At 45.9% G+C, this 138,357-nt stretch overlaps 3 protein-coding genes across 6 annotated transcripts; 1 reads left to right on the top strand and 2 right to left on the bottom strand.

The window, feature by feature from the left end:
- Nucleotides 1-680: 680 nt before the first annotated feature.
- Nucleotides 681-41,212, bottom strand: GCH1 (GTP cyclohydrolase 1). The gene is made up of 6 exons (XM_053391053.1): nt 40,450-41,212; nt 25,753-25,862; nt 15,332-15,387; nt 4,383-4,414; nt 2,188-2,272; nt 681-967 (listed from the first exon to the last, which is right to left on the bottom strand). The coding sequence occupies exons 1-6, from the start codon at nt 40,793-40,795 to the stop codon at nt 841-843; spliced, it is 756 nt and encodes a 251-aa protein (XP_053247028.1). The 5' UTR covers nt 40,796-41,212; the 3' UTR covers nt 681-840.
- A 10,445-nt stretch (nt 41,213-51,657) lies between these two features.
- WDHD1 (WD repeat and HMG-box DNA binding protein 1) lies at nt 51,658-86,582 on the bottom strand. Of its 2 annotated transcripts, none has more exons than XM_053389800.1 (27): nt 86,442-86,582; nt 83,853-83,962; nt 82,098-82,183; nt 80,168-80,279; nt 77,603-77,754; nt 76,252-76,363; nt 75,559-75,609; nt 74,631-74,726; nt 73,536-73,628; nt 71,814-71,920; nt 70,351-70,492; nt 69,976-70,177; nt 69,603-69,790; nt 67,795-67,979; nt 67,088-67,329; nt 65,181-65,318; nt 63,370-63,526; nt 61,770-61,884; nt 60,699-60,830; nt 59,344-59,576; nt 57,657-57,787; nt 57,202-57,243; nt 56,478-56,530; nt 55,520-55,678; nt 53,852-53,985; nt 53,570-53,705; nt 51,658-52,688 (listed from the first exon to the last, which is right to left on the bottom strand). In XM_053389800.1, exons 3-27 carry the CDS (start codon nt 82,172-82,174, stop codon nt 52,485-52,487), a joined length of 3,393 nt encoding a protein of 1,130 aa, XP_053245775.1. In that variant the 5' UTR covers nt 82,175-82,183; nt 83,853-83,962; nt 86,442-86,582; the 3' UTR covers nt 51,658-52,484. The 2 variants fall into 2 exon arrangements, with proteins under 2 accessions (XP_053245775.1, XP_053245678.1); XM_053389703.1 differs by having other exon boundaries at nt 83,853-83,983.
- A 904-nt stretch (nt 86,583-87,486) lies between these two features.
- On the top strand, nt 87,487-103,870 carry SOCS4 (suppressor of cytokine signaling 4). 3 transcript variants are annotated; one of them, XM_053390667.1, is made up of 2 exons: nt 87,487-87,673; nt 102,000-103,870. In XM_053390667.1, exon 2 carries the CDS (start codon nt 102,111-102,113, stop codon nt 103,419-103,421), a length of 1,311 nt encoding a protein of 436 aa, XP_053246642.1. In that variant the 5' UTR covers nt 87,487-87,673; nt 102,000-102,110; the 3' UTR covers nt 103,422-103,870. The 3 variants fall into 3 exon arrangements, with proteins under 3 accessions (XP_053246642.1, XP_053246733.1, XP_053246816.1); XM_053390758.1 differs by having other exon boundaries at nt 87,487-87,662; XM_053390841.1 differs by lacking the exon at nt 87,487-87,673 and adding an exon at nt 90,963-90,981.
- The last annotated feature ends 34,487 nt before the right edge of the window (nt 103,871-138,357 follow it).

Here is a 138,357-nt window from a genome sequence, read left to right on the forward strand (position 1 = left end):
CTGTGAAGGATTGTGGCCCCTGGGTTCCCTGCCTCTGCTCCACCCCTTGAAGGAAGGGTGCATTTTGTGAGTTATTTGGAAAGAAGGGGGTTCCCTTCCCCTCCGTCTGAAGGAGCATGTCCTTGCGCTTTAAACAATCTTAAGAAGCAGAATAAATTTTGTAAAATCCCACTCAAACCATCCACCAAAATCAACGGACAGTGTTGTGAGAGGACATCAGCCGAAAAAAAACATTTTTCAAGACTATTTGGAACCTCCCAGATGGAGCAAATGAAGGGTCACAATGGACTTGCCATAAAGAACCTTTTAGAGAACCAATAATAAGTGAAAACAAGGGAATTGAAATGGACAGTTACCGTATTTTTTGCTCTATAAGAATCACTTTTTCCCTCCTAAAAAGTAAGGGGAAATGTGTGTGCGTCTTATGGAGCGAATGCAGGAGCACAGCTATCCCAGAAGCCAGAACAGCAAGAAGGATTGCTGCTTTCACTGCGCAGCGATCCCTCTTGCTGTTCTGGCTTCTAGGATTCAGAATATTTTTTTTCTTGTTTTCCTCCTCCAAAAACTAGGTGCGTCTTGTGGTCTGGTGCGTCTTATAGAGCGAAAAATACGGTGCCGTATTTGGAACCTCCCAAATAGGGGGTCAGCTTGCCTTGAGCGAATGAAGGGTCACAATGGACTTGCCGTAAAGAACATTTTACAGAACCAATAAAAAGTGAAAACAAGGGAATTTAAATGGACAGTTACTTTACGGAAAGAGAGAGCGAGAGAGAGAGGAGGGAAGAAAGCAGCAAAATAACCAACAGCAGACAAGACAGTCCGGAGGAAGATGGCACAGTTTTAGCTGCGGATGAGCGTCAAAAACTCTTCCCGGGTCTTTGGGTCTTCCCGGAAGACTCCGAGCATCGTGCTGGTCACAGTCTTGCTGTTCATTTTCTGAACCCCTCGCATCACCATGCACATGTGCCTGCGGGGAAAAGGAAGAGGGAGGAGATGCCATCAGGCAAGAAGCAGCATGGCGAAATGGTTAGAGAGTCGTTCTAGGACCTGGGGGAGCAGGGTTCAAATCCTCGCATGGCCATGAAGCTCGCTGGGAGACCTTGGAGTCAGTCGCATCGCCAACATAAAAAAATAAAAATAAACTACCGTATTTTTTGCTCTATAAGACTCCCTTTTCCCCTCCTAAAAAGTAAGGGGAATGTGTGTGAGTCTTATGGAGCGAATGCAGACTACGCAGCTATCCCAGAAGCCAGAACAGCAAGAGGGATTGCTGCTTTCACTGCGCAGCGATCCCTCTTGCTGTTCTGGCTTCTGGGATTCAGAATATTTTTTTTCTTGTTTTCCTTCTCCAAAAACTAGGTGCGTCTTGTGGTCTGGTGTGTCTTATAGAGCAAAAAATATGGTAGTTAAATGTTTCAGAGATAAGAGCATGAGAAGAGTTTGCAGGATCAGGCCAACCAGGTATCTGCCTGTGGGGAAACCCCTGTCAGGGCCATCTTACCCATAGGTCATAGGGGTGTGGGGCACCCGGGCACTAGGCTCTCAGGGGCACCAGGCCGAGAGTCTGGGGCCTGAGATTTGAGTCCGGGGAAGAGCCCATCCATTGGTCAGAGAGCCACGGCAGGCTCTTCTATTGCGGGCGGCTCTGCGCCGCGAGTTTAGGGACCGAGCAACGGGAGCTCACCCCATTGCGGGGATTCGAACCGCCGACCTTCTGATCGGCAAGCCCTAGGCTCTGTGGTTTAACCCACAGCGCCACCCGTGTCCCTAACAAAGTAATAAGCATGCATAAATAAGAATAAAAATGTGCACCCCACCATCGAGACCATTCCATAGTAACTATCCAACCTCCCAAAATATCAGTATCTCTTGCAATGGTTTGACCCCTTTCCGTTTTAACAGTACAGTGGTACCTCTGGTTGCGAACGGGATCTGTTCCAGAGCCCCGTTCGCAACACGAGCAGAACGCAACCCGCGTCTGTGCATCTGCGCGTGCACGGGTCATGATTCGCTGCTTCTGTGCATGTGCATGACATCATTTTGAGCGTCTGCGCATGCGCAATGTTTTGGGGATTGAACCTGGAACCTTCTGCATGCAAATCAGATGCTAAACCGCTGAGCGATGCCCCTCCCACCCACAGCCCTCTCCCCTCTTGGGTAACTCAGCAGAGCTCTGCGCATGCTTACGTCGCTTCAACCACCACCCCGACACCCGCAGGCTGCAAGGCTTCCGTGATGGCGATGGCAATCTGTTTCGTAAGGCGCTCCTGAACTACAGCAAAAAAAGAAAACGGGGGGGGGGGGGAGAGATCTGTAACTCTTATGGGACGTCTCTGCAAGTCACATCCATTAGGAAAGGCTTGTTTGGGAGGGCCAGCAATGCTTCAAAGCACTGGGTGGCAGAGATCACCGTATTTTTCGCTCCATAAGGCGCACCGGACCATAGGGCACACCTAGTTTTTAGAGGGGGAAATCAAGAAAAAAATCTTATTTCCCCCCCCCCAGCCCCAAAGAGCAGCATACAGGCTGCACGCAACTTCTCCCTGCCGGAGGGGTTGTGCGTGGCTATGGCACAAGCCAAGGCAGCAAGCGGGATGGATCTCGCTCGCTGTTTTGGCTTCCTCTTTAGCCCAGTGCAGCCTCTCCCTGTCGGACTCTCCTGGCTTCAGCAAAAGGAACCTGAAGCCTCCAGAACGCAGCGGGAACTTGCGCTGCACTCGGAAGGCTTCAGGCAGCTATCCCTGAAGCCTGGAGAGCGAGAGGGGTCTGTGTACACTGACACCTCTCGCTCTCCAGGCTTCAGCGAAAGCAACGCGTAGCCTCCGGAGCGCGGAGGGAGCGCTCCCTCTGTGCTTCAGAGGCTTAGCATTGCTATCGCTGAAGCCAAGGAGCCTGCATTCGCTCCATAGGACACACACACATTTCCCCTTAATTTTTGGAGGGGAAAAAGTGAGTCCTATAGAGCGAAAAATATGGTACATTTCAAAATATTCATTTAAACAACCTAAAATCAATGACTTCCCTTCTTCTCTTTCCGTGGTTCATTTCGCATACCATACACCCCTGCATCTTTTACATGAACTAAACCATTCAGTGATCCAATGCTACAACCATCAGAACTTACTTTCAGTGTTGAATTTATCTCAATGCTACCAGTGTTTTTCAATGAACACAATTTTCAGTAAACATTTTCCAAGTCTTCTTTAAACGTGCATTTGTTTTCTTCTCTTATTCTATATGTTAAATCTGCAAGCTGTGCATACTCCATCAGATAAAGTTGCAATTCTTCTTTGGTTGGGACCTCACTGATTTTTCCATTTTGGGGCTAACAAAACACAGGCCGCAGTAGTAGCGTACATAAATAGTCTTTTTTGACACCTAGGAATTTCCCTCTGAATTATCCCCAAGAAAAAGGACTCTAGTTTTTTTTAAAGGTACTTTTAAACGTTTCCCCCCCTTTATACATCATTTCCCAATACCCTTTTACAAGTCCACCACGTATGATAAAACGTACCCTCAACCTCGTTACATCTCCAGCACTTATCTGATGGATTTAGGTTTGATGAGGCCCTAAGCTACTGAAGGTCATGGGGCCCTTGATATGTCCAGCTGTCCTTTGTCAACAACAAATTGCCGCTGTTTTTTGTGTTGAATATATTCTATATGGTAATTTATGAACCTAACAGGTATCTCAAGCCATTGGCACGTAAGAAAATTATGTATTTTATCAAAGTAATTGCTGAACTGAAATACAATTAAGAAGTAGTATATTAATAGTAATTTTATAATGGGATCAAAATAAATAAATTATGTATTACATGAAATCGATCAGAAGGCATAACACTCATACCCTTAGTCTATGCTGCCTGATCAATATTAGATAACAGGTACAACAGCTTGACCTGCATGGAACTGTGCTGTACTGAAGTCTTCAGCTGCATGCCACATGTTTCCATGCAACCAGTCCATGCAGAATGTAGGCACCCTATATATAGAAATGAGCAACCCAGTGATATTTTAGGGACCAGACTAGCAGGCAGGGCCCATGACTTACATCATAGGCACCTAAACAACAGTGTTGCTGTATGTAGGTTTTATTTTATATTTTATATTTATTTTATATTTTGGAAATGTACATCCAGGTTTTTTTCCCTTTACATTTTTTGGGGGGGGGCCCAAGAGAGTGGGCCCTAAGCTACAGCTTGTTTAGCTTATACGTAAATCCGGCACTGGTTTGCTCCCTTACCCCACCCTGACTTCATGCAGTTCCAGGGTAGCGATGAGGCATTACCAATCCTCCAATGGCAGGTCTGTGTGATGACACTGTTCCATTTTTATTATAGAGAGAGATATCATTAGGTAGAGCACAAGGGATTACTCACCTTGTAATCTTCTGCTGTAGATTTCAACAATCCTTTATTTAAAAAGGGGAGAAAAAGAGAAGGCAGCGTTCTGTTACAACGGCACTTTCAAACTGTAGATTTGAAAGCAGAGGTCAAACTTATGAACACAGAAAAGCAAGCTTTGGGCATTGACAGAATGTAAATTAATTGATAAGCAATAAAAACAAAAGGGAATCCCTCCCCAAAGCACACTTTATCCCCATTTTTTTGTATCCCCCCCCATCATAAACCACACAAATTTCCTGTTATGGTCCCACCTGTAAACCATCCCAAGAAATCAAGGTAGACCAGACCAGGTAAATTCCCAGGATCGGGACACACCCTCCCATGCTAATCTCTTTCAAGGCACCTTAATTTTAATAGGAGAATTATGGGCACACTTTCATCACTCCCATGAAAATGGCCAGGACTTCAAACATTCTTAGCTTGGGTTGGGTAGAAACAGACCCACCAACCTGGATCACGCAAAGGGATTTGCAAAAACTTTATTCGCATTAGCCAATGGCCATAGCAACAGTAAAACATTATATGCAGAAAAGGAAATTTGATATAAGAGCACAATTTAAAGTCCTGAATCAGCCGTCAGTTAGTGGCCCGTATTCTGACTGCCCCTGCTATGAACCTAGCAACCTTTGCTGTTATCTGCTCATTTTGATCTGATAGAAGAAAGGACATTGTGGCAGTGGCTGAGCGCCCTGGGATGGTTAGTACGGGTGGGGTGATGATCTCGTTCCTCAGGTCTTTGTAGCGAGTACAAGACAGGAGGACGTGTGCCGCTGTTTCAGTGCTGCCATCTCCACAGGGACAAAGACGTTTCTCAGGCGGGATCTTTTGGAATTGACCCTCAAGTACCACAGATGGCAAAACATCCAATCTTGCAAGTGTAAAAGCACATCTGTATTTTGGGATAATAAGTTTGTGCAGCTATGGAGCCAGAGAATCAAAATGGAGAGGTGGAAAATGAACATACCAAGGGCAAAATGTCCTTATAGTGGCCAAGTTGTTCTGATGCTCGATATCTTTTAGACGTTGACCAGTTAGCCTGTTTGCTTTAGTAGGGCCCATAGTGAGTAGGTGTTGTGGGGATAGGCCACAAGAGGGAAGTTCTTGATAGACGGTTTTAAGCCAGGCACTTTTATGGGAGTCTTGAAGTACTAGGGATAGTAAACCGGCAGGATTTGAGTTTAGGCGGAGCCAGAAGTTAAGAGTTCTTTGGAGGGATTTGCAAAGTGTCTGGAGCTCAGAGATGGGCTGGGGCAGAGCATACCAACTGGCAAGGTCAAAAAGTTACTGGAGCAATCTCTTCTAGCCTGCTTGTCAATTCAGACGTACGTGTCTCCAGAGACCTTTTAGCTTCCAGTTCTTAAAACAGCATATTTAGACGGGGATCCCACCTGACCAATCAGTTTTGGAGGGGGGGAGCAGAAGATGCTGCTTTCAGCTCCAGGCTGAATCTTTCTTGTACCACCTGGGTGCAACCAGGGTCGTAGCTCAGTGGTGAGAAACAGCAGAGAGAGAGAGATCACAGAAAAATCTGTCCCAGGCCCTTCAATGAGAATGCCAAGCAAAGCATTTAGGAAACTGTGCATTGATCCAATTATAGCTCCAAAATTTAATCTGCACGAAAATGCAAAGTAAAAAAAATTAAAAAGGTGTTTGTTTACTGTTCCAGGATCATGCCCCCAAGTATACTAACCCGACACATTAGTCCGAGAAATCCTATTAGGAGAGATTATTCTTCTCCTGTTGACAAACCTGATTTGGAGCCACAAGCGGCTTTAAATAAAATAGGACAAAGAGAAGGTGTGGGTTTTTTTGTGCAAAGTTATCTGGGCTTCCTTGCCAGCAAGGTGGCAAGGAAGCGAAAGCTAGCTTTGGCTAATCCGCTGCAGCACTTACAAATGAAGCAGCAAAACGAAAGCACGGACTTCTCAAATTTGCTGTCTCCCCTAAATCAGCCCCCAAAGCTCCAAGGTCAATGGAGGCTGCAGTCTTGGAAACCTCCATAGCTACTGACTGCAAGAATACCGGCTTCATGGTATTGTTACAGGTTTGGGGGAGGTCGTTCTGGGTGAAAACCAGGTTCACACCTGTGATCCTGTTTCTGTGAGGCTAGAGGGAAGGCCATCTGCCATGGGTGCTTTAGCTGAGATTCCTGCATGCAAGGGGTTGGACTAGATGACCATCGGATCCCTCTCCAACTCTACAATTCTATGAACGCTGCCGAACCTTAAGTAGAGGGCCTTTAGGTTCATGAATAATCATAGTTTAGAGGTCCCGGGCCCTGAGGAAGCCAGATTATCCTCCACCAGGGCCAGGGCCTTCTCAGTGATGGCTCCGACCTGGTGGAATGCTCTGTCCCAGGAGACCAGGGCCCTGCAGGATTTAATTTCCTTCCGCACGGCCTGTAAGCTATTCTGTCTGGCTTTCAATTTGAACTTAGCCTCATCTTTTATTCCCCTTCCTTCCCTCCCCCTCCCCTTTTTATGAAGATTACCCGCTCTGGGATCCCACAGCTAATTCTCCCCTGGTCTCCTCGCTGGCCCAAATAGGACTAATTTAGCCAGCTAGCCCTGGTGATCATCTAATGTTTATTGGATGGATTTTCCCCCTAAATTGATTTTTTAATTCTGAATTTATTGTTATTCACGTTTTATACTGTATTTTATGCTGTTTTTTTGTTGCATCAATTAAGTGTTTTAAATTTGTTGTTAGCCGCCCTGAGCCCAGTTTTCTGAACCGGGAAGGGCGGGGTATAAATAAAAAATTATTATTTATTATTTATTTATTATGAACTGGCCCAACCAGTTCCTTTGTTAAGGCGATGGCCTTAGCTGGCCAGTTAAGGACTTCCATTCACATGTCCAAAGAGGTTGCTTTGTTGCCATGGAGACAAATGGGTGAGACTTTTCCCACCTCATCTGGCAAAGATTAAGAAAAATAGGCAGAAGGGGACAGCGGGGGGGGGGATGAAATGGGGAGGGAGGAGGGTTATGGCTAATGCTGGAAGCTGGAGCAACAGAGACATGTCTTGATCTGTGCTGAACCCAAACTGTGCCTTGAGGCTCCCCTGGAAACCTAATGGGGAGGCAAGATGTTCTCTCCTGTTCTGGAGGGTAGGATTCGAACCAATGGCTTCAAGTTACAAGAAAGAAGATTCCAACTAAAGATTCGGAAATACTTTCTGACAGTAAGAGCTGTTCAGCAGTGGAACAGACTGCCACAAGAGGTGGTGGACTCTCCTTCCTTGGAGACTTTTAAACAGAGATCGGACTGTTGGTATACTGCCAGGGGGACGAAGTCCATCTTAGCCCCAAGCCGGCTGCTGGACGATCCATCGATCTCCCGTAGACACGCAGTATCAGCTCTTAGCGACACGAAGCCTCAGAATAGATTGCCACATTCTTAGGCTGGTGCACACTCTATCAGCAGAATTCACACAGCAGATGCACAGCAGGAGAGCATATTTACAGTTTATTTAGCGTTGGTCAGAACAAAGAAACCATGACCGCCTGCATCGGTATGTTCAGGCAAGAAGAAGAAACGAAAGCAACGACACAACATAAACATCCTGTGAGACAGGAAATACGCAGGCTGTGACACAAACATCCTGCTCCCTTTTAAGGTGGAACGGAAATATCCTAACACGGACAGCCATCTGTCATGGATGCTTCAGCTGAGATTCCTGCATTGCAGGGGGTTGGACTAGATGAGATTTGGGTCCCTTCCAACTCAAATATTCTATGATTACAAGATACTTTGGCATGTTATGCCATGTACCTTTCCACCCTATGCTTAGGTTACATAGATGTTTAAATGAAACCATATATCCTAAAGCCACTTCAGTCTCCATTGACCTTCATTCCAAGGAAAGCAAAAGATGGATAAGTGCCAGAACCCCAAGTCTCCCGCCACTCAGAGACTGGGGTTCACACAACGCTATATCAAAACAAAGCGCTCCTGACCCTTGCTTCCACTCAAGAGGCACCAGGCAATATTCCAGCCTTTGCCAAGTTGGCGCCCTGCAGAACTACAACTCCTGGCAGCTTCAGCATCATACGGCCCTGCTGGCTTGGGCTGATGGGAGTTGTAGCACAGGGCAGCAGGTTGGTGAAGACTTTGTTGTTGTTGTTGTTTAGTCGTTTAGTCGTGTCCAACTCTTCGTGACCCCCTGGACCAGAGCACGCCAGGCACTCCTGTCTTCCACTGCCTCCCGCAGTTTGGTCAAACTCATGCTGGTAGCTTCGACAACACTGTCCAACCATCTCGTCCTCTGTCGTCCCCTTCTCCTTGTCCCCTCCATCTTTCGCAACATCAGGGTCTTTTCCAGGGAGTCTTCTCTTCTCATGAGGTGGCCAAAGCCTTGGAGCCTCAGCTTCAGGATCTGTCCTTCCAGTGAGCACTCAGGGCTGGTTTCCTTCAGAATGGAGAGGTTGGATCTTCTTGCAGTCCATGGGACTCTCCAGAGTCTCCTCCAGCACCATAATTCAAAAGCATCGATTCTTCAGCGATCAGCCTTCTTTATGGTCCAGCTCTCACTTCCATACATCATTACTGGGAAAACCATAGCTTTAACTATACGGACCTTTGTTGGCAAGGTGATGTCTCTGCTTTTTAAGATGCTATCTACGTTTGTCATTGCTTTTCTCCCAAGATTGCTCAGTTTTTTGTTTTTTTAATGACACTAGGCCAGGAATCAGACGGAGTTGCCGGCAGAGCATAAGGAAAGAAGCAGCTCTCAATAGCGAGACCGAGTTGTGTGTTGCATGCGTACGAAGGGAACGGCGGTGGGTGCGTGGGTGGGGCTGTGGTGCACGAGGCCTTTCGATCCAAAGGAGCACATCCCGAATTAATGCAGTTCAGTTTTCAAGGAAAAGGAGAAAGCCCCAGAGGGCAGCTGTCAGCACAAACGTCCAGCCATATCGCAGAGCCTGGCATCTGCCATTCACGTGCCCACTGAGGTATAGTTAATATCAGTGCTCTGCGTGAATGAGCAGAAAAGCAGAATAAGAGGCCTACTGGATCAGATCAAAAGGTATACTGCGCCCATCAACCCCTGTCCAGCAGGAGCCCACGGGAAGGCAATAGACCCCTCTCCCAGGAACTGAGATTCAGAGGCCTGATGTGTGTGTGATGCTTCTGTGCACACCAGGGGCAGGCAGGCCTCCGACAGGGATGGAAAAATCTTTGAATCTCTAGGGAGCAGCTACCAGTCAGTGTAGGCAGCACTGAGCTACCATATTTTTTGCTGTATAGGATGCACTTTTTCCCCTCCAAAAATTAAGGGGAAATGTGTGTGCGTCCTATGGAGCGAATGCAGGCTCCTTGGCTTCAGCGATAGCAACGCAAAGTCTCCGAAGCGCAGAGGGAGCGCTCCCTCCACGCTCCGGAGGCTTCGCGTTGCTTTCGCTGAAGCCTGGAGAGTCTGGTCTTTGAGGCTGGTGTTGGGGGAAAGCTCTTGGGGCCTTTTCCCCGAGGAGGGAGAAGGGACTGACTGGCCGCGTCAGTCCCTTCTTCCTCCTGGTTGAAAAGCCAGCAGGAGCCGTGCACTCCTTAAAGGGTGCACGGCTCCTGTGGGCTTTTGCGGGAGATGGGGGAATTCCCCCACCTCGTAGAAAAGCCCGCAGGAGCCGCACACCCTTTAAAGAGCGTGCAACTCTTGGGGGCTTTTCCCTGAGGAGGGACAAGGGACTGGCTGGCCGCGTCAGTCCCTTCTCCCTCCTGGTCGAACAGCCCGCAGGAGTCGCGCACGGCTCCTGTGGGCTTTTGAGGGAGGTGTTCCCTCACCTCCTGCAAAAGCAGGGAGAAGGTCTGGGAGAAGCGCACAAGCTGCGTGCAGCCTGTCCACTGCTCTCAGAGCTGGGGGGGGGGATCATATATTTTTCCTTGATTTTCCCTCTGAAAACTAGGTGCACCCTATGGTCAGGTGTGCCCTATGGAGCGAAAAATATGGTAGGTGACTCAGTATAAACCAGCTTCCTATATCCACAGAAGTCTCGTAAGTCCTCTGTGCCACTCCATAGCGGATGGAGTGGGTGTCCAAGTTAAAATAACCAGCTAACCGACTTGTTAGCGAAAATGATTAAATATTTACATACAGTGGACCTTCCAGATACGAACTTAATTCGTTCCGGGTGTCCGTTCACACCCTGAAAATAACGTAAATAGAGCCGCGCTTTTGCACACACACGCAGCGCGATTGAGCGCTTCTGCGCATGCACGCACGGCGAAGCCCGGAAGTATTCTGTATCCAGAGGGATATGTAAGTAGACTGTATTGCAAAGTTAACAGTGAGAGTAAGAGGAAACACTATACAAAAAGTTAATAAGGAATGGATGGTTTTCGAAGAATATCTTAAAAATTATACAGATAAGGTGGATCTCCTGACAGACATACAATGAATCTAGAAAATAGACGAAATGTATAGCAAAACTAGTCTAGAAAACAGAACAATAAAAATGAAATGCGTACAGATTAATAAATTGTAAAATAGCACAATGAGAAGAGTTGGAAGTCAAACACTGATGATGTGTCTGCATTGGGATTTTATATAGGTAAGTATGTTTTGCGGGTATGTATGGAATGGTATATGTATTGTATGTACAGTATTGTATTGTACTGTTTAAGTTTATGTATAATAAAGATTTTTTTAAATTAAAAATTATAATAAAATAAAATGGGGACACCTGGGTTCAAGTCCCTGCCAAGCCACAAAGCATTGAGAGTATTCAGGCCAGTTTCTCTGAGCCAGTGTTTCCCAAACTTTTTTTTTTCTGGGCCACCCTTTGAGAATAAAAATTTGTTTGCACTACACCAATTTTAAAATAGAAATATATTGGAAAATGCAACTAGTTATCGCTCTTGCTTTTGTTTTGAAAACATATTTATCCATAGTCTGCAAATAATAATAAAACTGATACCATACTGAAATGTTTAAATCTGTATTTGATTGTGCTTGAACCGTCCCACCATTTTCTCACTGCCATCCCAGTGTGGCATGCCACACGCTTTGAAAACCACTGCTCTAAGCTTTGATATACCTCACAGGGCTGTTGTGTGGGGGGTTGTTACAGATCTGGGGAACAGCATAGCTGTTTCCCGAAGGCCACCCAGTGAGTAAATGGCCGGAGTGAAATTTAAACTCTGGCCCTGAAGCTCAGTCATGTCACGACATCACGGACACCGGCCAGGAATTAAGCCGGTGAACAACGTTTAGCGATTTATTGACTGCTGGGAGACGTGCAGGAAATGACATGTTTTCAGTGCCGTTATTAGCATCAGACGCGAGCGACCGTTCTCGCCCAAAAGTCCTTTCTGTGATTGTGCAATTTGGGGATAATTGTGGAGTGATGCAAAGCCATCGATCGGCCTGGAGCAGGGAGCCGATAAATGCATCTGAAGCGAATCCCTCCCTACACTTACGGATGAAGACAAGTGCTGCAAGGCAGGCAAGACGCTGGAGGGTAATTTCAGCATTTGCTCACCCGGAGACGGACAAAAGCCAGCAATTATGCAGGCTGCCCTCCAGAGTTCCCGCGCCCAGAAAGCCAAAAGCCGAGAGGGAAGTGAATCACCATATGCCACAAGGCCAGAAAGTCCACACTGATGTCAGTAGCAAGCTAAGAAAATAAAGAAATTGAGGCTAGGAAGAAGAAGAGGAGGAGGAGGAGGAGGAGGAGGAGGAGGAGGAGGAGGAAGAAGAAGAAGAAGAAGAAGAAGAAGAAGAAGAAGAAGAGGAGGAGGAGGAGGAGGAGGAGGAGGAGGAGGAGGAGGAGGAGTTTGGATCTGAAATCCCACTTTATCACTATCCTTGTTGTTGTTGTTTAGTCGTGTCCAACTCTTCGTGACCCCATGGACCAGAGCACGTCAGGCACTCCTGTCTTCCACAGCCTCCAGCAATTTGGTCAAACTCATGCTGGTAGCTTCGAGAACACTGTCCAACCATCTCATCCTCTGTCGTCCCCTTCTCCTTGTGCCCTCCATCTTTCCCAACACCAGGGTCTTTTCCAGGGAGTCTTGTCTTCTCATGAGGTGGCCAAAGTCTTGGAGCCTCAGCTTCAGGATCTGTCCTTCCAGTGAGCACTCAGGGCTGATTTCCTTCAGAATGGAGAGGTTTGATCTTCTTGCAGTCCATGGGACTCTCAAGAGTCTCCTCCAGCACCAGAATTCAAAAGCATCCATTTTTCAGCGACCAGCCTTCTTTATAGTCCAGCTCTCACTTCCATACATCACTACTGGGAAAACCACTACTGGGAAAACCTTAGTGGGAACCCAGAGGGTGGGTTAGAAGGAAAATGAATTGATATTGTTTTACACATATTAGTAACTTTGTATTAATGTTACAGTTTTATATTTACATGTGTATTTTTGTAAGCAAAAAAAAATTGAGTTGCTTGTTGCTGCTTCGGTTTTTTTGTACACTGCTTAGAGACATTTCTAATATATTGGGTGGTATAGAAATCAAATCAAACAAGCAAACAGGGGCTGTAAAGATATGTGAAAGGTCAGATTTAATTGAGTTGCTGATTAAAGCAGGAGAATCAACATAAACAGTATAGACCACGGGTGGATCTACACACATGGTGGAAAACACTATAAATAAGACAGAAATTTAATCGTTATAACAAAAGGAAAAAAATGCTATGTAAAAATCACACCAAATTTGTTTTGCTCTCTGGCGCCATCTGGTGTTGCATGTTTATAACAAATTTGAAACATCGGGTTTTTTTTACTAATGTAGCTGAGTCCCGTATCAGTCCAAATTGTGAACGGAGGGTTTACTGTTTAAAGAAGTTAGCATGTGGCTTGCTATTTTTAATCATTTTTTATAATTGAATTTGTATCAGAAAATCCCAGGACAATTCACAAAAACGAAACTATCCACACAGCTTAGGGATATGGAATGACCAACAGCAAAAAGATGGAAAGCAAAGAAAGGACATTAAACTAAGGAGCCTTGAAAGCAGTTTCAACTAAAACACAGTGCCTGGGCAGACAAGCTTTTAACCAAGTGGCAAAAAAGGCTGTAATGTTCAGATCAATGAATTGTATAAGCTTGACAAGAAAAATGGTTTTGCATTGGAAAAACCAAATTGGAAACGGAGTTTTTAGATACTAATGTCAAAAACCTATCTAAAATGTATAATTTATTGTTGGAGTGGCATACAAAGGATGAATAAGTTAAATCTGTGATGATGGGTTGGGCAAGAGATGTTGGACACAATATAATGTTTGAAGATTGGGAAAGATTGTGGAAGAAAGGGGTTAAGTTTACTGCATGCACTGTACTAAAAGAGAATATTATGAAAATGATGTATAGATGGTACTTAACCCCAGTAAAACTAGCAAAGATCTACCGTACAAATGATAATTCATGTTGGAAGTGTAGAGAAAAAGAAGGCACCTTTTACCATATGTGGTGGACGTGTCCCAAGGTGAAAGATTTCTGGGAAAAGATTTATAATGAATTGAAAAAAATGTTAAAATAGACATTTATTAAGAAACCAGAAGCCTTTCTACTTGAAATAAGAGGACTGGAATTGCCCAAAAAAGATGTTAGATTGTTTTTGTATGCCACAACTGCAGCAAGAATTTTGTTAGCCAAAAATTGGAAATCACAAGAAATACCAACAGTGGAAGAATGGCAGGTGAAGATGGTGGACTTTTTGGAGCTGGCCGACCTGACTGGAAAAATCTGCAATCAGAAAGAAGAGGAACATCAAGAAGAGTGGAAGAAATTTAAGGACTATTTAGCTAAATATTCGAATATAACATAAGTAGAATCACTTGTAAGTACCAAATTGGCCGAGGATTAAAATATGCCAAATTTTATAACATTATGGACTGAAAATATTATGAAAAGGAAGGAAGGCAGAAATTTGAATAAGTAAATTTTATTGGAAAATAGATATTGGAAAACTGTCACAATGAGATTTACTGAAAGTCAGTCAGGAGGGATTTGAGGAAGTCATTTAACAATGTAAACTAAATTGGACCTTTAACAGTTAGGTGTTTATATGTTTGTATTTCTAATACTGTATTGTTTTTTCTTTTTGTGTGTTTGTCTTAAATTTGGAAAATTAATTGAAAAAATTGAAAAAATGAAGGCTGTAATATTGGCCAACATACACCTACCAAAAAGCAATGACAAACCTAGACAGCATCTTAAAAAGTAGAGGAATAACCTTGCCAACAAAGGTCCATATAGTAAAAGCCATGGTTTTCCCAGTAGTGATGTATGGAAGTGAAAGCTGGACTATAAAGAAGGCTGATCGCCGAAGAATGGATGCTTTTGAATTATGGTGCTGGAGGAGACTCTTGAGAGTCCCATGGACTGCAAGAAGATCAAACCGATCCATTCTGAAGGAAATCAGCCCTGAGTGCTCCCTGGAAGGACAGATCCTGAAGCTGAGGCTCCAAGACTTTGGCCACCTCATGAAAAGAGAAGACTCCCTGGAAAAGACCCTGATGTTGGGAAAGATGGAGGGCACAAGGAGAAGGGGACGGCAGAGGACGAGATGGTGGGACAGTGTTCTCGAAGCTACCAGCATGAGTTTGACCAAACTGCGGGAGGCAGTGGAAGACAGGAGTGCCTGGCGTGCTCTGGTCCATGGGGTCACGAAGAGTTGGACATGACTAAACAACAACAACACACCTATCAAAATTGCACAGGGAGGAATTCAGCGTAGCACTAACACAATCGGTCTGTCAGGGCATCCGTCCGTCATGAACTGATGTGTTCTGCACAGAGACTCACAGCTGCAAGCATCCTTTTCACAGGTGAGTCTTGCCCCAGACTAGGAGGCTAACACACAACAGCACAGCTTCCTGGCACTTAGAAAAGGGTCAGATTATGCAGCTAAACACACTCCGCTCGAGGCAATCCAATTTAGCAAACAGCATTACTTTAATTACCTGCGGGTTCTTACCTTGCCAGCTTGCTGAGTCCCAGCACCTGTTTGTTAGGGAGGTAGCCTATGTGCACCTAAGAGACGGAGGGAGGAAGGATGGGGGGGAAGTCATGAAACAGATCACACAGGTGCGCGGCTGTTGGGCAAGACCTGGGGGGTTCGTGCATGTGCATCCATGCCAGATCAAACATGAACCAGGAGTGCACTTTTTAGCCTGTGCAGGGAAGAGCAAATAATGGCCATGCGAGTTGCGTTAAGAGGCAGAGAAAGAACAGAAAAGTCAACATTCAAAGTGAGCATACCTCGGGTTACAGACGCTTCAGGTTGCGTTTTTTTGGGTTGCGGACCGCCGAAACCCGGAAGTACCGGAATGCGTTACCGTATTTTTCGCTCTATAAAATGCACCAGACTTTAAGGCGCGCCTAGTTCTTGGAGGAGGAAAACAATAAAAAAATAAAATTCTGAATTCCAGAAACCAGAACAGCAAGAGGGATCACTGTGCAGCTGTTCTGGCTTCTGGGATAGCCACCAAAGCCTCTTCAGGGCAGCGGGATGAAGGCTCTCCCTGCCCTGAAGAGGCTTCGCACGGCTAAGCCAGAAGCTAGAACAGCGAGAGGGAGCACTGCGCAGCAATCCCTCTCGCTGTTCTGGCTTCTGGGATAGCTGCGCAGCCTGCATTCGCTCCATAAGACGCACACACATTTCCCCTTTCTTTTTAGGAGGGGGAAAGTGCATCTTATAGAGCGAAAAATACGGTACGTCTGTGTTTCAGCGGTCGCGCATGCGCAGAAGCACTGAATTGCGCTTTGCACATGCACAGAAGTGCCGAATTGCAACTCTCGCGTGCGCAGACGCGCCGCTGCGGGTTGCGAACGTGCTTCCCGCACGGATCACGTTTGCAACCTGAGCGTCCACTGTACTTGGAGGTCTAAGAATGGCAAGACAAATCCATTTGACACGCTGGTGCACGGAGCTGATTTTTTAAAAGCTGAGGACTTCAATGGGTCATAAGAACATAAAAGACTGCTGGGTCAGGCCAGGAGTCTACCTGGTCCAGCATCCTATTCTCACAGTGGCAAACCAGATGCCCGTGGGACAGCCACAACCAGGATTCGAACACAAGAGCGTCTCTCCCCTCCTGCGATTTGCAGAAACTGGTCTTCAGAATCATTGCTGCCTTCAGTTCTGGAGGGCAGATCCTGGCCATCAGGACTCAGAGCCATTGATAGTCCCAGCCTCCAGAACTTTGTTTGCAATTTCCTTTGGAAAAAGCTTCTCTTTAAAAAGGGGGGCAGGAAAAAGGCAGAAGGTTCTGTGCCTTTCTGTGCTTAAGCTGAACAGTCACAGCTTACCGCAAAGGACTGCAAGAACCTTCTTCACAAAGGTGTGCAGATTCTCTGTAAATGTTATGCAAGAAAAACTTTAATAAAAAATTATTTTAAAAAAAAATCTCTGCAAATCTCATTCCTACACAGAACTACATAAATCATTTCTTTCTTTCTTTCTTTCTTTCTTTCTTTCTTTCTTTCTTTCTTTCTTTCTTTCGGTTTTTTATTTATATTTTTCAACTCTATACATTTCATTAGGTTTACTAAACATTTCCAAATTTTGGCTTCCTTCTCCCTCTTCCTGTTCCTTAAATTAATTTGTTTATGTCTTCTGCATACTCAAGTTCATTTAACTTGCTAACTTATATATCTACTGCAAATATATGCTCTTATAAAACGGCAGGTTATTTCATTAATCCTGCTAATGTTTTTATCTGTTCACAATTTATCTGTAAATATTCAATAAATCATTTCCATTCTTTTATGAAAAAAATTGTTATCTTGATTTCTGATGCTTCCAGTAAGTTTCGCCATTACGTAAATCTATGTTTCCTGGAGAGAGAGAAGAGCTATTAAATTAGATTATTATTATTAATGTTATTTTATTTCCAAATGTAAAGGCCAAGGCTTCTTTACGACTCTAAGAAGAGCTGGGCTGCTGGATCAGACCCAAAGGCCGTCTCATTCAGGGTTCTCACAGTGGTCAGTCAGATACCTCGACGGGGAGCTCACAAGCAGGACCAGAGTTCAAAAGACGGTCCCCTCTACTTGCGATGGCTCCCAGTAACTGGTACCCAGAGGGGGGGGCATAGCTGTCAACTTACAGGTTTGAAAATAAGGGACCAGCAGCCTCAAAAACAAGGGATCAGCAGCCAAAATAAGGGATTTTCTGGGCACAGATATGTTCGACTTCTGAGCCCCTCCGATACAAAGGCAGAAAGCCCAGCCAGCAGCCAAACGAAGCCTCAAGCGGTGGTTCCCACAGCGCAGCAACCCGGCAAAGGGGATGCAGCAAGGAAAACCACCGTCACCTCTCCGCTGGGAAGCGCTGAGCAAAGGCGAGTCCCCAGGCAACGCAGCCGATTTGATCGGCACAAGGCATGCAAGCTCCACCCCCCAGTCGTTCTTAGACTCCTTATTGGGTGAGCAACGCAGCCAAGCAACACAGCTGGAGCCTCCCTCCTTCCTGGCCGGCAGGGAGGGAGGGAGAGGAGCTGCTTCCTTTGAAACCCGGGAAATTTAAGGGACATCATCAATAAGGGACAGCAGCGGGACACGGCGCTGGGATAAGGGACTTTCCCACCAAATAAGGGACCGTTGACAGCTATGGGGAGGGCACAGGCAGTGGTTGTGTCTGCATGATCAAAGCATCAGGAAGAGCCCCACTGAACATGGAGCTGCCAGAAGGGACAAATTGTCCCCTGCCAAATTAGCTGGAACTGCTTAGAAAGAAAAAAATAATAATAACAATTAGGAAAGCCACAGAATGTACTTTCTCTGGAGAAGAGAATAATCTTACGGGCGCCGCAGTGCCATCATTTTACAAGGGAGGAAAAGAACAAGCGTCAGAGCCCAAGTTTGGGGGCTTTTCTGGCTGGAGAGCAGAAAGTAAATACCCCCAAAAAAACTCTTCTTTTTCAGAGCAGAAGTCAGCTGCCACCAGGCCCCAGAAAGAAATCCACAATCGTGGTTGCCATTGAGGACTTCCTGGCTGTAGCCTGAGCAATGCAAGAAGCTGTCTTAGACAGAGTCAGACCACTGGCCCATCTTCCTCAATATTGTCTGCACTGACTGGAGTTTCAGACTTTGGGGGAAGCCACGACTGTTTAAAGTGGTACTAAACTGCATCTAATGTGGGATGCAGATGGGGCCAGATACAGCCCCTACCCTCGTTTCTCATGCCTGACCATAACTAAGCCTATGCACAAAAGTGTTCTTCTAAAAACAAAAAAAGAAGTCACTTTGCATGTTGATTCCCTGTTTATGTCTGCCTCATTTCCAGAGTGTTTCATTTTGCAAATAAATTTTTATTGTTTTCAACATGTAATTGTTGCCCAGTATACCTGAAGGACCCCTTCGTGGATCACTGCCTTGCCGTGGCAAAGGGGCTTGAATAACTCAGAGAAGCTATGAACTATGCCGAGAAGGGCACCCAAGATGAACAGGTCATAGTGGAGAGTTTTGACCAAACGTGATCCACCTGGAGGAGGAACCGGCAAGCCACTCCAGTATCCCTGCCAAGAAAACTCCATGGACAAAGACAACAGGCATATAAAAGTTATGACGCTGGAAGATGAGCCCCTCAGGTCGGAAGGCGTCCAACATGCTACTGGGGAAGAGCGGAGGACAAGTACAAGTAGATCCAGAGCTGATGAAGCGGCTGGGCCAAAGCCGAAAGGACGCTCAGTTGCGGATATGCCTGGAAGCGAAAGGAAAGTCCAATGCTGTAAAGAAAAATATTGCATAGGAACCTGGAATGTAAGAACCATGAACCTGGGTAAGTTGGATGTGGTCAAAAATGAGATGGCAAGAATAAATATTGACATCCTGGGCATCAGTGAACTAAAATGGACGGGAATGGGTGAATTCAGTTCGGATGACTATCATATCTACTACTGTGGGCAAGAAACCCGTAAAAGAAATGGAGTGGCCCTCATAGTCAACAAAAGAGTGGCGAAAGCTGCACTGGGATGTAATCTCAAAAATGATAGAATGATCTCGATACGAATCCAAGGCAGACCTTTTAACATCACAGTAATCCAAGTTTATGCACCAACTACTGGTGCTGAAGAAACTGAAATTGACCAATTCTATGAAGACTTACAAGACCTTATAGAAATGACACCAAAGAAGGATGTTCTTCTCATTATAGGGGATTGGAATGCTAAAGTAGGGAGTCAAGAGATAAAAGGAACAACTGGCAAGTTTGGCCTTGGAGATCAACACGAAGCAGGGCAAAGGCTAATAGAGTTGTGTCAAGAGAACAAGCTGGTCATCACAAACACGCTTTTCCAACAACACAAGAGACAACTCTACACATGGACATCACCAGATGGGCAACATCGAAATCAGATTGATTATATTCTCTGCAGCCAAAGATGGAGAAGCTCTATACAGTCAGCAAAAACAAGACCTGGAGCTGACTGTGGCTCAGATCATCAGCTTCTTATAGCAAAATTCAAGCTTAAACTGAAGAAAGTAGGAAAAACTACTGGGCCGGCAAGATACAATCTAAACCAAATCCCTTATGAATACACAGTGGAAGTGAGGAACAGGTTTAAGGATTTAGATTTGCTGGACAGAGTGCCTGAAGAACTATGGGTGGAGGCTCGCAACATTATACAGGAGGCAGCAACGAAAACCATCCCAATGAAAAAGAAATGCAAGAAAGCAAAGTGGCTGTCCAACGAGGCCTTACAAATCACGGGGGAGAGAAGGCAAGCAAAATGCGAGGGAGATAGTGAAAGATACAGGAAATTGAATGCAGATTTCCAAAGAATAGCAAGGAGAGACAAGAAGGCCTTCTTAAATGAGCAATGCAAAGAAATAGAGGAAAACAACAGAAGGGGAAGAACCAGAGATCTGTTCAAGAAAATCGGAAATATGAAAGGAACATTTCGTACAAAGATTACCATAATAAAGGACAAAAGTGGTAAGGACCTAACAGAAGCAGAAGACATCAAGAAGAGGTGGCAAGAATACACAGAGGAATTATACCAGAAAGATATGGATGTCTCGTACACCCCAGGTAGTGTGGTTGCTGACCTTGAGCCAGACATCCTGGAGAGTGAAGTCAAAGGGGCCTTAGAAAGCACTGCAAATAACAAGTCCAGTGGAAGTGATGGTATTCCAGCTGAACTACTTAAAATTTTAAAAGATGATGCTGTTAAGGTGCTACACTCAATATGCCAGCAAGTTTGGAAAACTCAGCAGTGGCCAGAGGATTGGAGAAGATCAGTCTACATCCCAATCCCAAAGAAGGGCAGTGTCAAAGAATGCTCCAACTACCGCACAATTTCACTCATTTCACACGCTAGCAAGGTTATGCTTAAAATTCTACAAGGAAGGCTCAAGCAGTATGTGGACCGAGAACTCCCAGAAGTGCAAGCTGGATTTAGAAGAGGCAGAGGAACCAGAGACCAAATTGCAAACATGCGCTGGATTATGGAGAAAGCTAGAGAGTTCCAGAAAGACATCTACTTCTGCTTCATTGACTATGCAAAAGCCTTTGACTGTGTCGACCACAGCAAACTATGGCAAGTTCTTAAAGAAATGGGAGTGCCTGATCACCTCATCTGTCTCCTGAGAAATCTCTATGTGGGACAAGAAGCTATAGTTAGAACTGGATATGGAACAACTGATTGGTTCAAAATTGGGAAAGGAGTACGACAAGGCTGTATATTGTCTCCCTGCTTATTTAACTTATATGCAGAATTCATCATGCGAAAGGCTGGGCTGGATAAATCCGAAGCCGGAATTAAGATTGCTGGAAGAAATATCAACAACCTCAGATATGCAGATGACACAACCTTGATGGCAGAAAGTGAGGAGGAATTAAAGAACCTTTTAATGAGGGTGAAAGAGGAGAGCGCAAAATATGGTCTGAAGCTCAACATCAAAAAAACGAAGATCATGGCCACTGGTCCCATCACCTCCTGGCAAATAGAAGGGGAAGAAATGGAGGCAGTAAGAGATTTTACTTTCTTGGGCTCCATGATCACTGCAGATGGTGACAGCAGTCACAAAATTAAAAGACGCCTGCTTCTTGGGAGAAAAGCAATGTCAAACCTAGACAGCATCTTAAAAAGTAGAGACATCACCTTGCCAACAAAGGTCCGTATAGTAAAAGCTATGGTTTTCCCAGTAGTGATGTAGGGAAGCGAGAGCTGGACCATCAAGAAGGCTGATTGCCGAAGAATGGATGCTTTTGAATTATGGTGCTGGAGGAGACTCTTGAGAGTCCCATGGGCTGCAAGAAGATCAAACCGATCCATTCTGAAGGAAATCAGCCCTGAGTGCTCACTGGAAGGACAGATCCTGAAGCTGAGGCTCCAAGACTTTGGCCACCTCATGAGAAGAGAAGACTCCCTGGAAAAGACCCTGATGTTGGGAAAGATGGAGGGCACAAGGAGAAGGGGACGACAGAGGATGAGATGGTTGGATGGTGTTCTTGAAGCTACCAGCATGAGTTTGATCAAACTGCGAGAGGCAGTGGAGGACAGGAGTGCCTGGCGTGCTCTGGTCCATGGGGTCACGAAGAGTCGGACACGACTAAACGACTAAACAACAACAACAACAAAAGCAGGGCTGCCTTCAGACGTCTTCTAAAAGTCAGGTAGTTTTTTATTTCCTTGACAGCTGATTGGAGGGCGTTCAATAGTGCGGGCGCCACCACCGAGAAGGCCCTCTGCCTGCTTCCCTGTAACCTCACTTCTCGCAGTGAGGGAACTGCCAGAAGGCCCTCGGAGCTGGACCTCAGTGTCTGGGCAGAACGATGGGGGTGGAGACGCTCCTTCAGGTACACTGGGCCGAGGCCGTTTAGGGCTTTAAAGGTCAGCACCAACACTTTGAATTGTGCTTGGAAACATACTGGGAGCCAATGTAGGTCTTTCAGGACCAGCGTTATATGGTCTCGGCGGCCGCTCCCAGTCACCAGTCTGGCTGCCGCATTCTGGATTAGTTGTAGTTTCCGGGTCACCTTCAAAGGTAGCCCCACGTAGAGTGCATTGCAGTAGTCCAAGCGAGAGATAACTAGAGCATGCACCACTCTGGTGAGAAAGTGTGCAGGCAGGTAGGGTCTCAGCCTGCGTACCAGATGGAGCTGGTAGACAGTAATTAAACCATAATCATGCTAGAAGACACAAGGCTTTGCCAGAGATTTGGGGCACTATCCTGCTTCCTCTCTGCCTGTTCAGGGAAGTTTTTAATGTGTGACATTTTAGTGTATTTTTGGTCTCTGTGGAAGCCACCCAGAGTGGCTGGGAAAACCCAGCCAGATGGGCGGGGTACAAATAATAAATTATTATTATTATTTCCTCCCACAGTGATGGGGGAAGAGTCCTTTTGCTCCCGCAGCTCTTTCCTGATTGTGTAGTAGTATTAATAATAATAACAAATAATAATAAATCTGAGCACAGATTAGATCCTGAACTCCCAGCATCCAGAACTTTTGAATCTTTTAGAAAAAGCTTCTCTTTTTTAAAAAATATAAAAAACAGAGGGGGGCGGAATAAAGCAGAAGTTTATTGCTCACAGCAGGTTCTGTGCTCCTGCGAGGCTGCCTTTTTAACTGACGGTTCGTGTGACCTGGAAGAGATCAGAGCTTATGTCCAGGGCAATCAGGTTTAATGCACAGACGTCTGCCCTCGAGGAAGGCTGCTGGTACGAAGGGCTTTGAAATGAAATGTCAGAAGCTATGATGAAGGAGGCGAGACCGGTGCAAAGAGAGTGGGGGCAACCTTTGCAGAGGGAAGTCGGCAAAGACTTCGGCAAGGAAAGGTCTCCAGAAACAGCACTGGGAGGATTTGCAGGGAGACATCAGAGAGACGCTCTCTTTCTCTCCACACACACACCACCCGTTCTCTAAAAACCTGGATCTTGAAAGTGCAACAAGCAAGATACGCTTTCACATCTTGGAAAAGGCTCGTCCGAGCCCTCCTCTGTTTACCACCACCCCCTTCCTTGCAAAACTCGCTTTGAAGCAAAGCAAATTGTACTAAACGAGTGAAGAGACGCAATTTTAACTCGTGCCATTTATCCTCTTTTACGCAATTTGGGTTTCCTTGGCTCCTGAGTCTGGGTTTCTGAATCCAGCACTGGAAAAGCCGTCTGCCAACACTGTGCCCCACCCACCCAGACCATAGCTGTCAACTTTTCCCTTTTCTTGCGAGGAATCCTGTTCAGAATAAGGAAATTTTCCTTTAAAAAGGGGAAACATTGACAGCTATGACCCAGGCGCCAGTTGCCGGCTAGATCAGTGCTGAGCTCTGCACCAGCATTCGCTCGGTTCCGGGTGGCAATTCTGGGCAGCAAATTCGGCAGTGGTGACTTAAAATTTGCAGAAAATTCAGCCGCAGGTGAAACAGGACTCCTGACCAGTCGTGACCAACTCTGGGGTTGCGGCGCTCATCTCGCTTTATTGGCCGAGGGAGCCGGCGTACAGCTTCCAGGTCATGTGGCCGTTTACCTTCCCGCCGGAGTGGTACCTATTTATCTACTTGCACTTTGACGTGCTTTCGAACAGCTAGGTTGGCAGGAGCAGGGACCAAGCAACGGGAGCTCACCCCGTTGCGGGGATTCGAACCACCGACCTTCTGATCAGCAAGCGTCCCGCAGGTGAAACAGAGCCGCAGGCAAAACTAACAGGCAATGAAGCCCTTGGATTGTCCCCATGTGGCTGATTCCAACACTGGCTTCTTGCATAATACCAAACACTACCCAAGTATCCTGTTCCATGAGGGCTAGAAAGACAGTCCTGTGCTGTAGTGGTTAGAGCAGGGTTACCCAAGCTGTTTCTCCAGGTTTTTCTGAACTACAACCCCCATCATCCCTGACCACTGGTCCTGCTAGCTAGGGATGATGGGAGTTGTAGTCCAAACCAGCAGAAGACCCAAATTTGGGAAACGCTGGGTTAAGAGTTTCGGACTGGAACCTGGGAGAGACCAGGGTTCAAATCCCCCCACTCGGCTATGAAGCTCATTAGGTGTGACTTTGGGCCTGGTCACTGCCTCCTCTCAGCCTAGCCTACCTCACAGGGTTGCTGTATGGATTGAATGGGGAGAGGGAGAACCATGTACGTCTCCTTGAGCTCCTGGGAGGGAAAAGGTGGGATTTACATGCAAATCAATCATGCGGGGGCTCAATTAGTGCCAGCGCCTTCTGTCAAGAGTTTGGGTGTAACCTTCAACGCCTCCCTTTCCACGGAGGCCCAGGTTGCAGCCCCAGCAAAGGTGGCATTTTTCCATCTCCGCCGTATCAGGCAGTTGGTCCCTTCCCTTTCTCGCCCTGATCTGGCCACTGTGATCCATGCCATGGTCACCTCCAGGCTTGACTACTGTAATTCGCTCTACGCGGGGCTGCCCTTGAAGCTGACCCAGAAACTCCAGCGGGTGCAGAATGCCGCAGCGAGGCTCCTCACGGAGTCCTTGCCATGGGATCACATTCATCCAGTGCTTTTCCAGTTGCACTGGCTCCCGGTGGAGTACAGGGTCAGGTTTAAGGTGCTGGTTTTGACCTTTAAAGCCCTATACGGCCTAGGACCCTCGTACCTACAGGACTGCCTCTCCTGGTATGCCCTGCAGAGGACCTTAAGGTCCACGAATGACAACTCTTTGGAGGTCCCAAGTCGCAAGGTGGTCTCAACTAGGGCCAGGGCCTTTTCAGTACTGGCCCCGACTTGGTGGAACACTCTGTCCCAAGAGTCCAGGGCCCTGCGGGACTTGACATCTTTCCGCAGGGCCTGCAAGACAGAGCTGTTCCGCCTGGCCTTTGGTTTGGACTCAGTCTGATCCTTATGTTTCCTTCCCTTCCCTTCTTGATCTCTGGGCTACTTTTAAAATGAGGCTGCATTTTAAATTGCATCTTAACCTGTATTTTAAATTGGTTTTTTTCCCTATTATGTTTTTACTGTAATTTTACTGGTGTTAGCCACCCTGAGCCCGGCTTTGGCCGGGGAGGGCGGGGTATAAAGAAAATTTATTATTATTATTATTAAAGATCAATGAGACAATAACAATAATCCTCACACAGCTAATCCCACAACAAACGTGTATAAAACAGGCGCCCACTTAAAACATTTTTGTTCAGACAAGTCTACCCAGAAACGTAGACGTTGCCTATGTTACTTTTCCCTTTTTTCACTTATTTTCATCCATCTGCCATGGCTGCTTTAGCTGAGATCCCTGCATGACAGCGGAGAGATGGAAGAGATGAGCCCTGCGGGTAACTTTCGGCTCTTCAATTCTACGATTCTGCGATAACTTGCTGATGGAATCCCTAAAGGCTTTGGTGAACCAAACATTCCGATTCATACGCCTGCTCATTCTCTGTGTGTGGCTGGGTTTTTTAAATAATAATAAAAAGCGAGAAAGGGGGATGGAAGTCAAAAATTACCTTTCCCACAAATGGAACCAGGTGGTGCTCGCACATCGAGAACATGTCTATGTCCTTCACGATCACCATTTCATCGTGATCTTCATCAAATATGGCATCGTTTAGTACATCTGAAATTAAGCAAAGCACATTAAGAGGAAGAAGGAGAGGAGGAGGAAGAGGAGGAGTTTGGATTTGATATCCTGCTTTATCACTACCCTAGGTACCGCTCCGGCGGGAAGATAAACGGCATTTCCGTGCGCTGCTCTGGTTCGCCAGAAGCGGCTTAGTCATGCTGGCCACATGACCCGGAAGCTGTACGCCGGCTCCCTCGGCCAGTAAAGCGAGATGAGCGCCGCAACCTCAGAGTCGGCCACGACTGGACCTAATGTTCAAGGGTCCCTTTACCCTTTACCTTTAAGGAGTCTCAAAGTGGCTAACAATCTCCTTTCCCTTCCTCCCCCACAACAAACACTCTGTGAGGTGAGTGAGGCTGAGAGACTTCAGAGAAGTGTGACTAGCCCAAGGTCACCCAGCAGCTGCATGTGGAGGAGCGGGGAAGCGAACCCGGTTCACCAGATTACGAGTCCACCGCTCTTAACCACTGCACCACGCTGGCTCTCCAAGTTGCTACTGATGACAGTGAAGGAAGAACAGTGTGTTTTGATTGTTTCTGCCCTCGCTGTTCCCAGCTGGGTCCTCGCCAAACCAAATATCTGGTATCGATCCTTGTTCTGTTTTTCACAGAAGTACAAATGCGCAGAAATATGATATATAATTCAGCCAAACAAGGATCGATACCAGATATTTGGTTTGGCGAGTGTTTTACACCGGTCACGTGGTTCTGTCGTCTGCCACCAGAAGAAAAAAACCCTCTAACACAGAATAATAACATAATAACATATAATAATAACTAATAATAATAATAATAATAATAATAATAATAATAATAATTAATAGTAATGTTTTATTTATTCCCTGTCCGGGCCGGCCAGGGCGGCTAACTCCAAAAATAAATTACAATTAATTACAATAAAATGTAATAGAAAAAAACCAAAAACAGTTTTTTTAAAAAAGAGTTTGGATTTGATATCCCGCCTTTCACTCCCTTTAAGGAGTCTCAAAGCGGCTCACATTCTCCTTTCCCTTCCTCCCCCACAACAAACACTCTGTGAGGTAAGTGAGGCTGAGAGACTTCAGAGAAGTGTGACTGGCCCAAGGTCACCCAGCAGCTGCAGGTGGAGGAGCGGGGAAGTGAACCCGGTTCACCAGATTACGAGTCTCTCGCTCTTAACAACTACACCACACTGGCTCTCTAATTAATTAATTAAAATTAAATTAAAATATTAAAAATTAATTAAAATATGGCTTAAAATTCATCTTAAATAATAACAGTCCTCCCCCCCTCCACCACCCCCATTTAACAGGCCATAGATTATTTAACGGCCGAAGGCCTGGGTAAAGAGGAATGTTTCCACCTAAAGACATGTAATGATAGCACTGTGAGCCTCTCTGGGGACAGCATTCCACAAACAGGGGGCCACCACAGAAAAGGCTCATTCTTGTGTTGCAAACCTCTGGACTTCTCGAGGAGGAGGCACACAAAGAAGGGCCTCAGACGATAATTGCAGGGTCTGGATCTGTTCCTATGGGGAGAGGTGGTCCTTGAGGAATTGAGGTCCTGAGGCTTTATAGGTCATAACCAGCACTTTGAATTGGGCTTGGAAACTAACCGGCAGCCAGGATCGGTGATAAATGCTCACACCATCTTGCACCAATGAGCAACCTGGCTGCCAAATTCTGCACCAGCCAAAATGTCCAAGCAGTCTTCAGGGGCAGCCCTACGTTTAATGCATTGCAGTAATCTAGCCTTGAGTTTAGATGGTGACAGCAGTCACAAAATTAAAAGACGCCTGCTTCTTGGGAGGAAAGCAATAACAAACCTAGACAGCATCTTAAAAAGCAGAGACATCACCTTGCCAACAAAGGTATTTAAACCATAAAGCTATGGTTTTCCCAGTAGTGATGTATGGAAGTGAGACCTGGACCATAAAGAAGGCTGATCGCCGAAGAATGGATGCTTTTGAATTATGGTGCTGGAGGAGACTCTGGAGAGTCCCATGGACTGCAAGAAGATCCAACCTCTCCATTCTGAAGGAAATCAGCCCTGAGTGCTCACTGGAAGGACAGATCCTGAAGCTGAGGCTCCAAGACTTTGGCCACCTCATGAGAAGAGAAGACTCCCTGGAAAAGACCCTGATGTAGGGAAAGATGGAGGGCACAAGGAGAAGGGGACGACAGAGGATGAGATGGTTGGACAGTGTTCTCTAAGCTACCAGCATGAGTTTGACCAAACTGCGGGAGGCAGTGGAAGACAGGAGTGCCTGGCGTGCTCTGGTCCATGGGGTCATGAAGAGTCGGACACGACTAAACGACTAAACAACAAAAGATTATTTAATGGCCGAAGGTATGGGTAAAGAAGAATGTTTCCACCTGGCACCTAAAGACATGTAACCAGGTGAGCCTCTCTGGGGACAGCATTCCACAAACAGGGGGCCACCACAGAAAAGGCTCATTCTTGTGTTGCAAACCTCTGGACTTCTCGAGGAGGAGGCACAGAAAGAAGGGCCTCAGACGATAATTGCAGGGTCTGGATCTGTTCCTATGGGGAGAGGTGGTCCTTGAGGAATTGAGGTCCTGAGGCTTTATAGGTCATAACCAGCACTTTGAATTGGGCCTGGAAACTAACCGGCAGCCAGGATTGGTGATAAATGCTCACACCATCTTGCACCAATGAGCAACCTGGCTGCCAAATTCTGCACCAGCCAAAATGTCCAAGCAGTCTTCAGGGGCAGCCCTACGTTTGATGCATTGCAGTAATCTAACCTTGAGGTTACCAGAGCACAGGCAACAGTAGTTAGGCTATCGCTGTCCAGATAGGGGCGTAGCCGAAGCTGATGGAAGGCGCTCTGGACCACCGAAGCCACCTGAGCCTCGAGCAACAGCAAAGGATCCAGGAGCCCCGTTACACTTGGAACTGTGAGGTTTTAGTTTGTGTCTCAGTTTAGGAGCATAGGATGCTGTGGGACTGACCACAGACCCACCTAGGTCAGTCTTATCGACCCTGACTGGCAGCAACCCTGCCCACTATACCTGAAGGAGCATCTCCACCCCCATCACTAAGCCCGGACACTGAGGTCACGCTCCAAGGGCCTTCTGGCGGTTCCCTCCCTGTGGGAAGTGAGGTTACAAGGAACCAGGCAGAGGGCCTTCTCGGCAGTGGCACCCGCCCTGTGGAACGCCCTCCCATCAGATGTCAAGGAAATAACTGTGCTCGCTTGGAAAATTGGAACGATACAGACACCAAGGAAATAAACACCTATCTGACTTTTAGAAGACATTTGTTTCGGAAAGCTATTAATATTTGATGAATTATTGTATGTTAATATTTTGCTGGAAGCCGCCCAGAGTGGCTGGGGAAACTCAGGCAGATGGGCGGGGTATAAATAATAAATTTATTATTATTATTATTATTATTATTATTATTATTATTATGGCACAAGGAGAAGGGGAGGACAGAGGACGAGATGGTGGGACAGTGTTCTCGAAGCTACCAGCATGAGTTTGACCAAACTGCGGGAGGCAGTGGAAGACAGAAGGGCCTGGCGTGCTCTGGTCCAGGGGGTCACAAAGAGTCGGACACGACTAAACGACTAAGCAACAACATTATTTTAGACAGGGCACTCTCCTAAGTCCTTTCTGGGAAATGGCAGCGATTGCACCTGGGACCAGGCATGCAAAGGTAGATGCTCTAAAAAGCATCCCTTTTGCAATGAGGCTGCCATGACCTCACCGAGCAACAACTTTGTCTCAGTTCTCCATCTGTAAAATGGGTACAGCAGCTGCCTCCCTTCCACGACTATTGTGAAAGCAAACAAACAAACAAACTGTAAAGCAGTTGGGAAAAGTCGAAAGAGGCGGCACCAGAATCGCACATTTTCTGCCGTCTGGAATTTTCCCCCTCTGGGTTACCTGCCCTCAGGAAGGAGGGAAGGGAAGGAAGTCTGTGCATAAAGGCGTAGCTGGACTTCATTTTGTACTTTTTACACAGTTCCTGTGCAAGAGCCAATCTGAATAAGAACAAAAGGGCTTTCGGGCAGCGGTCCCCACCCTCGAAGCCCATCAAAAGCTCCCCGCCCCGTCTCCCAGTGACTCAAAAGCTAATATAAAAAAACCTACAGCTGTGCTAGACACCTTTTCTTTTACAGCTTCCTGTGACACAAACACAGACGCACAGACACCCATCGCAAACACGGCCACCGATGCTGGGAGCTGCCATTTAGGGCTGATAGTGATATGCTATCGCGGGTGGTTTTAATTTCCTGTGCGCAGCCAGATGGAGGCAGGTAACCCTGGCGACCAGGGATGGAGCTGCTCTCGCTCCTCTGTCATGTCCATCACTAGGAAGTGTCTGGAGAAGGGGGGGGAGGGCAGGGAGGCCTTCCAAGCGAGTACAAAGGGCAGATTACGTTTGCCTCTGGCCAACTCCCTTCCCGCAAGGCAACGTTTGCCAACCTGGTGCCCTCCAAACATTGTGCAGCACAACTCCCGTCCATCAGCTCCGGCTGCGTGACTGATGGAGACTTGAAAGGTCTCCAGAGTGAGTGGGTGGAGAAAAGTTTCGCTCCTAAGACCAGGGCTCGTGGGCAGCAAATGAAGCAGAATGTTGGAATAATAATAATAATAATTTATTATTTATACCCCGCCCATCTGGCTGAGTCTCCCCAGCCACTCTGGGCGGCTCCCAATCAAATGTTAAAAACAATACAGCATTAAATATTAAAAACTTCCCTAAACAGGGCTGCCTTCAGATGTCTTTTAAAGATAGGATAACTGCTTATTTCCTTCACATCTGAAGGGAGGGTGTTCCACAGGGCGGGCGCCACTACCGAGAAGGCCCTCTGTCTGGTTCCCTGTATCCTCACTTCTTGCAATGAGGGAACCGCCAGAAGGCCCTCGGCGCTGGACCTCAGTGTCTGGGCTGAAAGATGAGGGTGGAGACGCTCCTTCAGATATACTGGACCGAGGCCGTTTAGGACTTTAAAAGTCAGCACCAACACTTTGAATTGTGCTCGGAAATGTACTGGGAGCCAATGCAGATCTCTCAGGACCAGTGTTATGTGGTCTTGGTGGCTGCTCCCAGTCACCAGTCTAGCAGCCGCATTCCGGATTAATTGCAGTTTCTGGGTCACCTTCAAAGGTAGCCCCACATAGAGTGCATTGCAGTAGTCCAAGCAGGAGATAACTAGAGCATGCACCACTCTGGCGAGACAGTCTGCGGGCAGGTAGGGTCTCATCCTGTGCACCAGGTGGAGCTGGTAGACAGCCGCCCTGGACACAGAATTAACCTGCGCCTCCATGGACAGCTGTGAGTCCAGAATGACTCCCAGGCTGTGCACCTGGTCCTTCAGGGGCACAGTTACCCCATTCAGGACAAGGGAGTCCTCCACACCAGCCCGCCCCTTGTCCCCCAAAAACAGTACTTCTGTCTTGTCAGGATTCAACCTCAATCTGTTAGCCGCCATCCATCCTCCAACAGCCTGTAGGCACTCACACAGGACCTTCGCAGTTGGAAGATTCGGGACAGATAAATAAAAGGTGTCTTCATGCAGTGTGCAGAGTTAATCTGTGAAACTCTCTGCCACAGGAGGCAATGATGGTTGCCAACTTGAATGGCTTTATTTTTAAAAAATTTTTTTTTAAAGAAGAAGAGTTTGGATTTGATATCCCGCCTTTCACTCCCCTTCAGGAGTCTCAAAGCGGCTCACATTCTCCTTTCCCTTCCTCTCCCACAACAAACACTCTGTGAGGTGAGTGGGGCTGAGAGACTTCAAAGAAGTGTGACTAGGCCAAGGTCACCCAGCAGCTGCATGTGGAGGAGCGGGGAAGCGAACCCGGTTCCCCAGATTACGAGACTACCGCTCTTAAACACTACACCACACTGGCTCACTCCAACTTGAATGGCTTTAGAAGAGGACTGGACAAATTCATGAAGGTGAGGTAATCAGTGGGTACTAGCCGTTTTGGCTATGCTCTGCTTCCACAGTTGGAAGCAGCAACAACAAGAAAAACAATGGACAAAGAGCCTTCTCCGCAGTTATGCCCTCCCTGCAGAATGCCCTCCCATCAGATGCCAAGGAGATTTAGAACCACAGTCATACCTCTTGTTATGTTCGGTTCAGGTTATGTCTTTTCAGGTTGCGTCCCGCGGCGACCCGGAAGTACCAGAAAGGGTTACTTCCGGGCTTCTCCACTCGCACATGCGCAGACACTCAAAATGATGTCACACGCATGTGCAGAAGCGGCGAATCGCGACCCGCAGACGCAGGTCAATTATTATTATTATTGAAGATCATTTTTGTATTATGTTTTTACTGTAATTTTACTGGTGTTAGCCACCCTGAGCCCGGCTCTGGCCGGCGAGGGTGGGGTATAAATAAAATTTATTATTTTATTATTATTATTATTAAGTCCAACAGGACTTACTCCCAAGTAAAAGCACAGCAAGGCCCCACTGAACTCAATAGAATTTAACTTCTGTGTGATGTTTTGGGAGGGACTCCAAAGGTCATCCAGTCCAACCCCCTGAAATGCATTTGCCTACAACAAATATAAAAGCGTGCGCCGCTAAGGCATTTAGAGCACGTGTGGAGCGCAAACTCCCCATCGGCAGACGTGACTTGGACAAAAGAGAGGATCGCAACAGTTGGGAGAAGATAAAATCTGAATAGGAAGGGAAGAGAATCGGCCATGATTTGGAGGCTTTGCGTCAGAGGTAAAAGAGCCTGTTGCTATAGGAACTATTTGCATGGCTTTAATGTCGCTTGGGAGGTGAGCGAAAAGGAAAAGATGAAGAGGCTGCCTTTACAGCCTTTAGGGCAGATTAACGGAAGACACCAAACGGCTAGGATGGCTGGCTCTCTGGTGCTTTGCATTCTCCAGCCGCAGCCGGAGTAATCAAAACCACGAGGAGTTTACGAAGTTGCTTCAAAGGCCAGAGCCGGAACATGAGCCAGCAATGCTTATAGCGGCTCAGACTGGGTGCATGTGCGCCTACGCAAACCCATGTGCCGCCAAAGGGCTCTCCTCAAAACCCCTGACTCTTGCCTTCTCGCTTCCCATCATCTCTGCCCTCTGTGGAGGGGACTCTTTAAGTTTCCCTGACTTGGAAAAAGGCCACTTCAGAAGTACAATGAATGGGTAGGTGGAACATTCACATAACTGGTAAGAGTCGCACTCTGCTACGGCGGGGGTCATTAACCTTTCAATGCCCATGGGAGCATTGGATTTTCTTTTTTCTTTTTTTGTATAATTTTTATTAAAGATTTAAACAAAACATATTATCCAAAAACATGTCACCCTTAATTCCCCCCCCCCGTTTCCTCCCTCCCTCCACGCTCCCACACAAAACCCACCCACCCCCCGACTTCCCTCAGTTCCAGTCTTTGATTTCTCTGTGAATGCTGTTCTCTGCATGTTATAAAGTTGTATAAATCCTTAAATTATTTAACTGATTATTGTCGATAAAAAGCTTGTGAATGTTTATTCAAAGCCAGCCAAGCAGTAAAATTCACTTTGTTCCCTCTTCAAATACTTTGTAAAGGGTTCCCATTCATCTTTAAAGTCACAGTTATCCTTGTCCCGTAGCTTATGTGTCAATTTTGCCAGTTCTGCATAGTCCACCAATTTTTCTTGCCATGATTCTTTAGTTGGGGTTTCTTCAGTCTTCCATCCTTGTGCTATTAGGACTCTCGCAACCATTGTCGCATACATGAAGATGTTTCCCAGCTTTTTGGACTGATCTTTCCCTACAGTCCCTAACAAAAATGCTTCAGGTTTTTTAACAAATGTTAGATGGAACATTTTCTTCAATGGAGCACTGGATTTTCAAGCAAGTGCAACAGGCACCGCATCCTTTGGTCTCTTTAAAGGACCCCTGACCATTAGGTCCAGTCGTGGCCGACTCTTGGGATGCGGCGCTCATCTCGCTTTATTGGCCGAGGGAGCCGGCGTACAGATTCTGGATTGTGTGGCCAGCAGGACTAAGCTGCTTCTGGCGAACCAGAGCAGCACACGGAAACGCCATTTACCTTCCCGCCGGAGCGGTACCTATTTATCTACTTGCACTTTGACGTGCTTTCGAACTGCTAGGTTGGCAGGAGCTGGGACCGAGCAACGGGAGCTCACCCCGTCGTGGGGATTTGAACCACCGACCTTCTGATCGGCAAGTCCTAGGCTCTGTGGTTGAACCCACAGCGCCACCCGCATCCCTTTGGTCTCTTAAGAACATAATAAAAGAGGCTGCTGGTCAGTCTTGCCCGTGTCTAGTTGTGGGCACTGTTGGTGCACGGGTACACGGAACTGGACGTCACTGGGCTTCTTGCACCAACTGGAGAATGCCAGGCAACTACGTTCTCCCCCACAAACGACCCTCGGGATGATTCATCACTCTTCTTTCCCGATGCGCTTCTGCGACACATATCCGAAGATATGTGCACACAGTACAATAGCAGAGTCCAAGCAGTAGCTATGCATTGGAGGTGTGGATTTCTAAGCTACTTTATTACGTACAAAACAGAACAAAAGAAATCATGGCTACTCTCTCCTCCTTCATCTCCGAGAGAGAACAGAAAAGCAATAGTACAACAGAACAGCGTAACTGAACTTCCGTTCTCGTGACTCCAACAGTATGGAATGTCAACACAGACATGAGATGAAAGCAATCACACACCCTGCAATGGGAGGAATGAAATCCCAACAGGCACAGCAGTTTAAGAAGGGTGATAATATACATTCACCCTGGAGAAAAGACGACCGAGGGGTGATTTGATATCTGTGTGACAGGTGACCACTGAACCTCTGTTTTAAAAGCTCCAAGGAAGGGGAGTCCATCACCTTTAGCGGGAGTCTGTTCAACCATTCAACAGCACCAGCTGTCAGAACGTTCTTCCTGATGTTCAGCTGGAATCTCCTTTCATGTAAGTTGAATCTATCGGCTTAGGTCCTTCCATCTTCCATGCGATATCCCCAGGGGCGGAGGAAGGGGGGTGCGGTGGGGACGGGCTGCCCTGGGTGTCACCACTGAGGGGGGGTGACAAAATGCCGGGTGGCACTCACTGCGGGGGCCTGTAGTGCGTCCGAACCACGCGTCTTTCCTGGAAGTGACACAGCATCTTGAGCGCCCAAACGGTCCGCCCGCTGCCTCCCCCTCCGCTGTAGGACAACAGAGTGGGAGGAAGCAGGCAGACTCCTCGGAGGCCTCACAGAGCGTCCTGCCCCGGCTGACCACGCCCTGTGGGCGGCTGGCATGTGCGCTGCCCCAGGCGCCTGATCAGCTTGCCCCACCACTGGACAGCCCTTCAGATATTTGAAGATAGCTATCCTGTCTCCTCTCCATCTCCTCTTTTCCAGGCTAAACATCCCAGCTCCTTCAAGTGCTCCTCATAAAACTTGGTTTCCAGACCCTTGATCATCTTGGTCTCCCTCCTCTGCACATATTCCAGCCTGTCAACATCCTTCTTAAACTGTGGTGCCCAGAATGGGATACAGTATTCCAGGTGGGGTCTGACCATGGTAGAATAGGGTGGTACTATGACTATTCCCATCAAAGTAATTTCCCATTGAAAGGGGGGGCACCCTGCGTTTTCCCCATTCTCTGCTTCATCAACAGCGCTTGCAAGGAAGTCTTATAGCTATAAACATAAACACCACAGAACGAAACTTGCCTTCAGAAGAAAATATTATTGGTTACAAAATTTTACTCCTTTCTTGCTCCCCCTCATATTTTTTTCACAGCTTAGCTGTGAAAAAGAAAATAGAAAATTGTGCCAACATTTTTTTAAAAAATTCTGAAAAATAAACAAGAGCTTTGGCAAGTTTACTTTTCATGTGAGTCAAATTAAGGCACTTTCCCCCAATGCATTGACAGTTTAAACAAGTTGAAGACACGGCAGATCATTCAGAGGCAATAAAAGGCTTTAAGAGACACCTGGTCGAAATTGCAGCCTTTCTTCACTCCGCTTTCCTGCCAAAACGGTATTTACAAGAAGAGTGACGTGCAAGAGGCAACAAGGTTTGCTTCTGCCATCAGTGTCTCTAATGAGGTCTGGAATCATGCGCCGAGCCCCAAATGGAATCAATTGTTCGGAAAGCATCTGCTAGTTCCTCCATCAACATTGGCAGCGGAGAAAAAAGGTCTAATTTAATTCACATTTGTGATTGCACACAGTGCAAGTGGGAACAAGGGAGGCAGAGTCAGGCTTTATTCCGTCACTTTCAAGGCAGACGGACACACTTGTCTCTTTTGCACAAATCCTTTGGCACAAAACTATTCACTGTGGAAATTGTTCGGTTTGGTTTTGTATTTTTTAATGTTTTATATATTGCTTATGTGATGGCAGAAAGTGAGGAGGAATTAAAGAACCTTTTAATGAGGGTGAAAGAGGACAGTGCAAAATATGGTCTGAAGCTCAAGATCAAAAAAACGAAGATCATGGCCACTGGGCCCATCACCTCCTGGCAAATAGAAGGGGAAGAAATGGAGGCAGTGAGAGATTTTACTTATTTTGGGCTCCATGATCACTGCAGATGGTGACAGCAGTCACGAAATTAAAAGACGCCTGTTTCTTGGGAGAAAAGCAATGACAAACCTAGACAGCATCTTAAAAAGCAGAGACATCACCTTGCCAACAAAGGTCCGTATAGTTAAAGCTATGGTTTTCCCAGTATTGATGTATGGAAGTGAGAGCTGGACCATCAAGAAGGCTGATCGCCAAAGAATTGGTGCTTTTGAATTCTGGTGCTGGAGGAGACTCTTGAGAGTCCCATGGACTGCAAGAAGATCAAACCTCTCCATTCTGAAGGAAATCAGCCCTGAGTGCTCACTGGAAGGACAGATCATGAAGCTGAGGCTCCAATACTTTGGCCACCTCATGAGAAAAGAAGACTCCCTGGAAAAGATCCTGATGTTGGGAAAGATGGAGGGCACAAGGAGAAGGGGACGACAGAGGACGAGATGGTGGGACAGTGTTCTCAAAGCTACTAAAAATGGGTTTGACCAAACTGCAGGAAGCAATGGAAGACAGGAGCGCCTGTCGTGCTCTGGTCCATGGGGTCATGAAGAGTCGGACACGACTAAACAACTAAACAACAACAAATATTGCTTATGAGTAGTTTTGTTATGTTTGCAGTTATGTGTATTTTCATGTTGGAAGGAGTCCTGTCCTGAGCATGTTTTTGAACTTTGGAAAGGCAACAAACAAATGATATACAGTGTATATTTTAGCCAAGCTTCTAATATTGTGGCTTTCCATAACCACAAGCATTCTGGAGAGATTTAACCACTTTTGACTCCTCTTTTCAACTTCCTCTTTTACCAGTGCCCCAAATTTCTTGGGGATGTTTCTTCCTTTGAAGTAAAATGTAAATATGCTTGACTTTCTTGGCAATTGCCCATTTATATATATATTGAATTTGATAGCACTGTGGTCACTATCTGCGTTTGGTTCAACAACATTTACATCTGGCACCAGATCCTGAGAGTCCCTTAAGATTACTTCACCTGTGTTCAGATCCATGATCTACTGTTCTCAAGTATCGCATCTAGAAAAGGCAAAGCAGTACACCAAGTGAGCTGCACCACTGATTAAAAATCGCAAGTGATTCTCAAGACAGTGATCTGCAATGCACTTCCAGGTGGTTCACCAGGCAGAAGTCAGTAAGGAGAAGCTGTCACTATTGTCGCTTTATTGGTTCGTGCTGGTTGCTCAGCAGCTAAGTGCGCACGGCTAGACCTTACGACACAAAAAGGCAAACAAACTGTCAAGTGGCAGGCAGCTGCAGCGCTAACTCCAAAGCCTGTAGTTTAACGCAGAGCAAGAATTTTGAAGCATTTGCCTCGCTACACCTTTGTCGAAAGCGGTTCTGAATTGGTGTGGCTCCTATCCAGGACGGACAAAAATGCAAACAAGGGCAAAGTGATTGGGACAAAATACCCAACTCACTTTACATGTTTTTTTTTAAAAAGGCAAAGGACCCCTGAATGGTTAATTCAAGTCAAAGGCGACTATGGGGTTGCGGCGCTCATCTCACTTAACCCACCGTGCCACCCGTGTCCCACAATAGCAAGATCACAATAGCATTGCAAAAACCCATGGGGCAAGTGCACTTGTTATAATGGCATGTAACTCTAAGCCAGGGGTGTTCCAACTTTTTTCAAAGAGGGACAGATTTGATGAAGTGAACATGCGTGAGGGCTTTTGAGCTTTTTTTAGGATTAAGTTGTTGAGCTTTTTTTAGAATAGAATAGAATTTATTATTTATACCCCGCCCATCTGGCTGGGTTTCCCCAGCCACTCTGGACAGCTTCCAACAAAGCATTAAAGTACAGTAGTCTGTTAAACTTTAAAAGCTTCCCTAAAGAGGGCTGCCTTCAGATGTCTTCTAAAAATCTGGTAGTTTTTTATTGCCTTGACATCTGGTGGCAGGGCGTTTCACAGGGCAGGCACCACCACCGAGAAGGCCCTCTGCCTTGTTCCCTGTAACTTGGCTTCTCGCAGTGAGGGAACCGCCAGAAGGCCCTCAGCGCTGGACCTCAGCGTCCGGGCAGAACGATGGGTGTGGAGACGCTCCTTCTTTTTATGATTTTACCGCAAAGTTGTTGGGCTTTTTTTAGGATTTTACTCCAGGAAATAAACTACCACAGGGGCCGGATTAATCCGACAGGCCCCCGAAACGGACTTTGGACATGCCTGCTCTAAGCCATCATTTATTTTTAGGGAATGGGTCATGGGTCAGGGACAGGCATTAACTTTGCATGCAGAAAATTTCAGAGATTCAATCCTCAAAGCTGAAAGAGACCCCAACCCGAAACCCTGCTAGCTGGTGGACACACCGATGTTTCCCAAACTTGGGTCTCCAGCTGTTTTTGGACTACAACTCCCATCATCCCTAACTAGCAAGACCAGCGATCAGGGGTGACGGAAATTGCAGTCCGAAAACAGCTGGAGACCCAAGTTTGGGAAACCCTGGTGTACATAGTACTAATAATAATGCTAATAATAATGTTATTATTTATATATTGGCCAAACACAACAGCCCTGTTTGAAATCCTGGAGAGCCACTAGTCAGAGGGAGAGGAGAGGGGAAGACAGAGGGAGGAAGGGAAGACTCCTCTGAGACCAGACCGCAGATGGAGTTCGGAAAGAGATAAGATTCAGACCCAGGAGTTTCTAATTCACAACTGAAGGTGTGTTCACACCAGGGGACACTTATGGGGGCGGGATGTCTTTACCCTATGCAAAGGACTCCACACCTTGTCTAGAGGTTAAGAGTGGTTTTAGCCTTAAGGACTCAGGTCTGTGTGAAGCTGGTTGGAGAAACAGTGCCCCAGATGGTATTATTTCACAACAAAGTACAGGATATGCTTGCATTCTGGATGATGTCCTGTGAGCAGGGATTAAAAACCCAGCATGAGATACACAACTAGTAAACAGGAGTGAGAACAAGACCTCGGTTTTCTTAGCTGCTTTGCTATGCCGGCGCCATACAAAGTGACCCAGCAGTTTAAAGTTGTTTCATTCATTAAAACTGAAGTTTAGTATTAACTTTTAAAGTCATCTTAAAATGGGAGGAGCCTGCAGAAGGCCCCTGGTCCAATCCTTGGAAGCATCTTTAAAGCCCTAAACGGCCTCGGTCCAGTATAGCTGAAGGAGCGTCTCCACCCCCATCGTTCAGCCCGGACACTGAGGTCCAGCTCCAAGGGCATTTCTGGTGGTTCCCTCACTGTGAGAAGTGAAGTTACAGGGAACCAGGCAGAGGGCCTTCTCGGTGGTGGCACCCTCCCTGTGGAACACCCTCCCACCAGATGTCAAAGAGAACAACAACTACCAAACTTTTAGAAGACATCTAAAGGCAGCCCTGTTTAGGGAAGTTTTTAATGTTTGATGTTTTATTGCTTTATTATTATTATTATTATTATTATTCTGTTGGGAGCCACCCAGAGTGGCTGGGGAAACCCAGCCAGATGGGCGGGGTATAAATAATAAATTATTGGATGATGATGATGATCTCCAATTATACCTGGGATACACTCCTTGTCTGAAATGCTGCAGACCTGCTGCTGCCAGTCAGTGTGGGCATACTGAGCTAGACAGCTTGACTCTATACAAGCCAGCTTCTTAAATTCCAAGGTGTTTCCAAAGTAACAATGATTTCATTAGAAATTCACTTGCCCACTTTTGTAATCTCCTGCAGGGTGAGCCATGGATGCCCTCAAGGGGCCTCAGGCAAGTCTCTTTCCCAACCTTTCTCCATTCTGGTTGCCCTCTGGTTGCTTTGGACTAAAACAAGGCCACCAGCCCTGGGCAGCACTGCCTAGTGGGCACTGCAGTCCGAAACAGCTGGTAGGCACTGAGTCTGCTATAATCTACCCCATGAGAACAGTGAGGGTGCCTGAAAGGAACTTTAAGCACATTCATTTACTGGAACCAGGACATTACAGCCAGCTCAAATTGCCCCTAATTTGAGAAGAGCAGCCTGCCTACCCCACAGGGCCGTTGGGAACAGGAACAATGCAAAGCACTGGGCATTCTGCTTTGTTTTTAGTTTGGCGGGGATCTGTTCTCCAGGTGCAGCCTCGTGCACCGGAGCCCTGCTCACCTGTGATGGTCTCTTGGTAGCCTTTGGTGAAGAACTGCATGGCGGTGGCCGCCCTCCAGGGGGTCTTGAGGAGCCCCTGGCGCTCGGGGTCCTCGCCCAGGGCGCGCAGGATGGTGCTGTAGGCGGCGGCCAAGCCGGGCAGGTTCATCTCGTTGTCTTCCTCGCTGCGGGTGCGCTCCTCTCTCCAGCTCTCGAAAGAGCTGGCTGCAGCCTTGGGGCAGCGCGGCGCGTCCGCGGAGGAGCGGCCGGGCAGCGCCTGCGGCGGCTTCTCCGCCAGCGCGTAGCCGTTGTAGCTGGCGGCTCGCAGAGGCTGCTCCAGCAGCGCCCGCGCCTTCACCTTCTCCATCCCTCCGGAACCGGGAGAGCTCTCCGTGCGGCTGGGGAAAACTCTGGAGATGCGGGCTGGATCTGGCGACTTTGCGCGCAAAAGGACGCGCGCCCTGGAGGAACGAACACCCGGGGGTCCGTGCCCGGTCTCAGACGGAGGGGGCAAGTCTTTCTATACACGAGGAGCGCAGGGATCCGCAGCGCAGCGTTGTCTCCAGCGCTGGAGACGGTGCGCCAAAGCGGTGACCCGTGCGCCTTGGCGCTGGAGAGGTTGGGAAGTTCCTGGCGCAGCGTGTTCCGGCAGGGAAAAGCGTGGCGCGCCTCGACGGAGGAGGGAAAAGAACACCGATGTCAGGATCCGGCCCTGGCTTTCCCTCGGCTCCACCCTCGGACTTTCCCCCGGTCGGCTCGCCCCACTTTATAACGCGCCAGGCTTCGGCGCAGCTCCTATTGGGCTCCCCTGCCCGTGCGTCACCCGCCCTGGCAGCCTGTAAGCGGATCAGGCGGCCGGCGAGCTCCACGGGCGGAAGCGGGGGTAGCGGCGGGCGGCCGGGGGAGCCCAGGGTGGGGCAAGCGGGGACGCGGAGGGACCCCTGTCGAAGTGGGAGAGGCTGGGTCGCCGTGGGGAGCGCAGGAAAAGCCCGGGTAGTCGCAGCAGGCTGTCTGATGGCTTTTATTTGGTTCATAAGGATCTTTGCGCACCGCCAACTCTTAAAAAAATAATATCCTGGCCGACGGGTACGATAAAATCATGAAAGCATCAAAACAATGTGAAATCGCAAAAACCCAAATGACCAGCGTGGAATCCAATTCTCTTTCGTTCTTGTTTTGTTTGGGCTTTTTTTGAAAGCATCCAGGACAGATGACCATCCAACCTCTGCTTGTTGTTGTTGTTTAGTCGTTTAGTCGTGTCCGCCTGTTCGTGACCCCACGGACCAGAGCACGCCAGGCCCTCCTGTCTTCCACCGCCCCCCGAAGTTTGGTCAAACTCATGCTGGTAGCTTCGAGAACACTGTCCAACCATCTTGTCCTCTGTCGTCCCCTTCTCATTGTGCCCTCCATCTTCCCCAACATCAGGGTCTTTTCCAGGGAGTCTTCTCTTCTCATGACGTGGCCAAAGTATTGGAGCCTCAACTTCACAATCTGTCCTTCCAGTGGATCACTGCCTTGTCATGGCGAAGGGGACTGAATAACTCAGAGAAGCTATGAGCTATGCCGTGCAGGGCCACCCAAGATGGACAGGTCATAATGGAGAGTTTTGACCAAACGTTATCTACCTGGAGCAGGAACCGGCAAGCCACTCCAGTATCCCTGCCAAGAAAACTCCATGGACAAAGACAACCTCTGCTTAGAAACCTCTAAAGAAGGAGTCTTACAACATTAGTTGTTACACATTAATTCATTGCAAAATAGCCAATGTCCATCATTAAATAATGTACCAATATTTGTTGTTGTTGTTGTTTAGTCGTTTAGTCGTGTCCGACTCTTCGTGACCCCACGCCAGACACTCTTGTCTTCCACTGCCTCCGCAGTTTGGTCAAACTCATGCTGGTACCAATATTACCCATATCCAGTCAGATATGAAATCTGACTTTCCAGCGCAATCAGCTATTAATAATATTTATTCTTGGCTGTACTCAGTTCCTCAAAAGTTCCCATTGTGTGGGGGGGGGGGAGTAAGTAGCGTCCTCCTTCCAGAGAAACCCCAACTGAGTGAGTCTTGTGTCCCAGGAGCTTTTTCCCTGCTCAGAGAAGTGAGGGTGTGCATAACAGCCAGAGAGCAGGGAAAAGAGAGACGTTGAATAATAATAATGGCCTGCCTTGCAGGACTGGTGTGTGGGTTAGTGAATAATGCATATGAAGTGCCTTGCGAGTGGTTCCAGGAAGGCTTAGTGCACAGAGGAGAAAAGGGTTCAAACTCCTATTCATGAGCCCCAGGTCTTTGCAATGCCAAAGTGAGATAACCTCCTTTGCACGCTACCCAGACATACAAGAAGAAAAACAGTGTATAAAACAAATAGAAAATAGATTAAGATACCCCAGAGAATGAACCTGTGGGCAGGGAGTGTCTCAGCTTTCAAGATATGTACAATGCATATTATTAAATTCATGCATGCATAATATTGGCTACTGAGCCCTCCACTCTCTGGCTGGAGGAAGCTCTCAGGAAGACGTCTATTTCTGCACATGCTAAATGTTTCCTGAAAACTCGTAAGGAGATACCAGTGGGAGTGAACCACAGGCTCACTTAAGCCATGTCTGTTTCAGCTGGGGTAATATCGGGCACTAGAGACGCCGCTTCCTTTCAGGGACTGCATTTATATCACCATCAAACCATTCGGGTTTTCCTCCCCATGAAGAAAGGCATGCACTGGTCATGTTATAATAAACGTAGCAAGTGCAAAATGGCCTGAAGTCTCCTTAGAGGAAAGGAGACCTGGAATGAGAGGAACGAATCAGAGTAGGAACAGATTTTCGCATTTGTATCCTGCCTTTCTCCGTGGCAGCCCAGCCCTACAATTTTATGATTCTGCAAGAAGCAGTGGCTGGCTCTAAGTTACCCAATGAGCTTCTTGGCTGAGTGGGGATTCGAACCCTGGTCTCCCAGATCCTAGTCCAAAACTCTAACCACTACACAACACTGTGTACACCGTGTGGCCTGTCCCACACCTGGCTGTTGCTCAGTGGCATGAACAAACTTCTTAGGAGTTTATCTCAGTGAAGGCCTTACTTGGAAAATCAATACAACCCAGGTGGTTAAGAAAGCCCAACAGAGACTCCATCTGCGTGGTACGATGGTTTGACATCAACTGATAGGAAGTGCCTACAGAGGGTGGTGAATACAGCACAATATATTATGGGCTGTCCCGCCAATCCACTGGATGACATTGTGGAAGAACGTTGCCTCAGGAGAGTGAGGAAAATTCTCAGGGATGATTATTCACCCCCCTGGCCGGCACTTTCTTGCTCTCCTGCCCTCAGGCAGAAGATATAGAAGCAGGATTAGTCACACCAACAGGGTAAAGAACAGCTTCTATCCGTGGGCTGTTAGGCTGCTGAATGAAAAGATAACAACAGGGCAACTGACTTTCGGGTTTGGTGGGTGTGCGTCAGTAAACGAGGGGAATTAAGACTAAGAGAGCTGAGTGGGGGGTGCTCGTGTAATCTCACTGTATACAAGTTGTACAAGTGACAATAAAGTATTTTGAAGTTTTTATCGGTGGTTGCAAGAACCAATGATCTCTAGGTCTGAACAAGATGCTTGTTTAACCTGGAGGTAGGCTGTCTGAATTGTGCATTGCTTTGTAACGATTTGTTGGGTCTCTGGACCATAATAAAGATTGATTGATTGATTGAATAAAGTAGTTCAATTTCAATTCAATCTGCTTTCTCTGCAGAAGGTTCCAGGCTCAATCTCAGCATCTCCAGGAAAGACTGAGAAATACATGCCTGCCTGAAAAATTAGAGAGCTTCTGCCATACTGAGCTATTGCTAGTCCATTGCTAGTCTAGTCGGCTACTTTGTGTGTAACTGGGCATGTGTGTGTGTTTGTGTGCACCATCTTGTCATGCAACGCAGGCAGCAAAATGTTTTGATCTGGCCTTGAGCACAGGCAACCTTTTTGACCCTGAAAACCTGCCATTTCCTCACTGCCAACCTACTGAGAGCTCCGTATCAGTGATTGCCAAGGCCACACAGTGCAGATATAGACGCAGACACACTTTCTCTCCCATGGAGACAGGCACACAGTGTCCCTCCTCAGCCATATCTAGGTTGGTAGCTGTCATTGGGAGTGAGGTTTAACCCTCTCAACCTATTCCAGCACTGTAATAGGAAGGAAGATTGCACCAGATAGCTCCACTACTTTTGAAGACTTTGATCTTGTCTGTGCGTTGTTTTTTTGTTTTGTTTTTTTCCACTGCTTTTTTGCCTCTTCGCTGCAGAGCTCTGTTAGCTCGGTGGTCAGTATTCCTGCTGCCAAATGAAATGGAGGAAATTGTTAGTTGTCGAGGAGATAAGGGCCTGGGTAAGGAAAATATGTCATAAATACGCTTTGGTGACTCATTTCCTCTTTGTCCCTTTTGGGCACCTGGTATCATTCAAAACCTCGCTCGCTGAATCATCACCTTGTCGTGGTGAATGGGCTTGCATGTTCCTATCATCCTTGTGAGCAAAGCCAGTGTACTGGAAGAAGCAAAGATCACCAGTGTCGAAGTAATGATTCCTCAACATCAACTTTGTTGGACTGGTCATGTTGTGCAGATGCCTGATTATCGTCTTCCAAAGCAACTACTCTATTCCGAACATGGAAAGCGTAATGCTGGTGGTCAACAAAAGAGGTTTAAAGACTCTCTCAATGCAAATCTTTAAAAATGTAGTATAAGGACCCCTGACCATTAGGTCCAGTCGTGGCCGACTCTGGGGTTGCGGCGCTCATCTCGCTTTATTGGCCGAGGGAGCTGGCAAACAGCTTCCAGGACATGTGGCCAGCATGACTAAGCCGCTTCTGGCGAACCAGAGCAGCGCACGGAAACGCCGTTTACCTTCCCGCTGGAGCGGTACCTATTTATCTACTTGCACTTTAATGTGCTTTCGAACTGCTTGGTTGGCAGGAGCAGGGACTGAGCAACGGGAGCTCACCCTGTCGCGGGGATTCGAACCGCCGACCTTCTGATCGGCAAGCCCTAGGCTCTGTGGTTTAACCCACAGCGCCACCCGCGTCCCTCCAAAAATGTAGTATAAACACCAACAACTGGGAAACACTGGCCTGCAAGTGCTCCAATTGGAGAACAGCCTTTACCAAAGGTGTCATGGACTTTGAAGACGCTCGAACTCAGGACAAAAGGGAGAAACGTAGTAAGAGGAAGGCACACTTAGCAAACCCTCTCCGTAATGAACTCCTGCCCGGAAACCTATGTCCCCACTGTGGAAGGATGTGCGGGTCCAGAACTGGACTCCACACTCACTTACAGACACACTGCTAAGACCGTGTTCATGGAAGACAACCTTACTTGGCTATGAGTGATCGCCAAAGAAGATAATTCAAAACAAAAGATAAAACAGAACGGACAGCTCAGTGCTCAGTTGTGGTGTTTGCAGAATCCCAGATAGAGAGAACAAAGATCCAGTGGGGGGGGTAGCACCATCACTATCAGGGCTGTAACAGCAAAATGACACATGCAACTTTCAACACAAGATGAAGCCCATTTCCTTGGCTTGAGGGATCTTTGTTTCCTTGTTAATTATAAACTATTATGAAGTCTTCTTTTAATCATCATCACCATGGTGAAAAGAGTTCTACTCCAGAGGATGGTTGCAAAGAACATTTTGAAAATATTGTAGATTTCTTTTAAGTCTACAGAAGCCAGAGGAGAAGGAAAACAACATAAATATTGCAACATTTCAACTACTTTAAATGCATTTTTACTCAAAACAGGAGATCCGCATGGAGTGTATGTGGTGCAAAGGATTAACTGGCGACATGTGCAAGTAATTCAGTGAGGTTTGTAGCCTCTCTCCATCATCCTCCCCCCCCCCCAAAGTGAAGAGAGTCTCAATTTTTATAAGCCTATTGTTCTGCTGAGAACTCTCCTTTCTCCCCAATAATTTCAGAGGAGTGCATTTTGTGTACCACATCCAGCTCTGCATACATGGCAACCGGTCCAACTCTCCTAGCCTCACGATGAGCCGAAGATAATTTTGTGTAGCAAAATTGTTGCAGAAATTACGGATGCCACCCTCAGCCATAACTATGGGGTAGGAATGTATCTCAGTGGCAGAACATCTGCTTTGGAATAGATGCGCCAATGGTGTGACTCAGGAACATGACAGTTACAATATTTTAGGTGTCCTAATCAGTGTTGTTTTGAAAGGTTCAGTCTGCCATCTTGCTTCAAAATGGCACCCAATGGCGTCCATAGTCCGAAACCTGCTCCGCAATGTCCAAATTTGGCTATAGTGTTGATTCAAGCCAGCAGAGCCAGCGAAGTTCAGAGGAATTGGCCACCCTCCAGGTGCCCGGCTTGAATCCTTGTTGACCTCCCTGCCTGCGACTCCCGGCAAGATCAAGGCGAGGTCTTTATCGGCGATTCTTCCCAACGTGAAGAAGAACACACCATTCCTCCCCCCAGGGAGGGGAAAGAGACAGACAGAAATATATTTACATGCCTTTATTCCTGTCTTTCCAGCAGTACAGAGAAATCATGTCTGTACTCTCTCATCCCAACTGCACAGAGAGAATAACTCCACCCATGTACTTCCAGTACAGGGTCATGTGCCACTCTGAGCTAACATCCGGTGCTCAGTGCACTGAATAGACCGTCCCTGGTTCCCACGGTACAGTCCCATAACATCCGCATCCTGTTTTCCATTCCAGCCACTTGGAGCTCACTTCTGCTTTGCTCCTTTTTCATAACATATAGTACCTTAAGAGGTGTCTGAATACAGCGTGGAGACAGAGAGCTTTCCAAAATATAGAAACCGTTAAGTGCTTTGTAACTGTTGGTGGGCATCCGTCTGTCTTGGGAGACAGTGGAGGAGTGCACCTTTGGGGGAGAAGTCAAATCATTGAAGAGTTACAGCGCCTGCTGTGGCTGTAGAGACCGATACGGGAGGGACATGTTTTGTTGCGGCTGGGGCAGATGAAGGTGTCCGGTTGGGCTGATGCAGATGAACACGGCACTTCTGCCTGTGCTCCCCCCAAATGAAAAGGCCTGGGTCAATGTTCTCCAGGGCTGAGAAGACCATTGTGATAGGAATTTTATGGTCTTAGATATATGGTAATGTTCATAACTGCACATACATAGATCAACACAGGAAGACCAACCTGGAACCATTTTGATTCCTAAACTGACCAAATCCTTTCTCTGCAAGGTTAAACTGGAAAAGCCTCCCCATTGTCTCTTTCCTCACAAATCCTGTCTCAAGGATATGTCTGTTTGAATAAGGTGTGAGCCTGTGACCTGGCCCAGGAAATAAGTATTTTACCACTACAAAAGAATGGCCAGGCTCCCCAGGCAATCCAATCAAGTAACCTGCCAGACAGGAGATAAACTGTGACAGGAGAAAAACAACATTTAAATTTCTGTGATGTAGGTGGGATGTATCTGAGGGGTGGTCTTAGGTTACACCCCTTCTGTGATGTATGTGTAATGTTTCTGGGGGTGGTCTTGATCTAGAGAATGGGAATTTCAAAAGTCTTTATAAGGTCTTGCACACCTTGGTTCTGGGTCCTCCTCCTTTCCTGCGAGTGAGGGGAGCACCATGTTGCAACAGATCAATAAAGATCAGGCTTACTAGCTGCTTTGCTTCTCAATATTCTCTGGTTGGCCTCTGTTATTTTCTCCTACCAATAGGGAACCTATGTAAGGACTCTATATGGGCTCTTGGATACCCCATAAGGGAAAAGGGCATATTTTTATTTACAACACCATAGAGAAGACACTAGGTGAGTCTTTCTTGGGAGGCTATTTCATAGATGCGGTGCTACCACCAGCAAGGACCTTTCTGTAAAAGATACCCAGAACACTGTGCATCACCCGTTTGCTAAGATTGCTAAGGGAAAGGAGATTGTTAGCCACTTTGAGACTCCTTAGGGTAGTGATAAAGCGGGATATCAAATCCAAACTCTTCTTCTTCTGTATGTTATGCTGCTTGACGCGAGTCTCCACATTCTTTACTTCTAACTTTTTTTTCAGTGCGTGTAATCATTTTCTCCAGCTTTGTGATCCACGGCAAGGATGGTATGTTGTAACAGATAAACTATTGAGCCTAGGGTCAGGGCAAAGGTTGCCCTAAGGCCAGGTATTACATCTTGTTTAATCAATAAACAGAAGGCCGTGTCCCCAGATTTCAACACATCTGCAAAACCAAACAGTGAGCTTCAGATAATGTCCCCTCCCCGCCCTGCCCTCCATGAAAAAGCTTAGGTTTATTTGCATGCTGGAATCCTCTAGCGTCCAGGGAAGAATGTGGTAAGGGAGGAAATCTTAAGAGAGTTGTTTAGCCAAGAGAAAATGCAATTTAAAAGTGACAGGATAAACATCCTTCAGATATCTGAAGGGGTGTCAGCTAGACAATGCAGCAAACTTGGAAAGAAGTGGACTCTCCTTCCAGACTGGGATTCCACCTTTCAGGAATGCTGTAGCAGAGGATGACCTCTGCTTCGGCTGGATGACCTTTTGAGATCCCATCAACTCCAATATTCTATGCAGGGGTATTGCTTATCAGAAATTAGATGGAAGCTGAATTAAAACAGGACTTCCACACAGCACTAAACGCAATACAATTTTATGTTCTTCGCCATGGCCAAGATCCTTCCATAATAGTTGCTCACAATTATGTAAACTGCATGCAGCTAAGTTCCTCGCTAGAATTAATTATAATCTTGTTTGCAGGTTAAGTCTGTTTCAATGCTGCCTGTTGATTTGTCTGGGGTGGGGGGCTTTAATTGAGCAGTCATTAAAGGCTCCCTCTTGGAAACAGAAATGAACACTGGGGTAATTAAAAGAGGCTGATTATTGGGAAACTCTTCACTTATCCCCCAGATGTAACTCACAATGAGGTGGTGAAAGCAGTCAATTAGCCAAGTTGCATATATCTGGCAGTCCTGCTTTTAGTGTTTCATCATAGGCACAGATTAAGGACACGGGTGGCGCTGTGGGTTAAACCACAGAGCCTAGAACTTGCAGATCAGAAGGTCGGCGGTTCGAATCCCTGCGACAGGGTGAGCTCCCATTGCTCGGTCCCTGCTCCTGCCAACCTAGCAGTTTGAAAGCACGTCAAAGTGCAAGTAGATAAATAGGTACCGCTCCAGCGGGAAGGTAAACGGCGTTGCCGTGCGCTGCTCTGGTTCGCCAGAAGCGGCTTAGTCATGCTGGCCTCATGACCCGGAAGCTGTACGCCGGCTCCCTCGGCCAATAAAGCGAGATGAGCACCGCAACCCCAGAGTCGGCCACGACTGGACCTAATGGTCAGGGGTCCCTTTACCTTTACCTAGGCACAGATAGAGAAGAACTAAATCTCACTGCTTACAGAAAAGCATCAGCATTCAATCACAGGTCCAGATAAGGAATGCGAACTCCAGAGTGGAGCAGACTGACAGCATCGTCTGGATGTTTCATAAAAAACAAGTGAACAAATGACGGCAGATTCCAAAAAAAAAGAAGTTAACATGGAAGCAACCCCAGCGGTTTAAAAACTCAAAGTGCAGCTACGGGGAGGGTGTGGGTCAGAGAATCTGCACCGCTGAGACCTGGGTGAATGCTGAATTTCCACATAGAATAGAATCATAGAGTTGGAAGAGACCACAAGGGCCATCGAGTCCAACCCCCTGCCAAGCAGGAAACATGGAGCTTGGCTTCATGGATGAGATGGCTAATATCCAAGAATAGACCCAAACAATAAACTTTCATACTCAGAAGCAGCATAGCTTGGGTTATCAGATGCTGAAGGCAAACAACAGGGGCTTGGTCATTCCTCCTCTGGTCACTGGATTCACAACCAGACTTTATCATGTACGAAGCACCTTAAGAGCTTTTCTACATAACCTGCCTCCGTAATCTTTAAGGTAGCTCTGCAAGGCAGTTCAGCATATTTTTTAATTCCACAATGAAAGGGCTACAGATGCAGAGACTGGCAACCTTAGGCAAGCCATCTGCTGAATGCCTGAGCTCCGAACTAGACATCCCTGGCTCACAGTCCATTTTTATCCAGTCCATTAAGACTAGCCAACCGCCCCCTTGCTTTCTTAAAACTGAAGCCCTCTCCAAATGCCTCTGAATGAAAGTGGGATGGGGAAGGACAGTCTTTTGATTTGCAATTCAGGACAGCTGTGCTCCTCCATCTCTTTGCTCATTTACCTTGGGGCACTGTTATCCTTGGATCGATTATACAATTTCATACTTAGATCACAGTATCCTTCCGATGAATTAGTGAATTTATTGAGTCCAACAGAGTTTACTATAACAATGGCTGTGATAACTGCTTCTTTGGCTATCATCAACTTGGCTGTAGCAAGGTTAAAAGTGGTTATGCCCTATTTCACAGGGATGGGAAGGTCATGTCCCTCCAGATGTTGTTAGGCGCCAACTCCCAGCAGCCCCAGCTAGCACGGCCAAGGGACCTAGGGATGATGGGAGTTGGGAGTCCAGCACTATTTAGAGGGGCACAAGTTACCCATTCCTGTTCTGTAGGCTCAAAGTCCTTCCTCTCCAGGGCTCCAAAGTGCTGGGAGCTGAACTGACATATGAGGGGAGGGGAGAAGGATTTCTTCTCTCATCAGTTAAGTTGCAGGGGACAAAACAGATCTACCCAAATATAAAACTTGCATCTGAGATAAGTGAAAACAAAGTATTCATCAACTAAGATATACAAGACAGCATCTTAAAAAGCAGAGACATCACCTTGCCAACAAAGGTCCGTATAGTTAAAGCTATGGTTTTCCCAGTAGTGATGTATGGAAGTGAGAGCTGGACCATAAAGAAGGCTGATCGCCGAAGAATTGATGCCTTTGAATTATGGTGCTGCAGTAGACTCTGGAGAGTCCCATGGACTGCAAGATCAAACCTATCCATTTTGAAGGAAATCAGCCCTGAGTGCTCACTGGAAGGACAGATCCTGAAGATGAGGCTCCAAGACTTTGGCCACCTCAGGAGAAGAGAAGACTCCCTGGAAAAGACCCTGATGTTGTGAAAGATGGAGGGCACAAGGAGAAGGGGACGACAGAGGACGAGATGGTTGGATAGTGTTCTCGAAGCTACCAGCATGAGTTTGACCAAACTGAAGGAGGCCGTGGAAGACAGGAGTGCCTGGTGTGCTTTGGTCCATGGGGTCACGAAGAGTCGGACACGACTAAACGACTAAACAACAACAACAAGAAGATATACAAATGTCACCACTTTATTTAGTAGAACCATTACATAAAAATACCAAAATTCCAGCATTTGGAAGAAAAACATTTGCTATGCAGAACTCAAGATATACCCGATGATGCCCACATGCCTAAGGCAGGAGTATTTAATGTGATGCCCTCCAGAAGTTGTTGGACTACAACACCCATCATCCACGATCACTGGCTAGGCTGGATGGGGCCAATGGGGAGTCCAGCAACATTTTGAGGGCACTGCGCTAGCTACACCGGCCTAAGAGACAAGTCTCTCCTACATTCCTTTCCTACGTAGATCAGGGGGGAAATTACACAAACCAGATGGGTGTTGGGTGAATGATTCTTCTTCAACATGGCTGGGTGGGAAATGGGTTGAATGGCTCCACTGTTCTCCATTCACCTATCAGTGAGTTAAGTCAAAAGCTCACAAGGCTCTTGCTGCAAGACAGGCAAACCCCCAAAGTGCCAGACCCTAACAAAGGCTTTCACACATTCTGTAACTTAAAAAGGAAAAGCAACAAGGAAGTAGTGGAAAACAGAAGGTCAGAAGAACAGTGTCAAGCGGGAACAGTGGACATCTATGGAATGGACTCTCTCTCTTTTCTCCTTGGCCATATCTGCTTTCTACTGCCATGGTGCAGTCCCAAAGGAAACACGGTGCACTATTGAAATAACAGGTCTCATGCCAGGAATATTTGGATTTGGCTTACTGGGACCAACTAAATGTGTGGCATGACATAAAAAGGGCAACACCTGTTTGGAGGCTGGTTCAAAATAGGTTAAAGTTAACCCACAAGGTACCCTTAGAAAAGCACAGGCTGGTTTATCTCTGCTTGAAGGCAAATGCTGATAGCTTTGCAATGGCAGACTCCTGAATGGAACTGGGTTTTGTGACCGAGCTTGTGTCCTCCTTTGATTTTTTCCCTTGGCTTTCTTGCCCATCACTGTTAACCACTTCCAAGCGCTTCCGCTTTTTCCCTTCCGACGAATCGTCAGCTTCTTTTCCTTTGGCTTTCTCAGTCCAGACCTAGGGAAGGGGAGGAAACCAATTAACGAATGTAGCAGGGATTTGCCATTATTCAGCTACTCAGAGGTAAAGTGCAGGAGTGAGACAGTGTGACTGAATTCTGTGGAATGGGATACTTCTTCAGCAGCACTGAATCCTAACATAATAAGATCAGAAGAGCCTGGCTGGTGCATTAAAATTATAGCCCAGCATCCTGGCTTCTCTCAAGGCATCACCCCTAGACCAGATTTCCAACTGCAGCAAAGATGGGGAGATGTTGAGCAGGGAGTGCAGTGCAAATATTATAGTTAGCATGTTGTAGTGATTAGCACTGAACTAGACCTGGAGAGACATAGGTTCAAATCTCTACTATGAAAGCTCCCTGGGTGATTTCACACTGTTGACTCATGTTAAGCTTGTGGTCTGCTAAGACCCCGAGATCCTTTTCACATTTACTAGTGGCAAGCCAGGTGTCCCCCATCTTTTATTTGTGTGGCTGGTTCTTCATGCCTTATAGTTCTTCCTACTGAAATTCATTTGGTTAGCTTAGGCCCAGTTCTCCATTCTGCCAAAGTCATCTTGAACCCAGATGACGTCTTCTGCGACGTTAGCTACCCCACCCCCATGCCTGCAGGGGCTGATGGGAGTTGTAGTTCAGCAAAACCTGGAGGGCCTGAGCTTCTACACACCTGGCGTGGCACAACATAGGCCATACTGTGCCAAACGTGCAGATTAATGCTTCACGCAGCTACCTCCAAGTTCATTCATTCTGGGGCACGGTAACAATGCTGGAGCAGACAATGGAAAAGCCGCAGAACCCAGGAACGGGGAAAGGAAACAGGGGGGGAAAAAGGATTTCTATAGAAGAAGCAAATGAACATTCCATGGGGGAACTCCATTACCATCCTTTCTTCAGCAGACAGATTTCTGAATCGACTCATGCCTTCTTTTATTATCTCTGTTTCTTCAAAATGAGGATTATCTGCCCCAATGCAGCTTCTGTTCTCGTCTAGCCACATCTGGAACCCAGTCTTTGGCCTTGAAAAAAGGAAGAAGAAGAAGAGAAAGGGATTCTGAAATGTTCTGCAGCGGAACTTTTGGAACGCCTGGGGAGCTTTCTGGATTAGCCAGAATTGCCACAATGGCAATGGGAAAGACTGGGACTGCCTTCCTGGGACACTGACCTTTTATTGTCACTGCTCTCAGTTGGAGTTTGAGGTGGTTCAGGTGGGGGTGCTTCAGTTCCCCCTCCTCTCTCGCCTATGTTCTTCTTTTCAGTACTAGGTGTCCGGGGCTGGAAAAATGCAGCTGCTGCAGCCTATACAATTAGATACAGATTCCTAAAATTCACAGTGAACATGTATTATTTATGCATTTCAAACCATAAAATACCTGGGCGCCCATCTCTTGATGTTAAAACATTTCCCTTGAAAGGGTGTCTTTATAGATAATTTTTCCTCCCAGTCAACAGTTTTAAATGCATTATTAACTACAACAGAAGAAGTTAGTGAGATAGCATTTCTTTTGCTTTGTGTGTGTGTGCATTTATTGTTTGTATGTATGTATTTTATCTCCACCTACTTACTGTTTCTTTGTATTGAAAAACAAAACAATAGGCATGCCAGGGTCTTAGCTTTTTGACCACGCAACATCCTTTTGTACCCACTTAAAAAAATGCTGTCAAACAACCAACAAAAAATTGTATACATCTTGAGATAAAGTAATAACTCTTGACTGTTCCGTGTTCACTTTTCTATCATGTGCATATTGTTATTTATGAATGGTGCACCACACCAATAAATCTAACCGTCAACAAATGACTGGAAAACAGTTTTTTGAGATGAGCCCAACAAATTTCAGATATGAAAATCTTCTTCAGTGCCAACAAGCAACACCTAACAACAATTCAGAAGCAAAACAGGTAAAATGTGTGCCCTTGAGAGAAAATGCAATAATCTAGTCTTTGTGCAGCACCTAGTATTCCCAATAAAATCACTAGTATGCTACTCTTAAATGATGAAAAAAAGTATTAAGGATCCTAAAAGGTAAAGGAACCCTTGACCATTAGGTCCAGTCATGGCCGACTCTGGGGTTGCGGCGCTCATCTCGCTTCACTGGCCGAGGGAGCCGGCGTACAGCTTCTGGGTCATGGGGCCAGCATGACTAAGCCGCTTCTGGCAAACCAGAGCAGCACACGGAAACACCATTTACCTTCCCGCCGGAGATTTATCTACTTGCTATTTATCTACTTGCACTTGGACATGCTATTTATCTACTTGCACTTGGACGTGCTTTTGAACTGCTAGGTTGGCAGGAGCAGGGACCGAGCAACGGGAGCTCATCCCATCGCGGGGATTCGAACCGCCAAGCTTCTGATTGGCAAGCCCTAGGCTCTGTGGTCTTACAAGCCTTATAAAGGACCTGTTTTGTGGCCCTTCAGTGGTGCTCACTCTGTGTTTCCCTCACTTCTTCATCTCACAAACTGACCTTCATGCTTGATCTTACAGCCCTCACTTAGGGTACAACATTTCTTGCACTTGATATGAGCTGACAACAATAAATTAGCTGAGCTCCACCCCAATACAATTGTACCTTAGATCCCGAACACCTTGGTACTCAGACATTTTGGCTCCCGAACGCCGCAAACCCGAAGTGAGTGTTCCGGTTTGTGAACATTCTTTGGAACCTGAACATACGATGGGGCTTCCGCAACTTCTGATTGGCTGCAGGAGCTCCCTGCAGCCAATCAGAAGCTGTGCTTTGGTTTCCGGTTGTTTTGGAAGTTGAACAGATGTCTGAAACGGATTCCATTCCACTTCCAAGGTACGACTGTAAGTCAACATGAAGCTCACCTGCTTTGACTTCGGCTTAGGAACCAGCGGTTTTATAACTGGACTCTTCTTGTTTGGAGCAGCTCGGCTGTTTGGCATGGAATTTTTCTTGCCCTGTTTGGTCATGTTGTCTATGATATTAGCCAGCTGAACCAATTGATCCTTTTGACTACTGGATACCTAGTGGAGCAAAACATTAAAAAAAACCCTTACTTTCCATCGCTCAGGATTTCTGACAATCTTCACACATTTTACTTAATATGGTCTGAGGCTCAACATCAAAAAAACAAAGATCATGGCCACTGGTCCCATCACCTCCTGGCAAATAGAAGGGGAAGAAATGGAGGCAGTGAGAGATTTTACTTTCTTGGGCTCCATGATCACTGCAGATGGTGACAGCAGCCACGAAATTAAAAGACGCCTGCTTCTTGGGAGAAGGGCAATGACAGGCCTAGACAGCATCTTGAGAAGTAGAGACGTCACCTTGCCAACAAAGGTCCGTATAGTTATAGCCATGGTTTTCCCAGTAGTGATGTATGGAAGTGAGAGCTGGACCATAAAGAAGGCTGATCACCGAAGAATTGATGCTTTTGAATTATGGTGCTGGAGAAGACTCTTGAGAGTCCCATGGACTGCAAGAAGATCAAATGCATCCATTCTTAATGAAATCAGCCCTGAGTGCTCACTGGAAGGACAGATCGTGAAGCTGAGGCTCCAGTACTTTGGCCACCTCATGAGAAGAGAAGACTCCCTGGAGAAGACACTGATGCTGGGAAAGATGGAGGGCACAAGGAGAAGGGGGCGACAGAGGACGAGATGGTTGGATAGTGTTTTCGAGGTTACCAGCATGAGTTTGACCAAACTGCGGGAGGTAATGGAGGACAGAGGTGCCTGGCGTGCTCTGGTCCATTGGGTCACGAAGAGTCGGACACGACTAAACGACTAAACAACAACAACAACAAAATCACCAAATTCTCACCTTGAAGGGATTGACTCGCTTTTGACTGCTGGACACAACTGCAGCTTTTGTTACTGGAGAGAGAAGAGATAGGGGAGAAGAACACCAATGAAAACCTTTAGAAAACATTGTGTGTGCCTTTTGGGAAAAGGAACTAATTGTTTTCATTTACAATAGTTAAGTGGGCCTGCGTATACAAAAGTGCTTTATTAATTAATGTTATGTGTTCTTTATTTTTAAGGTTGTATTCAATGCTGTATACACGGGATTCTATTTATAAGCATACCTCAGAGATATTGCAGGTTCGGTTCCAGACCATCGCAATAAAGCTAATATCGCAATAAAACCCAGCTCCAGCCATAGTCTACTCCTATGGCCAGAAGAGGGGCAGCAGCGGGGAGCTTCCTTCCCCTGGCTGGGCTGCCTGAAGTGGCACCCATGTCCTGGTAAGGAGCAATATCCACGAACCACAATAAAGCAAAACACAATAAAATGAGGTCTGCCTGAAGCCGCCTCTCCCCATGCTCCACACAATCCCCCAACTCCTCATAGCTGATTTGGGGTGCACAGTGGGAGCTGGAGAGGAAGTGTTCCAATTTATTACATCAGAATTAAGTGATGCAAGCATGCAGTTTGACAAAAGGAGAGGAACTGCAATTGGGCAGCTGATACCAAAAGTTGTGCAAACAGGCACAACCATGAATATTTTTTCCTTGCCTAGAAAATAATAATAATTTTGACTCACCAGATTTGGGAGTAGACGCCTTTTCAGAGATTGGCAGAGGTCCTTCAGAAAGATATGACAAATGGTGTATATGTAAGTGCAAACATGAGAAGAGGAGTGAAATTTGAGGCATCTTCCAGGTTAACCCTGAATAAGTGCTATATTATAGTCCTAGTTAAGAACATCAGCTAAGCAAAATAGATGGTAAGTGAGCTACAAAATGCTAAAAGCTAGAAAACACAGAAGACAGACCCTACTTGCTACAATGATTAGTGAGGGAAAGGAGAAGCAAGCTTTTCCTTCCTTGAAAAGGAAAATGAATCAAGAAAAATAAACCCCAGAAAATAGTTCTTCTTTGTGGAGCCTGTCATGCATTATTTGTCTGCTCTTATCAACAACCCGTCCTCAGGATTTGGGAAATATGACAACTATACAGCCTTCTGCCCTGAATACTTGTGTGCATCTGTCAGTCTTACTAGGTTTTGTCACTTCAGATGTGCCTTCCTCCTCCTCCTTCTCCTCCTCTTCCTCGTAGGTCTCCATACTTTGCTGACGTTGAAGGTTTCTGATCCGGGCCTGACCTGATTCTGTGGGGGTGCTACTGTAACTGAAAGCAGATAAATGAACTCAGCAGTCTACTCATTTAGCTAGATATTTAAATAAACAGATAGATAAGAGGCAGCTGCCACACATGTAATACACTGGGCCATTAGTAAGATTAAAACAACAACTGATTTAGGTCACATGCTAGAAAATATCTTAAAACTGCATACCTAGGTAAAAAGAAGACGATAACTACACACCCTGCCACCAAAATAAAGGGCTAGGAATAGACAGTGCTGTACCACTGATGAAACTAAGTGTGTGTGGTTGGAAGAAGATATCAATCACTCTGAGGTTTCTAAAAGGAGGGAGAGGATACAGGGAAAATATAAAGAACAGTAACATATGTTGCACAGTACCTTAATGGACTGTCCTAGAGCTAACATCAAGTCTCTGGTTAAAAGCACACTCTAGTGAAGGTCACTGCCAACACACAACCCTTATCTACAATTAAGGACAGTGGTGAATAGTGAAGAAAATTCATGTGAGAAAGGAGGAAAGAGTGCAGACAATGGATTAAGAGTTAGCGTATTTTTTGCTCTATAAGGCTCACTTTTTCCCTCCTAAAAAGTAAGGGGAAATGTGTGTGCGTCTTATGGAGTGAATGCAGGCTGCGCAGCTATCCCAGAAGCCAGAACAGCAAGAGAAATTGCTGCTTTCACTGCACAGCAATCCCTCTTGCTGTTCTGTCTTCTGAGATTCAGATTTTTTTTTCGTTTTCCTCCTCCAAAAACTAGGTGCGTCTTGTGGTCTGGTGTGTCTTATAGAGAGAAAAATACAGTATATTCACACAGTCCCTTGGTAAATGTGTGTGTGTGTGTGTGTGTGTGTGTGTGTGTGTGTATCTTCCGTCTTCAAACCTTTACACTTAAAATGCTATTCTGTCCAAGGAGAGAAAGATAAGCTTAACTCTTGCTTCCAGAACATCCCCAGTCTGTGAAACATCCCAGTCTCCGCAAGAATCAACTTCAAGCCATAAAAAGATGGCCGTATCTCACTTTTTATAGAAAATTTGTTCCTCATAGAAGAAGAAGAAGAAGAGGAAGAGGAGGAGGAGGAGGAGTTTGGATTTGATATCCCCCTTTCTCACTACCCTAAGGAGTCTCAAAGCGGCCAACAATCTCCTTTCCCTTCCTCCCCCACAACAAACACTCTGTGAGGTGAGTGAGGCTAAGAGACTTCAGAGAAGTGTGACTAGCCCAAGGTCACCCAGCAGCTGCATGTGGAGGGAATCGAACCTGGTTCACCAGATTACGAGTCCACTGCTCTTAACCAATACACCACACTGGCTCTCAAATGGTGCCTGTTCCCTTTTTAAGCAGTGTTTCAGTCCAGGGGTTGAGCACCAGTATAAAGGCTTCCCCTTATCCACGATACTGACAGGGAAGGAACACCACCAAACCTCAGGCACTGGCAGATAGAATATGGGACTGCAAGCCACACAAATACCCACACTCACTATCTGTCACTAGTACACGCCTACATGATGAATGAGGTCCCTGCAACTCCTTCACTGCAAAAGTCTGCCAACCGTAGTGTCACTCTGGAATTTCTTTTTACCCAGCATTCAGATGATTTCGGAAATCCTCTTCCTCCTCCTCTTCCTCTTGCATGACGTGCTCTTCAGCAGCTGCCAACTCAGCTGCTCTCTCTGCTGCCAGTTCACTGAGCCGTTGGGCGAGATTCAGCCTCCGAGAGCGAGAGGCGTACTTGATAGCTAAGCTCCTGGCATTCTGAGTCATAAGCTCTGCAAGTTCCATGCAGCGAAACTCACGTTCCAGGGTGCAGGAAAGCTATTCGTACAAAAGGGGAAAAGAGAAACAAAGTCCCGTGGTGTTTAGCAAGGGAAGGTTCTCTTGTAAAATGAAGAGAACAAAAGCTATACAGTAGTATCTCCGTTTACGTAACCCTCTGGTTACGTAAACTTCAGGATGCGAAAGCGGCAAACCCGGAAGTATTTTACTGAGTTTTGCTGCGCGCGCATGCACAGAAGCGGTCCTCAGGTTGCAGAATCCTCAGGATCCAACCAGACCTCCGGAACGGATCCCGTCCGCAACAGGAGGTACCACTGTACTCCTATCCTCCTCCCTGTCACTGGGAAAGCCACCTGCCTGTAGTCATTCTTTTAAAAAGCAGTAACTTTGATGGGAACCAGCCTGCTACTGGAGTTACACTGCCTTTAAAAACTGTTAATTTAAGAAGTAGACCTCAACATTTTAAAACCATACAGGAGACAAGACAGTAATGGGCAGTGCAAAGCTCTGGGGCTATGAGACGGCAGACCAAGGAACTATGGCGTATTAGGATTAGTTTACTGAGGCTTCGCCAGCAAAGGGTGGGGGGCAGTTGTCACGTCACTTTCTTCTCTTGGCATAGCTTTCTCTTGGCTTAGCAAGGCTCCTCTCCTAAGAGCCTCCTGCTCTTAGGCATTAGCTACTCACACATTAAGCCCCCAGGTACATTCCTCCTCTCTGATCCAGCCCCTCCTCACCCTTCTCCATTCTCCTTCCATTCCACATAGTTTGCGCTGTGCCTTGCCTCCATCCCTGACACCTCTGGCTCCACCCACTGCAGCAACTCTGGCTACAGTCACAGCCAGCCCACCTGGGACTTCGCAGCAACCTGGGAATAGCAGAGGCGTTGGCACTGCCCAGCCACAAGATTTGTGTGTTGATTAAGCAGATCTATCTGCGTTATCTATCCACGCTCAGACCACACAATGTGTGTTGGCAAGCTAGATCTTGCAATAGTGCGTGCTCAAGCCTAAACGCCCTTTGTATGTTTCAGGGGTTAATAAAGGGTCACAACCAAATTCCCAAGCTGTGAAGAAATAATGCTATTTTGCTAAGCAGCGTGACATCAAAATGCTTCAAGAGCTGTAGTTGCTTTTTGAATTGAGAACCTTCCTCACTTACTGCAAACATTTTCATCAAGAGATTCTGCTGTTCTTGGGTTGCCTGGCTTTTCAAACTTTCATCGTGTTCATATCCATTTTGGGATAAGTAGTCCAGGTAGCGGTGAAACAAGACAGAGCGCCAAAATTGCTCCTGAAGCATGCAGGAAAAAGGGGGAAAACCATAGTTCAACACATTGCTGTTTAATCAGGACCATTTGTAGGTCTCGATATTTGCAGGAATTTAACAAGGTTCTGAGATTGCTCTAGTACTTACAATAAACAAGCACACAAATGCATGGCCTCCACATGCGATGCAAGTAAACAGCTTTGACGGTTTTTACAACACAGTGGTGTATTAAATGAATGAATGAATGTAAACACACATATACAACTATGGGCAGAGCTTCTGTACATTTTCTGTTCAATACATGCAATTTAAACATGAATTCAACAAATGATTCTGACCAGCCCCACAGATAAGAACAGGGGGTTCTGCAGTGCTTTTCTTCACAACAGAGATAATTTGCATCAGAGGTGTTTTATATTAAACAACGTGTCAGATAAACTACTCAAGGAACTCACGGGCTCCACTTCCATGCAATACAGACGAAGCAAAAACCATACAAAATGGGTCTGAGAAAAGGAAGCAAACTGCAATCCCTTATTTAGGTCTTCAGTCTTCCAGCTCCAAATATATTGTTTTCCCTTCAGTTTTTGGTGCTTGGTATTATTTTGAGTCCAGCATTTGCTATGTGTTGCTGCTGCAAGGAATTTGTCTATGACCGCAATCGGTTTTTATGTTAATATTTATCATGTGACGTATGTGTTTTATGCGGTTATTATTTTTCACCTGGGATCCAAATGTATGAAGGGTGAAAAGTGCAATAAATAACAACAACCATAATGTTGCCTTCATTAATAACACCGTTGTCGTTAACAAACACCCTTTTCCAATACGGATCTACGGACCAAATCCCAATTTCTGACTACAAACACACTGCAAGGGCTGCTTTAATAATCTGGGCACACATGTCAAGAGGGCACGGACGCAAGACAGCCAGCAAACCAAACCAATGTTGACTTTCCCTACCTCCATCTGGCCCTTATCTGTTGCTGTCTGACAAAAAGGAAGCTTGAATGGCAGCACTGCTACTGCAGGACGGGGAAGGGTAGCGGGGAAACGGGCTCCTTTACAAGGGATGCACCTGCAAGGAGGGAAGCACAGAATTAAGATGCACACCTAAAAGCAGTATCTCTCTCCCCACACCAGCAGGCTCTGTCTAAAGGAGCAAATCATGCACTCACAGCACAATAAATAAAAGGCACAGCTTTTCTTGCATTTTACCACTTCAGTCTACAGGTCAGGGAGGGGCAGTTTCTGTACTCTCCCACATCAGAGGGGAGAAAAATGGCATGCATTAGTTTTTATTTTTAAAAAGTAACATATTACAAAGAGTAGAACAAAACTCCCAAAAAGCATTTGCTAAATCTAAAATTTTAGCCCCATTCAATTACACTAGTACAATCAAATCCTTCATACATCCATTCTCGTGGGTGATATATTTTAAAAATATAAATATAAAGAGAAACCCTGTATTTAAATAACACACTTTCTGTCTTTTTCTTTCTTGGAAGAGGAAGGAAAACCACAATGACTGTGACTTGCATTCATCAACCCAGACGTATCCTGGGGCTTTTCATTAGTTTCCCTAGAAATGAATGACTCGATGGGGGAAGCAGAAGAACATGCCGTTTCTGTACAATTGGCCAAGTCCACAGATAACAGCAAGATGCCTCTCTGAGTGGCTGCAGTGAGCCCAAGCTTAGCTTTATCAGGGGGAAATAACGCAACCATTGGAAGAAAAAGATAAAAGTAAAGCGACCATGTACGGCTGCGCTCTATATCTGTAGGGTGTCTGCAGTAAAAGAGGAGATTCAAGGCAGCCCTAAGGTGATGGTAGTTGTAACAATACCATCACTGAAGGCAAGAGCAGACTGGCGCAGTAAGACCTGCTTCTCCAGCAGCTGGAGGCTTTGTTAACTGTATTTCCACTTTGAAGGTACTTAAGTCTTGATTATTTCTTCTGTAATATTGAATTTATTCCGCCTACCAAACTGTTGCGGTTTTTGTTTTAATTAAATTTATTATCATGCTTTGTTAGGTAGCTGCTGTTAGAAGCTCACTGCTGGGGACAGCTCACTATGGAAAGGTAGCAAAAAATACAGTGGTACCTTGGGTTCGTACTTAACCTGAAACTGTTCTTAACCTGAAGCACCACTTTAGCTAAAGGGTCCTCCTGCTGCCGCCGTGCCACCAGAGCATGATTTCTGTTCTCATCCTGAAGCTAAGTTCTTAACCCAAGGTACTATTTCTGGGTTGGCGGAGTCTGTAACCTGAAGCGTATGTAACCCGAGGTACCACTGTAAACCAAAGCAAGTCAATTAAGGGCAGCCTTAGTTGCACAGCTGGCTGTTTAAATGGGAAGAGCCGCTTTCATTGCTAGCAGCTCCACACAGACCTCTTCCCACCCAATAAATTTAAGCTGGAGGGGCCTGGACTAAACAGGCAGCAGTGGGGAAGTCGTAGACAGAAAGCTGCAGAGGATAAATGGGCACGTGGCTTTGAACAAAACCACCTGAATATTCACGTGCTTTTCTCTTGTATAACCATGCAAACTCTGACTTCCTACCTGAGCTGCTGTGGGTTTTCATGAATGCCCACAATCCAGTAGTGATCTGACTTCCCTTTACAGTGCTCCCTTGTGTCACAGACTGGGGTCCAGGTATTACCAAGTCCTCGGTTCAGCATGCGCACGACGCCCTCTGAATCCGCGTAACAAGGGGTACCTACAAAATCAGGAACACACACACACATAGTGTTGTTTTGAGGGTTCTCTCTGAAGAAGACGCATGAGCTACAGGTAGGATGTTAAGTGCAGCACTCCTCTCTGCCTTACTGAATAAAAAAAGTATGGCACATTTTGAAGAGAATCAGGGGCTGTTAACTTTGGAAATGGCGCCACCTTCTGGTAGTCTGTAGTAACTAGGTTGTTGAAATTCGGTTTTAACAGCCATGTCCCCTTGCAATCTTCAAGAGCAAGCAAGTGCACAAGTATCAGTGACCCTCTTAAGCTGGTAGACAGCGACAATGGTGTTACTCTTGCAGGATAGCCACCTGTCATTCACAATGGAGAAGTGCTTGGTCCCCTTCCCCACCCTGATATCTCCCTCAAGTTGAGAGATGCTAAGTTTTCCTCTTGAAAAGCTCCTTGCCCAGATCCATCTCCACAGATCCGGGTGTTCACTTATAATGCTGAACTTCCCCGCTTAGGACGTTGCAGGTATCTCCACCTCTTAGGACAGGCATAGCCAAACTCGGCCCTCCAAAAGTTTTGGGACTACAACTCCCATCATCCCTGACCACTGATCCTGTTAGCTAGGGATGATGGGAGTTGTAGTCCAAAACATCTGGAGGGCTGAGTTTGCCTATGCCTATCTTAGGAGGCTGCGGGCATCTTCAACACCACCAGCAACCAATTTAGCTTGTAAACCAGCCCTTAGGGATAACGGCTTGCACCCTAACTTCCCTTCCGCTCATCAGTATTGTTATTTTATTCAGATTTTTGCCTGCCCTTCACCATCAGGTCCAAGGGCTGCAATCATCCAAAACTGAATATTAAAACTGCTATAACAAATTATAGTCGCAGAAATAGGGTGAGTTCACATTCATGGACCAGGGCTTTCCCTTCTCTCCGCCCCCCCCCAGTCCTGGGGGCTGGGGAGCCTTTGGGAACGATTTGGAATATAGTACAGTGGTACCCCGCTAGACGAATGCCCCGCTAAACGAAAAACACGCAAGACGAAAGGGCTTTCCGACATTTTTTCTGCTTCGCAAGACGTTTTTTTCTATGGGGCTTACTCGCAAAACAAATTTTTTTCCGTGGTCTCCCTTTTTTTTTGCCTTTTCTGAAAGGCGCTAAGCTCCTTATCTCTAAATTGCCGCTTATCCGCTAATCCGCTAAGCGCTAAAAGCCGCTAAGCCGCTTATCAGCTGTTTTACCGCTTATCAGCTGATCGGCTGATAGCGGAGCTCCGCAAGACGAAAATCCCTGCAAGACGAAGGCTCCCGCAGAACGGATTATTTTCGTCTTGCGGGGCACCACTGTACAGATGGCTGCAGGGGAGGTGGCGGAAACTGGCTCCTCTCACTTTCATGAAGATAAACTTAGGATCCAAACTGGTGAGCAATATCCAGTTATGTCTATCCACTAACAGAACAAACTTACACCTGTGCAATGGGACTTCCTCTTCTGCTTGCAGACCCACCCACCCCCTCAATATAAAGGACCATAGGAACTTCTAGAATAGAATTGATGGGGCGTGAGAGGGCTGCGGGGGAGAGTAGAGGAATGGAAAGTCTGTCACACAATGCTGCACATTTCCCCCTGGGAAAATGATATCGACACATCTCAGAATAAAGGAGAGAAGCGAACCATCTTACCTTCTGCTGAGAATCCTAGCCATGTGAGATAGGATTTCCTGGAAAGAGGAAGTGGGTCACCGTGCAAAAGCTGCCTCTTCTTCCTTCCCAGCTCTAGCAGCTGCACCCCAAGACACTGATCCCCTTCAAAGCCAGTACCTATAAAAGCAAGAGGGGCGGGGGCAATTAATTCTAGACCGAAGGAAGTTGCAGGAAAGGAGCTGCTGCTGGTGGGTGAAGATAGCTGGAAGTTGCTCTGTCGGTGTGCCATTTTCTGGGCACCTGAAGGACCTGGCTGAATTTCTATCCCCTGGTCAATTTTTAAGCATTCACAGAAATATCTAAGTTCTTAAGTCTCGATTATTCCTTTTATAATATTGAATTTATTCTGTCTGCTAAATTGTTGGTGTCAGGGAACTGCCATCGGCTCAGAGGCGAGAAATAGAAGGGCAGTTGTGTTACAGAGAGCCTCCGAAAATCTTGCGAAGCAGTTCCTCTTCTGGGGAGGAGGAAAGCCCCACCTCCAGTGGGGAAGAGGTGCAAGGACCAGAGGTTGCTGGTGAGAGCCTAAACACCGCTTCTGGGCAGGCCGGACAGGAGGGAAACACGCCCTTGCCATCGCCCATCCTGCGCAGTAGTTTGAGGAGCAGAGAGGGGAGGAGACATTTGGGGGTAACGAAACTCTTTATGTTGGGGCAGGTCCAAAAAGAGACCACTCCTGGATTCTGCTAGCGACTGAGCCAGACATGAGCTTTGGGGCTCTTCACTGTAAATGGTTTGCACCAAAATAAAGCCTGTAAAACACAGATCGGAGTCCTGCCTGGTTACTCTCAAGCAACCACAACAGCCATCTGACAGCTGGTTTTTGTCTTACTTGAATTAAATGATATATTTTGTTAAGTGGCTTTTTGTGGCAGGACTTCTCCTTCCTCTCTCCTCCTCCCCCCAATACCACAGCCTTCCATCCTCCCACCCCATCCTCCCCCAAGCCTGCTAAGGAGGGTTCCCCAACCTGAAGGGTGGGGTCTGTGCGGGAGAAGAGAATCCATCCTGTCAACCTGCTAGCAGATGGGTACCGTCAGCTTTCACCCTCATTATCCTAAAACAATTCCAGTGAAGCCTAAACTTCCTTGTGGCAAGACAGGGGTGTCAGAGAGACGGGTGGTGTAAAGCCAGTAGTAAAATTACAAACAAATGGAAGTCGTTGGGCATGTGATGACGGCTCACTTTAGAAATGCAACCAGATTAACATACTGAACATTTCGCCATTCGAAATCAAAGTATGATGCTTCTATGGCATTTTGTGAAACAGAAGTTGCAGCGAAAAAGGAGGTGGGGAGGAAACATACCGTATTTTTCGCTCTATAGGACTCACCCGACCATAGGACACACCTTGTTTTAGAGGGGGAGAACAAGAAAAAATAATATCCCCCTCTCTGCTCAGTGCCCCTTCAGCGAAGCGGCAGGAGAAACGGAGCCCCTTCCATTCTCCTCCCGCTTCGCTGAAGGGGCGCTGCGCAGCTCCCCCTCTCTGCTGAAGCCTGGAGAGTCTTGCTCTCCTGGCTTCAGCAAAAGGAACCCAAAGCCTTTGGATCACAGCACAAGTTCCCGCTGCGCTCCAAATTCTTCAGGTGGCTATCCCTGAAGCCTGGAGAGCGAGAGGGGTCGGTGCGCACCGACCCCTCTCGCTCTCCAGGCTTCAGCAAAAGCAACGCATAGCCTCCGGAGCGTGGAGGGAGCACTCCCTCTGCGCTTCGGAGGCTTCGCATTGCTATCGCTGAAGCCAAGCCTGCATTCGCTCCATAGGACGCACACACATTTCCCCTTAATTTTTGGAGGGGGAAAAGTGCGTCCTATAGAGCGAAAAATACGGTAACTTACCCCGAAACATATTTAAACAGGAAAAAGAAGCCTGCCAGGGAAATTACCTTTGTGAAAAGCCACCAACAGCTGCTCTCCGTGTCCCGCCATGGACACCACAGGGCCAGGGAGGCTGAAGATGTCTTTCTGAACTCCCCCGTTCGTGAAGAGGCGGAGGAGAAGGGTGCTTGTGGCACACGCAGCCCAGCCCTGGCCCAAACAAACCGCTTCAATCTCTTCATTCTGCAACATGTCAACTGTCCACTCCTTGTTGGAATCCCAGGAGTTAAAATGTATGCAGTGAAGCTTGCTGAAAATGGGGAAAAAACAAGGGGGGAATGGGGAACAAAAAACAAGAAGTGATTAGGGATGTTCAGACTAGAGTCTCTCTGCTGAACATGTTTTTCAGGGTGGGGGGTACTTCACACAATAGTAGGAGTTTTGCTGGAGACTAAATTAAACCAGAATGCTGGTTTGTACTGTTACAAGTTGAAAACACGCTAGGAAAACTGATCACCAATTCATTAATTAGTAAGTCTTCTTTCGTTTATCAGCTCCACCTTTTCTTTATTCCTCAGCTGTTCCCTTGAGGTTTTGCACGAAACCAACGGTAACAGTATCTCCAAGAGATGTTGCACTAACAACAGCTCTGAGATCCATTCATCCTGATTATGACCACTACAGGTAAACCCATGGCATGCCAAAAATAGGTTTGGTAGTGTGTGTGTTTTTTAACAAGTTGTGTTCTTCACAGAAACATTAAAATAAGTGTTACCTCGCTAGCTCCTCTGTGCTCTCGCAGGCTAGCAAAATAGCTTCACTGGAAAGGGCTGCCATTGTGTGATTCAAAGAATTTGGCAAGTGCATAGCGTGATGGATGGCCGTGTCATGGAATTCCACATCAATGGCGTTGTCCTGCTCATCATTATAGCAGCGAATAATACCAATAGAGTTCCACACCTATGGAAGGAATGTCAACAGTAACATTACTTTCAGAAAAGCAACATACAGCTTTCAAATGCCTGCTTTCTACTCTGAATGGATCCCAGGTCCCCTGGTCTAACTCTAGCAGAGGCTACTACTCTATTCCGAACTTAAAAATGGAAAGCGTAATGCTGGTGGTCAACAAAAGAGGTTTAAAGACTGTCTCAATGCAAATCTAAAAAAATGTAGCATAAACACTGACAACTGGGAAACACTGGCCTGCAAGCACTCTAGTTGGAGAACTGCCATTACCAAAGGTGTCATGAACTTTGAAGATGCTCAAACTCAGGAAACAAGGGAGAAATGGGCTAAGAGGAAGGCACACTTGGCAAATCCACACCGTGTTCACCTCCCGCCCAGGAACCAATGTCCCCACTGTGGAAGGATGTGCGGATCCAGAATTGGCCTCCACAGTCACTTACGGACTCATTCTTAAAACCGTGTTTATGGAAGACAATCTTACTTGGCTACGAGTGATCGCCAAAGAAGAAGAAGAGGAAGAGGAAAAGAAAAAGGAAGAGAGGAAGAGGAAGAGGAAGAGGAAGAGGAAGAGGAAGAGGAGGAGGAAGAAGAAGAAGAAGAAGAAGAAGAAGAAGAAGAAGAAGAAGAAGAAGAAGAATGTTCACACAAATATCAGACAGGCAGGGTATAAATAATAAAATATTTCTGTTATTATTATTAAACATTATTGCTGGATTTTTGAAAACCACTTTGCAATCCTTTTCTTGAAAAGCAACATACAAAAAATTAAATATTATAAACTCTCCATTTCCCCCTTAATTAGATGGGGACAACTGGCTGATTATTTTGACATGTTTGGTTTAAAGGGCTGAGGGCAGAAGAAATTTCAAAAAGCAAAGGGGGATAATACATGCCCAAGAGTCTGCTGTGAAATGATCTGATAAACGCTGGCCAATATTATACCACAGAGGAGAGTTTAGCCTGCAGTGCAGACATATATTCTACTGTGGTTTATTACTCCAAACAGCAAAAGACAGGGGCAACGTCTGAGAGACCAGGCAAGTTGCTTGCTCCTGTGACATTTCTCTTTTCATTTCTTTTCTTGTAAAGAGAGGCAATGGTACCTTATTTACTGAAATCTGTTTATTTACCTTCCCTCACTCCTCTGTAGAATAACACCCCATCACCTTGTTTCTTGGAAGAGGCGGGGAAGAGTCATTCCTAATCACAAAGAAATCTTAAGCCACTTTTTCACCCCCATTCAGGCAATGAGGTGAGTACATATACCCTTTCTGGAAGGCTTCTCTGTGCAACAGCAGCCTATGTAGAGATGCACTGCTTTAAAAAAGAAAGGAAAAAAGAACTCAGCCCGCTCCCGCTTCCCCTCAAAAGGAGACAACAATTGTTGAAGGGTCCAATTTATCTGGGAACTGGTACTGTTTTGGGTGGCATCACACTCCCTTGCAAGATCAGCTGCATAGCCTGGGGGTACTTCTCGGTTCAGTATCACTCTTGGATCTTGAGGTGGGACTTATGGCCAAGAGTGCCTTTTCCCAACTTTTATTATTATTATTATTATTATTATTATTATTATTATTATTATTATTATTTTAAATCAGCCAAAGAAACGAAACTCACCATGAAGCGATGAGTGAGATGAACCGGAGTGGAGCCAGGCTGGAAGGGCTTTTGCTGAGGAGTTGGCACTGGCCCATCGTAGAAAGGCCTCTGGGTTGATGATAGTGGCGGCAGCGGGGCAAGGCTTTCCTGGTCGTCCTCTTCTTCCTCCTTATCAAGGGCAGAGTTAGCTTTCAGCAATCCAGTATCTATGCAAGATAGATAGCTTAAATCAGTGGCTTAGGAAGGCAAGGGCTTTTAAAAAAAATCTTGCAACACCCGCTCCCCAACCAAAGGATATTGTGAGCCAAGTTGGCAGCATCCACAATGCGTCTGCAGTTCCTGCAGTGTTCGTCCCCCCTGCCCCCCACTCCATGCTTTGGGAAATTCAAACCTAGGGAGTTCTCATCATCCTCTATTATTGCCCCTCGGTTTCTGGGACGGCCCGATGCCATCATGGGGTCGTCGTCGTCATCTTCATCGTTCCTCGCAGCTTTGGGACCCCAGTCGTCCCCAACTGAGTCTCTGTTCAGGAAGTCTTCGCCGTCATCCTCATCAAAAAGTTCGTCGTAATCTTTGACACCAGGAACAGATGCCTAAAGCCATGGTTTAAAAGTTACTGTCATAAAATCCACATAGTGCCATCAAGAAAACATCACGTTTTATCCTGAAGCCTGCCAAACTCCAGATTTACATGAGTGGATATGGGTTACCACCCACAATGGGAAAGGATACCGAAAAAGCCAAGAAAGCTTCCGGTTTGTATTACCTTGTGGTTTGATTTCTTTCCATCTACATCACAGACGTTCTCAAGTAGTCCCAGATTGCCTTCCATGTCCGTATAAGCAACCTGCCCGCCTTTTGGGTGCCAAGCCAGACCACAGATGGTGTAACTTTTGTCATGCTTCACCCTAAAAAATAATGAAAAACCAGTGTTCTGTGCAGGTTTAAAATCACGATCTGTTAAGCCCTCGCTACAGAAAAAAAATTGTTTGGCTCCCAGGACTTGGACAAATCATTCTTGGCTTAGCAAAGATCACTACAGCAGAACACAAGAACCCTGTGAAAAAACCCTGTGCCATGTATGAGTCCTAATACTTTAATTGTAACCAATTAAGTGAGAAACATACACACTAGTCCTCCTGAGCTCATCAAATCTTCTCAATGTGCTACGTCCTTCTGAATCATATGTAGTTAAGAACAATTCTAATTGGTTCTTACTAAGACAGATGAATCACATGTGGTCTGTGCAACCCACGCCGCTATGCTCAGGCAGGCCCAACACCCAGCTAAAAATTAATGTGGCCCGTTTGCAGTTTGCACGGCTGATATACACTGAGGAATGTCTTAGGTCCATGGGCCCGAAATTCCACATCCCTGCTCTAGGGCATCAGGATTTTTCACCCAATGCAAGTTGCCCCAATTTACATAGGATTTTTTCTCCCAAAAACAATCCCAGTTCAAAATTTTCCAGAAAATCCACACCACTGAGCACTGCAGTACAAAGAGGCTAAGAGTTATGATTGCATTGAATGGACAGAGATGGCCCAACGAAAACAAGGCAGGTACCTGTCCTGTCATAAGCTGCTTCACCTCTAGATTAAACCAAAGGTAAGCAAAATAAATAATAATAATAATAATAATTTATACCCTGCCCTCCCCAGCCAAGGTCGGGCTCAGGGCGGCTAACAAGCAATAATAAAAAGTTGAATAAATACAAGTTGAATGAATACAACTTAAAAACAAGATTAAAATACAACAATTAAAATATTGAAACATTGAAATATTAAAATGCAGCCTCATCACAGGAGGAGAAAGGAAAAAGGAAAAAGAAAGAGGGGGAGGGAATCAAATTGGCTCCAAGCCAAAGGCCAGGCAGAACAACTCTGTCTTACAGGCCCTGCGGAAAGAAATCAGATCCTGCAGGGCCCTGGTCTCATGAGGCAAAGCGTTCCACCAGGCCGGGGCCAGTGTTGAAAAGGCCCTGGCTCTGGTTGAAGCCAATCTAACTTCCTTAGGGCCCGGTACCACTAGGGTGTTGCTATTTATGGACCTTGAGGCTCTCCGTGGGGCATACCGGGAGAGGCGGTTCCCGTAGGTACAAGGGTCCTAGGTTATTAAGAGGGCCAAATGTTCATTTGATAGACCTGTGGCTCCCAATTGCTCTCTTAATAATTGTTCCACTTTGTGGAAGCTCATCTTTACAAGACACATTATGAAAACTACAGGCACCTCTCCAAGCACTCCTGGGTGTCCACATTCCAAATGACTATCCAGCCACCAACACTTCCTGCTGCCAGATACTGTCCACACGGAGACCAGGCTACAACATTGAAGGGCTGGTAGGGAGTGGGGGTAGACAAAGGAAAAAATAAAGATGCGTCATTAACTGCAGAACACGTTGAACAATCTCACTTTCATTTTGGGCACCAAGCAACTGTGCTGATTATTAATTCCTTGTGAGAAAAGAAAGCATCTATATTGGGATTTTCTAAGCATACTGAAAGGCAAAACAGATGTATGAAGATACTGGGCACTCATTTTAATAATAATAATAATAATAATTTATTATTTGTACCCCGCCCATCTGGCTGGGCTTCCCCAGCCACTCTGGGCGGCTTCCAAAAAAAAATATTAAAATCCTCTAATACATCAAAAATTAAAAGCTTCCCTAAACAGGGCTGCCTTCAGATGTCTTCTAAAAGTCTGGTAGTAGTTGTTCTCTTTTAACTTTTCATTTATCATCCTTGTGAGCGATGAGGAGCCTTGTATTTAACGGGGAAAAACACCCTGTATCTTATATAAATATGAAAGTTGAGAAACTATTTCCAGTTGCCACAGCCACTGCCCAGTCCTATGAAATGTCAGGTTCTATTTTACAATTCTAACATTTGGAAAGAAAATTAGTATCCCACAGGCAACACATTCCAGTGTTCTGCTACTCTTTGCTTACCTGAACAATGATGCATCTATCTGTAGGAAGGACTATTGGGCCTAGTTTCCTTTGGTTAAGAGTCAATGCCTGAGTGCACTTGAAACTGAACAGTACCTTTGTAATGAATTGTTTATACATATGCACAGGATACTGAGAGCAAGTAGACTCCTTTCAGCAAGCGGTACAACCACTAACACTGTATCAGATTTCCAAAGAGGAACTGCTATATCCCAAGGATGTTTGCAGCACAATATTATACAGGTCTGCACAGAAGTGCCATATTTTTCGCGCTATAGGACGCACCCGACCATAGGACGCACCTTGTTTTAGAGGGGGAGAACAAGAAGAAAAAAAAATCCTCCCCCTCTCTGCTCAGCGCCCCTTCAGCAAAGCGACAGGAGAAACGGAGCCCCTTCCATTTCTCCTCCCGCTTCGCTGAAGGGGCGCTGCGCAGCTCTCCCTCTCTGCTGAAGCCTGGAGAGTCTTGCTCTCCTGGCTTCAGCAAAAGGAACCCAAAGCCTTTGGATCGCAGCACAAGTTCCCGCTGCGCTCCAAATTCTTCAGGTGGCTATCCCTGAAGCCTGGAGAGCGAGAGGGGTCGATGCGCACCGACCCCTCTCGCTCTCCAGGCTTCAGCGAAAGCAACGCGTAGCCTCCGGAGCACGGAGGGAGCGCTCCCTCTGCGCTTCGGAGGCTTCGCGTTGCTATCGCTGAAGCCAAGGAGCCTGCATTCACTCCACAGGACGCACACACATTTCCCCTTAATTTTTGGAGGGGAAAAAGTGCATCCTACAGAGCAAAAACTACGGTAAGTTTCACTGAATTCAATGAGACTTACTCTCCCAGAGAAGGAGATACAGGATTCCCTGCTGGTAGACTGCTCATTTAGAAAAGCATATCATAGCCATCCGGGAGTGATCAGTTTAACAATGGATAGCCAGCACTTCCTTCACGTGTCAGGAAAGCCCTCTTCTTACAATATGTACAGAATGAATAGCAAGCACCTGGAGGATACCAACCTGGGTGACGGACTTATCCAACAGATCTAGTTGATGATCCCAGGTTTCTCGTCTGTATAGTTTAACCACTTTCTCTACTGGAACAGCAAGCAACTATTCAGAGGGGGAAATGTTTTGTTTTTAATAATAATAGTTTTATTATTTATACCCCGCCCATCTGACTAGGTTTCCCAGAAAATCTCAGTTGTAAAATGAGTTCGTTTTGTGGCTTTAGTTTAATAGTATTTTTAAGCCACAGTGTCGTAAAATATCAAGGCAGAGTAAAACAATAAAAGAACACCGTTAAAAACAATTCGATGTTTGATAAGCAAGCACTGATGCTTCATTCATTTTGGAAGGAACTCACTAGACACAGAGCATTGTACACAGAACACAGAATATATTGTATGGTGCCGTCCTGTTCCAACAAAGCCGAGAGGCCAGCCTGTGGCAACAATCTGAGTCAGAAAAAGCAGGACAGATCCCATGGCTAAGACTGCAAACCCTCAGGAGCAATGGAGACTGATACAACGAATGTCTGAAATCAGCCAAGCACATGCATGCTACAGCAGCTATACCGAGTACCAGTCTTCCACAATGCTGCTTGCCATGAGAAGCATGGCACTGCCCTGTGGCAAACATGACAATTAGCCACCTTTCTTCCCAAATTTGAAGTTACAGAGGTGGCCAGAGATTTTTCTGAGCAAATGATTAGCAAGAGTGTAAGTTACTTTTGCTTGCCCTTTTCGCTTTGTGAAAAGAGCAACCAATAAATGTAATTAATCGTGATCATCTATTGTATGGGAAGAGGTTCTTGTGCCATTTCATATGTTGCCCACTCTCCGCATCTGCATTACTTAGAAGACACAGCATTTATGATTACGACAGCAGCACCTTCACCAACACTCTCCATCCTTAACCCTGAGCAGGGCTCTGCCATTGTTCCACATGTTGGATTTCTAAACACCCAGCTGCTACTTCTCCACTGCACAGTGGCATCAGGGCAGGTTGAATTTCAGAGGAACAACAATTCTAAAACATTTCCCTCCCCATTGCTTTTCAAAATTTGCACACACGGACACACATGGATCAAAACACATGAAGACAACTTGTTACCTTTCCTGTTTTGGGTTGCCATGCGTGTCTACATATTGTTTTTGCATTCACCACATCATTACACTTCTGCAGCAATGGCCAGTTTGTCTCACAACTCTGGAAGCAAAATAAGTTAATAGTGGTTATCCATCTTGAGAGGAACTCTTTCTAAATATAATGAGATTCAGGTAGGTAGCTGTGTTGGTCTGACGCAGTCGAAATAAATAAAATAAAATAAAATAAAATGTCCAGTAGCACCTTAGAGACCAACTAAGTTTGTTCTGGGTATAAGCTTTCGTGTGCATGCACACTTCTTCAGGTACTTAGCTGGTCTCTAAGGTGCTACGGGACATTTATTTTATTTTTTATTTAAATGTGATGAGTTTTAGATGAAGGGGGGTGCAATCTAAATCCCCACCCAAGGAAGGACAGATAGCCACTGTGGATCCACAGCCTGGGAGAATCGAAAAAAATGTCTTCAACTATGCCAGTTAACTATCTCTACATAGTGCTACTCAAACTTTGAGATCATTAGGAACTTCGAGAAGTGAAATGGAGACACTTTCATCCCTTAACTGGAATGTTTCTTTAAAATGTCTGAACAGGGCTGGTGTGGAAAATGATATGTAGGACAAGCCATAAATTTGAATGATTTGGTAAATATGTACTCTATGAACCTGCTGCCTTACAGTATATGTTCCTGGTTGCCTGAGTAGCCTGTGACCATTTTTCCTGTAAAGAAACACTCTCTTCCAGAAGGCAGGGGCCCTCTTGAACTAAACACAGAAGGGGGTGGTTTTTCTAAGAGCACGAAAACGTTAACATCTGAACACAGACAATGGGAGTTGGTATGAAGTCAATGCAGACATGAGAGAAATAAATTTAAAAACCGACTTAAGCATCTCTTGTGGTAAAATTCCTGGTTTAACTCCAAGAAGTGGCATTTTACCTGCTCTGAAATTTTCCACACTCTGACCGACCCGTCACAGCTTGCCGATGCCTGTGCATGGAAACATTTTTAGAGAGTCATTAGCCTCTGACCAACCAGCAAAGTACTACTGTGTTAAGGTTTACATTGAAAACAGCAGCAAACAGTATCATAAACATATTATGCAATCAAACATTTAAGGTGCGCTTGATGTTTTCCTATCAAGTGTTGGAATAAATAGTTGAACAAATCAAGCCTGAATTTAATTTTCATATTATCTTTTCTACTTTTTGGCATAGTTACTTTTTCATGGAGTCACTTCGCCAGTGCCACATCAATTTATATATATATATATGTGTGTGTGTGTGTGTGTGTGTATGAGAAATATTCTGTTTGAAGGCACTCTTAAAAGAAATGGTTGGGTATATACAAAGCCAAGACAAAATCTCATTTTTTAAAAGTGATAATGAACAGTATAAACTTTTTATTAGCGTCTGACGGTCGTGTCTCTCCCCAAAGAATTCGGAGAGTCACAGTTATATAGCTTTGCAGGTTATTCTGCGCTCTATATATGTCACAAAGTAATTTTAGTTTTGAATTTTTAAATTATTAATTTATTTCATTAAAGAGGTTTCACAAAAACCACCTTAATTAAAATGTGTGCTCCACTTTTAAGAGACAAGAGAAGAGAAAGTCCACTGGAAAAGTTGTTACCAGAAAAGTGTTCTTTGGATCGAACGACACACTTAAAACAGGTGCGTCATGTCCCCGAAATGTCTTTTGCTGGCTGCTGTCAGTTACTTCCACAATCTTCACCAGGAAGTCACTAGGGATAATCATAATACTACTATTAGGAGCTGTGCTATATAATGAAAAATTGAGAATCTAACTTTTATTGGAATAAATGAAGCTGTATTTCTTCCATTTAAAAATGATTCAATTACAATTACAGTGCAGATGTACTTTTTAAAAGGCACTGCATGTTTCTACGCAAGTGTGGGCACACTTAACACAATCACACACAATTACTCTACCACAGATAAAGTTAACCTCTGTTGAATCTCTGCAATTCAGAGATTCATTTGTGTTATCAAACATTATAGACATAAAAACCATTTCCATAATGCATATTAAAACTGTTGATTATAATGAACTACTAACTCTGACAAATTGTCTTCCTGCCATGAGCCCCTCAAGGCAATTACAACAAATTGATCTAATTTAAAATGACAATTAAGGACTCTTGAGAACCACCTCCACAAATATCACCTGCAAATGCTTATAACAAGAGCAAGAGGTAGAAAAATGGCAGTAAAAGTCGGCTGGAGTGCTTTAAGCTAACCTTCAGAAACTCAGTAAAGTGATAACTTATATCGTACACACTCTTCTGCAGCCTGCATTAAATTAGGTACAGCCAGACTCACTTCTCCACCAGATCAGAGCAAGAATGTAGACAGCTTCCTATGAGCAAAGCTGATGTGTTTTTCTCAAGGGAATGCCAATTATATGTAGAGAGAATATACTATGTTCCTGCAACAATTCCAACATTAAATACAATCAGCAGAGCAAGCAAACTTTTTTTCTATCATACATTAAAGGTAAAAGGTAAAGGTACCCCTGCCCGTACGGGCCAGTCTTGCCAGACTCTAGGGTTGTGCGCTCATCTCACTCTATAGGCCGGGAGCCAGCGCTGTCCGGAGACACTTCTGGGTCACATGGCCAGCGTGACAAGCTGCATCTGGCAAGCCAGCGCAGCACACGGAACACCGTTTACCGTCCCGCTGGTAAGCGGTCCCTATTTATCTACTTGCACCCGGGGGTGCTTTCGAACTGCTAGGTTGGCAGGCGCTGGGACCGAACGACAGGAGCGCAGCCCGCCGCAGGCATTCATACCGCCAACCATGCGATCGGCAAGTCCTAGGCGCTGAGGTTTTACCCACAGCGCCACCCTATCATACATTAACAGAATATTAAAACAATGTCTTCTATCCAAGGTTGCTGGTATTCAAAATTCATAGGGAAAGCCGTTTGTGTGTCTTTTCCTTCTACTTCAGAGTCAAATTACCTGGATCCAGCAGCTACTTTGCTCCCATCAGCACTGAAAACTACATGGTTTGCATTCATTGTGAAGCGTGTCAGGATACCATCCGGGGCACCCTCTGGGAATGTATGGATCTGGACAGTATTGTTAGAGACTGCCGTAATCAATCTTCCATTCTACAAATAAAGCAATGGGAGGGTCAGGTGATTTAAATAAACATCTACTGACTCCAGGAGCAGTTCATTTTCCACTTCAACAGGCTCCCACGTAACCATCCAGCCACAGCTTCCAAACATCTGATCAGTGTGTCTGGGGCCGAGTCAGGATGGCCATCCATCAACAGATAGAGTTGGGTGTCATCAGCATACTGATGGCAGCCCAACCCAAAACTCCGGACAAGCTGGGCGAGGGGGCACATAAAGATGTTGAAAAGCATCGGGGAGAGTATCGCACCCTGCGGCACTTCACACACCAAGGAGTGGCGCGACGACAGTTCCCCCCCAAGCGCTACCCTCTGTCCCCAACCAGAGAGAAATGAGTGCAGCCATTGAAGGACTGTGCCCTGGATCCCCATGTCGGCGAGGCGGTGGTCCAGGAGTTCGTGATCAACCATGTCGAAGGCTGCTGACAGGTCTAAAAGAATCAGCAGCCCCAACCCGCCTCAATTCAGCTGCCTATGGAGATCATCTGTTAGGGCGACCAGAGCTGTCTCGGTCCCATGACCGGAGCGGAAGCCGGATTGGAATGGATCCAGAGCCGATGTTTCATCCAGAAACCCACCAAGCTGTTCAGCAACCGCTCTCTCAATCACCTTACCCAGGAACGGAAGATTCGAAACCGGGCGGTAATTGGATAGATCTAAAGGATCTAATGATTTTTTCTTTAAGAGCGGGCTCACCACTGCCTCCTTCAATTCCCCTGGGAATGTCCCAGTGCCAAGGGACAAATTGATGATATCCCCTTTTCAGTACTAATAAAGTTGTCAATACACTTCAGGGTGAATATCCATATTACTCAGCTGGGCTCAAAGACTGGCCAGGGTGGAGACTGGGCAGAGGCCATTCCTCCTCCACCATCTATGTTCCCTTGGCAAATATGGGCTTGGGAATGTCCTTGAATGGATTACAAATTACAGTTAAATCTATTTCTAGGGAAATCCATATATATATGCACAATTGTAAAATTAACAACCATTGTAAACTTACGTTTTCAAAATACTTTCCACGTAAGAATAGCAAGCAACAGTCTAGTATAGAATCATAGAATCATAGAGTTGGAATAGACCACAAGGGCCATCGAGTCCAACCCCCTGCCAAGCAGGTATCCCCAAACTTGGCCCTCCAGATGTTTTGGGACTACAACTCCCATTATCCCTAGCTAACAGGACCAGTGGTCAGGGATGATGGGAACTGTAGTCCCAAAACATCTGGAGGGCCAAGTTTGCCTATGCCTGGTCCAGTTACGTACTATAATTGGATGCTTATCAGATTAGCCACTGAAGCAGAGATTCAGTAACGACATGGGGGTGGGGGCAGCAAACATGAGTCCCAGGGCCAAAATGGTAAGAGGGAAATGGTAAAATGGTCGCAACAAACACACAACAGCACAATAACTTTAATGCTGATGGTGTTACATGTAGCCAGGTAAATTCACAAGCACAGCAAAAGCAACCTTTAATAAAAGATAAAGATTTGAAAAATTTAGGGGGTGATTTTCTCATAATAGTAGTCTCGTTTGAGGCTTATAATAATGATAATCTCAATTATAAGTATCAATTGAGTTGCTTTAACTTGCTGTATTCACAAGAGGGCAGACTTGGGCAAGGTTTCACAAATAAAATACTGTTATTTAAAAATGCAGTCTAAGGATCAAATTTAACAAAATGATAATATTGCAGTGAGGAAAGTCTTGTTAAACTCTGAAACAAGAGTCCAACTTAAATTAGCAAAATAAAATGTAGTGCAAATATTGTTTCAGAAAGGAGTTGCTGATGCCGAACATGTGGATTTGTATTGCTAATGTTTTACTCATCTTTTTCTATTTTTCCATCGAAACAGGAAACATAAAATAATTATTTTGTTTAAAGAAACTCTAAATACATCTACTATCTGCTGGTGTTAAAACAGAAGATGTTACAAATGATAAGTGATACCTCTTTCAATTAAGTTAGCAGTTTTGAACACCCTGCACAACACTGAAAAGAAAGTTGCTACACCAGAAGTTTTTACTTGTCTAACGAGTTCACAGACAATTTGTAGCACAGACAGCCCAGGTGAATGAAGAGAACCAGCTGTTCCAATTTACAAAAGCTTTTGTGCCTAGTCATAATTCTCACTTGGCACAGATAATCAAGTCAGTGACTATATTCAATCCTAACATAATAGACTGCATAGCAGAAGCAACAGGTTGCTCAAATGTTGCTGACTTCCAATCAGAATAAAGCACAGCTGTGAAAATGACCTCACTGTAGGTATTGCCTAACGCACAAGGCCTATTTGATGACACTACTTTTACAAAGGAGCCCTGCACACATACTGGAAGAACCAGAATATCTCCAAGTTCCCGCTGTATAGTTCATAACTGCAGTACCTTGAGAGCAAACGAGTAGGCCTTTTCTCCCACGTTAATTGACTTGGGGTCATTGTCATCCAGGCTTTCCCAAATCCTGACATCTCCATCACTGCCACATGTTACAATACAGCTATTCAAAGAAACAAGATCAATCTTACACAAAGATGTACGAAACTGTATCAAAATTCTTCATAGTTTTCATTAAAGTAAAGCAGTGACGGAAGTTGCTTTGCAAACGCTCATTCCTCAGAAACAATATACAGTGGTACCTTGGAAGTCGAACAGAATCTGTTCTGGAAGTCCGTTTGACTTCCAAAATGTTCAGAAACCAAGGCGCAGCTTCCAATTGGAAGCTCCTGCAGCCAATCGGAAGCTGTGGAAGTCACATCAGGACGTTTGGGTTCCAAAGAACGCTCACAAACCAGAGCACTCACGTCCAGGTTTGCGGCGTTTGGGAGCCAAAACATTCGACTTGCAAGGCGTTTGGGATCCAAAGTATGACTGTAAATTGATCACAAGAACAAGGTGCTAGCTTTGGTGTCAACAGTCACTATGGATGACACTATAAAAAGATGAGGTGCCCTACTAAATTTCAGGTGACTACTTCACATCTCAACCTTATAGATTATGGTGATAAAACAAGGCATAAGGAAAGAGGCAATCTCTTGAATACATGCAAAAAAACCCCCACAAACTTGGGCAGCGAGACCATACAATTAAACCACATGACTTCCCCCAAAGAATCCTGGGAAACCCTCACAGAACTACAATTCCCAACAAACTGCAGTCCCCGGGATTCTTTAGCTGAAGTCATGTGGTTTAAACGAATGGTGCATAGTAGGCAAATTGCTTCCTCCCTCATGAATTTAACTATCAGTGGTTACTTGCCGCAATGGCTATGTGCTGCCTCCATAGTCTGAGGCAGTATGCTTCTAAATAACAGCTGCTGGAAACGACAAAGGGGAAACTGCTGTTGTGCTTGCGGATTTCGTACAGTCATCTGGTCAGCCACTCTGAGAACAGGATGCTGAACTAAACGAGCTATCATCCAGGAGGGCAGTTCTTATAAATTAGGCACCAATGGTATCCATTTTTGCAGAGTTCAAACTGCATCACTCTGAAAAAGGACAGCACCCTGGCTAAGTTCATCTGTTTTGGCCACCAGGCCATGACAGTTTGTCCTCATGCCTCTGTTGCTTTTCACTACTGTGCCACCTGGCAGAAAAGATGAATGTAGAATCTGCTTGCACTGAGATGATGCAAATCCATCTGTGCATGACTGTACTATTGCTAGTTGTCAATGGAGTATTCAGTTCCACACAATGCTGGAGTTCCCTTGTAATTCGGCAGCAGTCATTCAGATGGGAGAGGCAATAAAGGCACAGCATCACTTTGACCCATAGCATAAACAAAAATCTTTGGGTCTTAAGAATTATGAAGTCATTTATTTGTTCTTCACATGAAACAAACACTGTGGGAAGCCAATAACAATCACTTCCTGCCATCTATGCCAGGAATGGGGGACCTATGATCCTTCAGATGTTGCAGGACTCCAAACCCCACCAGCCTTAGCCAGCATTGCCAATGGCTAGTGATGTTCTAGATTCAGGTAGGTAGCCATGTTGGTCTGATGCAGTAGAAATATATATAAAAATAAAAACATTGTCTAGTAGCATGCACATGAAAGCTCATACCAAGAACAAACTTATTTGGTCTCTAAGGTGCTACTAGACAATGTGTTTATATATTTATATATATATATATATATATATATATATATATATATATATATATATATATGGCTAGTGATGTTGTGAGTCATCCAGAGGGCGACAGGTTACCCATCCCTAACATATACTCTGTGTGTGTGTACATTAATCACATGATGCAACTGGGTTGCAAAATTAGTGCAACTTTTAACACACACCCAGGGCCCTCAGTCACTTACCTCCCAATGTCATCAAAGCAAACATCTGTGTGACCTTCTGTGTGGCCGTATCTCATTGGCTTTTGTGACAAAGGCATATTCTTTATCTAGGTTAAAAAGTTAAAAAGGGCTTCAAGCAAAACAATTACAAGTGATTAACAGGTTTTTGAGTTCAAAAATCACCAAATGTACAATTACGTTCAAACTATTTTTATTTTTTAATATAACATCATTAACCTGCATGAAATTTTACAGTGTAACACAGCCAAAAGATTACCTGTAGAAGCTTACTACCTACCGTATTTTTCGCTCGATAACACGCACCTGACCATAACACGCACATAGTTTTTAGAGGAGGAAAACAAGAAAAAAAAATTCTGAAACAGTGGATGTATCATTTTTGTGCTTCATGCTGCGGCCACAGACATGTGATTTGATGGTGAGTTTGGGGTAGCCCAATGCAAAGATCCTGAGGATCCATGTGGATCCATGCTTTGTAACCACGTTTTTGCACCATTGCAGCCCCAGGCAACAGTGGGTGCGTGATTTTTTTGGTGCAGGCTGTAGCCATGGACATGCTATGTGATCTGATGGTGAATTTGGGGTGACCCAATGCAAAGATCCTGAGGATCCATGTGGATCCATGCTTTGTAACCACGTTTTTGCACCATTGCAGCCCCAGGCAACAGTGGGTGCGTGATTTTTTTGGTGCAGGCTGTAGCCATGGACATGCTATGTGATCTGATGGTGAATTTGGGGTGACCCAATGCAAAGATCCTGAGGATCCATGTGGATCCGTGCTTTGTAACCATGTTTTTGCACCATTGCAGCCCTGTTTTTGCATCAGATCATTGCTATGTGATCTGATGGTGAATTTGGGGTGACTCAATGCAAAGATCCTGAGGATCCATGTGGATCCGTGATTGGAACCACGTTTTAAGTAGGGAGGGAAGGAAAAACATAGAAGCGACAAGGAGAGGGGTGTGCAGAGAAGCAGCTGGCTAAGAATGCAGGAGAGGGGTTTTACCGGAGGGAGGAAAGGAAGGCAAAAGTCCCCCCCCCCACACAAGCCAACCAGCTCTCTCTCTCCCCCCCCCCAACCTGCATGTTGCCTTCGAGTCCCAGACGCACGGAGAGGAATTAGAAGGACGCTCTGCTGCTTTCCACTCTGCTTGCCTGGAGGGGAGGGGTTTTCTCTGCTCTTTGTTCCGTTTGAGCAAACACAGTAAGGAAACAGAAGCGGGTGGGCAGTAAGACCCTGAGGCAGAGCTTCCTCCTTTCAAGGCTTCCCTTCTCCGGACGATTTGATATTTGCCTGATTTTTGCCTTCACTCGCGCTTGTCAGCTCCAGGGACCACACATTCGCTCAATAACACGCACAGACATTTCCCCTTACTTTTTAGGAGAAAAAATCTGCGTGTAATAGAGGGAAAAATACGGTAATTTTAGGCTGGGTGTGTGTGAATGGGGAAGTGGAGAGGCAATAGCAGTAGGTAAATGTAAAGGTAAAGGGACCCCTGACCATTAGGCCCAGTCGCGGACGACTCTAGGGTTGTGGCGCTCATCTCGGTAACATATACAGTAATGCCTACAGACTGCAATGTCATTATAAAGAATCTCAGTTACTATACTATGGACAACTGTATTAGTCCTTTTTCACCATTTTGCCACAGACACAATTCTTTAGGATAGGAAAAAGTCAATAACTTATTCTGTATGTTATGAAGGCTTGGCTATTATTAGACTCCTTTCCTTTCTTTGTCTTGTTATGCTTACGTTTTCTTCCGTCAGCAGCCCCTCGACGAAATCTCCAAATGGGCGGTTTTCTAATCGGTGCCAGTGATTTGAGGTAGAGGTAAAAGCAGTGCAATTCCAGATTCAGTGACCTGCAGTGAAAGCGTATAGTCCTATAAATGCAAAAACCACAGTGGGATCCGGACCTCCTGGACCTGGAAGGTTTCGACAAATTCTGTTGCAGCATTCGAGGAACTTCAGTAATAGTTGCTAGGTAGATAGAAGAAATTAGATTTATTGAGAATAAGTTTAATTATGAAAATGTGTATTGGCAATAAGTAATATGAATTTGAAATATGGAATAGACGGGAAGTTGGGTCTTTAGTGTTAAGACCAATAGATGTTTTATTGTTTGCCAAGAAAATTATGTGTCTATGGTTATTTTTGTAATTTGTGTGTAATTTTGTATTTGTGTTTCTTTGTGTGTGTTTTTGTTGTTGTATAAATAAAGATTAAATAAAAAAATAAAAAAATAAAAAACCACAGTGGGACATACATGCAAGGTGATAAATCATCATCATCATCATCACAACATTAGGGCTTCTTTCACAAAGAAGACAAGAAAGCAATGACATGGGTAGTGCAAATACTTTGGATTACACTGCTTAGAAGCACACCTTTTGCAAAGGTATCAGCCATACAGGTGACTTGTCACTCAAGGAGTTGCCAGACTCCTGCTTACTCTCTCTTAGGAGGGCACCAAATTCCCAGGATCCCAGCTTGGCTGCCACTTAATCCGAAAGAACTTGCACCCAATGCTGCATCATAATGTTTTGTTTGAAAAAGGGGGGGGTAATGGCCTTGCATACCTTATTTCCCCACAAAGTTTGCTACTTGGAGAGGTGAAGAATGGAGAGAGAGAGAGAGAAAGGAAGTCAGAGCGACAGCAGTCATCTCTTCTCTTCTCCCCCCCACCCCCTTTTTCTGCTGGAGCACAAAAAAAGGGAAAAGGAGCAGCGGGGAGACACCAAGAAATAGGGGTGGGGTGGCAGCCCACTTCTAGGCAGGCAAGAAAGAAAAATAGCAGCACACATGTCAACAGCAGAAGTTCAGAAATAGAGGGGGAAGAGGGGCAACTGGGGGTAGCTGCTCTTCTCATTATCTGTAAGCCGCCTTGAGTCCCTGTCTGGGGAAAAGGTGGGGTAAAAACAAAATAATAATAATGATAGCAGGTCCTTGTTTTGGGGGGGGGGTTGCTTGCCCCTCACCATAATAAATAATAATACAGTATTAATAATAATAGCAGGTCCTTGTTTTGGGGGGGGGGTTGCTTGCCCCTCACCATAATAATAATAGCAGGTCCTTGTATGGGGGGGTCACTTGCCCCTCAACAAAATAATAATAATAATAATAATAATAATAATAATATCAGGTCCTTGTTTGGGGGGGTCGCTTGCCCCTCTCTGCAAAATAAATAATAATAATAATAATATCAGGTCCTTGTTTGGGGGGGTCGTTTGCCCCTCTCCACAAATAATAATAATAATAATAATAAGTCCTTATTCAGGGGGTTGCTTGCCCCTCTCCACAAATAAAAATAAAAAATCAGGTCCTTGGTTGGTGGGGTCGCTTGCCCCTCTCCACAGATGATAATAATAATAATAATAGGTCCTTGTTCAGGGGGTCGCTTGCCCCTCACCACAAAATAAAACAATAATAATAGTAATAGTAGTAGGTCCTTGTTGGGGGGAGTCGCTTGCCCCTCAACAAATTAATAATAATAATAATAATCATAATCATAATCATAATCATAATAATAGCAGGTCCTTGGTTGGTGGGGTCGCTTGCCCCTCTCCACAGATGATAATAATAATAATAATAATAATAATAATAATAATAGGTCCTTGTTCAGGGGGTCGCTTGCCCCTCACCACAAAATAAAACAATAATAATAGTAATAGTAGTAGGTCCTTGTTGGGGGGGGTCGCTTGCCCCTTAATAATAATAATAATAATAATAGCAGGTCCTTGTTCAGGGGGTCGCTTGCCCCTCTCCACAGATAACAATAATAATAATAGGTCCTTGTTCAGGGGGTCGCTTGCCCCTCTCCACAGATAATAATAATAATAATAATAATAGGTCCTTGTTCAGGGGGTCGCTTGCCCCTCTCCACAGATAATAATAATAATAATAATAATAGGTCCTTGTTCAGGGGGTCGCTTGCCCCTCTCCACAGATAATAATAATAATAATAATAATAGGTCCTTGTTCAGGGGGTCGCTTGCCCCTCTCCACAGATAATAATAATAATAATAGGTCCTTGTTCAGGGGGTCGCTTGCCCCTCTCCACAGATAATAATAATAATAATAATAATAATAATAATAATAATAATAATAATAGGTCCTTGTTCAGGGGGTCGCTTGCCCCTCACCCCCGACCCCCTCGTGGCGCCGCCTCTGGGGGCAGCCTGAGGTAACAAATCCCCCCCCCCCTTTGCGAAGGGGCGCTTCTTCCTCCCCTTTTTCTTCCTCCTCGGCTTCTCTTTTGGGGGGGCTGAGGAGAGAGAAACAGGGCCGAGGCAGGCGTCCCCCCCCAAACACAGCCCGGCCCCCCACAGCCCCCCTCCTCACCGCGACACGGAGGCCCCGGCCTCTCCTCCTCCTCCTCCTCCTGGCCTTTCTCCTTCTTCCCGCGCTCTGGGCCGGAGGCGGAGCCGGCGTGGGGCGTCAGAGTCCCGGCCTCCCTCTCCTCTCCGCCTCCCGCTCCTCCTCCTTCCCTCCGAGACCATGATGCGGGGCGGAGGAGGCGCCTGAGGTGACCGGGCCGCCTGGCACCCAGCGAGGGAGGAGGAGAAGAAGAGGAGGCGGAGGCGGCGGCGGGGGAGAAGCGCCTCTGCGCGGCCGGGGGACGGACGAGGAGGGCGGGCAGCAGCTGGCCGGGCCTCTCGGCTGCTCCTCTTCCCTTCTCCTCTCCACCCTGTGGCGTTAAAAGGACATCTCTGTGTGGAGCTTTATGGGATATACACTTTCCTCTTTTTCAGCACTTTCTGCCTCACGGCTTCCTCTCTCCCCGCCCCCTCCCCATTAATCTCTTTATTTCGGAGCTCCCCCCCTCTTCTATTTATTTATTTTTTAATTCCCCCCCCCTGAGTTTATTTCTCATTTCTTCTCGCCTTTCCTTCCTCAAATAACCTCTTCTCCATTGGCATTTTTGTCAAATAACCCCCATTGGGAAAGGGGGGCTCCTTCCTTCTTTTCTTCCTAGGGGAGTAAGTTTTAGGACGGCGCCCCCCCCCAAAAAGTGCCTCCCTATTTACTTCCCGTGTATAAGACTTACTATATTTCCCCCCCCAAATTTTTTTAAGTTTAAAAACGGGGGGTCGTCGTCTACACGGTTGCAATTCATTATTTCTTAATTTGGGGGCTCCAATTCGTTATTTCTTAATTTGGGGCTCCAAAAAAGGGGTGGTCTTATGCATGGGGGGGCGTCTTATACATGGAAAAATACAGGAATTAAAATTCCCCTGCGCTCAGTTCTGCCCACCTTCCCTTTTCCGCTGTCCTTCCCCCTTTCCCAATGCTTTTCCTCTCTCAACCTTCCCTATTCCCTTTTCCTTCCTCCTCTTTCCTTTTAAACTCTCCATCTTTGACCCCCCCTCCATCCTTCCTCCCTCCCCACCTCCTGCCCAGCCCACCTCCCCCCCCCCCAGTTCCAGCTGTGCAGTTAATCCAGTCTGGCTTTGTGTCTGATGGGGAGCGGATGTGCCTGTCCTTGCTGGGGTGAAGCCCCTCTTGGACCCCTTCTTTTGGGTGCGAGACCTCCGCCCCCCCACCAACAACATGTCCCTTCTGGTAAGCAGCAGGTAAGCATGCTCAGTGGGGTGGGGGCAGCATCCCCTTCATTATGGAAATTGCTTTTTTAAAATTATTATTAACTGCTAAAGGCTTTCAGATTGCCATCAGTTCACGTCTTCGCAGCATGTTTCTTAACATTCTGGGAAATTTAATTAAGTGCAATATTCTTCCTTAACATCAGTACTTTTTTTCTGGGGGGGCGCAGGGGTGCGCATACCCCTAAACATTTTGTGAATCTAAGTTTGGCCTCATTGAGGAGCAGTATTTCAATATGAGTAGGAAAATGAGAGTATCCCGAAACATTTTTTTTAATGAAAAAAAGCACTGCTTAACATTATGGGGAAAGTGTATCTGGGGGGGGTTATTGGAACTGGAGTTGGGGGTCTGTTACTTGCATTGGCTGGGTATCTTTCAGGTGGGAAGAGGATAGGCTGTATTCTGACAAAATCTGTCTCGCTGATGGTTTCATAACTGCCGTCGCAGAAATGTAACTTCTTTTTTAGAAAACAGCTAGAGGCAAAACTTTTTAATGAGTCTGTGCCTTTAAGGTTGGAATTGGTGCTCGGTAATAAATTTTGATTCAAGAAGTTCCCAGTTTTAACCCGCTCTAGGGATTAAAAAGTGGACGGGCAAATAAATATTTAGGATCCTTGACTGCATTGCTGAAGGTTTTTCTGGACAGCATCTACTAGTGAGTAACCAAGCATTTGACAGTGTTATGGGTCACTTCAGTATCTTATATCCACCCACGGCATAAAGTGATACTCAGCTGACATGCTGTCCTTATTTCAAAGGATTTCCCTTTATTCTGGAGTATTCCCATCTCAAAACCAAGCACTGCACTTATTTTTAAAAACTTTGATATGCCCACCACACTTTTCAAAAGTTAAAAAGCGAGGCTTTCTTCTCTTTCAAATGACATTTCCAAGTGTAGCTGCTTCTCGCTCTACTTCATACATAGCACACATTTTATATCTCATGTCTTGAAACATGCATGGAAATGCCACTTAAGAATGACTAAAATTCAGGTCTGATTCACTGCCACCTTCTATTCTGGAAATATTCCGGAAGCGATTCGTTCAAAGCCAAACCTAGGTCTTAAGATGTGTGTCCTTTATTATAATGATAATTATAATAATAGATAATGATGATTATAATACTATAGCAGCGACACTAGTTGTGTGTGTCTTATGGAGAAACCACAAGGAACTAAAATGCTTGTTCTTGCCTTTTAATGGTAGGTTGGTAGCTATTGAGATCTAGGCTGACAAAATACATGAAATAGCTCTGGATTGTTTGTTTGGCCTTGCTTACAATACATGTGTGAATATTTCTGGTCTCATATTGACACGTGTGCGGGTACTATTATTATTGTTACTATTATTAATGTATATGCTAACCATCTGACTGGGTTCCAGCAAATTAAAACAGAATACCACATCAAACATTAAAAACTTCCCCGAACAGTACTGCCTTCAGATGTCTTCTAAAAATCAGATAGTTGTTTATTTCCTTGACATCTGACGGGAGGGTGCGACTACCAAGAAGGCCCTCTGCCTCACCAGATGTTTCAGGATATGGCAGTATACTTTGTACACAAATAGGTGGCTTCTTCTTTTTCTTGAAATACAACTATTAGACTGTCCTTAGCTAGAATATAATTTTTACAATTGAGATGACATTTAAAAATAAGCAACTAAATATCCACTTTGTTGTATTTAAGGAAACATTTTGAATAGAATTGGTGTTTTCATTTTACTCTTTTATTTTTGGAGTGTTAACAGGACTTCTTTTTAAAAAATGGAATTATGATAAATACCTATTGAGGATCTCAATTCTGGTTGAATTGCTGCTCCATAATTAAGCTAAATATATTTCTGTGTAGGGGGAGAAACTAATTGTGGATATTTAAATGGGAGCTGCACAAGAGTAATATTTTTTCTTCAGTTTCCATTCATTTGAATGAGCTGTGCAAAGGAGAACCCAAGGCATTCTGTCCCCATTCATGCCTGGAGATGACAATGGATTGAATAAACTGAGGCTTAACCCAGATAAGATAGAGAGGCAGTAGGTGGATGGTTTGTCTGCCAAGTTGAGTGGGTGGTTTTTGTTTTTATTTTTATTATATATTTTGTGGTTTTATCTTGTGGTTTTATCTTGTGAACCACCTGAGATCTGTGGGTATAGGGCAGTATAGAAGAAGAAGAGGAAGAAGAAGAAGCCGCCTATTTTGGATGGGGTTGCACTCTCGCTAAAACATGGGTAGGCAAACTAAGGCCTGGGGGCTGGATCTGGCCCAGTCGCCTTCTAAACCCGGCCCACAAACAGTCCGGGAATCAGCGTGTTTTTACATGAGTAGAATGTGTGCTTTTATTTAAAATGCATCTCTGGGTTATTTGTGGGTCATAGGAATTCATTCACTCCCCCCCCCAAAAAAATATAGTCTGCCCTCCCACAAGGTCTGAGGGACAGTGGACCGGCCCCCTGCTGAAAAAGTTTGCTGACCCCTGCCCTAAGTGATCCAATTTGCAGTTTGGAGGTACAGTGGTACCTTGGGTTAAGAACTTAATTCGTTCTGGAGGTCTGTTCTTAACCTGAAGCACCACTGTAGCTAATGGGGCCTCCCGCTGCTGCCACCGCGCCGATGCGCGATTTCTGTTTTCATCCTGAAGCAAAGTTCTTAACCCGATGTACTGTTTCTGGGTTAGCGGAGTCTGTAACCTGAAGCGTCTGTAACCCGAGGTACCACTGTACTCAGCATCCAATAATGTCACTAGACTAGAAGCACAGGTGTCCTCAGGGGCTGAAAATGTCCTGCCTTTTATCGACTTCTGGTGAGAAATCGGCTACAATCTTACTTGGACAGAGATAGCTTGGCCACGGTACGGTCATCCATGCTCTGATAACCTCCCCTTAGATTATTGTGTTGTGTATGTAGCTGCCTTTGAAAACAATTATCTTGTTAGTCCAAAATGGGGCAGTGAGGTTGTTGACCAGGACTGGGCAACTGAAACATATTATCCTAGTACGTTATCAGCTATTCTGGCTTCTTCTTCATTTCCAGGCAGTTTTGGGCCAGGTTACCTGTAGGATTGCATCCTCCCACATATATCCAGACCTTGAGTCCATGATCTCTGAGTACTATCACCAGGTGTGATCCAACTAGTAGTGATAAGGCCTTCTCAGTAATATCACCCTGGTTGTGGAATGCTCTCCCCAGAGAGCCTCACCTGACCCCTGTTATGTATTTTTTTCTGATGCCAGATGAATACATTTTTATCCTTCCAGGATTCTGAAGGAGGTTTTGGCTTTTAAGGTACCAATTTTATTGATTTTTCTCTGGCATTATGTGTTTTATAAGGGATTTGTACCAAGAAAGAAAAGAAAGGAAGGAAGGAATAAAAAAATAAGAGATTTGTACTTTGTATTGCTGAATTTTAGTAGTATTTATGTATTACACCTGAAAGTGAGGTTCTTCAGTTCACCACCCAGAGAAATGCCATAAATAAATAAGTAATATTGATTAACGTATGGAAGGATGCAGTTTGAATTTTCTGCCTCTGGCACCAAAACAAAGGTCTAGCACAGTTTAGTACACTTCACACTTCTTATACCTTACGTGCTGATGACTGAGAATCATTTGCCAAAAACAGCAACTGATAAAACAAAGTTTTTGCATGAATAATTTCCCCACTTCATGGCACTATCTCACTATCACAGTGTGATGCAGCAGCAAAAAAAGCTAATGCTATTCCTGGCTACATCTACAGAAATATAGCGTCCAGATCAAGGGAAGTAAGAGTCCCACTCTATTCTGCCTTAGTCATAACACACTTGGAATACTGTGTCCAATTCTGGGCACCACAATTTTAAGAAGGATGTTGACAAGCAGGAGGGTGTGTGGAGGAGGGCGACCAAGATGATCAGAGGTCTGGAAATGAAGCCTTATGAGGAGTTCTTGAAGGAGCTGGGTATGTTTAGCCTGAAAAAGAGGAGACAGAGAGGAGATAGGAGAGCCATCTTCAAATATCTTAAGGGCTGCCCCATGGAAGAGGGAGCATGCTTGTTTTCTCCTGCTCTGGAGGGTAGGACTCGAACCCATGGCTTCAAGTTGCAAGAAAGGAGATTCCGACTAAACATTCAGAAAAACTTTCTGACAGTAAGAGCTGTTCAGCAGTCGGAACAGACTCCCCCTGGAGGTGGTGTACTCTCCTTCCTTGGAGATTTCTAAGCATCTGTCATGGATGCTTTAGCTGAGATTCTTGCATTGCAGGGGGTTGGACTAGATGACCCTCAAGGTCCCATCTAACTCTTAAGATTCTATGATTCTCACAACTCATGTGACCAGGCACACAAATAATGGTACCTAATGCCTCTTTACTGAAACAATGGGTTGGATTTTGCTGGTCTTGCATTCTGGGAGTACTCAAATAGGGCTTGCTTTAACCAGACATATAAAGGATTGCACTGTGAGTCTCCAAATGACAAAAAATACAACACTGCACAGTCCCCTCTTAAGTCTGCTGAAGAGCTGGCAGCCTGTTTTCTCAGCACTTTGTAGTTCAAGCCCAATATATTTACTACATTTTGAGTGCATGTTAACATCTGCAGAATTGGGGCTACTATAAGTACAATTGTAGTTAGTTGTGCTTCAATGAGTACCTGCATTAAAATACAACCAATCTTTGAAACAATATTTTATACATACTGTTTTTAAAGAGAAAATGTCTTCGGCACACAGGTTACAAAATACCTGAACTGAAAAGAGAATTTCCTCTTGCCATTTCTGCAGCTGAATCTAGCTTTTAATTTCACTACTAGGCCAACAACAGTAATCACTCCCGGGCAGAAATCTTTTTAAAAACAAAACAAATTTGCAAGCGGTTTTCACGACATATTTGCTAATAGCGTATGGTAACTTTCGTAGAATGTGTGTCCTTGATATGCTTTATAGTCTAAATGGTGCTCTAGTAGGTTTTATTCTGATGCCTATTTTGATTTAAGCTGAGAGAGCCATCTCTTGAGTGGTAAGAGGGAGGAACGAATTGCCCTTAAGAACAGAAGAGTGCTGATGGGCTTCAGCTTTTGGTATTTGTCTGGTTTCTTACCAACAGCACAACCTTAACCATGTCTACTCAAATGTAAATCCTGTTGAAGTGTAGGGACGCAGTGGCGCTGTGGTCTAAACTATGGGTTGGCAAACTAAGGCCCGGGGGCCGGATCCGGCTCAATCGCCTTCTAAATCCAGCGTCTGGAAATCAGCGTGTTTTTACATGAGTAGAATGTGTGCTTTTATTTAAAATGCATCTCTGGGTTATTTGTGGGGCGTAGGAATTCATTTCCCCCCCCCAAAAAAAATATAGTCCACCACCACCCCCACAAGGTCTGAGGGACAGTGGACCGGCCCCTTGCTGAAAAAGTTTGCTGACCCCCGACTGAGCCTCTTGGGTTTGCCAACCGTTGCTGTGTCCTAGCTTCTGCCAACCTAGCAGTTGGATTCAACCCTAAGCAAATGGAACTAAGATTGCAGTTTAAATTACACTGGGATAGCAAATACTATTTGTTTGCAGCCTGCATGTATGCGGTTATAACATATTCATTGCTCCTATGGATTTATTACTGGAGATAGAATTTCTCTCTTTAGGGAAATGCAGGCTTATGGATTCCCTGGTCTTTATCAGCCACTTGGAGGTTATCCATACTTCCACTTGCCCAGTGCCTAGAAAGCATGGGTCCAGGCAGTTTTCCACATGTCCCATACTTTCTAGGCAAGGGTCATAAAACCATAGAATTGTAGAGTTGGAAGGGACCCCAAGGATCATCTAGTCCTGCCCCCCACTGTGCAGGAATCTCAGTGGTTTTGCCCTTGCCCTTCCACTTTCCCATGGAAAACCCGCACTTTGGCAATAAATCAGAGCAAACGTCAGCCTGGAGAGAACCCAATTGACATTTGCTCTGATTCAGCAGTAAATATTGGATTTTCCCAGGGGAAAGCAGTGGTGCAAGGGCAAGTCTGGATATGATCTTAGTCTCAGAAGAAGAGTGTTATTCTGGGCCTCTTATATCTGTCCACACATGATGCAGGGTCCAAAGTAACTGGTTTCAGACTTCTCCAATCTTCTGCTGTCCGTCCTGTTGTTGTGAAGATCAGTCAAATTTCTCCTAGGTGCTCCTGTAGGAGAAAATCTAGTCCAGGGGTGTCCAAACATTTTTCAAAGAGGGCCAGATTTGATGAAGTGAACATGCATGAGGGCCGACCAAAGTTGCTGACCTTTTTTTTTTAGGATTTTAGCCCAAAGTTGTTGACCTTTTTTTTTAGAACCACAAAGAGGACTTTGGACATGCCTGATCTAGTCACTTGCCTGTATGAGAGAAGTGAAAAGGAACAATGTTGGGTTCCGTGCTCTCCCTGAGATAAGAGTCCATTGCAATTGCAACCAACAAAAGAGACAGTCCTGTGTCAAAGAACAACGAATCAAACTCCTCCGCAGTGTTTTTCATGCTCTGATTACTTCCCTGTGGCGGAATCATATGGTCCAAAAGGAAGCCTTTATTTTATTGTCTTTGTGTGGGAGCTAGCAGCGTGCTTTGTCAAAGGCAGAATGCTTTTAAAAGGCTTTCAGTGTGTGGCCACTAACAAGTAAATTGTACATGGAAGACGTGAGCACCCTTTCTGCTGAGACCTGTGTCACATCCGCTCTGTTTCTTAGTGAAAATAAAGCCTACAAAGCAGATGCTCGTACTGTGGCTTATCAAATGGCCCGTTCCATCAGTGTTGCCCTCTGGGTGAAAATATACTTAATATCTACGTGGTCTATTGTTCTTATCTGTGTTGCTGGCATTAGTGAACATAAAGCTATATGCATTTATTTGGTTCAGATATCCTTGGGTTATGAAGATGTCGTTGAAGCCTGATTTGTGGGGGGTTGGGATGGAGACTTAGGGGAAGGAGAACAAGTTAAAGCATGATATTAAGCAAGCCTGTACAGCTGGCATGAATCCCAATTTATGTGAGTGTTCCTCCTCTAAACCAAGGATGATTGGGAATTTTCTGTTGTCTTGCTGTGTTGTTAAAATGGAAATGTCCTTACATTAAGTTACTGAGGTTACGCTGGCCATCTTGTACATTTAGAATTTTGTATTTGCATAAGACCTTGTTCTGGTTTTTTGGACCTGCTTTTTGTGTTAATGTACTATTAGGTTCCTCTAGCCTTAAAAATGGTGCTGGCTAAGCATAACGTTTAATAAATAGCCCCTTTCTCTTGCTCATTTGAAGAGGAGGAGACAATGTCTGAGAAGTCAGTGGTATCTGCCCTCGGGGAATAGGACACAGACATTGGGTGTCTCTCAGTAGCAATATTGTGAGGGTAAATATAATGAAGGGAATAGATTAATTAAATGGAGAGAAGACCCGAGAGCTGCTTTTTTCAGTCATCTCAGTCCATTTAATAAGAAGAGGTGGAGAGCTGAGCTGGGAGAAATAGAAATGTAAGCAAGATGTAAAATGGTTGCTCCAAAAGTCCGGTGGAAAGCCCTGCTTCTGTGCGTACAGATGAGCTCCTTCCTCTTTATCTTCAGCTGGGCAGGGGAAATATGCTTTGAGTTATAAACATAGAGAAGAATGTGTGTGCGCGCTTAGATTTCTCCAAAGGTTATGGCATGTGTAAGATAATATTTCTCTGCAGAAGAATGTTTATTGTTAAGAAAGAGGGTTTATTGCTTTTGATTTATAGTCCAACATATCCCAAGGTGATAAACATTATGTTTGTTTAAATAAATCTTTATCAGCAGTGGAAGGGACACTGTTATTCATACCATTTACAGATGAGGCACCAGATTTGTGTCTTGGGCTACAGTGTGAACACTAGGGAGTAAGCCCCACTGAGCACAGTGGGACTTACATCAGAATAAGCCTACATAGGATCCTTAGTCCAGGCAACCCCAACCTTCAGCCCTCCAGATGTTTTGGACTACAATTCCCATCATCCCAGACCACTGGTCCTGTTAGCTAGGGATCATGGGAGTTGTAGGCCAAAACATCTGGAGGACCGCAGGTTGAGGATGCCTGGTTAGTCTATCATCAGAGATCAACAAGGAAAACATTTCTCCGTTGAGGTTTTTCTACCCTTGACCTCTCAGTGGCTTTTGATATGACATAAAAGAAAAGATTAACGGGTTGTTGTTTTTTAAGTGCCCTGGTTTTCTTCCAAAAATGGCATTCAAGTCTTGAAATAACCATAAGCACCATAGCATAAAATACTGTATTATAATTAACAGCAGATTCAAGCAGTTTAAAACCAAGAGATCAAAGTCTCAAAGACGGAACCTCAAATAGTTAACAAACAAAAGCACTCAAGCTAGCAGAAAAAAACCACTGGTCACCATTAGAACAGTGTTACCAAAGGCTCACATATACAAAGACAGGCTTTGCCTGATGCCTAAAAGATAATAAGGACAGCTCCAGGTGAACATCCATCTAGAGGGAATTCTATAATCAAAGCATTCTATCTCCAATTGTGGCATTTCCATTTCTGGGGGCCAGCTGCTTAACTTCAGACTATGGGGTTGCCTGAAGAAGGCCTCCAGTCACTATCTCATTTGTCCAGGAGAAGAAAGCCCTTAAAGTACCTTGTTCCCAGGCCATGTAAATTTGTGGCTATGTATTAGCAAAACTAGACCTTTGGCAACACATCAAATAGGAGAGGACAACTTTTGAGTAAACATGCATAGAAATCACTTGAAATTTCAGAAGAAGCTTGGTGTAGAACACATTATGTTAATTGTGACTTCTTTTGGACCTCCTGCTGGAGTCAGTAGGAATAAGCAGGGCAGCTTTATGCTGGTTCTAATGCTCTCCAGGCAGTTGAGGATTTACTCCTTTGTGGACACTTGTGAGCTGTTCTGTAAAGTTTCATAGCCCTCTTTCTGTCTGTATAATATCTGTATAAAATCACCGAGTGAAATCATTTGGTGTGCAGATAATGCCTGACTCCATTTTTCCTTTAGAACAGACCCAAAGGCAGCAGCTTCAGCTGCAAACAAGCTTGGGGCGACCATAATTAGATGGATATACAAAATGCTGCCAATGCCAGCTAGTAGTCCCTTTTCTCCAGGGGTCAGTTTCCACTTGATGAATAATAGTCTTTCTCTTTTGGTGAACCAAGTTCACGGTCTTGCTGTGCTCCAGCATCTACTGCAGGTGTGGAGAAACCTTTGGACCCTGTAGATGATCTCCGGCGGGCTAGGGACAAAGGTGAGAGTTGTTTCCTAGTTCTGCTGGATCTCTCAGCGGCGTTTGATACCATCGACCATAACATCCTTCTGGACCGTCTTGAGGGGCTGGGAGCTGGGGGCACTGTCATACAGTGGTTTCGCTCCTTCCTCCTGGGCCGTGTTCAGAAAGTGGTGGTGGAGGATGAGTGTTCAGACCCCTGGGCTCTCAATTGTGGGGTGCCTCAGGGTTCTGTCCTCTCCCCCATGCTTTTCAACATTTACATGCAGCCACTGGGAGAGATCATCAGGAGGTTTGGGCTGGGTGTTCATCAGTATGCGGATGATACCCAGCTCTACCTCTCTTTTAAATCAGAACCAGTGAAGGCGGTGAAGGTCCTGTGTGAGTGTCTGGAAGCAGTTGGAGGATGGATGGCGGCTAACAGATTGAGGTTGAATCCTGACAAGACAGAAGTACTATTTTTGGGGGACAGGAGGCGGGCAGGTGTGGAGGATTCGCTGGTCCTGAATGGGGTAACTGTGCCCCTGAAGGACCAGGTGCGCAGCCTGGGAGTCATTTTGGACTCACAGCTGTCCATGGAGGCACAGGTTAAATCTCTATCCAGGGCAGCTGTTTACCAGCTCCATCTGGTACGTAGGCTGAGACCCTATCTGCCTGCAGACTGTCTCGCCAGAGTGGTACATGCTCTGGTTATCTCCCGCTTGGACTACTGCAATGCGCTCTACGTGGGGCTACCTTTGAAGGTGACCCGGAAACTACAACTAATCCAGAATGCGGCAGCTAGACTGGTGACTGGGAGTGGCCGCCGAGACCATATAACACCGGTCTTGAAAGACCTACATTGGCTCCCAGTACGTTTCCGAGCACAATTCAAAGTGTTGGTGCTGACCTTTAAAGCCCTAAACGGCCTCGGTCCAGTATATCTGAAGGAGCGTCTCCTCCCCCATCGTTCTGCCCGGACACTGAGGTCCAGCTCCGAGGGCCTTCTGGCGGTTCCCTCACTGCGAGAGGCCAAGTTACAGGGAACCAGGCAGAGGGCCTTTTCGGTAGTGGCGCCCGCCCTGTGGAACGCCCTCCCATCAGATGTCAAAGCGATAAACATCTACCTGACATTCAGAAGACATCTGAAGGCAGCCCTGTTCAGGGAAGTTTTTAATATGTGACATTTTAGTGTATTTTTCATCTTTGTTGGAAGCCGCCCAGAGTGGCTGGGGAAACCCAGCCAGATGGGCGGGGTACAAATAATAAATTATTATTATTGTTGTTGTTGTTGTTATTATTATATAGATGTTGTTGAACTACAACTCCCATCATCTCTGGCCATTGGCCAGGTTTGCTAGTGCTGATGTGAACTGTAGTTCAGCAACAGCTGGGGGGGCCAAAGGTTCCCCACTCCTGGTCTGCCATTAGAAGCAGAGCTGAAACCAAGCGGTGGCTAAGGGCAGGTTCCACCAACTGGTCATTTGGATGGCAGTCTCACTGTATCTCTCATCCATTCTTCTTCAGTAACTTCCAGGCTAGACTCTCTGATGCACTCTGAGAGGTGCAGAGTAGCCCCCATCCACCCACCCACCAAAAGTATTTGGAAACATGAGTTGGTGTGCAATACAGAGGCCTGGCTTTTTGTGAAGGCCAGTCACCAAAATTGTGTGACATTGCACCTGTTCTAAACTACACTGGCTTCTTGTTGGTTTTGAGACCTCACACAAAGTCCTGGTTTTGACCCTTAAAACCCCTCGGAGCCTGTTTTCCACTTGAGACCTGTGGAAGAAGCTGTCCTCTAACACAGGGCTGTGGCCTTTTCAATTGTAGGCCCTCCAGGGAATCTAAGCGTTGTAAAAAGCTAGAAGGTAAAGGACCCCTGGATGGTTAAGTCCAGTCAAAGGCGACTATGGAGTTGCGGTGCTCATCTCGCTGTTCAGGCCGAGGGAGCTGGCGTTTGTCCGCAGACAGCTTTCCAGGTCATGTGGCCAGCAGGACTAAACTGCTTCTGGCACAACGGGACGCTGTGATGAGTGCCAGAGTTCACAGAAACACTGTTTATCTTCCCACCACAGCGGTACCCATTTATTTACTTGCACTGGTGTGCTTTCGAACTGCTAGGTTAGCAGGAGCTGGGACAGAGCAACGGGAGCTCACACCATCACAGCCATCCACTCCCCTAAGCATAGTGCTACCATCTTTTAAGAGAGGTTAAAACGTATTGTAGTTTTGATACAGTACTTTGTTTTATTTGTGTGTAAACCACATTGAGTTAACATATTTGCCTTAAAGGTAGCTTGTATGTGGCTTAATAATAAATAATATTAAAATACTTATTTTAAAATGCCTCAGAGGTTCAAGTACCCTTGCTCCACATTATAAATGTATTATGTTCCATTTTGCATGTTTCTTATTCCCTGGGGCCAGCAATGTGTTTAGATAAACATTAAACTGTAGGGGAGGCAAACAAAGGCATGTGTTGTGCATGAGTTGAATCTTGAAGGCGGCTTAATTTTGGTAGTGTCATTTCCCCCCTCTTGCAATCCCTTAAAAAAAAAGCAATCCATCATGGTCTTTCAAAATTGCTTTCATGAAAGGAACTGGATTTTATATAATCCTCTTCAATATGTAAAGCCCTAGATACTTCAAGTGCCTTGGGGGTGTCCTTTAAAAAGAAAAAGAGAAAACCCTTCATCTTGAAAAGCAAGTGACAAGAGTACCAAGAGATACTTATGTATTTTTAATTAATTTCTGTCTTGAGTGTGACCTGAAAGTGTCAGTATAGAATAACATCTCTTAACATCACACTTATGTGAACTAATATTGAACAAGCATAACGTGAATCTTTTGAGCATGTAATATTTCTTGGCCTACTTTGCCTCTCTTCTGGGGGTTTTGCTCTTGAATGACTCACTGGCATGAATATATATATAGCATTTGTCTAAAAAGGACAGGCAAAGCAAAATCCTCTCCAACAGCTTTCAGCTACCTGGTGCCCTCCAGATGTTTTTGACCACAATTCCCATTACCACCAGCCACTATGAAGAGGGCGGACATCTGGGGGGAAAGCGTTTGGCAACCCCACCCGCCATTGAACCCAATGTGTTTTGACTTTATGTCATTTTGGCCCGTGTAAGTTGCAGGTTTACTGTACAGTGGTACCTCAGGTTAAGTACTTAATTCGTTCCGGAGGTCCATACTTAACCTGAAACTGTTCTTAACCTGAAGCACCACTTTAGCTAATGGGGCCTCCTGCTGCCGCTGCGCTGTCTGTTCTCATCCTGAAGCAAAGTTCTTACCTGAAGCACTATTTCTGGGTTAGCGGAATCTGTAACCTGAAGCGTATGTAACCTGAAGCATATGTAACCTGAGGTACCACTGTACAGCACTTGTCCCAACAGCGTGGTGGTTGTCCTGGAAGTATGCCCACTTCCAGCGATGACGTTAAGCCCTCCCTGCAGTTTATCTCTCATAACATGATCACGGAGGAAGTCCTTGAGAGCTAATTAAGTTAGAATTGTGCTTCAGGTGATATAGAGGTCCATCAGCCACAGTTCCATTTGTCTGGAAGCACTGGAAGTCACATGTATTTACCATGGCCTTTTGCACTTGAGTTGTACATTTTTATGACCCTTTGTTACTCTATTATTTGTAGTTGTTTCCCCAGCTGTTGTTAGACTACAACTCCCACCATCCCTAGCTAGCAGGACCAGCGATCAGGGATGATGAGAGTTGTAGTCCAGTAACAGCTGGGGACCCAAGTTTGAGAAACGCAGATTTAAAATAATAAAGAATTTGGAACTCTGGTAGTCTGTTCTTTTTTTAATTAAAAAAAACCCAAACATTAAGCAAGTAGCTATGGGTATTCCAGTGTGTAGCTGGCACAAATGCTAATATTTATAGCTCCACAGGTAAAAAGGATCTTGCATGAATATGGTGTCCATGTGAGCTAATCGCCTTGATCTGAATATCAGTGGAATAAGCTAGCAAGATATAACTTGGAGTTTAGCTTTGATTTGCATTTCCACCCACAAACGTTTCAAAATATCAAATAAAATACGATTGTCCTGATTCTGTGGCAGATATAGATTATCTGATTCAACCTCTCCCTCCAATTAATTAGTAACGCTTTCCTAAGTGGATATCTGCCAGCCAAGGCTTGATTCTTGGAAACAGGTTAACCCCTTAATTCCCAAACCACACCACATACAGGATTTTTAAAGCAGTAGAATGTCTCCATACAATGTCTGCCACATTGAGCTCCTGAAGGAATTATGGGATAACAAAAGAGGAAGAATATACGGTATTTAGTGCTTGTCTCAGTATGAACTTAACGGATTAAGTGCAATTCTAATCACTCCACAGAAACCAGTGTAGTCCTTTCCTTTCCAATAGAGCTTCTGTTGTGCTGCTGGGCACACAAGCACTGTGGCCAGGCCCTTTATGTCAATATGCTCATCAAAACCTCCCCTAGGAACATGCAGCAGTGTTCACTATCCTTGCTCCTTGTTTTCAGCTCTACTGCTTTTCCTGGAAGTAGTTTGCAGCTTTACTGCTTTTCCTGGGAAAGGACAAGCCACCAGATATTCCTAGGGAGGGTGCAGAAAGGCTGTGAACAGCCGGGCTCTGACGCTTTGTGTCTGGGTGATGGAAGCCTGCGTGTATGCTTGGGTTTATCACACATGTACTCATAACGTAAAGGGACGCGGGTGGCGCTGTGGGTTAAACCACAGAGACTAGGGCTTGCCGATCAGAAGGTCGGCGGTTCGAATCCCTGCGACAGGGTGAGCTCCCGTTGTTCGGTCCCTGCTCCTGCCAACCCAACAGTTCGAAAGTACGTCAAAGTGCAAGTAGATAAATAGGTACCGCTCCAGCGGGAAGGTAAATGGCGTTTCCGTGTGCTGCTCTGGTTCGCCAGAAGCGGCTTAGTCATGCTGGCCACATGACCCGGAAGCTGTACACCGGCTCCCTCGGCCAATAAAGCGAGATGAGCACCGCAACCCCAGATGAGCACCGCAACCCCAGAGTCGTCTGCGACTAGATCTAATGGTCAGGGGTCCATTTTCCCTTTACCTTTTTACTCATAACGTAAGCTAAGTCTGTCTTTTTTGTTTTCGTAGGTACATCCGAACAGCACCTGATGGAAGCTTTCTGAGATAGAAACTGGCTCCAGAGGATTTGGCAACGGTAGCCTTGGAACTTTTGTGAATCTGGTTGCAATTTGTGGGGAAATGGCAGAAAATAAAGAAAGGAGTCCTAAAAATCCAGATGTGAGGCCTAAAACCAGCCGGAGTAGAAGCGCAGACAGAAAGGACGGCTACGTGTGGAGCGGAAAGAAGCTTTCCTGGTCAAAAAGGAGCGAAGGCAATTCTGACGCTGAAACGGCCAGCACCTCAGGGAAATCCATGTTTAGTTTAAGGAACCAGGAGAGGAAACACAGCTGTTCCTCTACTGAGCTGGACCTGGAGCGTTCCTGCGGCCACAGGCTCCTAGGCCGCTCCCTTAAGCAGAAGCTGCAGGATGCTGTGGGCCAGTGCTTTCCCATAAAGAACTGCAGCAGTCGACATTCTTCAGTGCTTCCATCCAAGAGAAAGATCCATATCAGCGAGCTCATGCTGGACAAGTGTCCTTTCCCGCCACGATCCGAACTAGCCTTCCGGTGGCATTTAATCAAACGGCACACTGCCCCCGTAAGACAGGCGTCCGAAAGTTGGTTAAGTATGGAGTCGTCACAAGGTGAAGGGAGGAACGGGGAACTCAGGGGCGTTGAGAGTGCCGAAGGAGGAGAGTCAGCGGTTTTGCAGGCATGCAGCATTCCTGACGTTGCAGCCTGCAGGTGCGACCCTCAAGGTGACTCTGCCGCAGGCAAGCAGCTAAGGAACAGCAGAGAGGAGAGTGACATGGACTCCGACGATGAGGTGGTGACGCTATGCACTAGCTCCAGGAAGAGAAACAAGCCACGCTGGGAAACGGATGATGAGCTGTTGCAGCTGGAAACCCCTCCTAAATATCACACCCAGATAGATTATGTTCATTGTCTTGTCCCTGACCTCCTTCAGATCAATAATAATCCCTGCTACTGGGGAGTGATGGATAAATACGCGGCAGAAGCACTTTTAGATGGGAAGCCAGAAGGGACTTTTTTGCTGCGAGACTCTGCCCAGGAAGATTACTTGTTCTCGGTCAGTTTTAGGCGTTACAGCCGGTCCCTTCATGCCAGAATCGAGCAGTGGAATCACAACTTCAGCTTCGATGCCCACGACCCATGCGTCTTCCATTCTCCCGACATCACTGGACTCCTGGAACATTACAAAGACCCAAACTCTTGCATGTTCTTTGAGCCGCTTCTCTCGACTCCCTTAAACAGGACTTTCCCCTTTTCCCTTCAACATATATGCAGGACAGTTATTTGCAACAACACAACTTACGATGGCATAGACGCCCTTCCTGTTCCGCCCTCTGTGAAGTTGTATCTGAAAGAATATCACTATAAGTCCAAAGTTAGAGTCCTCAGGATTGATGTACCAGACCAGCAACTCTAGAAGACTTTCGGAGAGACCTTTGGGAGTCTCTGTCCTTTTCCCTCTAAATAATTGTTTCCCCCTGAAAAAAATTATTTATAGTCTCAACTGAACTCTGCCTGAGCCTTATGGTCCAAATAGATTTTTATTCTGCAGCTCCAACAGGCAGATTTTTTTTGGGTGAAGACACAAAATCTGTGCTTTTATTGGTAATAATATTCTATAGGGTTTTATGGAATTTCAAGTAGATTTTTTTAAGTTTTCACGCAAGCCTAACCTTTTAGATTGAAGCGAAGTCAAAATGAATTTTGACTTGCCTTTTATATACTGTGATTTATATGCAGTACAGGCATGTTTGAAACACTGTATGCAATGTCTACTCAAGAGTGACTAATTTGTATTTTATACCTTTCTTTGAAAATTAGTACATGGTCCTCTCTATAAAAAGTAAAATTAATGTCTATTTATGATGCTGCTGCTGCTGCTGCTGTATGGTTTCTTAATCTTGGTCATAACAAAAATACATTATCTGTCTTTTGAGTCCATGTGACCATAATCTGGTATAGGGCACAACATAATTTGGTCTTCTGATCATTTTTTACTTGTTTTAAAACTATGTACTGAGCTTAGATTGCCTCGTTTGGAAATATCTACCAAGAACCCAGAACGATAATGCACCATATTAAGCGATGCCAGTGTAAAAAGTTAGTAAATATTTTACAAGGAATTAAATAATGGGCAGGGCATCCGATTGGGTGCAGACCTCACAAGCTATTAACTATATGTGCTAAAACAAATATGATTAAAATGTGCTGAAGGGGGCACATTTAAGTTCACCAAACCCACTCCTTACTCCTCCCTCCTCACCCATTCCTTTTGCCTTCCTTTCTTCCCAAATAAGACAACACCGGGATAGCTCAGTAGGTAGAACAGGAGGTGCTTAACCTCAGGGTCGCAGGTTTGAGCCCCACGTTGGTCAAAAGATTCAGGCATTGCAGGGGGCTGGACTAGTTGACCCTCGTGGTTCCTTCCAACTCTTCAGTTCTAAGAGAGAGAGATGTGGACCTCCTGCCTCTCTCTCACACACAACTCAGTCTTGCGTTGCGTTGCCATGTTTCAAAAAGTGAAAATCCGGACACAAAAGTTGCTAAGCTTTTTTTGGCACAGTTGTTGAGCTTTTTTCTTGGTTTTTGAACTATTTTTAAGGACATTCGCCAAAAAAATCAACACTTCCAACATGGGTTGCCATACTTCTGGGTTTCCCAACATTTTCGGAAATTACACCCGGACGCAATTCACGGATATGTCTGGGGAAACCAGGGCATATGGCAGCCCTAGTCTTGCTTAGATTAGCGCTCTCTCGTCATTTTTCCACCCCCAAATCTTCCCAAGTCTAACCACTGTAGTTTTACATGGTTAAAACTACAGTAACCTTTCTCCAAAAGCGTGGACAGTACCTGGTTGGACAGATGTATTATATCTGCATTCTTCAGGCCTGTTGCATAGTTAATACAGGAGAGTATTTTCACTGCAGACATTGGGGGTTCTCTGTGAGCAGAGACAAGCAGGTAGCCTGAAGACCGAAGTTTATAGGAAAACACATCCTCTTTCAGGCATGCGTCTCTCAAAGTATAAATTGAACTAGATACGCGCTTTGTCCTCCCATCTCAAGGACAGCACTGTGTCCCCTCAGGACTAAGAAGTAGATTATTAGGTTTTTTCCTCACTTGCTATTTTAAAATAGCTTTCGAACTCCAGAGGTCTCCCTGGAGAGTCAAGAGGGCATTGGGTCCTCGTACAGCAAGTGCCAGACACTCACTTAGAAATTTATGAATAGGTCTTGGTGAATTCTCTATTCTCGAGGCACACTTTTTAGCATTGCTTCCCTGTCGATTAGTTCCTTCTATTTCAGTCATAAAACTTCCTAGTTTTCAGGTTTAATAATATCAGTGGGAAGGGCCTTCCCCACCTTTTTTAAAACAAACCCCAGGCAGTGGTGTAGCTTTCTCTTCTTCCTCCCACCCTTCATGTACCTTCCTCCCTCGGGATTAATATTTTTGAATTAATCTTGTTTCATTTAAAAAGAAGGAATCCCAATTTTCACTTTTAAAAGTTCTCAAGTCGACCTGTATCTGTCCCTGTAGTTGCTCCCTTTCGCTTTTATTTCATCTGCATTCTGATACTTTTCCTCCTCTCCTAACTGCTTTGTATTTACATTTGCTTCTGCCTTGTAGGTCTGTGAGTAGGGGAGGGCTAACCCCCACCCCACCCCATTTCATTGCCGTACAAAAGGAGAAACACTCTGTTTCACAAGGCTTTTAAGTGTGGAATCCAATAAAGCTAGCATCTCCTAGAGGCGATGTAAGAACCACATCTCAGACTATGTGCAGGGGTCAGCAAACTTTTTCAGCAGGGGGCCAGTCCACTGTCCCTCAGACCTTGTGGGGGGGGGCGGATTATTTTTTGGGGGGTAGAGAATGAATTCCTATGCCCCACAAATAACCCAGAGATGCATTTTAAATACAGTGGTATCTCGGGTTAGAGACGTTTCAGGTTACAGACTCCCAGAAATAGTACCTCGGGCTAAGAACTTTGCTTCAGGATGAGGACAGAAATTGCACAGTGGCGGTGCGGCAGCAGCAGAAGGCCCCATTAGCTAAAGTGGTGTCTGAGGTTAAGAACAGTTTCAGGTTAAGAACGGATCTCCGGAACGAATGAAGTTCTTAACCCAAGGTACTAATGTAAAAGCACACATTCTACTCATGTAAAAACACGCTGATTCCCGCACCATCCGCGGGCTGGATTTAGAAGGTGACTGGGCCGGATCCAGCCCCTGGGCCTTAGTTTGCCTACCCATGGACTATGGAAGTGCTGCCACTAGCACAAGAACATTTGACTGTGCAACAGAACTTCCTCTCCCTCTTCTCTCCCTGCGCACCCCCTAAATCTGTGCTGGGGCTTCCCAGGATAATGCTTTTTTATATTTTAAACTACAATGAAAGCAACTTATTTTTAAAAAATGTTTAAGGAAAATCACATTGCACATGTGCAAAGATAGAACCTGCACTTCTGGTGGGGGGGTGTGTGTGCGGGAAATAATGGTACAGAGGATTTTGGTTTCTGGAACATGGCAACTGCACTTACTAATGTTCATCGCTTGTTACTGTGTGTTGAGGAAGGGGAGTATAGAAAACCTTTTGTCCGAGCCAGAACAAAGGAATGTTATTCCCACCTGCCTTCTCTATGTCTCTCTCTCACTGTCTCTCTCGTTCTCGCTGTGACCAGAGAGAGCCACAGAGCTCCTTTCACCGTCTTTTATGAGTGTGCTTTAAGTATACCCTGATGAGCAAGCTTGAGAAAGCACCTTTCATGTTGAGGGAACCAGCGGGCAAGAGAGCCGACAGTCTCTGCCGTATGTCTGCAGATTTCCCCAGAGAAGCCCTAATTCCCATTTTCATTTTTCTCAGAAAAGAAGCCTAGCCCAGGCACATCCTGACACAAGAGGGAAATGCACAGGTTCCGTTCATTGGTTTTGTCAGAAACTACCCTGCTCCTGCCTCCCAGTGTTTCTTGGCCAATGAACGAGGTCATAATAACGACTGACATTAATGAAAGCACATCTAGTCAAAGCGAAGGCTGAAGTCGCAACACCCACTGAAGGAGTTTCTGGGTTCATTTTCAAGCCTTCTGCTGGGCATATCTGCAGCATTTTTAGTCTACACTGGGGCTGGCCGGCACTGCAATTCCATTCAGAAAAACGGCTGAATAGCTAGCTCCTGAGAAAGTCTCGGGAGGACAAAACCCAGAAAACACTTGGCTTGCAATGCTGCAACATCCTCTGTACTAACATGAATGAAAAATGACCCTAGCTGGGGGAAATGGCTAGCATGGAAGCCACCGTCGTTCTGAGCCAGAGAAAACCAGGATCGTTTAGTTAAAAGCAGAAGGTCAAGGGATAATCTTACAACTTGCTGCAATATTTATGTTTTCTTCTTAGATGTAGCATTCCTTCTGTGGTGTCTTGTTTCCACAACAGAAGCCCTTTTTCTCCGCCGAACTTTACTATCTCGGCAGGCAAAACAGCTCATCTCATTGGCCACTGCGTGAGCAAAAATAGGGACTGTCCACTCCTTCCGCCCTGCTAGTGACCACAGCTCTTTTTAGTTGCAGCATGCGACATTTAGGGCCCTCAAGGGTAGAGGGATTCCACATTAGACAACCAAATGCCAAGCCAGAAACACGGTGAGTTGGTGGGATTACCTCTTCTGTAAAGAAGAGACGTTACAGTTAAATTATGTGTCATCAACCAGGGAAGACAGGCTACTCAAAGCTTGTCACAATAAAAGCATCCAGTAGGAAAATAGTGACCAAAAGTAGCTGGGAATGGGAGCAAGTGAAGTTATAACAATGACGACTTTTATTGTTGTATCTAGCACAGTGGTCAGGGATGGTAGGTGTCGTCTGAAACATCTGGCAACCTCCCCAACCTGCTGCCCTCCAGATGTTTAGGATACAAGACCCATCAACCCCAGCTGCATGGCCAATGGCCAGGGGCAATGAGAAGTGTAGTTCCAAACAGGTTGGCGGAGGCTGATTTATAGAAAGCCACTTCTGAGCTGGAGAGGAGGTGGGGTTGCGGGCCCCTCCCACTCACGCGGGGACTGGCTCTTAGCCCCCGCAAGAGCAGGGGAATCCCCGGGCGCGTCACCAACCAGGCCAGCCAATGGGTGGGCCAGGGAGGTGTGGCCTAGCGCATTTAAGGCCGGCGAGCCTGGGGACCACCCTCTTTTCCCCGTTCCAGCTGCTGCGGTTTCCCATCCCACCCACCCACCCTTCGGTTTAGCTAGCTTTGACCTTGCTGTGGACTCCGGTTGGTCGCCGCAAGGGGCCTGGTAGGAATTTTTCCACTTGGCAAATTTCCAGCCATTTGGTTTTTTTCGCCTACCTCGTAGCAAATGTCACAACTTTCGCGGTATTGGCGGTTAGCCATTGGCAGGGGTAATTGTTATACAAATGAGGGGGGGGAGGAAGCGCCATCACCTTCCCCCAATGAAAAGGGTGGTCCGGTAGAGGACTCCGGGGGGCGTTGCCCTGTCCGAAACCTAGGGAGGTGAGGGCCCAAGGCACGCCCCCGAGCGGTGACACCCGGGGGATCCTAGTTGGCGTACTTCAGCAGGACTCCCCCGGCTGCGGTTAACCCTTCCCGGTCACCATGCCGGGTAGTCGATAGGGGCCAATGCCTAAGGCCAATACCTTTCAATTCCAGTAATCAATAAAGTTGTGGCCTTTTACGCCCATTAACCTTAAATAATGTGTCCGGTGTCTTCATTTCACTAGGGGGGGAGGGGACTTGCCACGCAATCGAATCACGGTGTGTGTTTATGTATCTGTGGTGAGTTGCCTGGGTTTTGAATCTGCCACTGTGGTTCCCTTAGTTCCCAGCAGAGTACAGTCATACCTCAGGTTGAATATGCTTCAGGTTGAGCGTTTTCAGGTTACGCTCCAAGGCGACCTGGAAGTAACGGAACATGTTACTTCCGGGTTTCGCCGCTCGCACATGCGCAGATGCTCAAAATGAGATAATGTGCAGAAGCGGTGAATGGCTGCACGCGCAGACGCGGGTTGCGTTCGCTTCAGGATGCGAACGGGGCTCTGGAACAGATTCCATTCACATCCAGAGGTGCCACTGTACCCTGTTTGGGTTGGTGGTGTAATCCTACAAGTATTAACCCTTGCAGAAGAAGAGTTCTAGCGATCCACTTAAGCCTCCAAAATAGACTCCGGTTCTCCAGCTTTTTATAGTAGGGCAGATAACAACAACAACAACAACAACAACAACAATAATAAATAATTTTATTTATACCCCGCCCTCCCCAGCCAGAGCCAGGCTCAGAGCGGCTAACACCTGTAAAATTATAATAAAAATATAATGGGGGGGGTCCAATTTAAAATACAGGTTAAAATGCAATTTAAAAAGCAGCCTCATTTTAAAAGTAGCCCACGGATCAAAACTATAAGAGGAGGGAAATATAAAGGTCAGACTGAGTCCAAACCAAAGGCCAGGCGGAACAGCTCTGTCTTGCAGGCCCTGCGGAAAGACGTCAAGTCCCGCAGGGCCCTAGTCTCTTGTGACAGAGTGTTCCACCAGGTCGGGGCCAGTACTGAAAAGGCCCTGGCCCTAGTTGAGACCAATCTACTTTTAAAATGGGCTACTTTAAAATGAGGCTGCATTTTAAATGGCATTTTAACCTGTATTTTAAATTGGTCGTCGTCGTCGTCCCCATTATGATCCTACTGTAATTTTACTGGTGTTAGCCACCCTGTGCCTGGCTCTGGCTGGGGAGGGCGGGGTATAAATAAGAATTATTGTTGTTGTTCTTGTTGTTCTTCTTCTTGTTGTTGTTGTTACCCTATGGTTGGAGGTAGCAATCCTTCTGAACTCCCGTTGTTGGAAACCAGAGGAGGGGAGGGGTCTCTTGTGCTCTGACCCTTCTTATGTGTTGGTGTAGCACCCTGCTTGTGGTTAACGCTTAGCTGGAATGAAATATTCAACGCAGCAATAAAGAAATTAAAATAATAATTTATTTGTCAGACAAATAAATGAGAGGCACAGTGGTATATGGTTACCAAAGCTCTGCCCTTTCAGCCCTGATGGCCAGCACTTATATTCCCTCAGCCCAGCCCCCTTGCTCCTCCTTTGGCTGCCTCTGTCCAATCAGCCTGGTTGAAATTCCTATTGGCTGTTTGCTAGAACCAATCATAAAAGATACACCCATTTCCTATTACCTTTTATGGGAGACAGAGAGCTATATTTTCTTCTATTTATAAATGGCAAATAAGTAGCCATACATCTTACATTTACCTCGACCAGGCACCTTAATTACCAGATAACCTTTGGCCCCTCTTGCCCTATTCCCTGCAAAACAGATGGCTAATGGTTCTAATTTTATCTTAAACAGAGATCTTGGGTTCGCCTCCTCACACACCATCTATGAAAGATCTCCTTCTTTGGAGGTCTTTAAGCAGAGGCTCGACAACCATATGTCAGGAGTGCTCTGATGGTGTTTCCTGCTCGGCAGGGGTTTGGACTTGATGGCCCTTGTGGTCTCTTCCAACTTTATGATTTTATGATTCTATGAAATAAGAATCTAACATAAGAATCTAACATTTCTTACTTTCTAAATCCTTTGCATAATTACATTTAAGCCAATATATTTCATAACATATATAGTTTTTTAGAAGAAAGGGAACTTAGTAAAAGCTAAGCTAAATTCTAAGTTCTCTAAAGCTTCAAAGCAGTTTCAGAGAGCTGCTTTGCCTAGTCCAGCTGCTGTTTCTATTTGCCCTTTTAACTTTATGAAAATGTGGCTAAAGTCTCTAATGGGAGGCACAATAATTCTTACTATTTACCAACTTAATTGCAGCTTGATTGTATTCTGTAATATGTAGGGTCAGTGACCTCAGCCTTTTTATGACTGCAATAAACCAGAGGGGCCCTCTGCCCAAGAGCTTGCCAGCTGCCTGCTGGTTTCCTGCCTCGAAAGAAACATTTGTGAATTTAAGCTAATTTTTAAGATACAACCTTGATCAAAAAATATAAGCCTTGATCAAGAATACAGGCTTTGATCAGATGCCTCATTGGGGCACCTAGTTGACCATTGTGAGAGCAGCCTGCTGCACTAGCTGGGCCATAGGCCTGACCCAGCAAGCTCTTATCACATTCTCATGTTCCTTAGTCCACCAGAAGACAGGCAGGTGGTCATCTGTAGCAGCCAAAGCTTCTGAACTATTTTTAAGGGCGTTCCACATTGATTACTAGAGTGCAGCCAGCCACTGTGGTGGCAAATGACTGGATGCCTGCAGCAAGCTCCTGCTCTTCCAGGAAAGGGTGTGGGCAGCAAATCAGATGCAGCTGATAAAATGCACTCTAGGCCTGTTGCCTGATATGCAGGGCTTGCGCTAAGGTGGCTTTCCTATGCATGGACCAAAAACGAGGGCACAGATGTGCGTAGAATCTGCCGATCCGAATTTATATTTATAGCTGCAGAATTTAGAACTAATGGGACAAGTTCAACGTTGGGCTCCTCTGATCGTTCCGCCAGGGGAAGCTGTTATGTACTGAAGTTCTCACCCTGGGCCAGCGGGGGGATACTGTAGATACAGTGGTGCCCCGCAAGAAGAATGCCTCGCAAGACGGAAAACCCGCTAGACGAAAGGGTTTTCCGTTTTTGAGTTGCTTCGCAAGACGATTTTCCCTATGGGCTTGCTTCGCAAGACAAAAACGTCTTGCGAGTCTTGCGATTTCCCCCCCGCTTCCCCCCCCTTTTTCTAAGTCGCTAAGCCGCTAATAGCCTTTTAGCAGCTAAGCCGCTAATCCTTTAATAGCCGCTAAGCCGCTAATAGCGCTAAGCCGCTAATAGGGTTGCTTCGCAAGACGAAAAAACCGCTAGACGAAGAGACTCGCGGAACGGATTCTTTTCGTCTTGCGAGGCACCACTGTAGTTTTCACTCAGGTCCACATATGCAAATAAGGGATTGGAAGTGACATTCAGTGATTGGATAGTCACAGAAAGTGGTTACTGTTGCGTTCTGGTGGAGCTCTATATAAGCAGGCTGACTGAACCCTTCAGTTCAGTTCTGTTCTGGCCTGTGAATAAACAAGAGCTGTTTGAAGAATCGCTGTGTCGTCTGATATGTTCACCCACAACTTAACACAAGCATTTCCGCTTGCCAGACAGAACCATCTCCTCTCTCTTGCTTTGGGGGGTTCTCCTGGGCCTCCAGGGCAGAACTGGGGGACGCACAGGGGCATACGGAGAGTGCGCATTGTGCTTCTGCTGGCATGCCAGCTTAGCTGAATCCTGCAGAATTTCCGTAGCCAACATCAACAGTGTAAATTAAATAGAAATGCAAAACATCTCACTGTACCGGAGAACACACCTGCATGGCAAGTGACCTGTGCACAGTTCTGCTGCCCAGTTGCTCACTGTTGAGGGGCAACCTCAAGACACCTGTGGGTATCATTTCTTAGGGAAAGACCAGCTCAGAAGAACAGTAAGAAAAAGAGGGAACAGCCCTGTGGCTCCACAAGGCAAAATTCATTATTACAGCTCAGGGCCAGCACACCCATAAGGCAAGGTGAGGCGTCTACCTCGGGCGGCAGGATCCACAGAGGCAGCAGAGCCTGGTGGAGATCTTTATTCAGCCCTTCTTCCTGATATAGATCTTCACTCACCCCTTCTTCCCTGGCAGGCAGAGTGGCATCTTGTGGTTTGCCTCAGGTGTCAAAATCTCTTGTGCCAGCCCTCTTACAGCTCATGGGAATAATTTTGAGTGCCTTCTTTATTGAATACCAGGACTTTCTCTCCACCACCCTATTTTCTCTCGTTCTTTAGAACAGTCTAGGACAGGGGTCAGCAAACTTTTTCAGCAGGGGGCCGGTCCGCTGTCCCTCAGACCTTGTGGGGGGCCGGACTCTATTTTTTGGGGGGGGAAGAATGAATTCCTATGCCCCACAAATAACCCAGAGATGTATTTTCAATTAAAGGATACATTCTACTCATGTGAAAACGCGCTGATTCCCAGACCGTCCGTGGGCCGGATTTAGAAGACGATTGGGCTGGATCCAGCCCCCAGGCCTTCGTTTGCCTACCCATGGTCTAGGACTAGACTGCCCCTCAGACAGGGCAGCTTCAAACAGAGGAATGTCCACTGTAAAGAAGAACACTTTGGTAGTAACAAGCAGCTCAAGACATTTTGCTGCCTGAGGCAAAGGACAAGAAGGTGCCTTTCCCCAAACTAACTGGACTGGTAGTTGAAATTTACTCCAATTGTTATGTACTGAAGTTCTCACCCTGGGCCAGCAGGGGGATACTGTAGATAGTTATGCAAATGAAGGATCGAAAAGTGACGTTCAGTGATTGGATAGTTTTAGAAAATGGCAACAGTTACATTGTTCTGGAGCTCTATATAAGCAGGCTGACTGAGCTCCTCAGCTTAGTTCTGTTCTGACATCTGAATAAAGAAGAGCTGTTTGAATAATCGCTGTGTCGTCTGCTATGTTCGCCCACAACTTAACACTGGCGACGAGGATGGGATCAATGGACATCAGAGCACAGCCAGATGCAGCCACTCTCTGAGCTGAGCTGAATCACTGAGCTGAATCACTGAACGTCACTTTTCGATCCTTCATTTGCATACGAAACTATCCATGGCATCGGCATGGCCCATCGATTTCCCCGGGCGATGGACGAGCCGGTAGTGGTAGGCAGCCAGGAAAACAGTCCATTGCAGCATGCGCGGTGAGAGGACCGGTGGAGTTGGATGATCACCGGCGAGGAGGCCCAGGAGCGGCTTGTGGTCAGTGATGAGGTCAAAAGTCCTGCCATAGAGGTATTCATGGAACCTCTTCACTCCAGCCACAAGTGCCAGTGCCTCCTTGTCAAGCTGGCTGTAATTCCGTTCCGTTGGAGATAGTGTCCGGGAAAAGTAGGCGAGTGGTGCTTCTCTTCCGTCTGGAAAACGGTGACTAAGGACAGTGCCGATGCCAAAAGGTGAGGCGTCGCAGGCAAGGACCAGCAGCCTGGCTTCACTGTACTGTACTAGCACTTGGCCGCGTTGAAGGCCGCCGTCTCCCGATGACCCCAGGACCAAGGCGTCTTTGTGCTGAGGAGTCGGTGAAGAGGCTCAGCCACCGTGGCTTTGTGGGGCAGGAACATGTTATAAAAGTTCAGCAGCCCCAGGAACGCCTGCAACTCCGTCTTGTTCTTTGGGATGGGGGCCTGCTGGATAGCGCGGATCTTGGATGTGGTCGGGTGAAGGCCGGAGGCGTTGATAAGATAGCCCAGGAACTCCACCTGTGGAACAGCGATCTGGCACTTCTCCCTCTTTACCTTGAGCCCGGCCTCTTGGAACCTGGTCAGCACGGCACGGAGGTGCTCGAACAGCTGCTGGTGTGAGTCTGCGGACACCAAGACGTCATCAAAATATGGTACCACGCCCGGAAGCCCTTGCAGGAGACGCTCCATAAGGCTTTGGAAGATGCTAGGAGCCACACTCACCCCGAACTGCAACCGGCGGCAATGGAATGCCCCTCGGTGGGTGACGATCGTCTGGGCTTCAGCAGTGGCATCATCGACGGGCAGTTGTTGATAGGCTTGGGCAAGGTCCAGCTTAGTGAAGACCTTACCCTCACCCAGGGAATGCAGCAGGTGTTGGACAACAGGAACTGGATAAGCGTGCTGCTGAAGTGCCTTGTTGATCGTGCACTTGTAGTCAGCGCAGATTCTCACCGACCCGTCTGGCTTGACAGGCATGACGATGGGGGTTTCCCACTTGGCGTGGTCAACCGGCTCCAAAACTCCTTGGGCGATCAGCTTGTCCAGTTGTTCATCCACCTTAGCCTTGAGAGCAAAGGGAACCTGGCGTGGCTTTAGCTTTAGGGGGGCGACTTGTGAATCAAGGCCAAAGGAGATGGGCGTACCTGTATATTGCCCCAAAGTGCCGTCAAAAACCTCGGCAAAGTCTTTGAGCAGACCCTCAGTCTCTGCGTTAGAGATGCAGTTGATGCCGGTGACTTCCAGGCCGAGGGCATCAAACCAGTCTAGCCCTAGGAGGCTTGGCCGCTGAGCTTCGACCACCACCGGTCGGAGCAGTCCCAAAAAATCCTTGAAGGCGATCCGGAACCGGCCAACGCCTACCACGGGAATGTCGTTTCCCTGGTAGTCTCTCAGGTGTACGCGGTGAGAGTCGAGTTGCCTTTTGGACACTCTGGGTACCAGTCTTTTGATGGCGCTCCAAGACACAATGGACAGGGCAGACCCGGTGTCGATCTCCATGTCACATGGAGCTCCTTTAATGAGCACCGTGACTTTCAGCTTGCGTCACGTAGGCGAGTCGGTTTGGCCAATCGTGGTTCCAGACGGGCAGCGGCAGTTGGTGAGAGCGAAACAGCTTTCCTTGGCAGACTGGAGTGAAGACTTGGACTTGCGAGTCGGTGAAGGGGGCTGTCAGACGGAGCTGATCAGCAGACCTTAGCGATGTGGCCCCTTCTGGAACACGTCTGACAGATGGCGTCTCTGACTCGAGACTTGGCACGGGAATGGTTGCCTCCGCAGCCAGCACATTCCGGTTGGCCCTTGGACTTCTGTTGGAACTTCCTGCGCTCCCGCTTTGTCTGGTGCACATCATCGTCTTCACTGGAGGATGCCTCATCACTGCTGGCCTCTTCATGATGCACTGGAACTGGCTTCCTAGCAAGACGCGGGCTGCTGGACTTGCGGATGTCCTGGGTGGAGCGTTCAGCAGCTTCTGAGGACACAGCCTCCTCAATGGCCTTCTGCAGCGTGAGGTCTGGCTTGGCGAGGAGACGCCGTTGCAGATGGATGTCCCGGACCCCGCAGACGATTCGATCCATCAGGGCATTGTCTAAGTCTCGAAACTTGCAGTGCATTGCAGGGCGGTGGTGTAGTTGTTGATTGATTCCCCCTCTGCCTGGTTCCAGTGGTAAAACGCATGGCAGGCAGCAATATTGGATGGCTTTGGGGCGTAGTGGTTGCGGAGCTTCTCTTGGATCGTGTCCCATGGTGTTGCCTGGACTGCTTCAGGCGCAACCAATGCTCGGGCCGTCTCAAACACCTCAGGCCCACAGAGGCTGAGGAATAGGCCCCGCTTCCATTCCTTTGATACTGCTGTCAGCTCGTTGGCTTGGAGGTAGCAGTCGAACCGAGTGAGATAGGAGTCCCATGATTCAGAGGCTGGCACAAACGGCGGTAGAGGCACAAGTGAAGCCATGATTCCGATGCCGGAGAGAAGGGCGATGGATGGAACACAGTGCTCTAAGCAGAACAGCAATATTGGGGGCGTCCTCCACTGCACTTGAGGGCAGCAGGCTAGCATAGCAGTTAGAGGGCACTCACAGCTCTGTCCACTCTGCTGCTTGCATATAATAGTAACTGGTTTTTCCCCTTCTCTACTCTCCCACTTGGAAAACTGTAATTGCTATGTGGGACAGTCATGACTCATAATGACCATGAGGTATCACTGACCTGTTTCCCAGCTCTGCATGCTAATTAAAATGGGAACAGTGTCACTAGATGATGATGAGCAGCCTCAGATGCAAGACAGAGCTGTTCCGCCTGGCCTTTCGTATGGACTCAGTCTGACCCTTATGTTTCCCTCCCCTTATGGTTTTGATCTATTTGCTACTTTTAAAACGAGGCTGCTTTTTAAATTGTATTTTAACCTGTATTTTAAATTGGATCCCCCCCCATTATATTTTTATTATAATTTTACTGGTGTTAGCCGCCCTGAGCCTGGCCAGGGAGGGCGGGGTATAAATAAATTTTATTATTATTATTACTACTGCTATGATTATTATTCCTCCGCCAGTGGTCGGAATTTCTTTTTCTGTCATTCAGATCCATTGATTCAGGCCCTAACCTCCAGAACAGAAGAAAACAAGCTTTCTCCATATTCCATGTGACAGCCCTTCTGATATTTTTGGGACGCGGGTTGCACTGTAATCTAAAGCACTGAGCCTAGGGCTTGCTGATCAGAAGGTCGGCGGTTCAAATCCCCACAATGGGGTGAGCTCCCATTTCTCGGTCCCTGCTCCTGCCAACCTAGCAGTTCGAAAGCACGGCAAAGTGCAAGTAGATAAATAAGTACCGCTCTGGCGGGAAGGTAAACGGCGTTTCCATGCGCTGCTCTGGTTCGCCAGAAGCGGCTTAGTCATGCTGGCCACACGACCTGGAAAAACTGTCTGCAGACAAACGCCGGCTCCCTCAGCCAGTAAAACGAGATGAGTGCCACAACCCCAGAGTCGTTCGCTACTGGACTTAACTGTCAGGGGTCCTTTACCTTTTTTATCCTGTCTCCTCTAAGTCTCCTCTTCCAGGCTAAGCATACTCAGCTCCCTTGACCATTCATCATAAGGCTGGGTTTCCAGACCCTTTATCATCTCAGTCACCCTCCTCTGCACATGTTCCAGCTTGTCAATACCCTTCTTAAACTGTGGTACCCAGACCACATGACTCCAGGCAGGGCCTGACCAAGGCAGAATAGAGGTACTGTCATACCTCGGGTTACAGACGCTTCAGGTTGTGCGTTTTCGGGTTAAGGACGCGCCAGAACCTGGAAGACCCGGAACAGGTTATTTCCCGGTTTCGGTGCTCGCTCATGCGCAGAAGTGCCAAATCGCAACCCGTGCGTGCGCAGACACAGCGCTGTGGGTTGCGGACACTGCGGATTGCGAACGTGCCTCCCGCACGGATCACGTTCTCAATCCGAGCGTCCACTGTACTCTTACTTTCTGTTAATGAATGTTAATGAATTGTTCTGTGGTTTCTTATTATTTTGGGCAGCTTTTAATAATAGGATAGCCTCTCAAGAGTGGTTAGACTGTCCCCTGCCCATGCTTCACTTTAACAGGACTCTTAAAACTGCTTTGTTCCAGCAAACATCTTTAAGTTAAATCCTGTTGTCTATCCTTTTTTATCAGTTGCTCACACAGGTTTTTTTATGGCTGTGTTTTGGCTACTGTTGGTTTTATTGTTCATGTTTCTTGGGGCTGCTTTTCATTTTCTTGTACTTTTTAGATTTGTAAGTCACCTTGACTTTTATAGAAAGGCTGGGTGTTGATGGCAAAAATAAATAACCAATCATTTTAGACACATGGGAAGTGCGAGGTATAAATAAATAAAAGCACATCATTGTTTGATCGATGGTTTAATGTGTTTAGATACCACGTTCCTGCCAAGACATCTGTGTGCACAGGGCACTATGGGTCTTTGTGCGGCGGGGGGCAGTGTTTCGTATTTATATACCTCCCAATTAACCGTAGGCTCTTGGTAGAGGGGATGCTCAGAAGCGGCAGCTAAGAAATGTGTAAGAAATGGTGTTCAGAATTCCCAGCAAGTACGAAAAAGAGCCTGTTGTCTTTGTCCATGGAGTTTTCTTGGCAGTGATACTGGAGTGGCTTGCCGGTTCCTGCTCCAGGTGGATCACGTTTGGTCAAAACTCTCCACTATGACCTGTCCATCTTGGGTGCCCTTCTCGGCATAGTTCATAGCTTCTCTGAGTTATTCAAGCCCCTTCGCCACGGCAAGGCAAAATATGGTTTGAAGCTCAACATCAAAAAAACGAAGATCATGGCCACTGGTCCCATCACCTCCTGGCAAATAGAAGGGGAAGAAATGGAGGCAGTGAGAGATTTTACTTTCTTGGGCTCCATGATCACTGCAGATGGTGACAGCAGTCACGAAATTAAAAGACGCCTGCTCCTTGGGAGAAAAGCAATGACAAACCTAGACAGCATCTTAAAAAGCATAGACATCACCTTGCCAACAAAGGTCCGTATAGTTACTGCTATGGTTTTCCCAGTAGTGATGTATGGAAGTGAGAGCTGGACCATAAAGAAGGCTGATCGCTGAGGAATTGATGCTTTTGAATTATGGTGCTGGAGGAGATTCTTGAGAGTCCCATGGACTGCAAGAAGATCAAACCTCTCCATTCTGAAGGAAATCAGCCCTGAGTGCTTACTGGAAGGACAGATCCTGAAGCTGAGGCTCCAAGACTTTGGCCACCTCATGAGAAGAGAAGACTCCCTGGAAAAGACCCTGATGTGGGAAAGATGGAGGGCACGAGGAGAAGACGACAGATGATGAGATGGTTGGATAGTGTTCTCGAAGCTACGAACATGAGTTTGACCAAACTGCGGGAGGCAATGGAAGACAGGAGTGCCTGGCGTGTTCTGGTTCAGGGGGTCAAGAAGAGTCGGACATGACTAAACGACTAAACAACAACAACAACAACAACAACAAAAACCTTATACAATCACACAATACAATTTATGCAACAATACAATAGTTTATACAAGAAAATCCTCCCTTTAAAAAAATAATATGAAGTAACTTATTCATACGTACACTCAAACACACACCTTTCCCCTGTTCTCACCAAAATTGGTTCTGCTTTCTTTTTCGAAGGAGTAAAGGAAGCAATTATTAAGGCAAAGAATCTGGTAATGTTTTTATTAACCGCTGCTCTTTGCAGCGCTGTTCAAATAGAGAAAACTTTAGCTGATATCAGTTTTAAGAACCGGTGGAGCAATGCATGGAATTTAGTCCTTCGAGAAACACTTGCCGGGCACGTCAAATTTTTGAATAGGAAAGCGAAGTCAGACCCGTTTATTATAGTCTGGTGGGAATTGACTGAATATATCAACAAGGAAAAGCTACATCTTCCTTTCTCCACCAGTTTCACAAGACATTCGGGACAAATGAATCTCCCCATAAATAATCCATCACTTCTGTTTATTACAAGTTATACTTTACATCTTCTAATGTGCATTGCATTGTCAACTAGTGTGCAACTGTGTTGTAATGCTTCTCTCTCATGCTTGATATTTTGCTTCACCTGAGATACCATCAGAAGTCCATCTAAGTTCCTTTGGTTTTGATTTTATATTTGTTGTATCATTGAAAACCCCTAAAGAAATTTTTTTTTAAATGACAAAACCCACAAACACCTTTCCCCATTCCTCATCTTTTCCATTCAGGGCTATGTTTTCTGAAACTTATTACCATATTTTTGCTCTATAAGACGCACCAGACCACAAGACACACCTAGTTTTTGGAGGAGGAAAACAAGAAAAAAATATTCTGAATCTCAGGCGCCAGAACAGCAAGAGGGATCGCTGTGCAGTGAAAGCAGCAATCCCTCTTGCTGTTCTGGCTTCTGGGATAGCTGTGCAGCCTGCATTCGCTCCATAAGATGCACACACATTTACCCTTACTTTTTAGGAGGGGAAAAATGAGTCTTATAGAGCAAAAAATACGGTAATTTACTTAGAACACAAATTACAGTCATACCTCATGTTACGTTTGCTTCAGGTTGAGCGTTTTCAGGTTGTGTGCCATGGCGACCCGGAAGTACCGGAACGGGTTACTTCCGGGTTTCGCCGCTCGCGCATGCGCAGACTCGCAAATGACTTCACGCGCATGCACACAGTGGCGTAGCGTGGGGGTGCAGGGGGGGCGGCCGCACCGGGCGCAACATCTGGGGGGGCGCTCGCACTCGAGTGCTAAAATCCACGGGTTAGGGGGCGCAAATTACTTGCCTTGCCCCGGGTGCTGACAACCCACGCTACGCCACTGCATGCACAGAAAGGACAAATCATGACCTGCATGTGTGCAGACGCGCAGACACGGGTTGCGTTCTTTTCAGGTTGCGAACGGGCCTCCGGAACGGATCCCGTTCGCAACCAGAGGTACCACTGTAGTCCACTCCAACATCCAATCATACATGTATAATTTTTTATAGATTTGTTTACTGCATTTATGTATTCCGCCTTTTCCTCTAAGGAGCTTGAGGTGGTGTACATGGCTCTCCCCTTCTTCACAACGACCCTGCAAAGTAGGCTAGGCTGAGAGCCACTTCCTATCTCAGTAAGCTTCCTGTCCGAGTGGGGATTTGAACCCTGGTCCAGACCCTCCAAGTGTCCCTATTTTCCAGGGACAGTGCCGGATTTACAGAAGCCATCCCAGTTTTCTGATTTGATCCTGGCATGTCCCACTTTTCCTTAGGACATCCCTATTTTCATCAGGGAAATGTTGGAGAGTATGGAGTTATGTGACCCCCGAGCCAAGGAGATAAGTAACTACACAACCTTTAGAAGACATCTGAAGGCAGTCCTGGATAGAGAAGGTTTTTTTAATGTTTAATATTTCATTACTAGTACGTTTCCGAGCACAATTCAAAGTGTTGGTGCTGACCTTTAAAGCCCTAAACGGCCTCGGTCCAGTATACCTGAAGGAGCGTCTCCAACCCCATCGTTCAGCCCGGACACTGAGGTCCAACATTGAGGGCCTTCTGGCGGTTCCCTCACTGTGAGAAGCCAAGTTACAGGGAACCAGGCAGAGGGCCTTTTTGGTAGTGGCTCCTGCGCTGTGGAATGCCCTCCCACCAGATGTCAAAGAAAACAACAACTACTAGACTTTTAGAATTCATCTGAACACAGCCCTGTTTAGGGAAGCTTTTAATGTTTGATGCATTACTGTATTTTAATATTTTCTTGGAAGCCGCCCAGAGTGGTTGGGGAAGCCCAGTCAGATGGCCAGGGTATAAATAATATATTATTATTATTATTATCATTATTATTATTATTATTATTATTATTATTAGGAAGCTGCCCAGAGTGGCTGGGGCAACCCAGTCAGATGCTCAGGATACAAATAATAAAGTTGTTGTTGTTGTTCTTGTCCTTGAATAGGACTTCCCTATTTTCATCGGGAAAATGTTGGAAGGGTATGCTGGTCTCCCAGACTCTAGTCGTATGCTCTAACCACTATGCCACACTGTCAAACCTAGAAACAATGGCTATGTCTTAAATAGAAAAATAGTGCCTCTTGCACTAGTAGGGAAGAGGGGAACTAAGTGTGTCCTTCTGAGTCTGCAGTTTCAATGTCCCATATGCTCTCCTCCATGGTTTTGTTTTTAAAAATCTTTAAACCAGACAGCCCTCCAGGCAGAGGACACCTTCAAAGAGAGCTGCCCTCCATAAAATGGGACACTCTGTGTGCACCTCCCTCCCCAAATAAATTTGCCTGGCTTCCTCGAGTTTAAGGAGGGCGGCAAAGACTTATTCTCTCCTGCCCTGCCTTTAATCTGATTTAACCTCCTGCTGTGGTGATGCATTTTTAAACAGGCTCTGTTGCTTTATGCGCTTCTCATGCTGCCGTTTTAATTATTTAATTGATATATTGCATTTGCTGTCATTTTAATTTTCATTGGGTTCTGTATTCCCCCCCCCCCAAATCAAATGCAGTGTGCTCGTTATACCAACCAGGTGCCTCTGGGAAGCCTGCGAAGGGGAGCTGAACACCAAAGTGCTTTCCCCAGCTTGTGTTTCTGGACAACTGGTATTCTGAACATAGCTGTCAACTTACAGATTTGAAAATAAGGGACCGGCAGCCTCGAAAATAAGGGATCAGCAGCCAAAATAAGGGATTTTCCGGGCACAGGTATGTTCGACTTCTGAGCCCCTCCGAGCCAAAGGCAGAAAGCCCAGCCAGCAGCCAAACGAAGCCTCAAGCGGTGGTTCCCACAGCGCAGCAACCCGGCAAAGGGGATGCAGCAAGGAAAACCACCGTCACCTCTCCGCTGGGAAGCGCTGAGCAAAGGCGAGTCCCCAGGCAACGCGGCCGATTTGATCGGCACAAGGCCTGCAAGCTCCATCCCCCAGTCTTTCTTAGACTCCTTATTGGGTGAGCAACGCAGCCAAGCAACCCAGCTGGAGCCTCCCTCCTCCCTGGCCGGCAGGGAGGGAGGAAGAGGAGCTGCTTCCTTTGAAACCCGGGAAATTTAAGGGACATCATCAATAAGGGACAGCAGCGGGACACGGCGCTGGGATAAGGGAGTTTCCCGCCAAATAAGGGACGGTTGGCAGCTATGATTCTGAAGCATCACTGGCGTGCAAGTAGACCATTGCCAGCAGGGCCAGCAGCCACTGGTAGTCTTAACCTCCACGAATCAGTCTGGTCCTCTTTCAAAGCTATCCAAGTTGGTTACCCTCGCCGCCTCCAGTGGGAGAGAGTTTCACAGTTTAACACTGCGCTGCATTCAGAATTTGCTTTCTTCTGCCTGTTCTGAATCAGACATTCAGCTTCGTTGGATGTTCCCAAGTTCCCCATCCACTTTCTCCTCTATGTATCACACACACATACACAGAGCACACATTTATTATATAATATTGAGAGTCTTTTTTTTTTAAATCATTTTTATTGATTTTCCAATAAAAAACATCCAATTAAATATCCAATCATAATACTTCTATTAAAATAAAAAAGATCAAATTATAGTCCAAATTGTGTTTATTAATTTCTTGGGGCTCTCCACAGTCTGGATCTCTGGAGCATATCTCCGCATCTTAGTCCTGCTTCTCCTTGTTGTTTCCCTATTTTCCACATCTCGATATTAACGCTTCATAATTTTTTGTCCCTGGGTCCGGGATTCTCATTCATGTCAAACGTCATATACTTTCATCTGCCGAATACAGCTTTGTTAATATATATTTTTCCAACTGCCTTTTTATCAGCTCAGCTTCGTCTGATTCCGTTCCAATTCCAAATCTGTTATCTCTGACGGCGCAGCAACACATTAATTGTCAAAACCTTCCTTTTGAACTTTATTAAACCAGTATCTTCCAAATTAAGTTATTAGGCAAAACTGTTTGCAATATTAAACTGTGTTCCACAATATCAGTCACTTGGTGATCGATCGGCCTTTCGAGACCGCACTCTCCCCTCTCCAGGCCCTAGAGGGGGGGCTGCTAGACATTCCTTAGCCTTCTCAGTTCACTCATAATGAATATAAAAAGCTTCTGCAAACAGCTGCCAAATTACAGTGGTACCTCGGGTTAAGTACTTAATTCGTTCCGGAGATCCGTACTTAACCTGAAACTGTTCTTAACCCGAAGCACCACTTTAGCTAATGGGGCCTCCTGCTGCTGCTGTGCCGCCAGAGCACGATTTCTGTTCTCATCCTGAAGCAAAGTTCTTAACCTGAAGCACTATTTCTGGGTTAGCGGAGTCTGTAACCTGAAGCGTATGTAACCTGAAGCATATGTAACCCGAGGTACCACTGTATTGCCTTGATTCATCACAAAGTCAATCAGTGTATGCTAATATTGAGAGTCAATGTGGTGTCAGGCTTGCACCTGGGAGACCAGGGTTCAGATCCCCACGCGCTCATGAAACTCACTCAGTGACCTGAGGCCACTCACTCAGTCTCAGCCGAAACTACCTCACAGGGTTGTTGCAGACCCTCCCAGTGCCCCTATTTTCCAGGGACAGTCCCGGATTTACAGAAGCCATTCTGATTTCTGATTCGATCCCACAACGTCCCTCTTTTCCTTGGGACGTCCCTATTTGCATCGGAGAAATGTGGGAGGGTGTGGAATTATGCGACACCCCCCCAACCCAAGGAGATAAGTAACTATACAGCTTTTAGAAGACATCTGAAGGCAGCCCCAGATAGGGAAGTTTTTCAGTGTTTGATGTTTTATGTTTTTATATATGTTGGAAGCCGCCCAGAGTAGCTGGGGCAACCCAACCAGATGGCCAGTGTATAAATAATAAAATAGGACGTTCCTATTTTCATCAGAGAAGAGTTGGAGGGTATGTTGTTGTAAGTATGGAATGGAGAGTGGGAGAACCATGTATGCCAGTTTCATCTCCTTGGAGGAAAAGGTGAGATAGAGGAAGAGGAAGAGGAAGAGGAAGAGGAAGAGGAAGAGGAAGAAGAAGAAGAAGAAGAAGAAGAAGAAGAAGAAGAAGAAGAAGAGGAGGAGTTTGGATTTGATATCCCGCTTTAGCACTACCCTAAGGAGTCTCAAAGGGGCTAACATTCTCCTTTCCCTTCCTCCACCACAACAAACACTCTTGTGAGGTGAGTGGGGCTGAGAGACTTCAGAGAAGTGTGACTAGCCCAAGGTCTCCCAGCAGCTGCATGTGGAGGAGCAGGGAAGCGAACCCGGTTCACCAGATTACGAGTCTACCGCTCTTAACCACTACACCACACAACAAATAAATAAATACATGCGAACACTCATGCACAAAAACCCTGATTCATAAATTTTCTGTTTCTTTAAAAAGGTAAAGGTACCCCTGACCGTTAGGTCCAGTTGTGGACGACTCTGGGGTTGCATGCTCTTTTTTTTAAAAAAAAATAATTTTTATTAACCGACCAATCAAATCAAATCACATCACATAAATTCCGAATTACAAAGCGAATTTTAAATTTTTTGTTGGGGGGACTCATATTTCAAGTTCCGAAGGGGATTCCAATCATCTTCTTGCTGCTGCGTTAATATCCACAAATCTGTCCAAATAATGTTCATAATTCTATCCAGTCCTATCTTGCTGTTCCCACATCTCATCTTGTTCGTATATTTTTCTTTTTTTCTTTATGATCTCTTCTGATAATCTCCTTAAGCAGGTAAACACCAGTTATAATCCTGTGTTAATTTTTCCGTTCGTCCAATCATCATGTCGAGATGGTTTCCATATATCATCACTTTCATAAATAAAAGCACTCTTTCCATCATTAGTCTCGCAATTCTGTCGCCTTCTTTAGTCCCTCTTAAGAGGCTCACCCACAATATGAAAACAGATCTGTTCCTCCTCCCAGACATAAGTCTTTCGACAGAACTTGCCAAAATGGCGACGCTATTTTTTGCTGCGTCATTCCAAAGCTCTTATGCTTTTCCACGATCTCCTTAAAACATGCTTTGGTTAGAAAATTATCTCCACACAGTCTTAAATCCTCAGCTTAAGTCATTTAAACGGCATTTCTGACTTGTGACTTGTGGGGGGGGGATTCTTGGTTAATCACATAGAGAAAAGAAAGGAAAGTCCCCCCCCCCATCCAGTTCCGTTGCTGAACATACCGAGCCTTGGTGTGTCTTCTCATGATTTATTCCTGTTCCTCCGACCCGTCTTGTTTATCAGAGATCTCTTCAGTTAGCAGTCTTTACTCCCCATTCTTCCTTGAAATATGTGCATTAGTTTCCTCCTAATTGTTCCTTTTGAAGTTGCTGCAGCTAGAGGCACGAATCAGAGACAGCGTCCAGGAGTGCCGAAATCCGCACAAGGGCTTTCTGCCTAGTGCCCCCACCCCCACAAATTCGGAGGTGGTATAGGGCACAGCAGGCAAGGGCAGTCCCCCACACACACTTGGGGGGGCCGGGAGGCTGTTTACTCCCATCACACTGGGGTTGCACGCTCATCTCACTCTATAAGCCGAGGGAGCCGGCATTTGGCCGCAGACAGTTTTTCCGGGTCATGTGGCCAGCATGACTAAGCCGCTTCTGGAGAACCAGAGCAGCGCACGGAAATGCCGTTTACCTTCCTGCCGGAGCGGTACCTATTTATCTACTTGCACTTTGACGTGCTTTCGAACTGCTAGGTTGGCAGGAGCAGGGACCGAGCAACGGGAGCTCACCCCGTCGCAGGGATTCGAACCGCCGACCTTCTGATCGGCAAATCCTAGGCTCTGTGGTTTAACCCACAGCGCCACCCGCTGTTCCTTTACAGTGATATAAATTATGCCTCAGTTCCTTTAAAATCTAACAGCCATTGTCATGGGTGCTTTAGCTGAGATTCCTGCATTGCTGGGGGGTTGGACTAGATGACCCTTAGGGTCCCTTCTAACTCTACAATGCTATGTCTGTAGATACTGAATCACAGCGATAAAAAAAAAATTAAGAAGTTACACAGACTTGTTATTTTTATTTTTTGTTGTTGTTAAACTCTCAAAGCTTTATTTGTTGCTGCACATTTTGGCCAATAGGAATAATGTAGCATTGATTAAAATCACATTTTACTGAAGTGAGTTATGTCGTTGACAGCAAAGCATAATCTTCCAAGTACTGCTTTTCCAAGTAGATATGGCCTCTGCGTATGCGTGTCTTCTTCTTAAGGGAAGATGGCAGCCAGCAGTGCTCCGCCAGCTGTCACTGCAGCTGTGGTAGCAGTGGACAGCCCAGCAGCACTGACTGACTGAAGTGCGGCAACAGCACTCCCAGCTGCTACTCCTCCACCATTGGCGATGGCCGCTGCCGACATCATTTTTGCAGCCAGAGAGCCAGCTGCAATTCCAGCTCCAGTGAAGCCTGCTGCTCCCAGTGCTACTGGGACAGCAATCGTGGCCACTGCCAAGCCGGCTGCACCTCCCAAAGCTGCAATTACTGGAACGCCCACCATGTTGGCTTTAAGAGACCCACGCCTCTCCTCGGAAATCTCTACACAGACTTGTTATGTGTTATAACAACTTTTGAACTTTTAAAACATTTTAAGTGATCTTGGGAGGATTAAGGCCGCAAGGCACCCTGTAAATGCTAAAATAAATAAATGAGAACTCCCATTCTGTCCTCTCAACAACCCTGCAAGCAAGGTTCTGTGAACCCTTCTCTTCCCTCCCCTTTTATGAAGATCACCCGCTCTGAGACCCCACAGCTAATTCTCCCCTGGGCTCCTCACTGGCCCAAGTAGGACCAATTCAGCCAGCTAGCCCTGGGGATTATCTAATTGATTTTTATTGTTATTCATGTTTTTATTCTATATTTTATGCTGCTTTTATATTTAAGTGTTTTAAAGTGTTTTAAATTTGTTGCTAGCCGCCCTGAGCCCGGTTTTTGAACCAGGAAGGACAGGGTATGAATAAAAAAAATTTATTATTATTATTATTATTATTATTATTATTATTATTACCCAGAGACAGCGACTGGTCCAAAGTAATCACGTCAGCTATGTATTAGCGTGAATTGTGTGAGAGTGAGAGAGAGAGTTAAGGTGGCTGTTTATAATTTAGTGAAAGTCAACAGGAACCTATTGACAATTCTCGGCCAAATTTTGCCCGTCTCCATCACATCGCAGCACGTTAAAACAGAACGCGAAAGCCTGCACTCACTGGCATGTGCTGAAAACCTGAGGACATACGTGTCTATTTTTGGACATTCCCTAAATGAATCATGTGAACATCATGCCTCGGCGTCCCAGCAGACAGGTAAATATATGTAGGCATCAGTATATTTGAGTGCTTCTGTTTCGAAAACCAAACCTGCGGTGCGTTTCTTTAAATAAACTGCCCCCCGCGTTCCAGTGCAAAGAAGTCACCCTTGTATGATCCATTCATATATGACCTTACTGTAAAGCAGACACATGCTCTTAAATAATTAAAAATATGGGGGGGGGCAGTTAACTCAGTTTTTTTGTGGTGGGGGGGGACATGCCCTGGGGTGGAGGGAGGGGGTTAGGAAAAAAGGATCAAGGAAGCTTTTAGCCAGATCTTCGGCCAGGTTTATTGATGACCCGGTGATCAATTTCATGTTCTTTCCTGGATGTTAAAGCTAATGGGAAGTGAATGGCTTTTAGTTAAACGTGCGTTTTTTTCCCCAGGACTCGGGGACCGAGACCACGATCTGCGAAATGATGAGAAATAAGCTATTCCCTTAACCTTTTTTAAACAGGGCAAACGTGGCCCCCAGTGTCATCCTGCCTGCCACACATTAGAGAAATGGCTCTCGCTTTCGCCCCCCCTCCGTTTCTTTTTTCATTTTACGAGAGATAACATAACCTGCCCTATTATTTATTCATGAATCGTAGCCATTAAGACGATAAATCAAATTATCAGCTTCCTGTCTCGCTCCGGGTTTAATCATTTTTTATGGCTGGCGTAATACAGAGACAGCTTCCTTCCTATGAAACAGGAGACCTCTGACGACCTATTTATTAGGACCCTGCATTTCCTCCCCATTTTTAAGTCTATCCCGGTCGTTTTCTCTGTCAATCGCAGCTGTAATAAAAATCCAATAAGGAACTTGAACATTCATTCAATGGAGCAAAATTACCCATGAAACCAGGGGGCTTTTTAACCTTTCTCGAACAAGTACTAATAAGTGACTTCTAGTATATTCAAGCTTTTCTCAAAATTACTGTATTTTTTGCTCTATAAGACTCACCTTTTCCCTCCTAAAAAGTAAGGGGAAATGTGTGTGCGTCTTATGGAGCGAATGCAGGCTGCGCAGCTATCCCAGAAGCCAGAACAGCAAGAGGGATCGCTGCTTTCGCTGCGCAGCAATCTCTCTTGTTGTTCTGGCTTCTGGGATTCAGAATATTTTTTTTCTTGTTTTCCTCCTCCAAAAACTAGGTGCGTCTTATGGTCTGGTGTGTTTTATAGAGCGAAAAATACAGTAGGGACAGGAAATATCAGCCAGTGGAGGTGTGTTTACATCTGAAGCGAAAACGTTATATATGTATGTGTGTTTTTTCAAATTGCTTCCTCTGTGAAACATCTTTAAGCGATTTAACAACGAAAACAGCAGCAATAAACACAGAGGGCAACTGCAAACACAAACCCAGTTTCAAATATGGTGCAGACTGGGGTAAAGCTGTCCGCTTAAAAGGTTTGTTGGGAAACAACCCAGAGATGGTGACTGTCTGACATGTAAGAGGAGGATGTTTCAAAGTTAGGGGCCAACACAATAAAGGCCCTGCATCCTTACATCTTACAAAATGGGACTTTCAGGTGAGCATCTCCTCAGGTATCGGCAGGATGCGTTCTCCTGCACAGCGCAGGAATAATGAGAAGAGCCAGCCAGCAGTAGATCACACCGAGCAAGTTGGAGTTAACTTTTTATTAGCAAAAACAGGAGGGTCAGGCCTAATGAGCGCAGCATCTCATCTCCGGCAGGTCTCGCCTCCGTGAAACCATTGCTGAGGCTAAAGGTTGGTTCTCCCCAAGCTATCTGAGACTGCGCCTGAATGAAGCAAGCTTCTCCTATGCCCTTTTCATACCTCTTCTGGTTCTGGGAGACAAGGGGGGAGCTTCTTGCAGCAGGAAGGGGAGATATCCTTGCCTTCTCACCAGCCTGATTCATCTCTGCCTCTTGGCCTCCCTCTTCTCCTGCTTCAGCTTCTGCCTCTGATTCTGGGCTGCTCTCTGCCACAGACTCTCCCCGCTCACAAAGCCTTGTTGCCTTTTCAGCTTCCAATACCTCCTCTTCCCAGTCTCCTCCCTCTGACCACTTCTCATTGTCCCACCACCAATCCCTGGACTTCGAGCCTTCTTCCCTTTGTGGTTCCCCAGCTGGTTCCCCCCAACATTCCTCTGTGTCCGACTAAAGGTAAAAGACCCCTGGATGGTTAAGTCCAGTCAAAGGCGACTATGGGGTTGCGGCGCTCATCTCGCTTTCAGGCCAAGGGAGCCGGCGTTTGTCCACAGACAGTTTCCGGGTCATGTGGCCAGCAAGACTAAACCGCTTCTGGAGCAACGGGACACCGTGACAGAAACCAAAGCACACGGAAACACTGTTTACCTTCCTGCCACAGCGGTACCTACAGTGGTGCCTCGCAAGACAAAAATAATCCGTTCCGCGAGTCTCTTCGTCTAGCGGTTTTTTCGTCTTGCGAAGCAACCCTATTAGCGGCTTAGCGGATTAGCGCTATTAGCGGCTTAGCGGCTATTAAAGGCTTAGCGGCTTAGCGGCTAAAAGGCTATTAGCGGCTTAGCGGCTTAGAAAAAGGGGGGGAAAGCGGGGGAAAATTGCAAGACTCGCAAGACGTTTTCGTCTTGCGAAGCAAGCCCATAGGGAAAATCGTCTTGCGAAGCAACTCAAAAACGGAAAACCCTTTCGTCTAGCGGGTTTTTCGTCTTGCAAGGCATTCGTCTTGCGGGGCACCACTATATTTATCTTTGGAGGTGTGCTTTTGAACTGCTAGGTTGGCAGGAGCTGGGACAGAGCAACGGGCGCTCACTCCGTTGCGGGGATTCGAACCGCCGACCTTTCGATCGGCAAGCCCAGGAGGCTCAGTGGTTTACCTGTGTCCGACTAGTCCATGACAAATGACATAAATGCTGATACGGAAACAGGGATGGGGTGGGTTCAGCCTTATGCCTTCTATTTCCCCCTCCACTTTTTATTTGTTTACTATACAGTGGTACCTCAGGGTACAAACACCTCGGGTTACAAACACTTCGGGTTACAGCCTCCGCTAACCCGGAAGTAGTACCTCGGGTTAAGAACTTTGTCTCAGGATGACAACAGGTATTGCGCACCGGTGGAGCGGTGGCAGTGGGAGGCCCCATTAGCTAAAGTGGTGCCTCAGGTTAAGAACAGTTTCAGGTTAAGAACGGACCTCCGGAACAAATTAAGTTCGTAACCAGAGGTAATCCCTGGGGTCCACTTCCGTGTCTTGAATTCACAAAGCTTGAGTGGAAATTCGGGATTTCTTCGGAGGAGAGCTGGCGGAGCCTGATGCCCTCCAGATGTTGTTGAACCCCCAACTCTCATCAGCCTTGGACAACATGGATTCAGCTGTCAGGGGCAATAAGAGCTGCGGTCCCTGAAAAGTGGCTTCTGCACAAAACCTTGATAAGGCAGCTGCGGTCAAAAGGCCACTTTTTGTTTGTTTGTTATGTATTGATAAAAGATGTAGATTAACAGAGCGACGGCTCGAAGCATCACATCACCTGACTGACAATAACAACCTTCTCAGGTTTTTCCTCCTCCAGGCTTGTGAGGAAAACAAGGTTGCTGGAGGTTGCGCAGAAAGGGAAACAGCAGGGAAGTATTTTCACTTTGGGAAATAAGACACCAAAACCAACACTGTGTCTTACGAGAGGAGGGCAGGCTGCAAGTCCTCATGAATGAACCAATTTGTCAGGCGTACAGGAACGTGGTTCTTTGGCAACAGACTTCCGCCGCCGCTGCCGCCATCGCCTGTGGAGCCCAATTGATCTCCCCCCCACCAGCTGCAGCTTGTTGCATCAATTTGTCAGGGTTTAAATATCAATTAAAAGGACGGCTCTCTCCTCTGCCCGCCTCTCCCCTGCTCATGTTTGCTCCCTTCGTTTGCCTCCCCTCCCTGGCAAAACACTAATGAACTGTTTAATGCCCAAGAGGCAATTTCAAATTATCCAGCGTAATGAGGGGTCTGCATCAGAAGATTTATTACCCTTGTTTGATCTTCTGCTAATGCATTATTATTATTCTGATCAAGAAAACAACCTGGGGTGGCTGGAAGTCCTTTTGCGCCTCTCTGTGGGGTCTTTTCGTTTGGTGGGGTGGTGGTAGTTGTTAGCAATGGACCACACATGGCACAAAGCATCTCAGCCCACCAGCTAATTCAATTCTTGTCTGCCGCTGGGGACCAAATTGGATTAGGCCATTTCCTGGTTCCACTGCAACTATCACAGATGAATCTATACTGTATAGGCAAACACACAACCCTTTTAACTTTAGAGAAAAGGTGAGGAAGAAGGGACCTGATGGATGTGTATATAATTATTCCAGGGATGATCCTAGATTTACAGAAGCCGTCCCAGCTTCTGATTTGATCCTGGAATATTCCACTTTCCCTTAGGACATTCATCGGAGAAATGTTGGAGGGTAAGGTGTTATGCGACCCCCAAACCAAGGAGATAAGTAACTAGGCAACCTTTAGAAGACATCTGGAAGGCAGCCCTGTACAGGGAAGTTTTTTAACGTTCAATGTTTTATTATGTTTTTATATACATCGTAAGCCACCCAGAGTGGCTGGGGCAACCCAGTCAGATGTGGGGGGTATAAATAATAAAAGTATTATTATTATTATTATTATTATTATTATTATTATTATTATTATTAAATTAATTAAATAGGACACCCCTATTTTCTTTAAAAAGTAGAGACATCACCTTGCCAACAAAGGTCCATATAGTAAAAGCTATGGTTTTCCCAGTAGTGATGTATGGAAGTGAGAGCTGGACCATGAAGAAGGCTGATCGCCAAAGAATTGATGCTTTTGAATTATAGTGCTGGAGGAGACTCTTGAGAGTCCCATGGACTGCAAGAAGATCAAACCTCTCCATTCTTAAGGAAATCAGCCCTGAGTGCTCACTGGAAGAACAGATCCTGAAGCTGAGGCTCCAAGACTTTGGCCACCTCATGAGAAGAGAAGACTCCCTGGAAAAGACCCTGATGTTGGGAAAGATGGAGGGCACAAGGAGAAGGGGACAACAGAGGACGAGATGGTTGGACAGTGTTCTCGAAGCTACCAGCATGAGTTTGACCAAACTGCGGGAGGCAGTGGAAGACAGGTGTGCCCGGTGTGCTCTGGTCCAAGGGGTCACGAAGAGTCAGACACGACTAAATGACTAAACAACAACAAATTTCATCGGAGAAATGCTGGAGGCTAGGCTTCAACAGGCAGGGATTTTTTCATCCAGGCATGGATGGAGCGCTTTTTCCTTGGGGTTTCAGGAGAGGCTCCAAAATTGGGGTTTTGAGGACGGCACGTCTAAGCAGGTTTTCAGAAAGATTTATTTTCCATTTTATTAAGCGTGCAGATGCGAGGAAGGAAGAGAGAGGGACGTGAAGCGGTGTCACGGCACAACGGTGCTGCCATCCATCACGAAACGGGCAACGCAGCGGATACCGGATCATCTTGGAAATGGGTTTGGCGAGCAGCGATGGAAATGAACTTAGAAGCGCAGTCAGCTCCCTTACGGAGCTGAAGGAGAGATTGATTGCTTCAATTATACAGTCTGACTTCCCCTCAAATGACGCCCGAGGCTGCTAGAGTATTCCCACTCCTGTATCCTTGCAAACCTCCTTATGGGAGGGCAGCAAGTCTGAGAGCAAAGCCCTGGACAGGCAGGCCTGGAGGCTACAGTGGGGGAACCTTGGTATTGCAATTTATGAAAGCTCAGAGGCAGCAGGACCACCCACCCCCCTGCCCCACTTTCCCATCAAACAGCCCCTTGAGCAGGCCCATTCGGAACAAATCGCTTCAGAGTGCTCTGCGCGCCCCCCCTGCCTTGCAGCAAGTTTGCAGCAAGTCTAATTTATCACCGAAATGTCTATAAAACTCCCCGAGGAAGACCGGTTCTTGTTCCCCAAATGCCGCTCTGCAGCCTAATCTCTTCCTTTGTTCATAAATGGGGGGAAAAAGGAACCGGTGGGTATTACATTCATAGCCCTGAGAGTCGGAAGAATTAGGCGATTTCCATTGAATTTGCTGGATTTGCTACTGCCGTCATAAATATCCCCAAGGAGTCGGGGTGGGGGCTGGGAAAGCCGGTTATTTATACTGCATTAGCAAAGCCATATTTGGAGAGCATGTTAAGCAGACAGTATGTTAAGCAGAGTCGAGTCAGTTCGATAGCAAAAAGGCGTTGCCCAGTGTTTTGTTTTTTTCTGGGGGTACGCATACCCCTAAACATTTTGTGAATCTAAGTTTGGCCTCGTTGAGGGGCAGTATTTCAATATGAGTAGGAAAATGAGAGTACCCCTAAAGATTTTTTTAAGAAAAAAAGCACTGGCATTGCCTATCAGTCAGAATGACGGTATTAAGGTCATGGCAGAGGGATGGTGTAATAATAATAATAATAATAATAATAATAATAATAATGTTAATAGGCAGTTTACAAAGCATGAAAGAAACAAGATTCTGCCCAGTCTAAAATATGTATTCCATGCTTCTTGTCCCCTTCCCCATTTTTGCAAACTTGGTTAGGCTGAAAGAATGAGAATATCCCACAGTAAACTTTGTCATGAACCAGGAATTCAAACCCTGGTTCTCCGTAGCTCAGGTCCAAAGCTCTAGCCACTGTACAAAATGGCCCCTATTGCCAAGAATACTTGTATTATTATTATTAATAATAATAATAATAATTACTTATACCCCGCCCATCTGACTGAGTTTCCCCAGCTACTCTGGGCGGCTCCCAATCGAGTGTTAAAAACTGAAATATACTCGGAGTCGAGAGTGGATTTCATGCTCTTTATTCAGCTCATAGTGGTGAGGAGGAATGGAAGTTCCCCCATAATGTCTGCTTTAAACACATTATTTACACAATGGGCCCCACGTGATTAGCTAATTCCGGGATTCTCCTGTAGGCCAATCAGGTTGCGGATTCACTTCCACCTGGAGCTGGATTGGGTGGCACATGTGGACCAATCAGACTGTTGCATTCTGGATCCTATTGTTCTAGGACCAATCAAGACTGCTGCATTCTGGATCCTATTGTTCTAGGACCAATCAGACTGCTGGATCCTATTCCAATCAGACATTTTGGAACCTATTCAACTCAGTACATAACAAAAACAATACAGCATTAAAAACAATACAGCATTATATTCCATTCACTTTGTTTCGTAGAAATGAGAAGCAGTCCCTCAAGGATTAAATCCCTCCCCCTCCATCCAAAAAGCTTTGAGAACATCATTATTAATACACTTAATGCAACAGGGATTAATGCAATTATCAGCCTGGATTTCCTTTTCCTGCTGGCTGATGGCATGTTGAAACGAGAGTGCTTTGTGCCTGCGCCTGTGGAACGCCAGAAGGGAAGGAGCCATACACTTCTTACTTTCAACAATTGTTAATTATTTCTAAATTTGCATCTCTCAGTATAAATCAGCATGTGGAAAAGTCATGAAAACTTGTGTTGTTTGTTATCGCACGGCCCAGCGGAGGGCATTCCACAGCTCCAAGGAAGCAAGGAAGAATTCTGTGCTTCCTGCAAGGCGGAATGTAACTCTGGACTTTCTCAGATGATCTCAAGTCACAGGGAAGTTCATCTGGAAACAGACACTGAGATATCCCAGAACTGCACCATTCAGCACTAAATCTAGGTCAAAGAAGGCTTAAAGGGACCGGAAGCACACTGCTAATCATCAATAACACTATTTCAGTGAAATATGACCACGCCAACCCACGCATGTCAGGTGGTGGCATTCTGGACTGACTAGCGGTTTAAATCAAATGCACCCTGACCAACATGTCAAAGCATGGCAATTTTTTGTCTTCTCCAGAAGTTTTTCCAGCTGTGCTGATTTGGGGTTTACCCTTTTGGGGACAACATGGTTAATTATCATTATCATTATTATTATTATTATTATTAGATTTATTTATACCCCACCTTTTCCCCTGATAGGACTGTAGGCCACCAGGGTTTCTGCCATAATAAATGTAGTCTTTCTATTTTTTAAAAAAATAATTTTTAATTTATTTAACATAACTGTTACAAAATATAAGCAAAATATTGCAAATACATACATACATACATACATACATATATATTTCAAATAAGCACATATATATGAAAAAAGGAACAAAAGAGGAGGGAAAAGAATAAAAGAAGAAAAAATAAAGAGAGGTCCTGTGGCTGGGACGGGGCGATATGGGATGGGGGGGGGGAACTCCCATATCTTGCAGGGGCACAATTAGCGCCAGCACCGTCCGTTAAGAGTTTGGGTGTAATCTTCGACACCTTCCTTTCCATGGAGGCACAGATTGCAGCTATAACAAAGGCGGCATATTTTCATCTCCGCCAAGCTAAGCAGTTGGCTCCTTACCTCTCTCGCCCTGACCTAGCCACTGTGATCCACATGACGATCACCTCCAGACTGGATTATTGTAACTCGCTCTACGTGGGGCTGCCCTTGAGACTGACCCAGAAACTTCAGTGGGTGCAGAATGCAGCGGCGAGACTCCTTACGGGGTCCTTGCCGCGGGATCACATTCACCCAGTGCTATACCAGCTGCACTGGCTCCCGGTGGAGTACAGGATCAGGTTTAAGGTGCTGGTTTTAACCTTTAAAGCCCTATACAGCCTAGGACCCTCGTACCTACGGGACCGCCTCTCCTGGTATGCCCCACAGATAAACTTATGGTCTTCAAATAAAAACATCTTGAAGGTCCCAGGCCACAGAGAAGTTAGGCTGGCCTCAACTAGAGCCAGGGCTTTTTCGGCTGTGGCTCAGATCTGGTGGACCACTCTGTCACAAGAGACCAGGGCCCTGCGGGACTTGACATCTTTCCGCAGGGCTTGCAAGACAGAGCTGTTCCACCAGGCCTTTGGCCACTGCACAGCCTGACTCCCTCCCTCGGCAATCTTCGCGGAGCTCTGGCCCAATGGTTGCCAGTAGCTTGAATTAATTTTATAATGAATGATTTTAGAGTGTTGTTTATGCTGTACTTTTGTACTGTTTTATTGTTGTTAGCCGCCCTGAGCCCGGCTTTGGCTGGGGAGGGCGGGATATAAATAATAATAATTATTATTATTATTATTAAAAGAAGAAGAAGAAGAAAAGTTGGAAGAAAATGTAGTCTTTCTGACAGGCTTCACTGATCTGGTGCCCTCCAGATGTTTTGAGCAACCCAGCCAGCTAGTAGCAAAAACTAGCAAAGACTGTAGTTCAAACACACCTCTAAAATCCACCCAGGTACTTTGGCGCTGCTTCTTTGCAAACAGCCTTAGTTCCAAAGTGGAAGGACCAGCACAGTAAATGGAAAACTTGCCATCTGCAGCTTGGAGGGCACAGTCTTGCAATCACAGGACAAGGATAGCAAATGCCAGCTAGGCAAGAACTAGGTCCTCACCAACCCCATTGCAAATTAAACTTACATGTAAAGGTAAAGGGACCCCTGACCTTTAGGTCCAGTCGTGACCAACTCTGGGGTTGCAGCACTCATCTCGCATTATAGGCCGAGGAAGCCGGCATTTGTCTGCAGACAGCTTCCGGGTCATGTGGCCAGCATGACTAAGCCGCTTCTGGCGAACCAGAGCAGCGCACGGAAACGCTGTTTACCTTCCCAACGGAGTGGTCCCTATTTATCTATTTGAACTGGCGTGCTTTCGAACTGCTAGGTTGGCAGGAGCTGGGACCGAGCAACGGGAGCTCACCCCGTCGCAGGGATTCGAACCACCAACCTTCTGATCGGCAAGTCCTAGGCTCTGTGGTTTAACCCACAGCGCCACCCGCGCCCCTTAAACTTACATGTACCAAACTCCATACACAAAGTGATAAGTGCCCAGAATCATGATTTGTCTCCCCAAATAATAAATAAAATTTTTTTTTATTTGTACCCTGGCCAGAGTTGGGTAGTATAAACACCGACAACTGGGAAACACTGGCCTGCGAGCACTCCAGTTGGAGAACAGCCTTGACCAAAGGTGTAACGGGCTTTTAAGACACTCGAACTCAGGACACAAGGGAGAAATGTGCTAAGAGGAAGGCACACTTGGCACATCCACACCGTGATCAACTCCCGCCTGGAAACCAGTGTCCCCACTATGGAAGGACGTGTGGATCCGGAATTGGCCTCCACAGTCACTTACGGACTCATTCTTAAAACCGTGTTTATGGAAGACAATCGTACTGGGCTATGAGGGATCGCCAAAGAAGAAGAGGGCAGCTAACATCATAAAACTAACACAGTATACAAAGAACATAAGAACATAAAAACAGGCAATCAATTAATTAAAATACATCTTAAAATTTGTTGTTGTTGTTGTTTAGTCATGTCCGACTCTTCGTGACCCCTTGGACCAGAGCACACCAGGCACTCCTGTCTTCCACTGCCTCCCGCAGTTTGGTCAAACTCATGCTGGTCGCTTCAAGAACACTGTC

The sequence above is a fragment of the Podarcis raffonei genome, chromosome 1, assembly GCF_027172205.1.
Source record: "Podarcis raffonei isolate rPodRaf1 chromosome 1, rPodRaf1.pri, whole genome shotgun sequence".
Classification (NCBI taxonomy): domain Eukaryota; kingdom Metazoa; phylum Chordata; class Lepidosauria; order Squamata; family Lacertidae; genus Podarcis; species Podarcis raffonei.

Coding starts and splice junctions, on each gene's coding strand:
- GCH1 (XM_053391053.1), bottom strand. CDS start 40,795: ATGGAGAAGGTGAAGGCGCGGGCGCTGCTGGAGCAGCCTCTGCGAGCC. Junction 25,863..40,449: donor CTACCAAGAGACCATCACAG/GTGAGCAGGGCT, acceptor GCTTAATTTCAG/ATGTACTAAACGATGCCATA. Junction 4,415..15,331: donor GGACTCAGCAAGCTGGCAAG/GTAAGAACCCGC, acceptor TTTTAAATAAAG/GATTGTTGAAATCTACAGCA.
- SOCS4 (XM_053390667.1), top strand. CDS start 102,111: ATGGCAGAAAATAAAGAAAGGAGTCCTAAAAATCCAGATGTGAGGCCT.
- WDHD1 (XM_053389800.1), bottom strand. CDS start 82,174: ATGCCTTTGTCACAAAAGCCAATGAGATACGGCCACACAGAAGGTCAC. Junction 75,610..76,251: donor ATCCAAAGAACACTTTTCTG/GTAACAACTTTT, acceptor TTCCATGCACAG/GCATCGGCAAGCTGTGACGG. Junction 53,986..55,519: donor CTAAGCCGAAGTCAAAGCAG/GTGAGCTTCATG, acceptor CTAATTGTATAG/GCTGCAGCAGCTGCATTTTT.